The sequence below is a fragment of the Gossypium raimondii genome, chromosome 11 (genome assembly GCF_025698545.1).
Source record: "Gossypium raimondii isolate GPD5lz chromosome 11, ASM2569854v1, whole genome shotgun sequence".
In the NCBI taxonomy this organism is placed as follows: domain Eukaryota; kingdom Viridiplantae; phylum Streptophyta; class Magnoliopsida; order Malvales; family Malvaceae; genus Gossypium; species Gossypium raimondii.
Window position 1 is genome coordinate 1,228,365 of NC_068575.1, and position 133,529 is coordinate 1,361,893.

A 133,529-nucleotide genomic window follows, 5' to 3' on the forward strand; every position below is an offset into this window, starting at 1 on the left:
TTAGTTCATTGTATTCAAACTAGTTGAAAATGAACAAGTTGATGACAACTTGATGCATTAGGTGTTGAATGACTACTTTGGGTGGCTTGTTTATGTGTACAAGCAATGTTTATGAAGTTACTAGGCTACTTAGTGGTAGTAGGTAGTATTTGGTGATGTATTTGACTATAATATATGATTTTATATTTCTTATGTTAATCTAGTATAATTTGTATACATTTTTATGATTTTATCTTATAATATATTCTTAAAATCTATTTTATATATTTCTAATTTTAAAGGTTTATACGATAATATTTTCATAGATTCATTTCATAATATATATATATATATAACATTTACATTAAATTATTTTTTATTATATGTATACTTTATTCCTTTAAGTACTCTATTTTATTTTACTTGTCTCAACTTTTACATATATTATTGTATATTTATATATATATTATTGTTTATATTGAGTGCTTCATTTCAAATGTATTACATATTTAGATTAATATATGTGTAGTATTTTATGTTTTATTTATTTTGATTTTTCCTTATAATACTTACTTTAAAAATTCACTTAAATATTGTTGTTTATTTTAATTCTATTTTCAAATTATTTCAAGTCTTCACATTAATTCTTTTTTAAATTTATATATATGTAAATTTGTGTATATACATTAATAATTTCAAATTTCTTTTTCATGCTACTTGTCTTTTAGCTATTTTAAATTTGTTACATTTCTTTTGTGGTAGGCTTTTGGGTCATTAGCTTTCAAATGTTGGTGTTAATATTCACATATGATGTGAGATTATTGTTATTGTGTATATTATATTGCTTGTTTGTATTTATTGATCGTTTGAATTCATTATCGTACATTTCGGCTCACGAATTATCATTTCATGTTGTACGTTATCACTCTATCGCATTTTATTTGCTTAAAAGGTTACGTTTCATATCATTTAAATATCAAAATTGTTTTATACAAAAGTCTTTCAAAATAACGCGACACTCGGAATTTGGGATCCTCGAAAAGATTGTGTCCTAACTTACTGGATTCCGATCTTCCTCGTTGAATCTAAGAAACCGAGTATCCTTTTTAATTAAAATATAAATAAAAAGCTCATTCTCGGGAATTCGATACGTTATGTCCTAACGCATTGGATATGACACGTAGTTTTCTCAAGATGAGGATTTTCTCTAAAAAATATAATAAATAAAAATAAAGGCAATATTCAATGTTTAGGAATTTTGTGAAATCGAACCCTAACTTACTGAGTTTTGATTTTTTTCATTTGACCCAAATAATCGGATATCCTTCTCATAATGCATAGGTTTTAAAAGTCAAAAGATAAACTTAATTTTGAGGATGTAAAATGTTGCACTCTAACTTATTGAGTGTGACAATTTATTTCTTTAAAATAAGAGAGTCTCATCATCCAATTCATTCAAATTTTCTTTTCAAAGGATCGTATTTTAAAATCTTTTCAAATTCTCGACACTAAGACATTAAACAATCAATTCGGTACCAATTTTGGGTGTTACGAGGGTGCTAACCCTTCCTCGTGCGTAACCGACTCCCGAACCTATTTTCTCAAAATTCTCAGACCTAAAATCGTTTTCAAGGTGATCCGATCACACCTCATTAAAAGATCGGTGGCAACTCCAATTTTCATTTTTAATAAGTCGACAACTAAATCTTTTATTTCAAGAAAGTGGTTTCGACAAGTGGTTCATGTCAAAGATTTTTATGAATTTAGGTAATCTGGAATAATTCATTAGAAGCCTTGGTTACCCTCTTTAGGAGGGTAAGGTCCAAGATTCAAACACCTTCTCCCCCTAGGACTTCACCTTGCACCAAAATTGATAATTTTGTCTATTAACTTTTTTTGCCCTTGTTTTCAGAATGATGCGGATTTTTGGCTTCTATCAGATGCCGATGTTAGCATTATGATTATGTGGAAGACAGATTGTATCCTTCAATAAATTTTAGCTAATCTATCTGCTTAACCCCCCAAAAGCCAGGAAAAAAGCACACAAACTTATTTATACATTCAGAGTTACAACAGGTGAATGTGTAATCCTTAACTCCTTGAATGACAGGTGTTGAAGGGAGCGGAGTAGATATGCTTCATTCAGACTTTGGAAAGGCTAATGTCGTACCTCAAGGCCAGAACTCTACCTTCTAGAATGACCGACGTGCCATCTTCCAATTTTAAATCAACTCGATAGGTAAGATTATTTTTCCTGACCAAATTCTGCAGAACAAATGCCAGCTAGGGGTTATTCTAACTTTCTTCAGGGTTGAGCTATTTTTCCTATCCCATGGTTTTAGGTATAGAAATAAAAAGTGTCGGCATCAGAATCCTGGTCTATCTAATCTGGTTATATATGCACATTAACAACATCCTTTTCTTTATCTGAGTTGCTTAATTAGTCTTTATAGAAACAATGTTGATTGGTGGGAACTAGGAAATGGTCCCTCCATGTTAAAGTCATGTTGATTGATTGGTGGGAAATGGTCCCTCCATGTTTACTGCTTGACACAAATTTCTGGATGGAGACAAAGTTGGGATGATGACACTTGGGGTGCTCTGCACAATGTGGAGCCGTACAAATAATTGAAATTAATGAAAAAGCTATGAAAGAAAAGAGAAAAAGGAGACAAATCCCATGGAAAAAAAAAACAGGTAATGTTAATTGGTCGGACATGGCCACATGGGTTCACCACATGGCACACAAAATGACAAATTTTGGCACAAATTTCTCAATAACCCATGCATTGAGCATTGGCAATTTAACTTCACTTTGGTAACAATTAACTATACTCTTATTATTAATATTGCTTTATATTTGTTAATATATATTATTAACATATATTTGTTTATTGTAAGTGGGGTTCATCATTTTCATTTTTATATTACCATCAACACTACATATAATTATAACTTTTTTTTATTAGTTAAACTTTATTATTGTTAATACTAATGTTGTTTATGAGTTGTTTTGGTGAGATATTTTATTATTATTATAAATTTAGCATCATTATATATATATATATATATATGTATGGTAACATAAGGGTATTCAAACGTTTATATGGAGAATTAATAACCGTTGATAAATTCTATATGTTATCGTTGTGTTATCATTTATATATAATTATGTGTCTACAAGGTATACATACATATATATAGGTGATAAAATATGTTAATATATATTATTAACAGTAGTGGCATTTTATTTATTATTAACAATAATATTTTCAGTTAATTTTTCAAAATAAAGTAATACATCTAAGTTAAACAATTAAAGGACATGACTGTTTCGTTAAAAAATTTTGATTTTAATTGATTATTCACGTACATACAAAACCCTAATGAGATAACGATATTACAATTAATAGAACACATTACTCATACCCAAAACACTTTAAATTAAATATCACCTAAATGAAATAAATGACAACTAAAATATAATAACAAATCATAAAAATAATAACAAAGTATATGAACCCATGTCAAAGGTAAAATAATAACAAATCGTAAAGCATAACCTCTCTTTAAAAAATCATCTTTCATCCTCAAAACCATGCCCCCAAAAGAAATGAAAAACCCCAAACGCCTAAAAATTATCATAGTGCTTGCTTGAATTAAAATAAGTCAAGTCTACACTTCAGTCTGCTTCAAATTCTCTCTCGTTTAAAGAAGGATTACAACCATTGATTGAACAAAGCCTTGAAACAGCTTCCAATAAAACCAAAATTGTTTACCAAGTTGAGATAATTATTTCATCCATATGGCAAAGAATAAGTCCACTAAAAAATTATCTTCTAGGCTGTAAACACCTATAAAAGTAAAACTTAATTGACAGAGTATCACAACCTGAATTTTTTAATGATAACATTATGACGTTATAGCAAGAATGAGTAATTGTGTAACATCCCAAACCCGGCATAAAAGTTATGATCGAATATTAACGAATATTTACATCAACTTGTTCAAAAACTTTTGTTTTAATCAAACTCAGTGCATGTTTCGAAAACATAAAAATTGGCAAAACTCCAATAGATGTTTAGAAAAGCCAAAATCTGAAAACACCTATTTAAAACCTAGAATTTAAATTCAAAATTGCGTGTTTTGAAAGTAATAACGTTGGCAGATCATTTCCAATACTAAGGCAAAAATTTGTTAAAACCAACAAATGTTTACAGAAAAATACGTGATTACTTAATCGTTGCAGCAAAAATTTCATATTTCTTAGTTTTGAAAACAAAATTTTAGTTTGATAGCTCCTACAATTATGCTGCCTAATGTTAAAAATATCAAATCCAACAAAAAGAACGATAACCAAAAACCCAGTCCAAAAACAATTTTACAGTCCAAAAAGTCCAGAAAAGCTATAGACATAAACCATCTTATTTATTTAATCGAGAAAACAATCCGAGCTCATGCATACCGTCCGATCCCAAACTCAAAGATTACCTTAAAAGTCAGAGATTAAATAAAGAGGTGAGCTATAAAGCTTAGGGTGTAACAAACTCAAACCTAGAACTCAAATAACACAACCAACAATTCACAGAATCACAAAGAATTTCATAACGATAATTTGAACAAAATTGAGAATGTGTGCTTACGCCAATGCATATTTTTCCAAAAAATGTAATGCTAGTTTTATATATATATATATATATATAGAAAACATCCTGCCCAACTTCGGTCCACACCAAATAGAGTTCCACAAAACTCGTCCATCTAATCACACAACATAATAATTCTAGTCAATGCCACTAGAGATTGCAGTTAAAACTATCAGATCAAATATATGTGGACAAGTCACTATATTGTAGCCAAGTTGTCAAAACAACATATGTGTATGGGCGAGCCACCATAAATGTAGACAGAAATGTGAATAAATCACCAGATAATACAGATGATTAAACTGCTGACATTTTCTCTATAACCATAATATCCCAACCCCATGCAATGTAACATGGCATGCATAAACTAAAACAAAATGATAAGCATGTTGAACATGCATTCATGCTGTTAACAAAAATCAGTAAGCATGTCATTTCATGCTTTGTATATAGATATATCATAATTACAAATCACCTTAACAGAAAAGCCACAATGCCACATGCCACATGCATGGTCATATGGCCGATTTGGAAATACAAATTAACATAATCACACATCATACACACATATACAGACATAGCGAATCAGGACATACTATGAGAACTATCATTATCAGATCACGCAAATATATTCCACATAACTTAAACACATTATACACATAAGCATATTAACAAATACATTGTTTCCAAGCCTTAATTAAGTAGCATGGCCCTATCAAAAGTCTAATTACAAATTTTAGAGTCAAACAGACCTAGGTGAATTTTTTCAGAAAATGGGTCCACACAGCTGAATTGGCTAGCCCGTATGGCCCACACGGCCTCACACACACCCGGAAGAAGTTCTCCATCAACATGATCCAATGATCATAGTGACCATCAAAATGTGGAATAGCTGGTTGTACAAAATTTTCAGAAGCTATAAGAGGACCACAAACTTTTTCCTCTCACCGAAAATACTCTTCTTTTAACTAGCTCTGACACCACTGTTAACTTATGGAGAGAGATAACAAGAAGATGAAAATAAAAAAGGAAAGGGAAAAATAAAATGATGAGTAAAATAATTCATAATCCAAGAACCTATTTATATAGGCTTTTACATAATAGAAAAACTAAAAACTAGGCACTAACATAATAATACTCACAATAGAACTCTTAACAACAAGAGAAGGAATATAAACTAAATAAACCCATAATTTTCAGATACAAAGATGTGCTGTAACTACTTATCTATAACAATCAGGTTTTATTAACATCAACCTCAACACCGAATATTCTGAAGCAAGATCCTTTCCTGATTCAACCTTAAAAAATCAAACAGCTAAAATAGGTGCCCTGCATCAATGAATATTGTGAACTATCCCCTTCTTCCCCCTCCATTTTCATCAACCCTTAATCCTTAGCCCCTATTCAATTTACTTACTTGAAAACGACATTGCGTGTTTAAGCTCTTTCCAACACAACTCCAAAGAATCTGTCAATAGCTTAGGTACCATATAAGTTGTTGGCATATATATTACAACTCTTGAAATACTCCATATATAATTTTGTATCAAGTTAATTGGAAATTATAAGGAAACTGATGACATGTATTATCATTTTTGTTTTGTTGGAATATTTTGGCAGATGAACAGATCGTAGTTGAACATATATAACCTCTGCTTCTTGTAATATATGCCATGCTCTGCCGAAGAAGAGAGCCAAAATCTAACAAAAATTAGGATTAGATCATCAGAGGGACTCTTCAACAAAGAAAAAAAGAAAAGAAAGAACAAATGTGCATACAGAGGAGGATTTCATGGGAGTTATTACTTATTAGATCATTTGAAATTGTGAGATTATTATGATTTAAAAATGTAAAGCAATTAAGTAATTACCACCTCTTTTTTTTGCATCTAAATGAAGTTGGGATGATGACACTTCGGGTGCTCTCCACAATTACATCAACTTGAGCAAAATTTGTCGATGTGGATCCGTACAAATAATTGAAATATGTGGGAGAAAAGAGCTTCAAAAGCTGAGCGCACAATATGAAACCAATGAAAAATCTACCAAAGAAAACAGACGAAGGAGCCAAAGCCATGAAATCCAAGGTGTTAAGATATTATGAATCCAAGGACCCAAACTCTAATTTTCTCTCATAAAAGGGTCTCTCCAATTTTTCTCTTTCATCTTGTGTTTTTCCTCATTATTAAATACTCACTTGCAAGAATCTAACCCTCTCTTAATGTCAACGACACTTTTCAATAGAAAAATAATGTATTTTTTTCTACTTGGTAAACCTCAAAATTAAAAGCCACCCCCAGCTCGCATTGCAAAATGGATTAGGCAAACAAAATAACAAATTCAAACACTATTTGGGGTCTAAATTTTGTAGTTATTCTTATATTAGGGTTTAAATATTTTATCTAAGTTAATCTTTGAACTTGGCACTTATTCCCACAATAAGATTTAGATTAAACAACGATTCTCACTTTGAAGGTTTGAATTTTTCTTTTGTTCAAGTTAATTTTTGAACTTAGTAATTGTTGTCATATTAGGGCTTAGAATAGGAAACGGTTCCCATAGCTTAGACTTTTCTTTTGTTCAAGTTAACTTCTAAACTTGGTAATTATTTCCATATTGGAGTCTTGAATATTTTTTTAAAAGAAATCTGACTATCTTGAACCAAAAAAAAAAAAGACCTCAATGTGAAAACAATTGTCAAATTGAAGGATTAACTTGAAACAAAAAAGTTCAAACTCTAATATGAAAACAATTATCAAGTTCATGTCCAAATAGTGCATTAACTCTAAAAATATTTATTTAAATAAGTTTAGCATTTCAATGAAAATTTTAATATCACAAGTTTCATTAAAATTATTTTACTTCACTTTAAAGAGGTATGTGTTACCCATTTAACTCTATTTGTTTAATTTTAAACTTTATCAGTAATGAATGAAATAATTTTCATTTAAGATAAGATGATAAATAAAATTAAAACATATAAAATGATTGCTTGCACTATACATTCGCAAATTATAACCCAAATAACATTCTAATTGAATTCTTAAGATATCATAATTATACCAATTTGATTTTCTAGAGAAAATCTTAAAATTATACATAAACTTTTATTTTGATTCAACCATACATATTTAAAGAAATAGATACATCAATTTATTTTTGTAGTGGATAAATATAATTATTTGTTTATGCAATATATAAACATAAAATGATGTTATATTAATAATTGTGTTAATAATTTGTGAAAATTGAATTAAATTGAAATTTCGTGTATAAAATTACATATTATGCCAAAATTTATATATAATTTTGAGATTTATCCTATTTTTCTATTAACTTAGCCGTTAATTTGAGCATTAAATGTTCGCTCAAATATGATTGGAGACATTTATATAAATATAAATAATTATAACACATTTATTATTAAATGTAAGGTGTCCGGCTTATATTACGTTTGGGGAACAAAGCGACGGCGTTTTGGTTGGAGAAGAAGGAAGTAACGTCGTTAAGTACATCGTTTTGTTTATCTTTGTTATCTCGTTTTCTATTTGACGCCGTTAATATTTTTTTTGGGTAAACTATATTAAAAGTCTTTCAACTATTTAAAAATTTACAAAATGATCACTAAATTATTAGTATTTTTTACCTAATTATGAAAATTCACAAAATAATTAATAAACTATTATTTTTTTCCTTTTTTTTCACCCAATTATCTTGGATTTTTGGTGTTTTCTATTTTTTCATTAGCCAACTGATGATAAAAATGATAAAATTGAATCGTTGGGCGACTATTTTGTAAGTTTTCATAATTGAGTGACCAAAAAAGAAAAAAAAACTTAGTTGGGTGACTACTAAAGTAGGTCACCCTTTTTTAGGTTAAAATATGCCATATGTCCTTGTAGTCACCATAAATTTGAAACTTAGTCTCTATACTTATATTTATAGGAATTTAATTCTTTTACTTTTCAAAGTTCAAATTTCAGGTCCAAATGTTAATAATGTTTTTTTGTTAAATTTGTTAGTGTGAGAGTTTGAAATAAAAAAATTACTTACTTGGTAGCCTTCTAACTAAGAATATGAGATTTTAATGAACCCGACTTTAATAAAATAATTTTGACAGTGTTAACAATTTGACTTGAATTTTAAAATTTTAAAAATATGGGGACTAAATTCTTAAAAATAAAAATATACAAACTAAATTCTAAATTTTAAAATATATAAATAGGACTTGGGGATTTTAATTTTGTAATAGTAAATAGGGGAAATAGAAAAAAAAAGGCAATTAATATGTGAACAAAATCTAAATGTTTGCAATTTCTAGAAAATTGTGTGATTAATAGAAATTATTTTTCGATACATTAAGGTTTTTTTTCAGAATTTCTATGGTAGAATTTAATCCTTATTTCTTTTATTCTTGCATCTTGATTAAGGTCCACTTAGCAATACAATTTTAGAGTTGACTTCTTAATATGTTTCTGTTTTGAGAGTTTCAAAATAATAAATGATTTCATGACTCGTATTATCTTAAGTTTTATATTTTATATTTTTTTTATTGTTTAATAAGTATTCACTTTTAGAAGTTTTTTCTGCTCTTATAGTATACTTTTTAGTCTTGATTATATGCATTTAGTTTTGCTTTTGAAAATAATTTTAGGGTTGGTTTAGTCGTTGTCTTATCTAGTTTGGTGGATGCTTGGTTCTTTTGCCGATTTATGCTCGCCGCTTTGGGCCATCTGGGGTTGATTTTCTTATTGTATTAAGTGCTTGTAATCGCTTCTAATATGTTGTGCTTGAGTTGTGACAGAGCCGATTGTTAACGTGTCATGATATTCTATTGAGTTAAAGCTAAAACTTTTATTATGTTGATGGAGCTTGTTCTTTAGTGCGTACGAGTGTTTGTTATTTTTTTTCTTGAATTGTTCATTTATTCATTGAATGAAATAATAAATTTCTCTTAAAAGAAATTACTTGGGACGGAAGGTTACAAGAATCAAAGCTCCCCTTGCCCCTACTCCCAAATTTGGAAAATTTTCATTAAGCCCTCAATTTAAAAAAAAAAATTAGACTCCTCAATTTTTTTAAATTTTATTTAAACCCTTTAATAATTTTCTAAATTTTAATTAGACCCTTTTATTAAAATTCTCATTAAGCTGTTAAAAATTTTTGAAAAATTTAATTCCAAATTTGGCTACATTTATTCTTTTATAGTTATAGTTTATTTGAATGCTTGGAATTAAGCTTTCAGCTTTCACGTTGTTACATTATTGAAAATTACTTGTATTTTGATAAGGAAAATAAAGAGAAAATAACAATTAGACGCTTGGAATTTTGGCTTCTGCCATGATTGGTCTCTATAGCTACTTTCAAGTACTAGGGTTTGATATTATTCATTGAATATTATTATATGTGATTTTATATATTTATTTTTATTCACTGAATATTATATTTTTATTTTATGTAATTAGTTCAAAAATAATATTATTCTAATTGTGGTACATAATTAAAATAGTGCAACAATAAAAAATTCAAACATAAAATTTTGAAAGTAAATAATAATGAAATAAATTTTTACTGATTTTAACTATTAATTTAATAAAAAATTCAAACATACAATTCTTATGTATATTTTATAATTTAATATAAAATATAATTTTAATTATTTTTAATATAAGCATAGTTTTGATCTTTTTAATTATTATTTAAAATATTTTATTTTTAAATATATTCTTAATTATTTATTTTACATATACATACGTTTTACCTTAATGTTCTTAATAGTAATTTTCTATTTTATCTCATTGCTACATCTGTATTTAAATTTAAATACATATTCCACAATTAATTTTAATATCACCGCTACAATATTCAAACTCACTAAATTACTTATTTAACACGATTATAAAAATATATAAATATTACTAAATTTTTAATTTTTAATATTAAAAGAACAATGAGATAGGGTCAGCGTGAAGAAAAAAAAAAAAAAAGAATTGTACCTAACCAAATTATAGACAAGTGTATTGATTAATTTTTAAAATAATATTTTAGCTTATATAAGGATTAAAATATTTGGAAAGTTTAAAATTAGTCCTCTATTATTAAATGGACTAATTTATCCCAATACTACTAAAAAGAACCAAATAAGATTAAATTGTAAGAGATTTAACATTAGTAGAATTAACAAATTTCAATATGTTTTTTATAAAATAAATGTTAACTTTATTATAATTTAACTTTATTTGATCAATTTTAATAGTACAGGTAATAAATTAACCATTTAATGATAGAGTAACTAATTTGTATGCAGTCCCTATAATACCGGTACTTTAACCCTTATATACATATTTGAATTTTATTTTAGGATGAAATTGAAAAATTGAAAAAAGTAAGAGTTCAAGAAGGTAAAAACAAATGAAATTGGCACATTAACTTATAATTATATGCAAAAGATTCCCTCTCTTTTCCCTCCTTTTCTACTCTCTCTAATGTCTGAACTAAAACTCTCACTTTCTCTCTCTTTTCCGGGATGGTCTCACGCTGCCGTATCAACCTCCTCCTACGCTTCAACAGTACCAGCTTCGACGGTTCCTCCGGTTGTTCCGCCGATACGTCGTCACCTGGCCTTCGATTCGACGAAGCCGCCGTTTGTTCATCCCGATGATTATCACAGATTTTCATCTATTAATGGTCGTGGAATAGTCGCCGATCAAGAAGTTGAAGCAATTGTTGTGAGATCTCCAGTGAGTTCAAAAATTCTCTGTTGAAAACGGTAGCTATCATGTAATTAGTCTTATATTATTTCAATTTTGATGAGAATTGTACTCTCACTTAACGCTTAATGTCATTTGCTTTTCTTTTTCTTTTTTTTTTTGCGTGTGATCTTTTGATCTGTTCACAAATAGAGCTTTTCATGGTGGCTAAGTTTCTTAGGGGATAAATTATGAGTAGCATTATTTGTTTCTGCAGGAAATTGTGATGTCTGTATTTTAATATGTGAGGTATTTCCGTTTGTGATGATGTATTTGATGATATAGTGGAGTTTTGGTAGATTAAAGTGCTCGTTTGCTGTACTAAGTTGAAACTGAATGAATGCTGGCCTCATCCAATGTCCAAAACTTGATGATTTGAACATTTTGATGCCTTAATTTGAGAAAGCTAAGTTTTAGAACTATCAAATATAATTGCTATTGATAGTATGTTTGTTTTATGTAATATAAATGCTATAGTAAGAGAGGAAGGTTATGTTATGCTACTCCATTCTCGGTTTAAAGCTAAACATTTAATGCCGTGCTCTATATGAAGAAAGCTTGATGGGTGTTAGTTCTTTTGATGTTTTGTCTTTGATGGATGTTTGAAAAAATGATTCAGTTGATATCCATAATGCCTACCACTATAGTTTCCCCCTTATGTATAATACGACTGCTCTGCTAGTTTATCGGACAAAATTATATTCGTATATTATATTCTTTTTCTTTATTGTCTTCAACTCGATAACAAGTGAATTACTAGTTACTTTACTTGATTTTGTCATGGCATTTATCTCTTTGAGTTTTGGCCTTTGTGAATTAACTTTTGAATCAAGTAGCGAAGCATTTCTGATGGTTCTTATGGCTAACAGTAAGTTTTTTTGTACAAGCTCTCGTACATATGTATTTGTTAAACTTATGCTCTTTTTTATTTTATTTTTCTTCAATTCAATTGGTTGTTAACGTAGATATAACCGTGCACAAATACTAAGGGACCTTGTAATTTTGCCTGCCATTGGCAGTACTTTGAAATATTGCTGATTTTTCTCAGCAATTAAAAAAGGAAGAGCGCAGCAGACAAAAATGATGTTGAGTCTAGCCAATGGACAAGCAGTCCGGGGGTTACCTGTATATGCTAAAGGAGGAAGGATAAATAATAGATCAAAGACATCAAAAGCCAGCAAATCAATGCCTCACACATCTGTGTCAAATGCTGGTGCGATACTATTTCCTACTGGCTTAGTCCATAGAAGGAAACTTATGATTCACTTCACGGCTCTATCATCAATACCTCATTGCTTGAATTAAGAGAGATGGATTTTGTAGAAGAGGAATCACTAACATTATATACGATAATTGGCAGGTTGTCCATCTCCTCTTAGACCTGCTGGCAGCTGCTGTTTAGATAGTCCTTTAGGTAATCTTTTCTGCCCATTCTTTTTTCTTTTAACATAATCTGTTTTAGCTCCTTAACCTGCTATGGATGGTGAGAACGACAATAATGCAGTCACCATTTTTAGGTCTGTTGGCGAAAAAGTTTGTCAATCTGATGAAGCATGCTGAAGATGGTATCCTTGACATAAATAAGGCTGCAGAAACATTGGAGGTAATGACATACTAGTGAGCTTATGTACCATTGGGTGTTTGTTGAGTATTTTTTTCATGTTACTTAAAGGGTTCTTTTGTCTTTTAACTTTCCCTGGAAATGTTGTAACAGGTGCAGAAGAGGAGGATATATGATATAACAAATGTCTTGGAGGGCATTGGTCTTATAGAAAAGAAGTTCAAAAACAGAATACATTGGAAGTAATTACTGATGATGTTAATCATTTTTCAAGAATTTGATGTCTTAATTTGGTTTGTCATTCTGGTTAACCTTTGAAAAATGTGAGACTTATTTGAGGATTAATCAAATTTACTAGGGGTGTTGGTGCTTCAAAGCCAGGAGAAACAGATGGCCATGTCTCTGTAATACAGGTACGTGAAAGTAATGTCAATTTTCATTTCATTGACATCCAGCCAACAAATTTTCTTGATATCGTTCATTAGGATGTTTTCTGTTTCTTTATTTTTGGTAATGACTTTCAAGAGAATTTTCAATCACTACCGATTGATTGATTTGTGCTGCTTATTTCTCATACCTGTGAGCTTAATTTCTATTCTTTAATGCAGGAGGAAATTGAGAACCTTTCCATGGAAGAGAGGAGATTAGATGATCAAATAAGGTTGTGCATGGTTTATTCTCTTGTTGAAGTAGCAACTATTACTATCTTGAACCTGTTTAGGAATGCTGATGCTTCTAAAATATTGCACAGAAATGCAGGAAAGGTTGAGGGATTTGAGTGAGAATGACAGCAATCAGAAGTACGATTTTCTTGTCTGCCTTGCACTGTGATCCAATTAATGGAAGTTTAACAGCTAATTGTTTGCAAAAAAATTATACGTTTACATATCTTCACACTGTTTCAGGTTGCTTTTTGTGACTGAAGAGGACATCAAGGGTATACCTTGTTTTCAGGTTCGTTTATTTCATGCCTCTAAATTAACACTTCTGCAATGATATTCTGCATTTGATACTAATCTTCAAGACACCTTGGTTTTGGCAGAATGAAACCCTGATAGCAATTAAAGCTCCACATGGAACAACTCTCGAAGTACCTGATCCTGATGAAGTAAGATGGCATAGAGAATTTTAACGAGTTACTACCATTTTCCACTTTCATGATTTAAACGCATTGTTGCATTGCTCCTATATATTACAGGATGTTGATTACCGACAAAGGATATACGGGATATTCCTTAGAAGCACAATGGGTCCGATTTTTGTTTACCTTGTCAGGTGTTCTTTGGAATAAGTTTAATTGATGATAAGAAGATAGGTTGTTTTAATGTCTTTCTTTTCCATTTTTGCTTCCTCAGCCAATTTGAGGAGAAATTTGAAGAGATGAATGGTGTTGAACAACCTCTGAGTGTCCCACTTGCTTTAAGTTCTGGCTCTAATGAAAACCAAGTTGAGTTGGTCAATACAGTGAGCATCCGAAAGGAGATTGAACCACAGGCACAGCAAACTCATCAGATCTGCTCTGATATAAATGCTTCACAATAGTCTGTTGGGGGAATGATGAGAATTGTTCTGTCGGATATGGACGTAAGTGCCATTTTTCTTGACCAGTTATTACACTAGCCAAGCTTTACAAACATCAAATATATGGACAGTGGTTCGTGTCAAAGATTATTTATGAATTTAGGTAATCTGGAATAATTCATTAGAAGCCTTGGTTACCCCTCTTTAGGGGGGTAAGGTCCAAGATTCAAACACTTTCTCCCCCTAGGACTTCATCTTGCACGAAAATTGATAATTTTGTCTATTAACTTTTTTTGCCCTTGTTTTCAGAATGATGCGGATTATTGGCTTCTATCAGATGCCGATGTTAGCATTATGGATATGTGGAAGACAGATTGTATCCTTCTATAAATTTTAGCTACTCTATCTGCTTAACCCCCCAAAGACGGGAAAAAAGCACACGAACTTATTTATACATTCAGAGGTACAACAGGTGAATGTGTAATCCTTAACTCCTAGAATGACAGGTGTTGAAGGGAGCGGAGTCGATGTGCTTCATTCAGACTTTGGAATGGCTGAGGTCGTACACCAAGCCCAGAAACTCTACCTTCTAGAATGACCGAAGTGCCATCTTCTGATTTTAAATCAACTCGATTGGCAAGATTATTTTTCCTGACCAAATTCTGCAGAACAAATGCCAGCTAGGGGTTATTCCAATTTTCTTCAAGGTTGAGCTATTTTTCCTATCCCATGGTTTTAGTTATAGAAATAAAAAGCGTCGGCATCAGAATTCTGGTCTATCTAATCTGGTTATATATGCACATTAACAACATCCTTTTCTTTATCTGAGTTGCTTAATTTGTCATTAGTGTTTTACATATCAAAATTGAAAAAGCAGCCTTACTAAATGTGGATGTGTAGAATTGGTGCATCGTGATGATAATCATTGGATCAATCTTGTTGTTTGTACGAAATCGGTCCATTGTATATTTGAGTTTGTGACCAATGGCATCTATATATAATCATATGATTATATGAATCCAGTTATTTTTCTACTTCTATTGCTTCCTTCATGTTTTTTCACTTTTTGGTTGAAATTTATCTCTAACTTATTTACAGTTGAGATTTTCGTGTTTTGGTTTTGCTAATGTTAGCGGAATTCGGTTTAATTATTGGTTAGCCAAGCTTGGGCTATTGAGTGAGCCAAATTTAAATACCTTAATGTCTGACTTAGAGTGGTTTGTAAGCCTACATTAAGGGTTTTTCTTTTTTGAACTAATATTGAGAATACCAATTGAAATCCGAACTTAAGACAAATAGTTTTTTAGGTTTAGTCAAGGTTATTTGAACCGGACCAGGATCCTAGTTCGGAGAAGGGCATTGAATCGATTGACCCAGGAACCGGTATGGATGATTGTATTGGGCGAAAAACTGGTTGAACCTAGCAGTTGAATCAAGTTTTTATTTTTTATGAATTTTTTAATGATTTATTTAATTGCACTGGTTGAACCAATGAATTGGTGGCTTGATCAGTTTTACTATTGGTCAGGTTTCGAAAACCTTTGGATTTTTGAGAATCATGTTCATCTTTTGCTAGGTAAAGAAGTCCAAGTTTATTTTTATCTTGAATCAAGTTATGTTTTGAAAGTAAATTTGATCAAGTTGGAATTGAGTTTTGAGGATAGGAATGTGAATTGGTTACTATTACAGATGAGGATGAGGATGCCCAATGTTTGGCCCTTTCTTAAACTTGGAATCAAAAAGCATAGACACCGGATTTGTGTTTGGCCACCATTTGTGCACAAAATATGGAGTTATGTTTTTAGTAAGAGTAAGTGTTTCTTCAACATTTGGACACTGCTCGGTCTATACGAGATCAATTTTATCATACTGTATATTGATATTTATAGTTTGCAGGTTCATTGTTGCTATATAGAGGGAATTGATGGGCTAGTATCCTCCTAGGAGACTTTGATTTCCTTAGCTCACCAAGAAACGCCCCTGCCATTGCCCATGTCCTTCCTTCCTTTCGAGGATTGCAGTACCTCGTCGCATCAAGATTCCAAAGGAAAAGCCTTAAGTTTTGTTTAAATGACGAACAAATTACAAGGTGTTATTCAACTTGTAATTTAATGCGTGCCAACATAAGCATCAACACACAAGTTATATGTATATACAGCCAGGAAATCGACATCTTTTGGAGGGGTCCTAATCCAAGCATTATAATTGAACATAGCCTTGGAATGCCGTCGAAAACAATTATTGTCTCATAATCAATTGTGCATCCCTGCATTTGAATACTGTTTGGAACATTAAAAATGTGTTTTTTATTGAGTTGGTACATATTATGCAACAAGGAAAATAAAGAACACAATTAAAATGTTTATGTTGTTCGGAACTCGTCCTACGTCCGCGGGGCTTTGCCGAAAGATGAATCCACTATGAACTGCGGGGCTTTGCCGAAAGATGAATCCACTATGAACTTCATAGTACAAAGAAATGATTTAAGCTTAACCCCTCAAACACTTGATGCAATCTCACTTTTGTACAATGAAGTAAATTCTCTCCCAACTCCTTTTAGCTATGCCAGTGAAAATTTACATTCAACGCTCAAATGGTTTTCCTTACTATGAATCAAGCTCTGAATAAGCTCCATCTAAAGTCTGTCAATATCACAGGTACTAAGATAGTAACCAGTTGGCATATATTAAGAGAAAACATAAATATATATAAAGATATGATAGGTAAGTGCTTAAATGAAGAAAGCAGAGCATATAATATAACGATTTTGAAGGCTTCATAGGCCTCTCCCTCCACATCAATGATTTTTTTAGAATTAAATTATTAGAAGCAATTGTCAAGTTATTATTATGATTTAAAAGTAAAAAGCAAATAGATAAATTAGCACCTCTTTTTATGCATACAAAATGATTGAAGTTGACTAATGCCTTTCTCCAATGCCTTACTGCACAAATCACCAAAAATATTATGAAAGATGATAAGTAAAAAGTAGGATTAAAACAAAGAGATTTTAACAAGGAAATTAACAGTATCCAACTTCAATGAAAAATGGCATCAGACCCCTGACTTGGAGATTCAATATACCACTTATTTTTCTTCAAAAAAAGATAAGGTCATCAAAATAAATAAATAACAAAGAGGGACCAACCTGAATCAACCGAATGTTGGGGATGTGAGCAATCTTTTGCCAATCAGCGCCAATGTCCTTCCGACATGTTTCCTCCAACTGAGGAATTTCTTGTATTTGTAAAGACTTCAAACTGGTTAGGCAACGCATCTCGTCCGGAAGAGATGTTAAATTGGGCAAATTAACGAGATAAAGCCCTTGCAGATTTGTTAGATGTTGAAGCCCCTCCGGAAGATGCCGACACTTTGGAATATTTTGCAGCCTTAGAGAGCGTAGGCTTGTATGATCTTGGAATATTTGGATGCCAGCTGCAGATAACTCCAGCTCCTTGCAATCCTTTACTTCAAACTCTTCAAGGAAAGTGAGATGTTGGAACACAGGAAGCAGTGACCTCAATCCATTGCAGTTATGAATTTTTAATGTTTTCAATTGAACAAGATGTTGAAGCCAAATGGGGAGAGACACCAGTTTTGGAATATTATCAATCTCCAAATGAGAGAGATTCTTAAGGGGTTCCCATTGCATGCCCTCTAAATCAACCTCCTTGCAATCTCTTATTGTTAATCTTTTGAGGCTGGCGAGATGTTGCAGGCACTCATCTAGCGTGTGAGTGTCCAACCACTCAATGTTGCGTACATCGAAAGATTTCAATTTGGAGAGTGGAAGAGAAGAGGTTGAAGTTGATGGGGTCGTACTAGTGATGTTCATCTTCATGGTCTGCTTTAACGCCCTTGAACTGGTATTCGACAACATTAGATCTTCATCGACTGATGGATACAGTGGCATTAAAGTCAAAGGGCAATTTTTAATTTTTAAAGATGAAAGACAAGGAAATGCCATGGTTGATGTTCCAATAACTGTTGTGTCTTCCTCGTTGGAATCATCATCGATTGGTTTTGTCGTCCTCCACCAATTCTTCATATTCGGACAGTCCAAGAGCGAAAGATGCTTAAGTGATGGGAAGAATGATTGTGGTTCTCCTTGACTTCCTTTTGGGCTATTATCATCCATGTACTCCAGCTCAGTTAAATCACAAATTACCAAATCTTGAAGACAGGGAAATTGAGCAAAGGATGGGAGATGTTTGAATTTACCCCCATATATTCTCATATCAACGAGATTTGTGAGCAAAGAAAGCCAACTTGGAAACTTGGCATCACCCCTCCATCCTGCAATATAGAGCTCCTTGAGATTAGGATGGGGCTGGAGGTCTTCAAGTGACTTCACATTATCATCTTCATCATCATTATCGACATTCCATTCCAAATGCAACGAGCTCAAATGTTGCTTCTCTTTCAAATTAGCAGCCTTAAACTTCTCTTTTGCATTTTTTACGGATCCCAAATTTCGTATTGTTAGGCGTCCCCTTAAGTTGTTAAGCAGTCTCAATTCACTTAGATCTGCACCGCCATGGGACCCATCTTTATCCACTACAAACATGCTTAACGTCTAAAGTGAAGTCAGCTTCCCTATTCCACGTGGCATATGAGTTAAACTAAAACAACCTTCACACCCAAGATGGGTAAGATTCACCAATTTTTCAATCTTCTTTGGTAATTCTTTAAGCCCAGTACAAAGGTTAAGTTTCAGCGCTAGCAAATTCTGAATCTTGCAAATACTCTTTGGGAGAATCTTAAGACCGCGATTATAAGAAAGATCAAGGTACCTCAAATGTTTCAACTTGTAAATGGAGGGTGGAATCATCTGAATACCTAACAAATGCAAATCCAATACACGCAAGCATCTACAATTTGCAATTACAAAATCCCAAGTTTCTTCGCTCAAATTTCGAGAAAAATTGTTTGGATGCCGTAACAAGGTTCGCAACTTTTTTCCCTTAAACAAAGGAATTAATGAAGGAATTAATAAAGGATTAATTGATATGTGGCGACACTTTTCACCAACATCACTTGCAATGTTATTTGAATCTATAATACTACTCTCCATCCCTGCTACTGATTCAGCTAGATCATGCATTAAATCATGCATTTTACATCTCATTTCTTCCATCAAGTCTCCTTCTACCTCTTGAAAGAAACTTCTTTCAACTAAATCTTTAAAATACCCAAACCCGATCTCCTCGAGAGATTGACTTTGATTCAATTGCTTTATGAAACCCTGTGCAATCCAAAATTGAACAAGCGCTTGTACTCTAATTCTGTAATCTTTTGGATACAATCGGCAATAAGCAAAGCAATGCTTCAAATGAGACGGGAGATGATCATAACTCAACTTAAGTGTAGGTAATATCTCACCGTCGTTCTGAGATATTCCAGCAAGTTCGTTATCTTTAAAAGAAAGCCACTCACTTTTAGTTTCTTTGAAAGATAACGTACCAGCTATCGTCCTTATGACTAAGGGAACTCCACAACACCTTTCCAAAATCAGCTTTCCTATTTCCACAAAGCCTGAATCTGTTGAGTCTGCAGATCTTTGTTCAAATGCTATCTCTTTGAACAAAGACCAAGCATCATTATCAGACAAGCCGTTCAGAACATAAGGTTGACATTTACTAGTGATCTTGGCTACCTTAGACGAACGAGTAGTTACTATTATCCTACTTCCTTTAGCCCCACCTACCAATAACTCTTTTAAACTAACCCATTTTTCCCACTCATCATTCCAAATGTCATCCAAAACAAGCAAATATTTTTTCCCACCAATTTTTTCCCGAAGTTGTTTTTGCAATTGGTCCATTTCGAGATTTTGATCGGGTGCTTTGCCTGTTGCAGATTTGATAATGTTTTCTACAATTATTTTGACATCAAAAACATCTGAAACACACACCCACATCATCAACTCAAAATGATTTTTGACCATTTCATCATTATAGACAAACTGAGCCAAAGCAGTCTTCCCTAATCCTCCAAACCCCACAATTGGAATGATGTAAACATTCTCTTCACTTTCAAACTCTAACACGAGTTTTAGAAGAGCTGTTTTATCATCGTCCCTCCCTATTATTTTATCTTTAAAAGAGTGCGTTAGCTGCCTCTTTTTCGTCATAAAAGAGGTTTCCATGGGACGGTCACGCTCTACCAAGTTGAACACCTTGGCTTCACTTCCAATTGAAATCAACCTGGCCTTAATGGTCTTAATTTTCCGACCCATTTTGAGACCGTAAGCAAACTGGTTTGAGCTCGAGAAGAAAAAGCGTACCTCTTTCGTCAGCTTGTTCCCACCCAATAGATCTTTCCGCAAAGCTTCGGTAAAGAAATCATCGAGCAAGTCGTCAGCATCGTAAAGTACATCTTTCAGCTTTTCAAGCCAATCTTTGACGAGTTGGCTGGTCGCGGATCGCTCTTCTGCGTCAAGAAGCACAGCTTTGATTGTAGAGACGGTGCTTTTGAGGTCGTCGAGGTCATCCTTGACATTCCAACACAGTCCAATTTGAGAGAGAGTAAAGGAGCTCAACTTAGTAATAAGCTCTAGGGCGAGGTCGAATGCAATTGCTTCGGCCATTGCAGGTTCAAACAGAAATCAAGCAAAGAAGTGTTTGGTTATTGCAAGAGGAGTAAAATGAGAATGATTGGAACAAGATGAAACACAGATGTAGAACCATATAAAAGTATTCATTTTATATTAAAAACTTAATTAATTAAGGGAGAGTCTTTATTTATAATTTTTGTTGTCGAATTCGATAAAACTTTTTATCAAGAAATTTGTTGTTTTCTTTGGGTTAGTATGTCGGACATGACCACATGGGTTCACCACATGGCACACAAAGTGACATGATTATTATAACTTTTTTCCATTAGTTAAACTTTATTATTGTTAATACTAACTAATGGTGTTTATGAGTTGTTTTGGTGAGAATATTTTATTATTATTATAAATTTAGCATCATTATATATATATATATATATGGTAACATAAGGCTATTCAAATGTTTATATGGAAGGCTAACAACCGTTGATAAATTATATATTCTAGATGTTACTGTTATGTTATCGTTTATATATAATCATGTTTTTACAAGGTGTACATACATATATACTTACATGTATATAGGTGATCAAATGTTTTCAGTTAATTTTTCAAAATAAAGTAATACATCTAAGTTAAACAATTAATAGGATATGACTACTTAGTTAGAAAATTTTTAGTTTTAATTGATTGTTTACATACATACAAAACCCTTATTGAAGTAACGATATTACAATTAATAGAACAACTTACTTATATCAAAAACACCTTAAATTAAATCTCAGCTAAACGAAATAAATGACAACTAAAAAATAATAAGAAATCATAAAAAATAATAAGAAAGTATATGAAACACATGTAAGGTAAAATAATAACAAATCGTAAAGCATAACCTCTCTTTAAAAAATCATCTTTCATCCTCAAAGCCATGCCCCAAGAGAAATGAAAAACCCCAAACACCTAGAAATTATCATACTGCCTGCTTAAATTAAAATAAGTCAAGTCTACACTTCAATCTGCTTCAAATTTTCTCTCGTTCAAAGAAGGATTACAACCATTGATTGAACAACAGCTTGAAACAGCTTCCAATAAAACCAAAAAGTAAAATGAAAACCAAATTTGTTTACCAAGTTGAGATAATTATTTCACCCGTATGTCAAAGAATAATGTTATAAGGTTATAGCAAGAATGAGTAATTGTGTAACAACTCAAACCCGGCATAAAAGTTATGACCAGATATTGAGCAATATTTACGTTAACTTGTTCAAAAACTTTTGTTTTAATTAAACTCAGTTCATTTTTTCGAAAACATAAAAACTGGCAAAACTCTCATAGATGTTTAGCAAAATCAAAGTCTGAAAACACCTATTTAAAACCCAGAATTTGAATTCAAAATTACGTGTTTTGAAAGTACTAACGTTAGCAGATCATTTCCAATACTAAGGCAAACATTTGTTAAAAACCAGATATTTGTTTACAGAAAAATACGTGATTACTTTATCGTTGTAGCAGAAATTTCAGATTTCTTAGTTTTGAAAACAAAATTTTAGTTTGATAACTCCTACGATTATGTAGTCTAATGTTAAAGATATCAAATCCAACAAAAAGAACGATAACCAAAAACCCAGTCCAAAAGTAACTTTATAGTCCAAAAAGTCCAGAAAAGAAATAGACGTAAACCATCTTATTTATTTAATCGAGAAAACAATCCGAGCTCCCGCACGCCGTCCGATCCCAAACTCAAAGATTACCTTAAAAGTTAGAGATTAAACAAAGGAGTGAGCTATAAAGCTCAGTGTGTAACAAACTCAAACCTAGAACTCAAATAACACAACCAACAATTCACAGAATCATAGAGAATTTCATAATGATGATTTGAGCAAAACTCAGAATGCGTGCTTATGCCAATGCAATATTTTTCCAAAAAAAGGTAATGCTGGTTTTTTTTATATATAGAAAACATCCTACCCAACTCTGGTACACACCAAATAGAGTTCCCCAGAACTCGTCCATCCAATCACACCAACATAATAACTCTGGTCAATGCCCCCAGAGATTGCAGTTAAAACTATCAAATCGAATATATGTAGACAAGGTACTATATTATAGCCAAGTTGTCAAAACAACATATGTGTGTGGTCGAGCCACCATAAATGTAAATAGAAATGTGAATAAATCACCAGATAATGCAGATGATTAAACTGCTGACACTTTCTCCATACCATAATATCCTAACCCCATGCAATGTGACGTGGCATGCATAAACTGAAATAGAATGATAAGCATGTTGAACATGCATTCATATTCTTAACAAAAATCAGTAAGCATGTGATTTCATATTTTGTATATAGATATATCATAATTACAAATCACCTTAACAGAAAAGCCACAATGCCACATGCATGGTCTTATGGCCGATTTAGAAATACAAATTAACATAATCACAAATCATACACACATATACAGACATAGCAAATCAGGACATACCATGAGAACTATCAGTATCAGATCATGCAAATATATTCCACATACCTTAAACACATCATACATAGAAGCATATTAACAAATACATTGTTTCCAAGCCTTAATTAAGTAGTATGGCCCTACGAAAAGTCTAATTACAAATTTTAGAGTGAAACGGACCTAGGTGAATTTTTTCAAAAAGTGGGTCCACACAGCCCAATTGGCCAGCTCGTGTGGCCCACAGGGCCTCACACATGCCCGTAAGAAGTTCTCCATCAACATGATCCAATGATCATAGTGACCATCAAAACGTGGAATAGCTGGCTGCACAAAATTTTCAGAAGCCATAGGAGGACCACCAACTTTTTCCTCTCACCGAAAATACTCTTCTTTTGACTAGCTTTGGCACCACTGTTAACTTACTCAGAGAGATAACAACAAGATGAAAATAAAAAAGGAAAGAGAAAAATAAAATGATGAGTAAAATAATTCACAATCCAAGAGCCTATTTATATAGGCTTTTACATAATAGAAAAACAAAAAGCTAGGCACTGACGTAATAAGACTCACAATAGAACTCTTAACAAGTAGAGAAAAAATATAAACTAAATAAACCCATAATTTTTAGTTACTAAGTCCTTGATGTGCAGTAACTACTTACCTAGAAACAAGGATAACAATCAGGTTTTATTAACATCACCATCATCTGTAATGGTAACAAATTCACATCCCCATTAGTGTTAATATGTTGTTATTCGTCTATAAATAATGAAAACATTTAATCAACCTCAACCTCACCACCGAATATTCTGAAGCAAGATCCTCTCCTGATGCAACCTTAAAAAATCAAACAGCTAAAATGGGTGCCCTGCACCAGTGAATATTGTGAACTATCCCCCTCTTCCCCCTCCATTTTCATCAACCCTCAGCCCTTATTCAATTGACTTACTTGAAAATGACATTGCGTGTTTAAGCTCTCTCCAACACGACTCCAAAGAATCTGTCAATAGCATTGGTACCATATAAGCTGTTGGCATATATATTACAACTCTTGAAATACTCCATATATATAATTTTGTATCAGATCAGTTGGAAATTATAAGGAAACTGATGACATATATTATCATTTTTGTTTTGTTGGAATATTTTGGCAGATGAACAGATCGTAGTTGAACATATATTACCTCTGCTTCTTGTAATATATGCCATGCTCCGCCGAAGAAGAGAGCCAAAATCTAACAAAAATTAGGATTAGGTCATCAGAGGGACTCTTCAACAAAGAAAAAAAGAAAAGAAAGAACAAATGTGCATACAGAGGAGGATTTCATGGGAGTTATTAGATCATTTGAAATTGTGAGATTATTATGATTTAAAAATGTAAAGCAATTAAGTAATTACCACCTCTTTTTCTGCATCTAAATGAAGTTGGGATGATGACACTTCGGGTGCTCTCCACAATTACATCAACTTGAGCAAAATTTGTCTATGTGGATCCGTACAAATAATTGAAATATCTGGGAGAAAAGAGCTTCAAAAGCTGAGTGCACAATATGAAACCAATGAAAAATCTACCAAAGAAAACAGACGAAGGAGCCAAACCCATGAAATCCAAGGTGTTAAGATATTATGAATCCATGGACCCAAACTCTAATTTTCTCTCATAAAAGGGTCTCTCCAATTTTTCTCTTTCATCTTGTGTTTTTCCTCATTATTAAATTCTCACTTGCAAAAATCTAACCCTCTCTTAATGTCAACGATCCTTTTCAATAGAAAAATAATGTATTTTTTTCTACTTGGTAAACCTCAAAATTAAAAGCCACCCCCAGCTCGCATTGAGAAATGGGTTAGGCAAACAAAAGAAAATAACAAATTGAAACACTATTTGGGGTATAAATTTTGTATTTATTCTTATATTAGGGTTTAAATATTTTTATCTAAGTTAATTTTTGAAATTGGCACTTATTCCACAATGAGGATTAGATTAGACAACGATTCTCACTTTGAGGTTTGAATTTTTCTTTTGTTCAAGTTAATTTTTGAACTTAATAATTGTTGTCATATTAGGGCTTAGAATAGGAAACCGTTCTCATAGCTTAGACTTTTCTTTTGTTCAAGTTAACTTCTAAACTTGGTAATTATTTCCATATTGGAGTCTTGAATATTTTTTTAAAAGAAATATGACTATCTTGAACCAAAAATAATAATAATAAAGACTCCAAAAAGGAAGAAGAAGCATTACAGCGATCATATTCGGCTTTTATAGCCGATTTGAAAAACCCCTAAATTTCTATTTTTTGTCGTTTTGCAATTTGTTTTTCTGCTTGTTGTCATTTTCTGTCTTGTTTTTTCTGGCATGTAACAGAGGCGTACGATGCGTGGAGGTGACGTGCTGCAACGGAGGCGTGCGAGGGAGCCTTGCTGACATGCGGCGCGCCCTAGGGTTTCTGCCTCCTTTGTTGCTAAAAACATTTATGTTGTGGGCCTATTGGGCTAGGTTTTTTTGTAATTTGGGCTGTTTGGGTTTGGGTTTTTATTTTGGGGGTTGTTAAGTTTGGGTGTGTTGGGCCCAGGCAAAAATGGGCTATTACATTATGTTTGTTTTATGTAATATAAATGCTATGGTAAGTGTACAAGCCCAAATTGCCCGGGCCTAAACCAATACATGCCCAACAAAATTAAAACTCAAGCCTAATTACCCAAACAATAACCAAACCAGCCCAACTATAAAAAACCCTAGAACCTTCAGCACAACCCCTAGCGCCGCAGCCAAGCAACCCCAACCGCCGACGACTCGGGCCGAAGCCTCCTCCGCGATTTGCGCCCCACGCAGCACGCTTTCACGCCACCAAACCCGCAAAAAGGAGGCGCACAAATACAACAAGAAGAAAATAAGGGGTTTTATGAGATTTTTTCCTCTTCTTTATTTTTCGGTTATAAAAACCGAGGGGGAAATCAGTGTAAAAGGGGGGGGGAAGTGAGTGTAAAGAAGATATAGAGAGAAAATATACTGAAAAAGTTTTTTCGAAGGTGAATCGCTTTTAGTTTTTCTGTTTTTTTTATTTTTCCATTTATTTTTCTATTTAAAATAAAAAGGAGAACGAAAAGAAAACTTACCTGAGTCGGGATCGGGATCGGCACCGGATTTCGAACCGATTGAATCACTTGAACGGCGGCGCAAAAGGGGGCTAGGGCCGAAACCCTAGCAGAGGAAAAGGGGCGGCCCTCCTTTGTTTTTTTTGGGGACCTGCAAATGTTTTTTTTAGGTTTTTTTCCCTTTTAAATAACACTTGCAAAACGACGCCGTATGGGGGCCATGACCATGCAGTGACCGACCGGTCCCGGATCCGCGACTTTTTTTTAAAATGGGCCAATTCCTCATTTGGTCCTCTCTTTTATGAGGGGTGTTTAAATCGGTCTTTTATTTCTTTAAAATTTGGTTGTATGTTTTATTACTGTTTTAATTTGGTCCATGTTGCTGCGCAACGTTTGGGAAATTGGGTAAATTACCCTTACGGTCCTCCAACTGTTGCACGTGTCTTAATTTGGTTTTTTTTTTTATTTTTCATCTTTAAATTTAGCTTCAAAAATTCGTTTATTTTCAATTTAATCCTTAATTTGTTGTTTTACTTTTTTTTTTATTAATTATGTTATATTTATTACTATTATTATTATTTCTATGGTTGTACATTATTATTTATTATTATTATACTCTTATTACGCATATGTACAATGTATACATACTTTACACGTTTTAAATACATATATATATATTTTTACTTTATTCTATTTTCCTATTTTTATATATACATATATATATAATACCCATAATTTATTAATGTATTATACTTATTTTTTATTTATATTTTATATTTTATTTTCATGACTTTTGTACACACATCTATACATATATTTACATTTTATAATTCAAAATACACATTTTACACTATATATATACATTTTTTGATATTGCCGAGTTATTATAAACATTTTTTTATTATTCTATGTATACTCTATTATTTATATACATTTTTACATATATATAAGTGTTTCAATATTCATATACGTATTTTTACAATTTACCATGTACATATACCTATACATTTTATTCTTTTTATTTTGTAAATATATATTCATATATGCTTTAAGTTAAAGTTTTTGTCTCATATTATACACTAACTTTTAACTTACCTTTTGGGAAATACATTTTGGTTTTGACAGTACATCAAAATTATTTTCTTGACTTAAAAGTTTTTTTTTTTGAATAAAAACAATATTCAAGGTTGGGAATTTTCGAGGAAATTGAGCCCTAACGTATTGGGTTCCGATTTTCTTTTCTAATTCTAGATAACCGAGGATATTCTTTATTCAAAATGCATGAGTATAAAAATCATTTTTGGGAACTTAACTTGCCGTGTCCTAACGTATTGGGTGTGGCATGTTACTTTCTCTAAATGAAGATTTTCGCATAAAATAAAGTGATATTCAAAGTTCGGGAATTATGAGGAATTGTACCCTAACGTATTGGGACTCGATTTCTTTACATGACTTGAACAATTGATTATCCTTTTTCAAATTTCATCATTTGAGTTGATTTTAAAATCTTTTTAACCTTCGACACAAAGACATTAAATGATCAATTTGGTACCGATTTTGGGCGTCACGAGGGTGCTAACCCTTCCTCGTGCGTAACTGACTTCCGAACTCGTTTTTTCAAAATTCGTAGACCAAAATTATTTTTAAGGTGGGCCGATCACACCTTAATAAAGGATCGGTGGCGACTCCAGTTTTATTTTTAAAGTCGACAACTAAATTTTTATTTTCAAAAAAAACGGTTTCGACAGTAAGAGAGGAAGGTTATGTTATGCTACTCCATTCTGGGTTTAAAGTTGAACATTTAATGCCGTGCTCTATATGAAGAAAGCCAGATGGATGTTAGTTCTTTTGATGTTTTGTCTTTGATGGATGTTTGAAAAATGATTCAGTTGATATCCATAATGTTTATCACTATAGTTTCCCCCTCATGTATAATACGACTGCTCTGCTAGTTTATCGGACAAAACTATATTCGTATATTATATTCTTTTTCTTTATTGTCTTCAACGCGATAACAAGTGAATTACTAGTTACTTTACTTGATTTTGTCATGCCATTTATCTCTTTGAGTTTTGGCCTTTCTGAATTAACTTTTGAATCAAGTAGCGAAGCATTTCTGATGGTTCTTATGGTTAACAGTAAGTTTTCTTGTACAAGCTCTCGTACATATGCATTTGCTAAACTTATGCTCTTTTTTATTTTATTTTCTTCAATTCAGTTGATTGTTAACGTAGATATAACCGTGCACAAATACTAAGGGACCTTGTAATTTTGCCTGCCATTGGCAGTACTTTGAAATATTGCTGATTTTTCTCAGCAATTAAAAAGGAAGAGCGCGGCAGACAAAAATGATGTTGTGTTTGGCCACCATTTGCGCACAAAATATGGAGTCATGTTTTTAGTAACAGCAAGTGTTTCTTCTACATTTGGACACTACTCAGTCTATATATTGATATTTATAGTCTGCAGGTTCATTGTTGCTAATATAGAGGGAATTGATGGGCTAGAATCCTCCTAGGAGACTTTGATTTCCTTAGCTCACCAAGAAACACCCCTGCCATTGCCCATGTCCTTCCTTCCTTTCGAGGATTGCAGTACCTCGTCGCATCGAGATTCCAAAGGAAAAGCCTTATGTTTTGTTTAAACGACAAGAACAAATTACAAGTTGTTATTCAACTTGTAATTTAACGTGTGCCAACATAAGCATCAACACACAAGTCATATGTATATACAGCCAGGAAATTGACATCTTTTGGAACGGTCCTAATCCAAGCATTATAATTGAACATAGCCTTGGAATACTGTCTAAAAAAACATAAATGTGTTTTTTCCTGAGTTGGCACATATTATGCAATAAGAAAAATAAAGAGTACAATTAAGATGTTTACTCGGTTCGGAACTTGTCCTACGTCTGCGGTGCTTTGCCCAAGGATGAATCCTCTATGAACTTTATAGTATAAAGAAATGATTTAAGCCTAACCCTTTGAACACTTGATGCAACATCACTTTTGTACAATTAAGTAAATTCTCTCCCAACTCATTTTAGCTATGCAAGTGAAAATTCACATTCAACATCCAATGGTTTTCCTACTATGAATCAAGCTCTTAATAAGCTCCATGTAAAGAGGAATAAGAATTTTCAAATGCAATATGTCTGGCAATTGTCATGCTTGAACAACGACTCTTCCAAAAGCATCAATGAACCTGAAAATTATAAATGCCAACATAGAATATGTTACAAATCCCATTATTATCAGCCTTATATTTACACATATCTGTGTTTAGTATAATACTCTTGATATATAAATAATGAAACATTTTATCAAATTCAACCTCACCACCAAATATTCTGAAGCATCTTCCTTTTTCTCCTATTTGGACCTTCAATAACAAATTTAGCTGGAACTCCAAACAGCTAAAAGAGTGCCCTGCATCAATGAATATTATGAATTTAAATACCTCCAAAAGCCTGTCAATATCACAGGTACCATCTAAGGTAGTAATCAGTTGGCATATATTAAGAGAAAACATAAATATATATAAAGATATGATAGGTAAGTGCTTAAATGAAGAAAGCAGAGCATATAGTACAACCATTTTGAAGGCTTCATAGGCCTCTCTCTCCACATCAATAATTTTTTAGAATTAAATTAGTAGAAGCAATTGTCAAGTTACTATTATGATTTAAAGTAAAAAGCAAATAGGTAAATTAGCACCTCTTTTTTATGCATATAAAATGATTGAAGTTGACTAATGCCTTTCTCCAATGCCTTACTGCACAAATCAGCAAAAATATTATGAAAGATGATAAGTAAAAAGTAGGATTAAAACAAAGGGATTTTAACAAGGAAATTAACAGTATCCAACTTCAATGAAAAATAGCATCAGACCCCTGACTTGGAGATTCAATATACCACTCTTATTTTTCTTCAAAAAAAGATAAGGTCATCAAAATAAATAAATAACAAAGAGGGACCAACCTGAATCAACCGAATGTTGGGGATGTGAGCAATCTTTTGCCAATCAGCGCCAATGTCCTTCCGACATGTTTCCTCCAACTGAGGAATTCCTTCTATTTCTAAAATTTGCAATTTGGTTAGGCAACGCATCTCGTCCGGAAGAGATGTTAAATTGGGCAAATAACCGAGATAAAGCCCTTGCAGATTTGTTAGATGTTGAAGCCACTCCGGAAGAGATGTTAAATTGGGCAAATTAACGAGAAAAAGCCGTTGCAGATTTGTTAGATGTTGAAGCCACTCCGGAAGATGCCGACACTTTGGAATACTTTGCAGCCATAGAGAGCGTAGGCTTGTATGATCTTGGAATATTTGGATGCCAGCTCCAGATAACTCCAGCTCCTTGCAGTCCTTTACTTCAAACTCTTCAAGGAAAGTGAGATGTTGGAACACAGGAAGCAGTGACCTCAATCCATTGCAGTTATGAATTTTTAATGTTTTCAATTGAACAAGATGTTGGAGCCAAATGGGGAGAGACACCAGCTTTGGAATATTATCAATCTCCAAATGAGAGAGATTCTTAAGGGGTTCCCATTGCATGCCCTCTAAATCAACCTCCTTGCAGTCCCTTACTGCAAACTCTTCAAGGAAAGTATTGAATGAAATAATTTTCCTTTAAAATAAGATGATAAATAAAATTAAAACAAATAAAATGATTGCTTGCACTATACACTCGCAAATTATAACCCAAATAACATTCTAATTGAATTCTTAAGATATCATAATTATACCAATTTGATTTTTCTATAGATAAATCTTAAAATTATACATAAACTTTTATTTTGATTCAACTATACATATTTAAAGAAATAGATACATCAATTTATTTTTGTCGTGGATAAATATAATTATTTGTTTATATAATATATAAACATAAAATGATGTTATATTAATAATTGTGTTAATAATTTGTGAAAATTGAATTAAATTGAAATTTCATGTATAAAATTACATATTATGCCAAAGTTTATATATAGTTTTGAAATTTATCCCATTTTTCTATTAACTTAGCCGTTAGCTTGAGCATTAAATGTTTGCTCAAATATGATAGGAGACATACTTAAAACATGTGTGTACATGTTATATGGACAACTTGAATCTAATGTGTTAAAAAAAGGAAATAATCCTCTTAAATTTTATAATCTCATCGTGTTTTAAATATGTTAAAATTAAGTTATCAATATGATGAGTACGCAAGTATTTATAATTTAATTCATGTCAAATCAAGTGAAATTTAAAACCTAAATTGACAACTATAAAAATGAAATAATTTTATTGATATAATATTAATATTTTCAAAACTTAATTAAAATATTTTAGAATTTATAAGTTAATTTTTAAAAATTAAATAATAAATTGAGAATATTTAATACAAATAACACATTTATTATTAAATGAAAACAATGTTGTTTGGTTGGAAATGGTCCCACCATGTTTAACGTTGTTTGACACAAATTTCTGAATGGTCCCATGCAGTAATTGGGAGGTATCATATTGATGTAAGGTGTGCTTATATTAGGTTTGGGGATCAAAGCGACGGCGTTTCGGTTGGAGAAAAGGGAAATAATGTCGTTAAGTACATCGTTTTTGTTTATCTTTGTTTTAAATTTGTTTTCTCATTTTCTATTTGACGTCGTTAAGTTATTTAACTATTTAAAAAGTTACAAAATAATCACTAAATTATTAGTATTTTTTTATCTAATTATAAAAAGTTACAAAATATTCAATAAACTATTATTTTTTCCTTTTTTTTCACCCAATTATCTTAGATTTTTGGTGTTTTCTATTTTTTCATTAGCCAACTGATGATAAAAATGATAAAATTGAATCGTTGGGCAACTATTTTGTAACTTTTCATAATTGAATGACCAAAAAAAAAAACTTAGTTGGGTGACTACTAAAGTAGGTTACCCTTTTTTAGGTTATATGCCATATGTCTTTGTACTCACTATAAATTTGAAATTTAGTCTCTATACTTATAGTTATAGGAATTTAATTCTTTTACTTTTTAGAGTTCAAATTTCAGGTCCAATTGTTAGTACTGTTAAATTTTTTATTGAATTTGTTAGTGCGTTAATATATATTATTAACAGTGGTCGCATTTTGTTTATTATTAACATTAATATTTTCAGTTAATTTTTCAAAATAAAGTAATACACCTAAGTTAAACAATTAATAAGACATGACTACTTCGTTAGAAAAATTTTGATTTTTAATTTATTGTTTACATACATACGAAACTCCTAATGAGGTAACGATATTACAATTAATAGAACATATTACTCATACCCAAAACACCTTAAATTAAACCTCACCTAAACGAAATACATGACAACTAAAATAAAATAACAAATCATAAAAATAATAACAAAGTATATGAAACCCATGTCAAATCGTAAAGCATAACCTCTCTTTAAAAAATCATCTTTCATCCTCAAAACCATGCCCCAAGAGAAATGAAAAACCCCAAACACCTAAAAATTATCATACTGCTTGCTTAAATTAAAATAAGTCAAGTCTACACTTCAATCTGTTTCAAATTCTCTCTCGTTCGAAGAAGGATTACAACCATTGATTGAACAAAACCTTGAAACAGCTTCCAATACAACCAAAAAGTAAAATGAAAACCAAAATTGTTTACCAAGTTGAGATAATTATTTCACCCGTATTTCAAAGAATAAGTCCACTAAAAAATTATCTTTTAGGCTGTCAAGAATTACTTAATTGACAAAGTATCACAACCCAAAATTATTTAATCGAGAAAACAATTTGAGCTCCCGCGCCGTCCGATCCTAAACTCAAAGATTACCATAAAAGTCAGAGATTAAACAAATGGGTGAGCTATAAAGCTCAGTGTGTAACAAACTCAAACCTAGAACTCAAATAACACAGCCAACAATTCACAGAATCACAGAGACTTTCATAACGATGATTTGAGCAAAACTAAGAATGTGTGCTTATTTATCCAAAAAAAGTAATGCTGGTTTTTTTTTATATAGAAAATATCCTACCCAAGTCCAATACACACCAAATAGAGTTCCCCAGAACTCGTCCATCCAATCACACCAACATACTTATTCTGGTCAATGCCACCAGAGATTGAAGTTAAAACTATCAAATCGAATATATGTGGACAAGCCACTATATTGTAGCCAAGCTGTCAAAATAACATGTGTGTGGTCGAGCCACCATAAATGTAGAGAGAAATGTGAATAAATCACCAGATAATGTAGATGATTAAACTGCTGAAACTTTCTCCATACCATAATATCCAAACCCCATGCAATGTGACGTGGCATGCATAAACTGAAACAGAATGATAAGCATGTCGAACATGCATTCATATTCTTAACAAAAATCAGTAAGCATGTGATTTCATGCTTTGTATATAGATATATCATAATTACAAATCACCTTAACAGAAAAGCCACAATGTCACATGCATGGTCATATGGCCGATTTAGAAATACAAATTAACAAAATCACACATCATACACACATTTACAGACATACCGAATCAGAACACACCATGAGAACTATCAGTATCAGATCATGCAAATATATTCCACATACCTTAAACACATCATACACAGAAGCATATTAACAAATACATTGTTTCCAAGCCTTAATGAAGTAGTATGGCTCTAAGGAAAGTCTAATTACAAATTTTAGAGTCATACGGACCTAGGTGAATTTTTTCCAAAAAAGGGTCCACATAGCCCAATTAGCCAGCCCGTGTAGCCTACACGGCCTCACACATGCCTGCAAGAAGTTCTCCATCAACATGATCCAATGATCATAGTGACCCATTAAAATTTTATTTTACTTCACTTTAAAGAGGTATGTGTTGCCCATTTAACTCTATTTGTTTAATTTTTAAACTTTATCAGTATTGAATGAAATAATTTTCCTTTAAAATAAGATGATAAATAAAATTAAAACATATAAAATGATTGCTTGCACTATACATTCGCAGATTATAACCCAAATAACATTTTAATTGAATTCTTTAAGATATCATAATTATACCAATTTAATTTTTCTAGAGATAAATTTTAAAATTATACATAAATTTTTATTTTGACTCAACCATACATATTTAAAGAAATAGATACATCAATTTATTTTTGTCGTGGATAAATTTAATTATTTGTTTATGCAATATATAAACATAAAATGATGCTATATTAATAATTGTGTTAATAATTTGTGAAAATTGAATTAAATTGAAATTTCATGTATAAAATTACATATTATGCCAAAGTTTATATATAGTTTTGAAATTTATCCCATTTTTCTATTAACTTAGCCGTTAGCTTGAGCATTAAATGTTCGCTCAAATATGATAGGAGACATACTTAAAACACGTGTGTACATGTTATATGGACAACTTGAATCTAATGTGTTAAAAAATAATCCTCTTAAATTTTATAATCTCATCGTGTTTTTAATATGTTAGAATCAAGTTATCAATATGATGAGTACGCAAGTATTTACAATTTAATTCATGTTAAATCAAGTGAAATTTAAAACCTAAATTGATAACTATAAAATGAAATAATTTTATTGATATAATATTAATACTTTCAAAATTTAATTAAAATATTTTAGAATTTATAAATTAATTTTTTAAAATTAAATAATAAATTGAGAATATTTAATACAAATAACACATTTATTATTAAATGAAAACAATGTTGTTTGGTTGGAAATGGTCCCACCATGTTTAACGTTGCTTGACACAAATTTCTGAATGGTCCCATGTAGTAACTGGGAGGAATCATATTGATGTAAGGTGTCTGGCTCACATTAGGTTTAGGGATTAAAACGACGGGGTTTTTGTTGGAGAAGAAGGAAATAACAGTTAAGTACATCGTTTTTGTTTATTTTTGTTTTAAATTTGTTTTCTCGTTTTCTATTTCACGTCGTTAAGTCATTCAATTATTTAAAAAATTACAAAATAATTACTAAATTATTAGTATTTTTTACCTAATTGTTGACACTATTTTTTTTGTGAAAACGGGGTCGACTTGGGTTTTGAAAAATAAAAACGAAAATGGGAGTCGCCACCAATCTTTTTTGATGAGGTGTGATCGGGCCACCTCGAAAAATGATTGTTTTAATAAACAATTTGGTTTTATCAAAACAACGATTTTGGTCCACGAAAATTAGAAAACAGGTTCGAGAGTCGGTTACGTACGAGGAAGGATTAGCACCCTCGTTGATTAATTAGTGTCCTAATGTCGAAGATTGAAAATTTGAAAAAGATTCAAATCATGATCCTTTGTTGAAATGCTAATCGAGAAAGAGAATTATATAGTACTGTAAGTTGGGATACAATGTCTTGAATTCTCGATACATGAATAAATGCCCAAAAAATAAATTATTTATTTTGAAAGATATTTGATTATCTAGGGTTTAGAAAAGAAATCATGTCCCGCAAGTTAGAATACGATCTTTTAATAATTTTCGGGATTGTTTAAAAAATTTAAGTTTGAAAGGATTCGTACGTTTGAATTTGTCGAGAAAGTCGAAACCCCGTAAGTTAGGGCACAATCTTTTCGAATCTCAGAATACGAAATTATGCTTATTTTAAAGCCATGATTTACATTAAATAAAATTAATTTAACATAAAATGGTAGGAATAAACACAATATTAATATGTATAGCAAAATGATAATGAACATGATAATACATGCATAACTAATATGAGCAACAATCAAAAAATAAAATACATAAAAACAAATTAAGTATATATGAAATAACAAGTAAATAAAAAGGAACTAAAGTATTTCCTAAAAATAATGACGAACACATAAATAAATGAATAAATAAATATCCAATAGAACAACAATAACAATACGAAGAGTATATCAATATATTTAAGTTATAAATTATAAAATGTGTGAATGTATATACATATATATATAAATTATAAAGCAAAAAAAGAAAAAAAAACGTAAGTATGTATATATCTAAAAATATGTAGGTATGTATATAAATTATATGAAAATAAAAATATGTATATGAAAATTATAAAGTATTATTAGTCATATAGTTTTAAATTAATTTCTTGTTAGTCAGTTAGTAGTTATTTTTCTGTTACTTCCTTTCCCTGCTTGTATATAACAATACGTTAGTATCCAATATACTTGAGAAGTTCTCTTTCATTATTCTACATGGTATCAGACGTTATTTTTTTGCTTTCTCCATAATCTGCATTCTTGATTCCCTTTTCTTCCAATGGCATTTCATGATACTATGCTGCCTTCTAGCCTATACTATCTGCATCCAAATGAAAACCCAACTTTGGTTCTTGTTTCTCCTATCTTATGAAGCTCAAACTATCACTTTTGGTCTCGAGCTATGACAATGGCATTTCTATCCAACAACAAGCTCCAGTTTGTTGACGGCACCATCACGGTTCCACCTCGAACGGATCCTCTTTATTCTGCATGGGAACGATGTAACACTATGGTGCTTTCTTGGTTGCACCATTCCATCTCGCCCTCGATCATGAACAGTGTTCTTTGGCTCGACTTTGCTTATGATGTTTGGTGCGATCTTCGTGAACGCTTTTCTCAAGGTAATGTTTTCCGCATTTCTGCTCTCCAAGAAGAGATCAATGCTTTCAAGCAAGATGATCGTTCACATCGATTACTTTCTTGAGTTAAAATTCTCAGGATGAGTTGATGAATTTTCGACCAATTCCAGTTTGTTCTTGTTCACCATCTTGCTCTTGCGGTGTTTTTGTCACTCTCCAGAAATATCATGATAACGACTACGTTATTCGTTTTCTTAAGGGTCTCCATGATCGGTTTGCTGCTGTTCGTTCTCAAATCATGCTTATCGATCCCTTGCCTCCAATCAACAAAGTGTTTTCCCTGGTTATTCAACAAGAACGTCACCTTTCTACTGGCTTATCTTAGTTGTTTGTTAGCAACACACTGCGCCACCACACTTCAAAGAAACCTCAGGCAAAATCATCTACTGATTCACGGTAATGTACCTTCTGTGGCAAATCCAGGCATACTGTTGATACTTGTTATGAAAAGCATGGATATCCACCTGGTTATAAGTCTCGAGGTCGGGCCTCTCGTGCACACACGACCCTTAATGATTGTGTTGCACAACCTTTGACTCTTCGCAAGATGTTGATATTTTGCCATCCGATCCTTCATTACTTTGACACAAGATCGGTTAACAATGACTACTTGCATTACTTCCAAGATCTACCTCCTCACCTTATGTTACCAATATCGCTTCTTCCTCACAACCGAACCCTTCCCCATCCTCGGTAACCTCTTTCTCTTCAATCCCATCATTGGATTATTGACACAGGTGCCACTGATCATATTGCTCACTCTTTATCGTTTTTTGCTTCTTTTCATTCCATTAAACCTATATACATCAACCTTCCAAATGGCACTAAAGTTTGTGCTCGAATTTCTGGTACAGTCATTTTCAATAATAGTCTTTACATTACTAATGTTCTCTATGTTCCTCAATTTACCTTTAATCTTTTATCTGTCACTAAACTCACTCCTATATTACCTTATTCCTTTACCTTTCATAAAACTCATTGTTCTATACAGGCTCTTCCTTCTTCGAAGATGATTGGTACAGCTAGAGTGCTCCATGGTCTTTATATTTTGGACTCCACAGCTCAAACTTTTTCCATTTCTGCTCCCATTGCCTTGTCAGCCAACACATCTTCCTGTTCCATTTGGCATCATCGTCTCGGTCATCTTTCCGATTCTCGACTAAAACTACTTTTCCCTTACATTCCTTCTTTGTTTTTGTCAAATAATGCACCTTGTAAAGCCTGCCATTTGGCCAAACAAAAGAAATTATCTTTTCTTGTAAGCACTTCCGTTTCCAATAAAATTTTTGAACTTGTTCATGTTGATATTTGGGGTCCAACTGATGTTATTTCCATTACTGGTCATCGTTATTTTTTAACCATTGTTGATGATTTTAGTCGCTTTACTTGGATTATTTTATTGAAAGCAAAATCTGAAGTTCGTACTCACATTCAGAATTTTTTCACACTTGTTGAAACTCAGTTCTCATCCAAAATTAAAGTCATTCGATCTGACAATGGTTGTGAGTTTGCCATTCCAGCCTTTTATGCTTCCAAAGGCACAATTCATCAAACTACATGTGTTGAAACCCCACAACAAAACGGTCTTGTAGAACGCAAGCACCAACACATTCTTAATCTTGCACGGGCTCTCTTATTTCATTCTCATTTGCCTAAGCATTTTTGGGGACATGCTATTCTTCATGCTGTTTTTCTTATTAATCATACCTCTACTCCCATTTTGGCTAACCTTACCCCTTTTGACAAATTATACCAAACTAAGCCATCTTTTCAGCACCTCCGTGTCTTTGGCTGTCTTTGTTTTGCAACTACTTTTACTGCTCATCGTCATAAGTTGGATCCTCGAGCACGTGAGTGTGTCTTTCTTGGTTTTCCACCTCATGTCAAAGGCTATATTCTTTTTGACCTATCAACCCATGCCATTTTCATATCCAGAAATGTCCATTTCCATGAGTCCGTTTTCCCTTTTTCTCAACAACCATCTTCTTCCTCTTCCATCCCACAGTTAACCTTTGACTCCACCATTACCTATGACTTGCCAATTCAATCACAACCCTCACCTCCCGTTCCTTTACAACCTTCTAGGCCACCTCGTATTAGGAAACCTCCTTCATATTTAGACCAATATCACTGTTTTTCTAGCAAAGCTGTTGCCAATCATCTTCGATGCGCCACACCTGTTACTCTTGCTATCAATGCTTCTCTCATACCTACAACCTATTTACAAGCTAGCAAAATTCCCCATTGGCAAGAAGCAATGCAAGCTGAAATTTCTGTTCTTGAACAAAATAACACCTGGATCATTATGGACTTACCTCCAGGCAAAATTGCAATCGGTTGCAAATGGGTCTATCGTGTGAAATATCGAGCCGATGGTTCTATTGAGCGTTACAAGGCTCGTTTGGTTGCTAAAGGATTCACACAAACTGAGGGTGTTGATTATTTTGATACTTTTTCCCCTATGGCCAAGATTACTATTGTTCGATTATTGCTTGCTATTGCTGCTTCCAAAGACTGGTTTTTGCACCAGCTTGATGTTAACAATGCATTTTTGCATGGAGATTTGACTGAAGAGGTTTACATGCTTTTTCCTTCTGGTTTTGCTTCCTCCACTTCCCATAAGGTTTGCAAGTTGCAAAAATCATTATATGGTCTCAAGCAGGCTAGTCGATAGTGGTTTGCCAATCTCACTGCAGCTCTCACTTCAATTGGTTACGTTCAATCTATTTCAGATTTTTCTCTATTTGTTAAAAAGGATGAAATCTCCTTTACTGCCTTATTGGTTTATGTTGATGATGTTATTCTAGCTGGTGATTTTTTGGAAGAAATCACACGGGTAAAAGCCTTCTTGCATTCTACCTTTAGCATCAAAGACTTAGGGGATCTCAAGTATTTTCTTGGCCTTGAAGTTGCTCGTAGTTCTGCTGGTATTCATCTTTGTCAGCAAAAATATGCTCTCGATCTACTGGCTGATTTTGGTTTCTCAGATTGTAGGCCTGTTACAACTCCTATGGTTACCAAAATCCCTCGCGATGCTTCTGACGAATTGCTTCCTGATAACACTATTTTCAGAAAACTTATTAGACGCCTATTGTATTTGGTTTCTACTAGACCTGACCTTGCTTTTGCTGTTCAACAGTTAAGTCAATTCTTGGACCGACCTACAGTCACTCACCTTCAAGCTGCCCATCACATTCTTCGCTACCTGAAAGGATGCATTGACTTTGGTCTTTTCTTTTCTGCTTCTTCCTCGCCTACACTGAAGGCATTTAGTGACTCTGATTGGGCTGGTTGTCCTCTCACACGTCGCTCTGTGACTGGTTACTACCTATTTTATGGAGATTCCTTTGTTAGTTGGAAAGCCAAGAAGCAAAGCACCGTGTCTCGCTCTTCCTCAGAAGTAGAATATAGGGCTCTTGCATCTATTATTTGTGAAATTCAGTGGCTTCGATTTCTTCTGTCTGATTTGCATATGACTATTTCTGGGCCTACTGCTTTGTTTTGCGACAACAATCCTGCTCTCCAAATTGCTGCAAACCCTACGTTTCATGAACGTACTAAACATATTGAGATCGACTGTCACCTTGTTCGTGAAAAAATGTTGACTGGTGTTGTCAAATTGCTTCCTTGTTCTTCCAAAGACCAGCTTGCTGACATCTTCACCAAAGCTCTGGCTGCTGTTCCCTTCCAGCTTATTTTGTCCAAGCTAGGACTGTTTCCCATTCATTCTCCAGCTTGAGGTGGGCTATTAGTCATATAGTTTTAAATTAATTTCTTGTTAGTCAGTTAGTAGTTATTTTTCTGTTACTTTCTGTTACTTCCTTTCCCTGCTTGTATATAACAATACGTTAGTATCCAATATACTTGAGAAGTTTTCTTTCATTATTCTACAAGTATAAAAAAAATATAAGTATGTATATATATAAAAATTTAAAATGCGCATATAAATACATACATATATATAAATGATAAAATATATAAAAATATAAACGTATATATGTATGTAAATATTAAATATGTATATATGTGTATATATATATAGAAGCAATTATATAATAATAATATAATAAGATACATATATTTAAAATTTACATAGTAAGTATAAACATAAATATGATGATAATAACAATAATATTAATAATAATATTAATAACACTAATAATAATATTAATAATAATAATTTATTAGTTTTAATAATAAAATAACCAAAAAACAAACAGTGGGCTAAATTGAATTTAAAAGATAAAATTCAGGGTTAAATCACAAATAAATTAAAGGGGAAGGACTACGTTGAATGCGCGAATAACAAGGAGGGACCAAATGGGCAATAATCTCGTCCCTCCAAAACGCATAGCTTCCAGGTGGATCGAATTGAAATCTGAAAGAAATTTCAGGGCTAAATTAAGAACTAAAAAGAACTTGATTGCAAAATCATTGAAAAGCGGAAGGGCAGAAAGCGCAATTAGCCCTTCCGCTAAAAAAACAAGTGGATCCTGGCCTGGAGCGGGTCGGGTCGGGTCGGATGGCACAAAATGACGCCGTTTTGGCACTTTAAAAGGTTGAGCAAAACGGCGCCGTTTTGCTTCCCTATTTAAACCAAATTTTTTTCAAAAAATTTCATTTTCTTTCTTCCTAAAAAAAAAACCTTAGAAAACTCCCTCAAATCCTCTCCCCCTTCCAAAAATCCGGCCAGGAGTCCGGTTATCAGCCGCCGCTCCGGTCGCCGACAACGGCGCCACCGTCCATGGTGGCCGGAAAAACAAAAATAACCCATTTCGAAGCCCTTTACACGTAGAGCAAGGATCCGAGGCCAAAACCCCCGAAAACCCGGCCAAACCCGGCGGAGCAACGAAGAAACATTTTGTTTCTTCTCCTTTTCCGGTGAGGCCGTCGACGGCGAGTAGATCGGCCGGCGCAGGTGAGTTTCTTTTTCTCTTCCTTTTTTATACTTATTATTTAGTATGAAAATTAAAAAAATAAAAATAAAAAATGGACAGAAAATAAAAATGCGAATCTAAAAAAAATCCTTTGAAATCTTTTTCTGTTTTTTATTTCTCAAATATTATTATACTTGGCTTTTATAGCCAATTTTACATGCTATTTTAGTCTTTTTTTTCTTTTTCTCTGTTTGCTACTGCTCTTTGCGTGATTTTCTCCTTTGCAGGGAAGTGGGATGATGGGACGATGACAGAAGCGGCAGGTGGGCAGAGTTGGTGGCCGTGGCAGGTGAGGTGGCAGACATAGGGTGCGGCGGCACTTTAGGGTTTCCTTTTGGCTGAAATTTTTTTTTAGGTTGTTGGGCTAGGGTTTATTTTTATTTTGGGCCTGGTTTGGTTGTAATGGGTAGGGGTTTAGGTTTGGGTTTCAATTGGGTATTGGGCCTCGGGTAAATTTGGGCTTGTACACTAATTATGAAAAGTTACAAAATATTCAATAAACTATTATTTTTTTCCTTTTTTTTCACCCAATTATCTTAGATTTTTGGTGTTTTCTATTTTTTAATTAGCCAACTGATGATAAAAATGATAAAATTGAATCGTTAGGCAACTATTTTGCAACATTTCATAATTGAATGACAAAAAAAAAAAAACTTAGTTGGGTGACTACTAAAGTAGGTTACCTTTTTAAGTTAAATTATGCCATATGTCTTTGTACTCACTATAAATTTAAAATTTAGTCTCTATACTTATATTTATAGGAATTTAATTATTTTACTTTTTAGAGTTCAAATTTCAGGTCCAATTGTTAGTACTGTTTTTTTAATCTAACCTTAGATAAATTGTTTTTTTATTGCAATTTAATTTGATTTAAATACACAAACATATAATTATAATTCGGTATGATTTTTATAGTTTCAAAAATTACTCAGGGGCAGAACGGGTTGGCTACAGCCCGCTTATTTTTTCTACCCATAAACCCTCTTTTTCTTTCTTCTTCTTATTTATTCCATGCATCTTCTCTCTTTTTCGGTTTACAGATCTATTTGTGGGTATTTTTGTTGTCTTCACATGTTGTGATGGATAGATGATGGTGCCTATCATCGTTTGAAATACCATCGACCACCGATAGTTTCTTTTAGAAAGTAGGTAGCTCTTCGTTGACTTCTTAATATGTTTCTGTTTTGAGAGTTTCAAAATAATAAATGATTTCATGACTCGTGTTATCTTAAGTTTTATATGTTATTTATTTATTTTTTATTGTTTAATAAGTATCACTTTTAGAAGTTTTGTCTACTCTTATAGTATGCTTTTTAGTCTTTATTATGCATTTAGTTTTGCTTTTGCAAATAATTTTAGGGTTGGTTTAGTCATTGTCTTCTCTAATTAGGTGAATGCTTGGTTCTTTTGCCAATTTATGCTCGCCGCTTTGGACCATTTGGGGTTGATTTTCTTATTGTATTAAGTGCTTGCAATCGCTTCTGATATGTTGTGCTTGAGTTGTGACAGAGTCGATTGTCAACGTGCCATAATGTTCTATTGATGCTGAAGCTGAAGCTTTTATTATATTGATGGAGCTTGTTCTTTAGGGCGTACAAGTGTTTGTTATTTTTTTTCTTGAATTGTTCATTTATTTATTAAATGAATTAATAGATCTCTCTTAAAAAATTTACTCGGGACAAAACGTAACAAGAGTGAAAGCTCCTCCTGCCCCAAGCTCCCAAATTTGGAAAATTTTCATTAAGCCTTCAATTTTTTTAAAAAAATTTAATTAGACTCCTCAATTTCTTTCAAATTTTATTTAAACCCTTTAATAGTTTTATAAATTTTAATTAGACCCTTTTATTGAAATTCTCATTAAGCTGTTTAAAATTTTTGAAAATTTTAATTACAATTTTGGCTACGTTTCTTCTCTTATAGTTATAGTTTGTTTGAATGCTTGGAATTAGGCTTTCACCTTGTTACATTATTGAAAATTAGTTGTGTTTTGATAAGGAAAATAAAGAGAAAAATAACAATTAGATGCTTGGAATTTTGGCTTTTGCCATGATTGGTCTCTATAACTACTTTCAAGTACTAGGGTTTGATATTATTCATTGAATATTATTATACGTGATTTTATATATTTATTTTTATTCACTGAATAATATATTTTTATTTTATGTAATTAATGCAAAAATAATATTATTTAAAATTGTGGTACATAATTAAAATAGTGCAACAATAAACAAATTCAAACATAAAAGTTTGAAAGTAAATAATAATGAAATAAATTTTTAGTGATTTTAACTACTAATTTAATAAAAAAATTAAAACATATAATTCTTATGTATATTTTATAATTTAATATAAAATATAATTTTAATTTTGTATTATAATCATAGTTTTGATATTTTTAATTATTATTTAAAATATTATATTTTAAATATATTCTTAATTATTTATTTTACATATACATACATTTTAACTTAGTGTTCTTAATAGTAATTTTCTAATTTTATTTCATTGCTACATATGCATTTGAATTTAAATATATATTCTACAATTAACTTTAATCTCACCACTACAATATTCAAACTCACTAAATTACTTATTTAATACGATTATAAAAATATATAAATATTACTAAATTGTTAACTTTTAATATTAAAAGAACAATGAAATATGGCCAGCGTGAAGAAAAAATTTAAAAAATTGTACCCTAACCAAATTATAGACAAGTCTATTGATTAATATTTTAAAATAATATTTTTGCTTATATAAGGGTTAAAATATTTGAAAAGTTTAAAATTAGTCCTCTAGTATTAAATGGACTAATTTTATCCTAGTACTACTAAAAAGAACCAAATAAGGTTAAATTGTAAGAGATTTAACATTAATAGAATTAACAAATTTCAATATGTTTTTATAAAATAAATGTTAACTTTGTTATAATTTGACTTTATTTGATCAATTTTAATAGTACAGGTAATAAATTAACCATTTAATGGTAGTAGGACTAATTTGTATGCAGTCCCTATAGTATCGGTACTTTAACCCTTATATATATATATTTGAATTTTATTTTAGGATGAAATTGGAAATTTGAAAAATTGAAAAAAGTAAGGGTTCAAAAAGGTCAAAACAAATGAAATTAGCACATTAACTTATAATTATATACAGAAGATTCCCTCCTTTTCTACTCTCTCTCTAATGTCTGAACTAAAACCCTCACTCTCTCTCTCTCTTCCTATTTCCCTATTGCAAGTATACCGACCTCCTTTCCCCTCGATATCATAAACCTCCATGTCCGGGATGGTCTCACACTGCCGTATCAACCTCCTCCTACGGCTTCAGCAGTACCAGCTTCGACGGTTCCTCCGGTTGTTCCACCGATACGTCGTCACCTGGCCTTCGATTCGACGAAGCCGCCGTTTGTTCATCTCGATGATTATCACAGATTTTCATCTAGTAATAGTCGTGGAATCGTCGCCGATCAAGAAGTTAAAGCAATTGTTGTGAGATCTCCAGTGAGTTCAAAAATTCTCCGTTGAAATCGGTGGCTATCATGTAATTAGTAGTATATTATTTCAATTTTGATGAGAATTGTACTCTCACTTAACGCTTAATGTCTTTTGCTTTTCTTTTTTTTCTTTTTTTTTGTGTGTGTGATCTTTTGATCTGTTCACAAATAGAGCTTTTCATGGTGGCTAAGTTTCTTAGGGGATAAATTATGAGTAGCATTATTTGTTACTGCAGTGAAATTGTGATGTATTTTTAATATGTGAGGTGTTTCCGTTTATGATGATGTATTTGATGATATTGTGGAGTTTTGGTAGATTAAAGTGCTCGTTTGCTGTACTAAGTTGAAATTGAATGAATGGACAAGCAGTCTGGGGATTACCAGCATATCCAACGGTCCTTTCCAGACACCTGTATATGCTAAAGGAGCAAGGATAAATAATAGATCAAAGACATCAAAAGCCAATAAATCAATGCCTCACACACCTGTGTCAAATGCTGGTGCGATACTATTTCCTACTGGCTTAGTCCATAGAAGGAAACTTATGATTCACTCCACGGCTCTATCATCAATACCTCATTGCTCGAATTAAGATAGATGGATTTTGTAGAAGAGGAATCACTGACATTATATATGATAATTGGCAGGTTGTCCATCTCCTCTTACACCTACTGGCAGCTGCCGTTTAGATAGTCCTTTAGGTAATCTTTACTGCCCATTCTTTTTTCTTTTAACATAGTCTATTTTAGCTCCTTAACCTGCTATGGATGGTGAGAACGACAATAACGCAGTCACCATTTTTAGGTCTGTTGACGAAAAAGTTTGTCAATCTGATGAAGCATGCTGAAGATGGTATCCTTGACCTAAATAAGGCTGCAGAAACATTGGAGGTAATCACATACTAGTGAGTTTATGTATCATTGGGTGTTTGTTGAGTATTTTTTTCATGTTACTTAAAGGGTTCTTTTGTCTTTTATTTTTCCCTGTAAATGTTGTAACAGGTGCAGACGAGGAGGATATATGATATAACAAATGTCTTGGAGGGCATTGGTCTTATCGAAAAGAAGTTCAAAAACAGAATACAGTGGAAGTAAGTACTGATGATGTTAATCATTTTTCAAGAATTTGATGTCTTAATTTGGTTTGTCATTCTGGTTAACCTTTGAAAAATGTGAGACTTATTTGAGGATTAATCAAATTTACTAGGGGTGTTGGTGCTTCAAAGCCAGGAGAAACAGATGGCGATGTCTCTGTAATACAGGTACGTGAAAGTAATGTCAATTTTCATTTCATTGACATCCAGCCAACAAATTTTCTTGATACGGTTCATTAGGATGTTTTCTGTTTCTTTATTTTTGGTAATGACTTTCAAGAGAATTTTCAATCACTCCCGATTGATTGATTTGTGCTGCTTATTTCTCATACCTATGAGCTTAATTTCTATTCTTTAATGCAGGAGGAAATTGAGAACCTTTCCATGGAAGAGAGGAGATTAGATGATCAAATAAGGTTGTGCATGGCTTATTTTCATGTTAAAGTAGCAACTGTTACTATCTTGAACCTGTTTAGGAATGCTGATGCTTCTAAAATATTGCAGAGAAATGCAGGAAAGGTTGAGGGATTTGAGTGAGAATGACAACAATCAGAAGTACGATTTTCTTGTCTGCCTTGCACTGTGATCCAATTAATGGAAGTTTAACTGCTAATTGTTTGCAAAAAAATTATACGTTTACATATCTTCACACTGTTTCAGGTTGCTTTTTGTGACTGAAGAGGACATCAAGGGTATACCTTGTTTTCAGGTTCGTTTATTTCATGCTTCTGAATTAACACTTCTGCAATGATATTCTGCATTTGATACTAATCTTCAAGACACCTTGGTTTTGGCAGAATGAAAGCCTGATAGCAATTAAAGCTCCACATGGAACAACTCTCGAAGTACCCGATCCTGATGAAGTAAGATGGCATAGAGAATTTTAATGAGTTACTACCATTTTCCACTTTCATGATTTAAACGCATTGTCACATTGCTCCTATATATTACAGGATTTTGATTACTGACAAAGGAGATACGGGATATTCCTTAGAAGCACAATGGGTCCGATTTTTGTTCACCTAGTCAGGTGTTCTTTGGAATAAGTTTAATTGATGATAAGAAGATAGGTTGTTTTAATGTCTTTCTTTTCCATTGTTGCTTCCTCAGCCAATTTGAGGAGAAATTTGAAGAGATGAATGGTGTTGAACAACCTCTTGAGTGTCCCACTTGCTTCAAGTTCTGGCTCTAATGAAAACCAAGTTGAGTTGGTCAATGCAGTGAGCATCTGAAAGGAGATTGAACCACAGGCACAGCAAACTCATCAGATCTGCTCTGATATAAATGCTTCACAATAGTCTGTTGGGGGAATGATGAGAATTGTTCTGTCGGTTATTGACGTGAGTGCCATTTTTCTTGACCAGCTATTACACTAGCCAAGCTTTACAAACATCATATACTTGGACAGTGGTTCATGTCAAAGATTATTTATGAATTTAGGTAATCTGGAATAATTCATTAGAAGCCTTGGTTACCCATCTTTAGGAGGGGAAGGTCCAAGATTCAAACACCTTCTCCCGACTTCATCTTGCACCAAAATTGATAATTTTGTCTATTAACTTTTTTTGCCCTTGTTTTCAGAATGATGCGGATTATTGGCTTCTATTAGATGCCGATGTTAGCATTATGGATATGTGGATGACAGATTGTATCCTTCTATAAATTTTAGCTAATCTATCTGCTTAACCCCTCAAAGGCAGGAAAAAAGCACACAAACTTATTTATACATTCAGAGGTACAACAGGTGAATGTGTAATCCTTAACTCCTAGAATGGCAGGTGTTGAAGGGAGCGGAGTAGATATGCTTCATTCAGACTTTGGAATGGCTGAGGTCGTACACCAAGGCCAGAAACTCCACCTTCTAGAATGACCGAAGTGCCATCTTCTGATTTTAAATCAACTCGATAGGTAAGATTATTTTTCCTGACAAAATTCTGCAGAACAAATCTTCAGGGTTGAGCTATTTTTCCTATCCCATGGTTTTAGTTATAGAAATAAAAAGTGTCGGCATCAGAATTCTGGTCTATCTAATCTGGTTATATATGCACATTAACAACATCCTTTTCTTTATCTGAGTTGCTTAATTAGTCATTAGTGTTTTACATACCAAAATTGAAAAAGCAGCCTTACTAAATGTGGATGTGTAGAATTGGTGCATCGTGATGATAATCATTGGATCAATCTTGTTGTTTGTACGAAATCGGTCCATTGTATATTTGAGGTTGTGACCAATGGCATCTATAAATAATCATATGATTATATGAATCCAGTTATTTTTCTAATTCTATTGCTTCCTTCATGTTTTTTCACTTTTTGGTTGAAATTTATCTCTAACATATTTACAGTTGAGATTTTCGTGTTTTGGTTTTGCTAATGTTAGCGGAATTCGGTTTAATTATTGGTTAGCCAAGCTTGGGCTATTGAGTAAGCCGAATTTAAATACCTTAATGTCTGACTTAGAGTGGTTTGTAAGCCTACATTAAGGGTTTTTCTTTTTTGAGCTAATATTGAGAATACCAACTGAAATCCGAACTTAAATAGTTTTTTAGGTTTAGTCAAGGTTATTTGAACCGGACCAGGATCCTGTTTCGGAGAAGGGCATTGAATTGATTGGCCTAGGAACCGGTATGGATGATTGTATCGGGCGAAAAACTGGTTGAACCTGGCAGTTGAATCAGGTTTTTATTTTTTATGAATTTTTTAATGATTTATTTAATTGCACCTGTTGAACCGATGAATTGGTGGCCTGATCAGTTTTTCTATTGGTCCGGTTTCGAAAACCTTGGATTTTTGAAAATCATGTTCATCTTTTGCTAGGTAAAGAAGTCCAAGTTTATTTTTATCTTGAATCAAGTTATGTTTTGAAAGTAAATTTGATCAAGTTGGAATTGAGTTTTGAGGCGTAAACACTAATAGGAATGTGAATTTGTTACTATTACAGATGAGGATGAGGATGCCCAACGTTTGGCCCTTTCTTAAACTTGGAATCAAAAAGCATATACAACGGATTTGTGTTTGGCCACCATTTGTGCACAAAATATGGAGTTACGTTTTTAGTAAGAGTAAGTGTTTCTTCTACATTTGGACACTGCTGGGTCTATACGAGATCAATTTTATCATACTGTATATTGATATTTATAGTTTGCAGGTTCATTGTTGCTATATAGAGGGAATTGATGGGCTAGTATCCTCCTAGGAGACTTTGATTTCCTTAGCTTACCAAGAAACGCCCCTGCCATTGCCCATGTCCTTCCTTCCTTTTGAGGATTGCAGTACCTCGTCGCATCGAGATTCCAAAGGAAAAGCCTTATGTTTTGTTTAAATGAGAAGAACAAATTACAAGGTGTTATTCAACTTGTAATTTAATGCGTGCCAACATAAGCATCAACACACAAGTCATATGTATATACAGGCAGGAAATCGACATCTTTTGGAAGGATCCTAATCCAAGCATTATAATTGAACATAGCCTTGGAATGCCGTTGAAAACAATTATGGTCTCATAATCAATTGTGCATCCCTGCATTTGAATACTGTTTGGAACATTAAAAATGTGTTTTTTCTTGAGTTGGTACATATTTTGCAATAAGGAAAATAAAGAACACAATTAAGATGTTTACGCAGTTCGGAACTCGTCCTACATCTGCGGGGTTTTGCCCAAAGATGAATCCGCTATGAACTTCATAGTACAAAGAAATGATTTAAGCTTAACCCCTCAAACACGTGATGCAATCTCACTTTTGTACAATGAAGTAAATTCTCTCCCAACTCATTTTAGCTATGCAAGTGAAAATTCAGATTCGATACTCAGATGGTTTTCCTACTATGAATCAAGCTCTGAATAAGCTCCATTTAAAGTGGAATAATAAATTTTCAAATGCAATATGTCTGGCAATTGTCATGCTTGAACAACGACTCTTCCAAAAGCAACAAAGAACCTGAAAATTGTAAATGCCAACATGAAATATGTTACAAATCCATTATTTATTTACACCTCAAAACTAAAGTGCTCACCATTATCAGCATTATATTTGCACATATGTGTGTTTAGTATAATGCTGTTGATATATAAATAATGAAACGTTTTATCAACTTCAACCTCACCACCAAATATTTTGAAGCATCTTCCTTTTTTTTCCTGTTTGGACCTTCAATAACAAATTTCGCTGGAATTCCAAATAGCTAAAAGAGTGCCCTGCATCAATGAATATTATGAATTTGAATACCTCCAAAAGCCTGTCAATAGCACAGGTACTATCTAAGATAGTAATCAGTTGGCGTATATTAAGAGAAAACATAAATATATATAAAGATATGATAGTAAGTGCTTAAATGAAGAAAGCAGAGCATATAGTACAACTATTTTGAAGGCTTCATGGGCCTCTCTCTCCACATCAATGATTTTTTAGAATTAAATTATTAGAAGCAATTGTGAAGTTATAATTATGATTTAAAAGTAAAAAGCAAATAGATAAATTAGCACCTCTTTTTATGCATATAAAATGATTGAAGTTCACTAATGCCTTTCTCCAATGCCTTACTGCACAAATCAGCAAAAATATTATGAAAGATGATAAGCAAAAAGTAGGATTAAAATAAAGGGATTTTAACAAGGAAATTAACAGTATCCAACTTCAATGAAAAATGGCATCAGACGCCTCACTTGGAGATTCAATATACCACTCTTATTTTTCTTCAAAAAAAAGATAAGGTCATCAAAATAAATAAATAACAAAGTCACACCAACCTGTTACAACCGAATATTGGGGATGTGAGCAATCTTTTGCCAATCAGCGCCAATGTCCTTCCGACATCTTTCCTCCAACTGAGGAATTCTTTGTATTTGTAAATACTCCAAACTGGTTAGGCAACGCATCTCGTCCGGAAGAGATGTTAAATTGGGCAAATTAACGAGATAAAGCCGTTGCAGATTTGTTAGATGTTGAAGCCAAATGGGGAGAGACACCAGCTTTGGAATATTATCAATCTCCAAATGAGAGAGATTCTTAAGGGGTTCCCATTGCATGCCCTCTAAATCAACCTCCTTGCAATCTCTTATTGTTAATCTTTTGAGGCTGGTGAGATGTTGCAGGCACTCATCTAGCGTGTGAGTGTCCAACCCCTCAATGTTGTGTACATGGAAAGATTTCAATTTGGAGAGTGGAAGAGAAGAGGTTGAAGTTGATGGGGCCTTAGCATTGATGTTCATCTTGATAGTTTGCTTCAACGGCCTTGAACTGGTATTCCACAACATTAGACATTCACCGAGTGATGGATACAGTGGCATTAAAGTCAAAGGGCAATTTTAAATTGTTAAAGAGGAAAGACAAGGAAATGCCATGGTTGATGTTCCCATAACTGTTGTGTCGTCCTCGTTGGAATCATCATCGATTGGTTTTGTCGTCCTCCACCAACTCTTCATATTTGGGCAATCCTCGAGGTTAAGATGCTTAAGCGATGGGAAGAATGATTGTGGTTCTCCTTGACTTCCTTTTGGGCTATTATTATCCATGTACTCCAGCTCAGTTAAATGACGAATTACCAAATGTTGAAGACAAGGAAATTGAGCAAAGGATGGGAGACGTTTGAAATTACCATAATTTATTTTAATTTTGACGAGACTTGTGAGCAAATGAAGCCAACTCGGAAACTTGGCATCAGCCCTCCATCCTCGAATCCATAGCTCCTTGAGATTAGGATGGGGCTGGAGGTCTTCAAGTGACTTCTCATCATCATGGTTACGACCGCCCCATTCTAAATCCAAAGATCTCAAATGTTGCTTCTCTTTCAAATTAGCAGCCTTAAACTTCTCTTTTGCATTTTTTACGGATCCCAAATTTCGTATTGTTAGGCGTCCCCTTAAGTTGTTAAGCAGTCTCAATTCACTTAGATCTGCACCGCCATGGGACCCATCTTTATCCACTACAAACATGCTTAACGTCTCAAGTGAAGTCAGCTTCCCTATTCCACGTGGCATATGAGTTAATCTATCACAAAAATAACACGCAAGATGGGTAAGATTCACCAATTTTTCAATCTTCTTTGGCAATTCTTTAAGCTTAGGACACTCGTCAAGTTTCAGCGATAGCAAATTCTGAATCTTGCAAATACTCTTTGGGAGAATCTTAAGATCGCTATTATAAGAAAGATCAAGGTACCTCAAATGTTTCAACTTGTAAATGGAGGGTGAAATCTTTTGAATACCTATATCATCCAATTTCAATACACGCAAGCATCTACAATTTGCAATTATCAAATCCCAACTTTCATCACTCAATTTTTGATCCATTTTGTCGTGAAAATGTAACAAGGTTCGCAACTTCTTTCCCTTAAACAAAGGAATTAATGAAGGTTTAATTGATATGTGGCGACAGTTTTCACCAACATCACTCGCAATGTTATTTGAATCTATAATACTACTCTCCATCCCTGCTACTGATTCAGCTAGATCATGCATTAAATCATGCATTTTACATCCCATAAACCAAAATCCATATTCTACTACCTCTTGAAAGAAACTTCTTTCAACTAAATCTTTAAAATATCCAAATCCGATCTCCTCAAGAGATTGACTTGGATTCAATTGCTTTACAAAACCTTGTGCAATCCAAAATTGAACAAGTGTTCGTACATCAATTTCATGATCTTTTGGATATAGTCGACAATAAGCAAAACAATGCTTCAAATGAGACGGGAGATGATCATAACTCAACTTAAGTGTAGGTAATATCTCACCTTCGTTCTGAGATATTCTAGCAAGTTCGTTATCTTTAAAAGAAAGCCACTCACTTTTAGTTTCTTTGAAAGATAACGTACCAGCTATCGTCCTTATGACTAAGGGAACCCCACAACACCTTTCCAGAATCAGCTTTCCTATTTCCACGAAGCCTGAATCTGTTGAGTCTGCCGATCCTTGTTCAAATGCTATCTCTTTGAACAAAGACCAAGCATCATTATCAGACAAGCCGTTCAGAACATAAGGCTGACATTTACTAGTGATCTTGGCTACCTTAGAAGAGCGAGTAGTTACTATTATCCTACTTCCTTTAGCCCCACCTACTAATAACTCTTTTAATCTAACCCATTTTTCCCACTCATCATTCCAAATGTCATCCAAAACAAGCAAATACTTTCTCCCACCAATTTTTTCCCGAAGTTGTTTTTGCAATTGGTCCATTTCGAGATTTTGATCGGGTGCTTTGCCTGTTGCAGATTTGATCATGTTTTCTACAATTATTTTAACATCAAAAACATCTGAAACACACACCCACATCATCAACTCAAAATGATTTTTGACCATTTCATCATTATAGACAAACTGAGCCAAAGCAGTCTTCCCTAACCCTCCTAACCCCACAATTGGAATGATGTAAACAGTCTCATCACTTTCAAACTCTAACACGAGCTTTAGAAGAGCTGCTTTATCATTGTCCCTCCCTATTATTTTATCTTTAGGCACAAAAGAGTGCTCTTGCTGCCTCTTTTTTGTCATGAAAGAGGTTTCCATGGGACGCTCTACCAAGTTGAACACCTTGGCATCATTTCCAATTGAAATCAACCTGGCCTTAATGGTCTTAATTTTCCGACCCATTTTGAGACCGTAATCAAACTGGTTTGAGCACGAGAAGAAAAGGCGTACCTCTTTCGTCAGCTTGTTATCTTTCCGCAAAGCTTCGGTAGAGAAATCATTGAGCAAGTCGTCAGCATCGTAAAGTACATCTTTCAGGCTTTTAAACCATTCCTTGACGGGTCGGCTGGTCACGGATCGCTCTTCTGCGTCAAGAAGCAAAGCTTTGACTGTAGAGACGGTGCTTTTGAGGTCGTCGAGGTCATCTTTGAGATTCCACCACAGTCCAATTTGAGAGAGAGTAAAGGAGCTCAATTTAGTAATAAGCCCTACGGCGAGGTCGAAAGCAATTGCTTCGGCCATTGCTGGTTCAAACAGAAATCAAGCAAAGAAGTGTTTGGTTATTGCAAGAGGAGTAAAATGAGAATGATTGGAACAAGATGAAACACAGATGTGGATCCATACATGCAGAGACTTGAGTATTTTTATAGATACTACCATCCACCCACCAAGAAGTATAATTAAATGAAAATGATGTTGATTGGTGGAAATGGTCCCATTGTGTTTAATGTTTGACAAATACTTGACAGTTGGGGTTATGCACAAATACAAAAACTTGGGCAAAATTTGTCAATGCGGGTCCCTACAAATAATTGAAATATGTTGGAGAAATGAGCTTCAAAAGCTGCACAGTGCACACACGGTAAAACCAATTAATAAGCTACAAAAGTAAAAAGAAGGAGCCAAACTCTAATTTTCTTTCATCTTGCTTGTTTCTTTATTAAGCATAAAAGAATATCTTACTTTGCAGAAACTAACACTCTCTTAACGTAAACAACACTTTTCAATAGAAAAAGAACGTAAAATGTTTTACTTTGTAAACCTCACCCGCCCTCATTGTGAAATGGATTAGGCAAACAAAAGAAAATACCAAATTCGATAAAGTAATATTTGGGTTTAAATTTGGCAATTGTTATTGTACTAGAGTTTGATTTGAATTTTTTTTAAAGTTAATTTCTGAATTTGATAATTGTTTTCAGATTGAGATTTGGACTAAACATTTATTCTCACTTTAAGGCTCAATATTGAACTTTTCGTTTTATTCAAATTAACTTCTGAACTTATCAATTGTTTTTATATTAGGACCTGAACTAACCAACTGTTCCCATGGCTTAGACTTTTGTTTTGTCCAAGTTAGCTTCTAAACTTAGTAATTGTTCTCATATTGGAGCCTGAACCTTTTTTAGATGAAATATCAAAGGCTAACTTGAACAAAAGAAAAAAAGATCTCAATGTGTAAACAATTGCCACGTTGAAGGATTAACTTGAAACAAAAAAGTTGAAGCTAGAATAATTACTAAATTCAAGCCAAATAGTGCATTAACCCCCAAAAAATACTTAAAATACTATTAGCATTTAATGTATTATTAATGAAAATTTTTAATTTCACAAGTAGGTTTTAAATTCTATCACACCTTTCATTAAAAAACATTATTTAACTTAAATTCCGTGTGTTAGTTTGATGGTCAGGGTTTTATCGCCCCAAATGTGACTTGAGTTTAAATTGTGCTAGTAGCATTGTTGTTGTTAGGGCTTTACTCTCCTCTTATAATTCACCAAAAAATAAATTATTTTACTTCACTTTAAAAAGGTATGTGCCACCCACTTAACTTTGTTTGTTTAGTTTTTAAACTTCACCAGTAATATATGAAATAAATTTCCTTTAAAATAGAATAATAAATAAAATAAAAACATATAAAATGATTACTTGCACTATCCATTTGCAAATCATAACCTAAAATTTAGGGTATGTTTGTTTACAGGTAAAAGGTTTTACGGAAAATATTTTCTGCATTTTTCTGTGTTAGTTTCACAGAAAATAGCTTGGTCAACGGAAAATAACTTACAGGTCAATGGAAAATAAGCCTTTTTCCTTGTAAAATGACTTACCCTTTTGAAAAGCGTAAGTCATTTTCCAGAAAAGAGCTCCTCAATAGATAATTTTACTTTTATATAAAAATTAACTTAAATCAAGTTTAATATTATTATATTGATAATAAATTTTATTTTTATTTTTAAAAATATTTAAAATATTTAAAATATTTAATATAAAATATTATATTTTTAATATTATTAAACATATGTATTTAATTATTTATATTTAGTCATATAATAAATTATTAATATAATTAATATAATTTATTATTTTTAATAAATTATTTAATATTTAAATTTTATTTTAATAGTAAGTTTTAAAAATAATAATTTTAAATAATATTATTCGCATATTATTGAAAATATCAATATTAATATTTTAATACTAAATATTTATTATAATTATAAATATATTAATAATAAATGTTTTGTAGTATAAATGTTAAAATATGTCATAAGTCTATATACTCTTCACAAATTTGCAATTTAGTTTCTGTACTTTTATTTTTAAGAATTTAGTCCTCTACCTTCCGATTTGAAAATCATGTCCAACTACGACATTGATGATTTTTTTTCAATTTTGTTAATGTCACATTTTAAATAAAAAATACTCAATTGGTAGTCATGCAACTAAAAATGATCATTGCAATGAACCTAAATTTAACAAAATATTTTTAATATATTTAAAAACAATGTAAAATACAAAATTATAGATATAAAATAAACTCAATTAAACAACGAAAAAATCTCAAATGTATGTTTGTTTAATTGAAAACAACTTTATGAAATATTTTTAAAGAATCTCTAGAAAAGATTAGCTTTTACGAGAAAAATAAGTCATTTTCCAAAATTATTTTCCGAAGCCATTTTCAATGAAACAAACGGAGCCTTAAATTAGATTTTAAATTTCAAAACATTCTAATTGAATTTTCAAGATGTTATAATCATACCAATTTGATTTTTCTAAGGATAAATCTCAAAATTATAATGAACTTTGATTTATTGTGCAATTTGATATATGAACTTTGATTTGGTGCAATTATTTATATATATATATATATATATATATATATATATATATATATAGATATATGAATCTTTTATTTTGATTTAATCATACACATTTAAATAAATAAATACATCAATTTGTTTTTGTAGTAGATAAATATAATTATTTGTTTATACAATATATAAACATAAACTATTATTATATCAATAATTGTGTTAAATATTTGTGAAAATTGGATCAAATCAAAATTTCAATTATAAAATTACACAAAATCAAAATTCATGTATAAAATTATACATTAGGCTAAAATTAGTGTATAGTTTTGAGATTTATCCCACTTTTCTATTAACTTAATCATTAGCTTAAGCATTAAATGTTTGCTCAAATATAGGCAACTTGAATCTAGCGTGTCAAAAGAAAAAAGAAATAGTACTATTAAATTTTATAATCTTGTCATGTTTTTAATATGTTAGAATCAAATTATTAATGTGATGAATTCGCAAGAATTGAAATTTAAAGCCTAAATTGACAAATACAAAAATAAATTAATTTTATTGATATAATACTCACACTTTAAAGAATGAATTAAAATATTTTAAAATCTAAATCATAATTTGAGAATATTTAATAAAAATAATTGTATATAAAAACATAAAAATACTATATATTTTAAAAAATTATAACACATTTATTATTTATGAGAAACTATATAAAAGTTGGGCATAAAAAAAGAAGAAGAGAAAACTTAAAAAACTTAGGGAGGCACTACTTAACCATCAAACACATTGATGAAATTGTAAAATGCAAATATCATTATATAGATAATTTGAATATAATGTATTTAAAAATATTAAATTTTATTATTTTATCATATTTTTAATATATTATATCTAAGTTATCAATGTAAGGAGTATACATTTATTTAAAATGTTATCATATTCAAATTGTTATTTAAAGTTTAAATTGACAATTAGACTAATTAAATCGTTTTATTGATATAATATTAATTAAAATATTTTAAATTTTATAAATCAATTTAAAATTTAAATAAAACTTATTGATATAATATTAATTAAAATATTTTAAAATTTAAATAGCATTCATGTTTACCTGATTGATTTTTTTTCTTTGATGATTGTTTGAATAGATTAAATCGATTGATTGGATCGGTTGGATTGAGAATTAGTTGGGGTATCGATCTGGAAAATAGTTTCGAATTGGTTGAATCACAAATCAATATGAATTGAATGGGGAAAAAAAACCAGTTGAACTATTTTTTTAATTTTTAAATTATTTATTTAAATGAACTGGTTGGATCAACGAACTGATGGCCTGACCAATTCGACCATCGGTCTAATTCTAAAAACATTGATTTTTGTTTTAGGTATTTTACATGCAAGATTTCCAAAATCAGGTTGATGATTGAACCTAAAGGTGCTAATGGGTCGCCTTCGGGCCAAGCTTAAGCATGATATTAATATACTTTATGCTTGTCTAAGCTCGGTGCAACCTGAAATATGAATTTAAAATTTTACCTAAACCTGTCCATATTTGCAAAAGACTAACCCAATCCCATTTTAGGCCCATCTATATTATTTTTAATTTTTTAAAATATTTATATTATATTGTTTTAATATTTAATAGTTTTATACATTTTTTATTTATTGAATTGTTTTATATAGTAATATTAACATTATTTTAATATTTACATTAGAGTAATATTATATATTTAGTATAAATTTATTTTTTAATGTGTTCTAAATTACATAATATAGAATATCATAAACTTAAAAATGGGTCGAGTCGGGTCAGGTTTGAACATTCAAGCTCAATTTAGTAATCAGCTCGAGGGCGAGGTCGAAAGCAATTGCTTCGGCCATTGCTGGTTCAAACAGAAATCAAGCAAAGAAGTGTTTGGCTATTGCAAGAGGAGTAAAATGAGAATGATTGGAAGAAGATGAAACACAGATGTGGATCCATACATGCAGAGACTTGAGTATTTTTATAGATACTACCATCCACCCACCAAGAAGTATAATTAAATGAAAATGATGTTGATTGGTGGAAATGGTCCCATTGTGTTTAATGTTTGACAAGTACTTGACATTTGGGGCTATGCACAAATACAACAACTTGGGCAAAATTTGTCAATGCGGGTCCCTACAAATAATTGAAATATGTCGGAGAAATAAGCTTCAAAAGTAAAAAAGAAGGAGCCAAACTCTAATTTTCTTTCATCATGCTTGTTTCTTTATTAAGCATAAAAGAATATCTTACTTTGCAAGAAACTAACACTCTGATCTTAACGTAAACAACACTTTTCAATAGAAAAAGAATGTAAAATGTTTTACTTTGTAAACCTCACCCGCCCTCTTTGTGAAATGGATTAGGCAAACAAAAGAAAATACCAAATTCCATAAAGTAATATTTGGGTTTAAATTTGGCAATTATTATAGTGCTAGAGTTTGATTTGAATTTTTTTTAAAGTTAATTTCTGAATTTGATAATTGTTCTTAGATTGAGATTTGGACTAGACATTTATTCCCACTTTAGGGTTCAATATTGAAATTTTCGTTAGTTCAAGTCAACTTCTAAACTTAGTAATTGTTCTTATATTAGGACCTGAACTAACCAACTGTTCTCATAGCTTAGACTTTTGTTTTGTCCAAGTTAGCTTCTAAACTTAGTAATTGTTCTCATATTGGAGCCTGAACCTTTTTTAGATAAAATATCAAAGGCTAACTTGAACAAAAGAAAAAAGATCTCAATGTGTAAACAATTGCCACGTTAAAGGATTAACTTGAAACAAAAAATTTGAAGCTAGAATAATTACCAAATTCAAGCCAAATACTGCATTAACCCCCCCCCCCCAAAAATACTTAAAATACGGTTAGCATTTAATGTATTATCAATGAAAATTTTTAATTTCACAAGTAGGTTTTAAATTCTATCACACCTTTCATTAAAAAAAATATTATTTAACTTGAATCCCGTGTGTTAGTTTGATGGTCAGGGTGTTCACCGCCCCAAATGTGACTTGAGTTTAAATTGTGCTAGTAGCGTTATTATTGTTAGGACTTTACTCTCCTCTTATAATTCACAAAAAATAAATTATTTTACTTCACCTTAAAAAAGGTATGTGCCACCCACTTAACTTTGTTTGTTTAGTTTTTAAACTTCACTAGTAATATATGAAATAAATTTACTTTAAAATAGAATAATAAATAAAATAAAAACATATAAAATGATTACTTGCACTATCCATTTGCAAATCATAACCCAAAATTTCAATTAGATTTTAAATTTCAAAACATTCTAATTGAATTCTCAAGATTTTATAATCATACCAATTTGATTTTTCTAAGGATAAATCTCAAAATTATAATGAACGTTGATTTATTGTGCAATTTGATATATGAACTTCGATTTGGTGCAATTATATATATATATATATGAAATTTTAATTTTGATTTAATTATACACATTTAAAGAAATAAATACATCAATTTATTGGTTCATATCCCCAGGCTATAGATGCAGTGAGTACTGTTGCAAAGAGCATGCCTCCAGACCTGAAGGGTAGTAAGGCTGGTTTTCCTGCTTTAGTTCTATTGCATTCATTGACCTCTAACAGTGAGTGTTAGCTTAGCCTAATTGGTTATTTGGTCCTTCTTTTACTTTGATACACTTAGTACTTCAAAAGTAGTATCTGAACTGATTCAATTTCCCTATTAGGAAGTACCATTTTCTTTTCTTACTGATTAGGCATTGTTCAGAAGAGCAATTAGGTCATGGTATTTAGGAGGAAGTATATACCTTTTCTTTTGACCAATCAATTACACCAGGGAATCACTTACTCTTGGTGCCATGCTAATAAAGTATAGATTTATTTGTTTAGAACATAAAGTTTCTGTGATGGAAAAAGTGGTGTAACTTGAAGCATAATAATTTTAGTTTGCTCACCCTATAACTTTCAATAAAAGCAGGAGTTTTGTTCTATTTGTTGCTAACCATCCAGCTCTAGTTTATGGTTTTTAGTTCTATGTTGAACATTTTAGCTTTCAAATCTTCTGTTTGTATATTCTAGATGTTTATGTTATGATCTTTTTATCTTGATTACTGTAATTTAAAAATCCTTTTGGAATGTGTGTTTATTATGCAGAAAGCAATTTGCAAGGAGCCTCAAGAGTCAAAGGTTCCCCCGTCTCTTCCTTTTAGTGATAAATTTTGATTTTCTTGATGCAGTCATGCCATTTATACATTTTTGCAAAATTTTTCTGTTTATTGTCAAGGATCAATTTCATAACAATGTCATGCAAAAATCATAAAAGATATTTAAAAGGTTTTACAATTAAAATGGTTCTTTATAAAAGAATCAAGACTGAAACTCCGTTGTGATTTTAGGCAATAACTAGGCCGTCGAGTTGGGTCGTTTTATCTACTGGAATTAAAAAATATATTAAATGTAAAAATATAATTTTTTAATAAAAATTATTTTAAAAATAAAATGTGGAATTGATACCAATATAAAATTTTAACACGAATATTTTATGGCATAATTAATAATTTAATTTTAATAGAAATATTCAATATGACTAAACAATTCAATAATATAAATAATATAAAATTTTTGGACTACACTATTTTCTTAAATAAAATAAATCGCATAAAAATAAAATCTTATCCTTTCATAAACAAATTTCTTTGATACAAATTCAAGTTAAATATTTATTTGGATAAAAACTAAAGTTAATTTTTGACACTTTCGAAATTAATATTTTATCATATAAAATAACAATGTAAATTATTTAAATAAAATTCAGTTTTTTTTTTAGAAAAATGCCATATTGGTTTATATTTGAAAAACATAACTTAATTACATTATACACAACTTACATAACTTACATAATACACAACTTACATAACTTACATAACTTACATAACCCTATAATACACAACTTACATAACTTACATAATACACAACTTACATAACTTTCATAATACATAACTTACATAACTTACATAATACACAACTTACATAACTTTCATAATACACAACTTACATAATACATAACTTACGTAATACACAACTTACATAACTTACATAATACATAACTTACATAACTTATATAATACACAACTTACATAACTTATACAATACATAAATTTATATCATATTAGTGGCTATATAACTTATTTATACTTATAAATGAACAACTTACCCGATGTTAGCATTATGGATATGTGGATGACAAATTGTATCCTTCTATAAATTTTAGCTAATCTATCTGCTTAACCCCCCCAAAGGCAGGAAAAAAGCACACAAACTTATTTATACATTCAGAGGTACAACAGGTGAATGTGTAATCCTTAAGTCCTAGAATGACAGGTGTTGAAGGGAGCGGAGTAGAAATGCTTCATTCAGACTTTGGAATGGCTGAGGTCGTACCCCAAGGCCAGAAACTCTACCTTCTAGAATGACCGAAGTGCCATCTTCTGATTTTAAATCAACTCGATAGGTAAGATTATTTTTCATGACCAAATTCTGCAGAACAAATGCCAGCTAAGGATTATTCCAATTGTCTTCAGGGTTGAGCTATTTTTCCTCTCCCATGGTTTTAGTTATAGAAATAAAAATTGTCGGCATCAGAATTCTGGTATATCTAATCTGGTCATATATGCACATTAACAACATCATTTTCTTTATCTGAGTTGCTTAATTAGTCATTAGTGTTTTACATATCAAAATTGAAAAAGCAGCCTTACTAAATGTGGATGTGTAGAATTGGTGCATCGTGATGATAATCATTGGACCAATCTTGTTGTTTGTACGAAATCGGTCCATGGTATTTTTGAGGTTGTGACCAATGGTATCTATATATAATCATATGATTATAGGAATCCAGTTATTTTTCTACTTCTATTGCTTCCTTCATGTTTTTTCCCTTTTTGGTTGAAATTTATCTCTAACTTATTTACAGTTGAGATTTTCATGTTTTGGTTTTGCTAATGTTAGCGGAATTCGGTTTAAATATTGGTTAGCCAAGCTTGGGCTATTGAGTAAGCCGAATTTAAATACCTTAATGTCCGACTTAGAGTGGCTTGTAAGTTTACATTAAGGGTTTTTATTTTTTTGAACTAATATTGAAAATACCAATTGAAATCCGAACTTAAGACAAATAATTTTTTAGGTTTAGTCAAGGTTGTTTGAATCGGACCAGGATCTTGGTTCGGAGAAGGGCATTGAATCGATTGACCCAGGAACCAGTATGGATGATTGTATTGGGCGAAAAACTGGTTGAACCTGACCGTTGAATCAGATTTTTTTTTATGAACTTTTTAATGATTTATTTAATTGTATCGGTTGAACCAATGAATCGGTGGCCTGATCAGTTTTACTATTGGTCCGGTTTCGAAAACCTTGGATTTTTGAGAATCATGTTCACCTTTTGCTAGGTAAAGAAGTCCAAGTTGATTTTTATCTTGAATCAAGTTATGTTTTGAAAGTAAATTTGATCAAGTTGGAATTGAGTTTTGAGGTGTAAACACTAATGGGAATGTGAATTTGTTACTATTACAGATGAGGATGCCCAATGTTTGGCCCTTTCTTAAACTTGGAATCAAAAAGCATAGACAACGGATATGTGTTTGGCCACCATTTGTGCACAAAATATGGAGTTATGTTTTTAGTAACAGTAAATGTTTCTTCTACATTTGGACACTGCTCGGTCTATACGAGATCAGTTTTATCATACTGTATATTGATATTTATAGTTTGCAGGTTCATTGTTGCTATATAGTGGGAATTGATGGGCTCGAATCCTCCTAGGAGACTTTGATTTCCTTAGCTCACCAAGAAACACCCCTGCCATTGCCCATGTCCTTCCTTCCTTTTGAGGATTGCAGTACCTCGTCGCATCGAGATTCCAAAGGAAAAGCCTTATGTTTTGTTTAAACGACAAGAACAAATTACAAGGTGTTATTCAACTTGCAATTTAACGTGTGCCAACATAAGCATCAACACTCAAGTCATATGTATATACAGCCAGGAAATCGACATCTTTTGGAAGGGTCCTAATCCAAGCATTATAATTGAACATAGCCTTGGAATACTGTCTAAAAAAATTGTTGTCTAATAATCAATTGTGCATCCCTTCATTTGAATATTGTTTGGAACCCTAAAAAAACATAAATGTGTTTTTTCCTTAGTTGGCATGTATTATGCAATAAGAAAAATAAAGAGTACAATTAATATGTTTAAACAGTTCGGAACTTGTCCTACGTCTGCGGAGCTTTGTCCAAAGATGAATCCACTATGAACTTCATGGTACAAAGAAATGATATAAGCTTAAAACCTCAAACACTTGATGCATCTCACTTTTGTACAATTAAGTAAATTCTGTCCCAACTCGTTTTAGCTATGCAAGTGAAAATTCACTTTCAACACTCAGATGGTTTTCCTACTATGAATCAAGCTCTTAATAAGCTCCATGTAAAGTGGAATAATAAATTTTCAAATGCAATATGTCTGGCAATTGTCATGCTTGAACAACGACTCTTCCAAAAGCATCAATGAACCTGAAAATTATAAATGCCAACATAGAATATGTTACAAATCCCATTATTATCAGCCTTATATTTGCACATACGTGTGTTTAGTATATTGCTGTTGATATATAAATAATGAAACATTTTATCAACTTCAACCTCACCACCAAATGTTCTGAAGCATCTTCTTTTTTTTTCCTGGTTAGACCTTCAATAACAAATTTGGCTGGAATTCCAAACAGCTAAAAGAGTGGCCTGCATCAATGAATATTATGAATTTGAATGCCTACAAAAGCCTGTCAATAGCACAGGTACCATCTAAGATAGTAATCGGTTGGCATATATTAAGAGAAAACATTAAATATATATATATATATATAAAGATATGATAGGTAAGTGCTTAAATGAAGAAAGTAGAGCATATAGTACAACCATTTTGAAGGCTTCATAGGCCTCTCTCTCCACATCAATAATTTTTTGGAATTAAATTCTTAGAAGCAATTGCCAAGTTATTATTATGATTTAAAAGTAAAAAGCAAATAGATAAATTAGCACCTCTTTTTATGCATATAAAATGACTGAAGTTCACTAATGCCTTTCTCCAATGCCTTACTACACAAATCAGCAAAAATATTATGAAAGATGATAAGTAAAAAGTAGGATTAAAACAAAGGGATTTTAACAAGGAAATTAACAGTATCCAACTTCAATGAAAAATGACATCAGACCCCTCACTTGGAGATTCAATATACCACTCTTATTTTTCTTCAAAAAAAAGATAAGGTCATCAAAATAAATAAATAACAAAGACAGACCAATCTATTACAACCAAATGTGGGGGATGTGAGCAATCTTATGCCAATCAGCGCCAATGTCCTTCCGACATCTTTCCTCCAACTGAGGAATATCTCGTATTTGTAAATAATCCAAACTGGTTAGGCATCGCATCTCGTCCGGAAGAGATGTTAAATTGGGCAAATTAACGAGATAAAGCAGTTGCAGATTTGTTAGATGTTGAAGCCACTCCGGAAGATGCCGACACTTTGGAATATTTTGCAGCCGTAGAGAGCGTAGGCTTGTATGATCTTGGAATATTTGGATGCCAGCTCCAGATAACTCCAGCTCCTTGCAGTCCTTTACTGCAAACTTTTCAAGGAAAGTGAGATGTTTGAACACAGGAAGCAGTGACCTCAATCCATTGCAGTTATGAATTATTAATGTTTTCAACTGAACAAGATGTTGAAGCCAAATGGGGAGAGACACCAGCTTTGGAATATTATCAATCTTCAAATGAGAGAGATTCTTAAGGGGTTCCCATTGCATGCCCTCTAAATCAACCTCTTTGCAGTCCTTTACTTCAAAATCTTCAACGAAAGTGAGATGTTGGATCACAGGAAAGAGTGACCTCAATCCAATGCAGTTATGAATTTTTAATGTTTTCAATTGAACAAGATGTTGAAGCCAAATGGGGAGAGACACCAGCTTTGGAATATTATCAATCTTCAAATGAGAGAGATTCTTATGGGGTTCCAATTGCATGCCCTCTAAATCAACCTCCTTGCAATCTCTTATTGTTAATGTTTTGAGGCTGGTGAGATGTTGCAGGCACTCACCTAGTGTGCGAGTGTCCAACCCCTCAATATTGTGTACATCGAAAGATTTCAATTTGGAGAGTGGAAGAGAAGAGGTTGAAGTTGATGGGGCCTTAGCATTGATGTTCATCTTGATTGTCTGCTTTAACGGCCTTGAACTGGTATTCGACCACATTAGATCTTCATCGAGTGATGGATACAGTGGCATTAAAGTCAAAGGGCAATTTCTAATTGTTAAAGAGGAAAGACAAAGAAATGCCATGGTTGATGTTCCCATAACTGTTGTGTCGTCCTCATTGGAATCATCATCGATTGGTTTTGTCGTCCTCCACCAACTCTTCATATTCGGACAGTCCCAGAGCGAAAGATGCTTAAGTGATGGGAAGAATGATTGTGGTCCTCCTTGACTTCCTTTTGGGCTATTATCATCCATGTACTCCAGCTTAGTACAATCATGTATCTCCAGCCCTTTAAGACAAGGAAATTGCGCAAAGGACGGGAGATGTTTGAAATTACTACCACTTATGTAAATTGTGACGAGATTTGTGAGCAAAGGAAGCCAACTTGGAAACTTGGCATCACCCCTCCATCCTTCAATATTAAGCGCCCTGAGATTAGGATGGGGCTGGAGGTCTTTAAGTGATTTATCATCATCACCTTCATCAACAAAATCAACATTCCATCGTAAAATCAACAAGCTCAAATGTTGCTTCTCTTTCAAATTAGCAGCCTTAAACTTCTCTTTTGCATTTTTTACGAATCCCAAATTTCTTATTTCTAGGTCTCCCCTTAAGTTGTTAAGCAGTCTCAATTCACTTAGATCTGCACCGCCATGGGACTCATCTTTATCCACTACAAACATGCTTAACGTCTCAAGTGAAGTCAGCTTCCCTATTCCACGTGGCATATGAGTTAAGCCATTAATATAACGAAAAGAAAGATGGGTAAGATTCACCAATTTTTCAATCTTCTTTGGCAATTCTTGAAGCCCAATACACCCATCAAGTTTCAGCGCTAGCAAATTCTGAATCTTGCAAATACTCTTTGGGAGAATCTTAAGACCGGGATTCCAAGAAAGATCAAGGTACCTCAAATGTTTCAACTTGTAAATGGAGGGTGAAATCATCTCAATACCTAACCACTGCAAATCCAATACACGCAAGCATCTACAATTTGCAATTACAAAATCCCAAGTTTCTTGGCTCAAATTTGGAGTTCCCACGGTTGCATACTGTAACAAGGTTCGCAACTTTTTTCCCTTAAACAAAGGAATTAATGAAGGATTAATTGATATGTGGCGACATTTTTCACCAACATCACTTGCAATTTTATTTGAATCTATAATACTACTCTCCATCCATGCTACTGATTCAGCTAGATCATGCATTAAATCATGCATTTTACATCTCATATCCCCAAATCCATCTTCTTCTACCTCTTGAAAGAAACTTCTTTCAACTAAATCTTTAAAATATCCAAATCCGATCTCCTCAAGAGATTGGCTTGGATTCAATTGCTTTACAAAACCTTGTGCAACCCAAAATTGAACAAGTGTTCGTACATCAATTTCATGATCTTTTGGATATAGTCGACAATAAGCAAAACAATGCTTCAAATGGGATGAGAGATGATCATAACTCAACTTAAGTGTAGGTAATATCTCACCTTCGTTCTGAGATATTCTAGCAAGTTCGTTATCTTTAAAAGAAAGCCACTCACTTTTATTTTCTTTGAAAGACAACGTACCAGCTATCGTCCTTATGACTAAAGGAACTCCACTACACCTTTCCAAAATCAGCTTTCCTATTTCCACAAAGCCTGAATCTGTTGAGTCTGCAGATCTTTGCTCAAATGCTATCTCTTTGAACAAAGACCAAGCATCATTATCAGATAAGCCTTTCAGAACATAAGGCTGACATTTACTAGTAATCTTTGCTACTCCCAAAGAGCGTGTAGTTACTATGATCCTACTTCCTTTAGCCCCACCTACTACTAACTCGTTTAAACTAACCCATTTTTCCCACTCATCATTCCAAATGTCATCCAAAACAAGCAAATATTTTTTCCCACCAATTTTTTCCCGAAGTTGTTTTTGCAATTGGTCCATTTCGAGATTTTGGTCTGGTGCTTTGCCTGTTGCAGATTTGATCATGATTTCTACAATTATTTTGACATCAAAAACATCTGAAACACACACCCACATCATCAACTCAAAATTATTTTTAACCATTTCATCATTATAGACAAACTGAGCCAAAGCAGTCTTCCCTAACCCTCCAAACCCCACAATTGGAATGATGTAAACATTCTCTTCACTTTCAAACTCTAACACGAGTTTTAGAAGAGTTGTTTTATCATCGCCCCTCCCTACTATTTTATCTTTAAAAGAGTGCGTTAGCTGACTCTTTTTAGTCATGAAAGACGTTTCCATGTGTTGAAGCCGTGGCCTGCAGTGCAACAGAGAACCAACAGCAGCAAACTGATCAAAGACCAGCAGCAGCAAATTGTACAAGATGATCTACTATACTGTTTTGTAACAAAGCAATGGAGTTGGTTCAGTTATAGAATTACTTTTTGAATGTTTTGTTCCTATGGAACTTAGTCCAAATCTTTGTAATGAGTTTAGCTAAGTTAGTAGGAAGATTGATTGATGTAATAGCTGGTATGCCAGCTTTGTTTTGTAATCAACTTGCCTTATTTTAGTATGTATTAAGTAAGGGCAGTTAAGTTAGTAGGTAACTGCCAACATTTTGTAACCTTCATATATTCAAATTTGAATGAAAAAAATGATGACCTTCGGTTACAAATTTTTTGAGTTTTTCATTTTAGTTTTCTTCTTTTGGTTCCATTTTTGGCTTATTTTCTATTTTTTAATGCTGAAAACTTAACAAATGGTATCAAGAGCTTTTAGTCTTTGAGGGCCTTGGTTGTACACTGTTACTAAGCAAACTGTGTTTGAAACAAAAGAAGTAAAGATTGTTTTTGCTTGCTGAAAATGAGTTTTACACCACCTCCTCCACCTGTCTTTGCTGGAGAAAATTATAACATCTGGGCAGTGAAAATGAGAACATACCTGCAGGCACACGACCTGTGGAATGTTGTTCTCAATGACACTGAGCCACCACCACTAAAAGCCAACCCGACCATAACTCATATCAGGCAGCACAAAGAAGACTGTGCCAAGAAGTACAAGGCTATGTTGTGCCTTCAAAGTGGAGTCTCTGATGTTATTTTCACAAGAATAATGGCTTGTGACACTCCAAAGTAGGCCTGGGACAAACTCAAGGAGGAGTTTCAAGGGTCTGACAAGACCAGGCAACAGCAACTGATCAACATGAGAAGAGATTTTGAAAACCTCAAGATGGAGGACTCAGAAACCATCAAGCAATATGCTGACAGAATCATGACTACTGTCAATAATATAAGGCTGCTTGGGGAAGAGTTTAGTGACCAAAGAGTGGTCGAGAAAGTCATAACGACCTTGCCAGAGAAGTATGAAGCAAAAATTTCTTCTCTGGAAGACTCAAGGGACTTGTCAACAATTCCTTTGACAGAGCTTATAAATGCTCTTTATGCTCAAGAGCAGAGAAGGGCAAATAGGCAGGAGGACCACTATGAAGGAGCTTTTCAGGCTAGAGGCAGAGAAAGCTCAAGTACAAACTTAAATGCCAAAGGCAAGAAGCCTTGGACTGAGAAGAAGAAGAAAGAATCTGTCAGAAAGAAGTTCCCACCTTGTGTCCATTGCAAAAAGACTACTCATCTTGAGAAATACTGCTGGTACAGACCAGACATTCAATGCAGAGCCTGCAAGCAATTTGGCCACATTGAAAAGGTTTGTAAAGGCAAATCAAAAGCACAAACACAATTTCAAAGCCAAGCTCAAGTTGCAGAAGAGGTTGAAACACCAGAAGAGCATGTTTTTTCAGCATCATGCTTTGCAAGCTTGAGCAAAATCAGTAAAGTATGGCTGATTGACAGTGGATGCACCCACCATATGGCTTCTGAGAAGAGTATATTTAAGGAACTTGACACCACCTTCAAGTCCAAAGTCAGAATTGGCAATGGTGAGCTGCTGGAGGCAAAAGGAAAAGGCAAGGCCTTGATAAGCACTAGGTCAGGTATTAAATCCATTTCAGAGGTTCTCTATGTACCTGACATTGATCAAAACCTGCTGAGTGTTGGCCAGCTATTGGAGAAAGGCTATTCTCTGATTTTTGAGGGCAAGAATTTCTTGATTAAAAATACTGTTGGTGAAGTGTTAACCAAAGTGGCTATGCAAGACAGAACCTTCAGTGTAGATGTGAATCAGCTTCAGGCTAAGGCATATGCATCACAGTCTGATGAGACAGACTTGTGGCATAGGAGGATGGGGAATGTGAACTACAACTCACTGAACATGTTGCACAAAATGGATTTGGTCAGTGGCATGTCTAAAATCGAGCCAAAAGAAGCTGTGTGTGAGGTCTGTCAACTAGGCAAACAGACCAGATTACCCTTTCCAGTCAACAAGGCATGGAGAGCACAATGGAAGCTTCAGCTTGTTCATACAGACATCTGTGGACCAATGAAGACTACCTCCTTAAATGGCAGCAGGTACTTTGTACTCTTCATCGATGATTATTCAAGGTTCTGTTGGGTGAATTTTTTGAAGCTTAAGTCAGATGTTTATGACTCTTTCTGCAAATTTAAAGCTTTGGTTGAAAACCAAGCAAATTGCAAACTGAAATGTTTGAGGTCTAACAATGGTTCTGAGTATGTATCTCATAAGTTTCAAAAATTGTGTGATGATGCCGGAATCCAACACCAATTGACTACTGTGTACACACCACAGCAAAATGGTGTCTGTGAAAGAAAAAACAGAACAGCCCTTGATATGGCTAGGTGTCTGTTATTTTAGGCTAAAATGCCTAACATTTTTTGGGCTGAAGCTGTGAATAATGTTGTTTATCTGTTGAATCGGCTACCAACTAATGCAGTCAAGGGTAAAACACCCTTGGAAGCCTGGTTTGGACAGAAACCATCTATCTTACATTTGAAGGTATTTAGCTGTCTATGTTATGTGCTGGTACCTGAGGAGAAAAGAACCAAGTTGGACAGGAGGTTCATGCCAGGAGTGTTTGTTGGCTACAACAATGTGAAGAAAGGATACAGAATCTTTGATCCACTGACCAAGAAGGTTGTAGTGAGCAGAGATGTAAAATTCAGTGAAGCAAGTCGCTGGAAATGGGATGGAATTGAAGCAAATTTGCCAGAGGCAGATCAGATTGATGTTGATTTGCAGCAAGCTGAAAATGAAGCAAAAACTGAAGATGGCTATGATGATGAACCTGTTCGAGGCACCAGGACATTAGCAAACATCTATGAAAGATGTGCAGTAACCCTGGTAGAGCCTTCATGTTTTGATGAAGCTGCAAGAGAAAGATGCTGGCAAGATGCTATGGAAGCTGAATTTAGAATGATTCAGAAAAATGATACTTGGGAGCTTGTAAACAGACCTGAAAACAGAAAAACTATAGGTGTGAAGTGGGTCTATAGAATTAAGAACAATGCAGATGGCTCTCTTAATAGACATAAAGCCAGACTGGTTGTTAAAGGTTATAGTCAGCAACAAGGGGTTGATTTTTCTGAAACTTTTGCACCTGTTGCAAGGTTGGATACTATTAGATTACTGCTTGCTTTGGCAGCTCAAAAGCACTGGAAGGTGCATCATTTAGATGTTAAGTCAGCCTTTCTAAATGGCTTTCTTAATGAAGAAATATTCATTGAGCAACCTGAGGGTTTCAAGGTCACTGGTGAAGAACAGAAGGTTTACAAATTGAAAAAGGCCTTATATGGCCTAAAGCAGGCTCCAAGAGCCTGGTATGAGAGGATTGATGGCTACTTAGCAAGGCTCGGGTTCACAAAGAGTGTCAGTGAGCCTACACTCTATGTTAAGAAGGATCAAAAGGAAACCTTGTTAATTGTTTCCTTGTATGTTGATGATCTGCTGGTCATTGGCTGCAAAGATGAACTTATTGAAGACTTCAAGAAGCAGATGCAACATGTCTTTGAGATGACTGACCTTGGTCTAATGACCTATTTTCTTGGTATGGAAATCAGACAAGGAAGTGATGGTATTTTCATAAGTCAGCAGACATTTGCTTCCAAGGTGCTTGAAAAATTTTGCATGTTGAAATGCAAATCAGTCACTACACCAGTTGCATTGGGGGGAAAATTGTCAAGTACCAGTGAGCATGATCGAGTAGATGAGAAAGCATATAGAAGCTTAATTGGCTGCTTGCTTTATTTAACAACAACTAGACCAGACATTGTCTATGCTGTTAGTCTACTTTCAAGATTTATGCACTCCAGTAATGTGGCCATAGCCGAAAATCCAGTCTTCCATGGTAAGACTAAACACTTCAAAATTAAATTCCATTTTGTTAGAGAAGCTGAGCAATCGAGGGAGGCCAGTTTAGTTCATTGCAGTTCAGAAACTCAGTTAGTTGACATTTTAACTAAACCATTGGGAGCCAACCGATTTAATGCTTTGAAAGAAAAGATTGGTGTTTGTTGCATACAGTCCAAGGAGGAGTGTTGAAGCCGTGGCCTGCAGTGCAACAGAGAACCAACAGCAGCAAACTGATCAAAGACCAACAGCAGCAAATTGTACAAGATGATCTGCTATATTGTTTTGTAACAAAGCAATGGAGTTGGTTCAGTTATAGAATTACTTTTTGAATGTTTTGTTCCTATGGAACTTAGTCCAAATCTTTGTAATGAGTTTAGCTAAGTTAGTAGGAAGATTGATTGATGTAATAGTTGGTATGCCAGCTTTGTCTTGTAATCAACTTGCCTTATTTTAGTATGTATTAAGTAAGGGCAGTTAAGTTAGTAGGTAACTGTCAACATTTTGTTACTTTCATATATTCAAATTTGAATGAAAAAATGATGACCTTCGGTTACAATTTTTCTGAGTTTTTCATTTTAGTTTTCTTCTTTTGCTTCCATTTTTGGCTTATTTTCTGTTTTTTAATGCTGAAGACTTAACACCATGGGACAGTCACGCTCTACCAAGTTGAACACCTTGGCTTCACTTCCAATTGAAATCAACCTGGCCTTAATGGTCTTAATTTTTCGACCCATTTTGAGACCCTAAGCAAACTGGTTTGAGCTCGAGAAGAAAAGGCGTACCTTTTTCGTCAGCTTGTCCCCACCCAATAGATATTTCTGCAAAGCTTCGGTAGAGAAATCATCGAGCAAGTCATCAGCATCGTAAAGTACATCTTTCAACTTTTCAAGCCAATCTTTGACGAGATGGCTGGTCATGGATCGCTCTTCTGCGTTAAGAAGCACAGCTTTGATTGTAGAGACGATGCTTTTGAGGTCGTCGAGGTCATCTTTGACATTCCAACACAGTCCAATTTGAGAGAGAGTAAAGGAGCTCAATTTAGTAATAAGCTCCAAGGCGAGGTCGAATGCAATTGCTTCGGCCATTGCTGGTTCAAACAGAAATCAAGCAAAGAAGTGTTTGGTTATTGCAAGAGGAGGAGTAAAATGAGAATGATTGGAACAAGATGAAACACAGATGTGGAACAATATAAAAGTATTCATTTTATATTAAAAACTTAATTAATCAAGGGAGAGTCTTTTTTTATAATTTTTGTTGTCGAATTCGATAAAACTTTTTATCAAGAAATTTGTTGTTTTCTTAGGATTAGTATGTTAAAAAAAAGTAATGTTAATTGGTCGGAGATGACCACATGGGTTCACCACATGGCACACAAAGTGACATGATTATTATAACTTTTTTCATTAGTTAAACTTTATTATTGTTAATACTAATGGTGTTTATGAGTTGTTTTGGTGAGATATTTTATTATTATTATAAATTTAGCATCATTATATATATATATATATATATATATGTATGGTAACATAAGGCTATTCAAACATTTACATGGAAAGCTAATAACCGTTGATAAATTCTATATTCTAGATGTTACCGTTGTGTTATCGTTTATATATAATCATATTTCTACAATGTGTACATATATATTACATATATATAGGTGATCAAATGTGTTAATATATATTATTAATAGTTGTGGCATTTTATTTATTACTAACATTAATATTTTCAGTTAATTTTTCAAAATAAAGTAATACATCTAAGTTAAACAATTAATAGGACATGACTGCTTCGTTAGAAAATTTTTATTTTTAATTGATTGTTTATATACATACGAACCCCTACTGAGGTAACAATATTACAATTAATAGAATAGCTTATTCAAACCCAAAACACCTTAAATTAAATCACACCTAAACGAAATAAATGACAACTAAAATATAATAACAAATCATAAAAATAATAACAAAGTATATGAAACCCATGTCAAAGGTAAAATAATAACAAATCGTAAAGCATAACCTGTCTTTAAAAAATCCTTTCATCCTCAAAACCATGCCCCAAGAGAAATGAAAAACCCCAAACACCTAAAAATTATCATACTGCCTGCTTAAATTAAAATAAGTCAAGTCTACACTTCAATCTGCTTCAAATTCTCTCTCGTTCAAAGAAGGATTACAACCATTGATTGAACAAAAGCTTGAAACAGCTTCCAATAAAACCAAAAAGTACAATGAAAACCAAAATTGTTTACCAAGTTGAGATCATTATTTCACCCGTATGTCAAAGAATAAGTCCACTAAAAAATTATCTTTTAGGCTGTGAAGACCTATAAAAGTAAAACTTAATTGACAAAGTATCACAACCCGAATTTTTTAATGATAACGTTATAAGATTATAGTAAGAATGAGTAATTCTGTAACACTCCAAACCCGACATAAAAGTTATGATCGAATATTGAGGAATATTTACATCAACCTCACCACCGAATATTCTGAAGCAAGATCCTCTCCTGATCATTCAACCTTAAAAAAATCAAACAGCTAAAATAGGTGCCCTGCATCAATGAATATTGTGAACTATCCCCCTCTTCCCCCTCCATATTCATCAATCCTTAACTCTTAGCCTCTATTCAATTTACTTACTTGAAAATGACATTGCGTGTTTAAGCTCTCTCCAACACGACTCCAAAGAATCTGTCAATAGCATAGGTACCATATAAGCTGTTGGCATATATATTACAACTCTTGAAATACTCCATATATATAATTTTGTATCAGATCAATTGGAAATTATAAGGAAACTGATGACATGTATTATCATTTTTGTTTTGTTGGAATATTTTGGCAGATGAACAGATCGTAGTTGAACATATATTACCTCTACTTCTTGTAATATATGCCATGCTCTGCCGAAGAAGAGAGCCAAAATCTAACAAAAATTAGGATTAGATCATCAAGGGGACTCTTCAACAAAGAAAAAAAAGAAAAGAAAGAACAAATGTGCATACAGAGGAGGATTTCATGGGAGTTATTAGATCATTTGAATTTGTGAGATTATTATGATTTACAAATGTAAAGCAATTAAGTAATTACCACCTCTTTTTCTGCATCTAAATTCTTAAAATTGTCAAATGCCTATCAGAAAAATTCAAGCCAAGGCCGACGGGTTACTGCACAAATTAGCAAAAATATTATGAAAAATGATAGTTAAAGAAGTAGTACTAGTAGGAGTAGTATTTCAATAAGGAAATTAATGAAAAGACCAACCTGAAGGGATGTGAGCAATCGTATACCAATCCGTACCAATGTCCTTCTCACACCTTTCCTCCAACTGAGGAACTCCATGTATATTTAACTTTTGCAAATTGGTTAGGCAACGCATCTCATCATCAACCATGCATTGGTAATTTAACTTCACTTCGTCTTATTGATAACAATTAACTATACTCTTATTATTAAAATTGTTGACATAGGTGAAATGTGAATTTTAATGAAAGATTATGAGTCATTATTGTTAAATAAACAGCTTTTGTAAAGTGATTTTGATAAAATTATCATTTAGAGACTTATTTGTAAAAGTAGTAAAATATCATGATAAAATTGTGAATTGATTATTTATGTGGGTTGATATGAGTCCCTATGTAAATCGGTTAGCATGGTATGTAGGTGAAATTGCATAAATTTCCATTTACAAGCTTAAGGACTAAACTGTAAAGAAGTTGAAATATTAAGGGTAAAATGTAAATTTGCAAAATGTGAATTTTGGACTAAATTAAATAATACTTAAACTATTATTTTGTTATATACTTTAATCCATACGACACCGGAAAATCATAGCACGTGAAGCTATTAAAAAAAGTAAAATTTCTATAAAAGAATTTTTTTTTTAAAAGTATATTAAAATTCAAAATAATATTTGTGCAACGATGATAAACGCCGGCCAAAGTCAACTATTTGGTATGGATGCATGTTTTACTTAATTTATATTCTCGAAATTTTAAAATAAATGAAACCCAATTGTTAGTGTTGATAATTAAGGGGATTTTGATTTTGACCAACCATCTTTTTTGGACTATGCTATTTTCTTAATCTGGTTGAAATAAGTATGAAAACTTTTTTTGACCAACCTTCCTAAGGGTGAGTATTCGATCGAATCGAATCGAATAAAAAATTTTCGAGTTAATCGAGTTTTCGAATCTCATTTTATCATCCTAACTTTATTTGAAGTTTTCTCGAATCGAGTCGAGTGAGATGGAATTCGAATCGAATATATTTGTTCGACTTAAATTTTAAAAAATAATTTTGGGTCCTTGTAACCACTGTCACCCATCGTAATAAAATTTATCAACCTTAATCAAATTTTTTATTAACTTTCATCACCTCATAATTTATTTATTAATTTTTTATATATTGATTAGCTTATTTGCTTGCTTAATTGTTTCAATTATCTTGATTCTTGTCACTACATATTTTGGAATTAAAAATATATTAAATGTAAAAATATGATTTTTTCAACAAAAGTTATTTTAAAAATAAAATGTGAAGTTGATACCAATATAAATTTTAACACGAATATTTTATGGCATAATTAATAATTTAATTTTAATATAAATATTCAATATGACTAAACAATTCAATAATATAAATAATATAAAATTTTTGGACTACGCTATTTTCTTAAATAAAATAAATCGCATAAAAATAAAATCTTATCCTTTCATAAACAAATTTCTTTGATACAAATTCAAGTTAAATATTTATTTGGATAAAAACTAAAGTTAATTTTGACACTTTCGAAATTAATATTTTATCATATAAAATAACAATGTAAATTATTTAAATAAAATTCAGTTTTTTTTTTTAGAAAAATGCCATATTGGTTTATATTTGAAAACATAACTTAATTACATTATACACAACTTACATAATGCTTAACTTACACAACTTACATAACTTACATAACTTACATAACCCTATAATACACAACTTACATAATACATAACTTACGTAATACACAACTTACATAACTTACATAATACATAACTTACATAACTTACATAATACACAACTTACATAACTTTCATAATGCACAACTTACGTAATACATAACTTACGTAATACACAACTTACATAACTTACATAATACATAACTTACATAATACACAACTTACATAACTTACATAATACATAAATTTATATCATATTAGTGGTTATATAACTTATTTATACTTATAAATGAACAACTTACCCGATGTTAGCATTATGGATATGTGGATGACAAATTGTATCCTTCTATAAATTTTAGCTAATCTATCTGCTTAACCCCCCAAAGGCAGGAAAAAAGCACACAAACTTATTTATACATTCAGAGGTACAAAAGGTGAATGTGTAATCCTTAAGTCCTCGAATGACAGGTGTTGAAGGGAGCGGAGTAGATATGCTTCATTCAGACTTTGGAATGTCTGAGGTCGTACCCCAAGGCCAGAAACTCTACCTTCTAGAATGACCGAAGTGCCATCTTCTGATTTTAAATCAACTCGATAGGTAAGATTATTTTTCCTGACCAAATTCTGCAGAACAAATGCCAGCTAAGGGTTATTCCAATTTTCTTCAGGGTTGAGCTATTTTTCCTATCCCATGGTTTTAGTTATAGAAATAAAAATTGTCGGCATCAGAATTCTGGTCTATCTAATCTGGTCATATATGCACATTAACAACATCCTTTTCTTTATCTGAGTTGCTTAATTAGTCATTAGTGTTTTACATATCAAAATTGAAAAAGCAGCCTTACTAAATGTGGATGTGTAGAATTGGTGCATCGTGATGATAATCATTAGATCAATCTTGTTGTTTGTACGAAATCGGTCCATGGTATCTATATATAATCATATGATTATAGGAATCCAGTTATTTTTCTACTTCTATTGCTTCCTTCATGTTTTTTCCCTTTTTTGTTGAAATTTATCTCTAACTTATTTACAGTTGAGATTTTCATGTTTTGGTTTTGCTAATGTTAGCGGAATTCGGTCTAAATATTGGTTAGCCAAGCTTGGGCTATTGAGTAAGCCGAATTTAAATACCTTAATGTCTGGCTTAGAGTGATTTGTAAGTCTACATTAAGGGTTTTTCTTTTTTTGAACTAATATTGAAAATACCAATTGAAATCCAAACTTAAGACAAATAATTTTTTAGGTTTAGTCAAGGTTGTTTTAATCGGGCCAGGATCTTGGTTCGGAGAAGGGCACTGAATCGATTGACCCAGGAACCGGTATGGATGATTGTATTGGGCGAAAAACTAGTTGAACCTGGCCATTGAATCAGATTTTTATTTTTTTATGAATTTCTTAATGATTTATTTAATTGCACTGGTTGAACCAATGAATCAGTGGCCTGATCAGTTTTACTATTGGTCCGGTTTCGAAAACCTTGAATTTTTTAGAATCATGTTCATCTTTTGCTAGGTAAAGAAGTTCAAGTTGATTTTTATCTTGAATCAAGTTATGTTTTGAAAGTAAATTTGATCAAGTTGGAATTGAGTTTTGAGGTGTAAACACTAATGCGATGTGAATTTGTTACTATTACAGATGAGGATGAGGATGCCCAATGTTTGGCCCTTTCTTAAACTTGGAATCAAAAAGCATAGACAACGGATTTGTGTTTGGCCACCATTTGTGCACAAAATATGGAGTTATGTTTTTAGTAACAGTAAGTGCTCTTCTACATTTGGACACTGCTCGGTCTATACGAGATCAATTTTATCATACTGTATACTGATATTTATAGTTTGCAGGTTCATTGTTGCTATATAGAGGGAATTGATGGGCTAGAATCCTCCTTGGAGATACACCCCTGCCATTGCCCATGTCCTTCATGTCCTTCCTTCCTTTCGAGGATTGCAGTGCCTCGTCGCATCGAGATTTCAAAGGAAAAGCCGTATGTTTTGTTTAAACGACAAGAACAAATTACAAGGTGTTATTCGACTTGTAATTTATTGTGTGCCAACATAAGCATCAACACACAAGTCATATGTATATACAGGCAGGAAATCGACATCTTTTGGAAGGATCCTAATCCAAGCATTATAATTGAACATAGCCTTGGAATACTGTCTAAAAAAATTGTTGTCTTGTAATCAATTGTGCATCCCTTCATTTGAATACTGTTTGGAACCCTAAAAAAACATAAATGTGTTTTTTCTTGAGTTGGTACGTATTATGCAATAAGAAAAATAAAGAGTACAATTAAGATGTTTATGCAGTTAGGAACTTGTCATATGTCTGCGGAGCTTTGCCCAAAAATGAATCCACTATGACCTTCATAGTATAAAGAAATTATTTAAGCCTAACCCTTTGAACACTTGATGCAACATCACTTTTGTACAATTAAGTAAATTCTCTCCCAACTCATTTTAGCTATGCAAGTGAAAATTCACATTCAACACTCAGATGGTTTTCCTACTATGAATCAAGCTCTTAATAAGCTCCATGTAAAGTGGAATAATAAATTTTCAAATGCAATATGTCTGGCAATTGTCAAGCTTGAACAACGACTCTTCCAAAAGCATCAATGAACCTGAAAATTATAAATGCCAACATAGAATATGTTACAAATCCCATTATTATCAGCCTTATATTTGCACATATGTGTGTTTAGTATATTGCTGTTGATATATAAATAATGAAACATTTTATCAACTTCAACCTCACCACCAAATATTCTGAAGCATCTTCCTTTTTTTCCTGTTTGGACCTTTAATAACAAATTGGGCTGGAATTTCAAACAGCTAAAAGAGTGCTATGCATCAATGAATATTATGAATTTGAATACCTCCAAAACCCTGTCAATAGCACAGGTACCATCTAAGATAGTAATCAGTTGGTATATATTAAGTGAAAACATAAATATATATATATATATAAAGATATGATAGGTAAGTGCTTAAATGAAGAAAGCAGAGCATATAATATAACGATTTTGAAGGCTTCATAGGCCTCTCCCTCCACATCAATGATTTTTTTAGAATTAAATTATTAGAAGCAATTGTCAAGTTATTATTATGATTTAAAAGTAAAAAGCAAATAGATAAATTAGCACCTCTTTTTATGCATACAAAATGATTGAAGTTGACTAATGCCTTTCTCCAATGCCTTACTGCACAAATCACCAAAAATATTATGAAAGATGATAAGTAAAAAGTAGGATTAAAACAAAGGGATTTTAACAAGGAAATTAACAGTATCCAACTTCAATGAAAAATGGCATCAGACCCCTGACTTGGAGATTCAATATACCACTTATTTTTCTTCAAAAAAAGATAAGGTCATCAAAATAAATAAATAACAAAGAGGGACCAACCTGTTACAACCAAATGTGGGGGATGTGAGCAATCTTATGCCAATCAGCGCCAATGTCCTTCCGACATCTTTCCTCCAACTGAGGAATTTCTCGTATTTGTAAAGACTTCAAACTGGTTAGGCAACGCATCTCGTCCGGAAGAGATGTTAAATTGGGCAAATTAACGAGATAAAGCAGTTGCAGATTTGCTAGATGTTGAAGCTCCTCCGGAAGATGCTGACACTTTGGAATATTTTGCAGCCTTAGAGAGCGTAGGCTTGTATGATCTTGGAATATTTGGATGCCAGCTGCAGATAACTCCAGCTCCTTGCAATCCTTTACTTCAAACTCTTCAAGGAAAGTGAGATGTTGGAACACAGGAAGCAGTGACCTCAATCCATTGCAGTTATGAATTTTTAATGTTTTCAATTGAACAAGATGTTGAAGCCAAATGGGGAGAGACACCAGCTTTGGAATATTATCAATCTCCAAATGAGAGAGATTCTTAAGGGGTTCCCATTGCATGCCCTCTAAATCAACCTCCTTGCAATCTCTTATTGTTAATCTTTTGAGGCTGGCGAGATGTTGCAGGCACTCATCTAGCGTGTGAGTGTCCAACCCCTCAATGTTGCGTACATCGAAAGATTTCAATTTGGAGAGTGGAAGAGAAGAGGTTGAAGTTGATGGGGTCGTACTAGTGATGTTCATCTTCATGGTCTGCTTTAACGCCCTTGAACTGGTATTCGACAACATTAGATCTTCATCGACTGATGGATACAGTGGCATTAAAGTCAAAGGGCAATTTTTAATTTTTAAAGAGGAAAGACAAGGAAATGCCATGGTTGATGTTCCAATAACTGTTGTGTCTTCCTCGTTGGAATCATCATCGATTGGTTTTGTCGTCCTCCACCAATTCTTCATATTCGGACAGTCCAAGAGCGAAAGATGCTTAAGTGATGGGAAGAATGATTGTGGTTCTCCTTGACTTCCTTTTAGGCTATTATCATCCATGTACTCCAGCTTAGTACAACCCCAAATCTCCAGCAGTTCAAGGCAGGGCAATTGAGCAAAGGACGGGAAATATTTGAAATTACCATCACTTATGAAAAATTTGACGAGATTTGTGAGAAAAGAAATCCAACTTGGAAACTTGGCATCACCCCTCCATCCTCGAATAAAGAGCTGCTTGAGATTAGGATGGGGCTGGAGGTCTTCAAGTGACTTCTCATCATCATGGTTACCACCGCCCCATCGTAAAACCAAAGATCTCAAATGTTGCTTCTCTTTCAAATTAGCAGCCTTAAACTTCTCTTTTGCATTTTTTACGAATCCCAAATTTGTTATTTGTAGACGTCCCCTTAAGTTGTTAAGCAGTCTCAATTCACTTAGATCTGCACCGCCATGGGACCCATCTTTATCCACTACAAACATGCTTAACGTCTCAAGTGAAGTCAGCTTCCCTATTCCACGTGGCATATGAGTTAAACTATAACAACCTCCACACCCAATATGGGTAAGATTCACCAATTTTTCAATCTTCTTCGGTAATTCTTTAAGCCTAGTACAAAAGTCAAGTTTCAGCGCTAGCAAATTCTGAATCTTGCAAATACTCTTTGGGAGAATCTTAAGATGGAAATTGCAAGAAAGATCAAGGTACCTCAAATGTTTCAACTTGTAAATGGAGGGTGAAATCATCTCAGTAGCTAACCACCGCAAATCCAATACACGCAAGCATCTACAATTTGCAATTATCAAATCCCAAGTTTCATAGCTGAAATCTTGAATTATTCCGTCTTGAAAATGTAACAAGGTTCGCAACTTCTTTCCCTTAAACAAAGGAATTAATGAAGGATTAATTGATATGTGGCGACATTTTTCACCAACATCACTTGCATTTTTATTAGAATCTACAATACTACTCTCCATCCCTGCTACTGATTCAGCTAGATCATGCATTAAATCATGCATTTTACATCTCATTTCTTCCATCAAGTCTCCTTCTACCTCTTGAAAGAAACTCCTTTCAACTAAATCTTTAAAATACCCAAACCCGATCTCCTCGAGAGATTGACTTTGATTCAATTGCTTTATGAAACCCTGTGCAATCCAAAATTTAACAAGCGCTTGTACTTCAATTTCGTAATCTTTTGGATACAATCGGCAATAAGCAAAGCAATGCTTCAAATGAGACGGGAGATGATCATAACTCAACTTAAGTGTAGGTAATATCTCACCTTCGTTCTGAGATATTCTAGCAAGTTCGTTATCTTTAAAAGAAAGCCACTCACTTTTAGTTTCTTTGAAAGATAACGTACCAGCTATCGTCCTTATGACTAAGGGAACTCCACAACACCTTTCCAAAATCAGCTTTCCTATTTCCACAAAGCCTGAATCTGTTGAGTCTGCAGATCTTTGTTCAAATGCTATCTCTTTGAACAAAGACCAAGCATCATTATCAGACAAGCCCTTCAGAACATAAGGCTGACATTTACTAGTAATCTTTGCTACTCGCAAAGAGCGAGTAGTTACTATTATCCTACTTCCTTTAGCCCCACCTACTAATAACTCTTTTAATCTAACCCATTTTTCCCACTCTTCATTCCAAATGTCATCCAAAACAAGCAAATATTTTTTCCCACCAATTATTTCCCGAAGTTGTTTTTGCAATTGGTCCATTTCGAGATTTTGATCGGGTGCTTTGCCTGTTGCAGATTTGATCATGTTTTCTACAATTATTTTGACATCAAAAACATCTGAAACACACACCCACATCATCAACTCAAAATGATTTTCGACCATTTCATCATTATAGACAAACTGAGCCAAAGCAGTCTTCCCTAACCCTCCAAACCCCACAATTGGAATGATATAAACATTCTCTTCACTTTCAAACTCTAACACGAGTTTTAGAAGAGCTGCTTTATCATCGCCCCTCCCTATTATTTTATCTTTAAAAGAGTGCGTTAGCTGCCTCTTTTTAGTCATGAAAGAGGTTTCCATGGGACGGTCACGCTCTACCAAGTTGAACACCTTGGCTTCACTTCCAATTGAAATCAACCTGGCCCTAATGGTCTTAATTTTCCGACCCATTTTGAGACCGTAAGCAAACTGGTTTGAGCTCGAGAAGAAAAGGCGTACCTCTTTCGTCAGCTTGTTCCCACCCAATAGATCTTTCCGCAAAGCTTCGGTAGAGAAATCATCGAGCAAGTCGTCAGCATCGTAAAGTACATCTTTCAGCTTTTCAAGCCAATCCTTGACGAGTTGGCTGGTCACGGATCGCTCTTCTGCGTCAAGAAGCACAGCTTTGATTGTAGAGACGGTGCTTTTGAGGTCGTCGAGGTCATCTTTGACATTCCAACACAGTCCAATTTGAGAGAGAGTAAAGGAGCTCAATTTAGTAATAAGCTGTAGGGCGAGGTCGAATGCAATTGCTTCAGCCATTGCTGGTTCAAACAGAAATCAAGCAAAGAAGTGTTTGGTTACTGCAAGAGGAGGAGTCAAATGAGAATGATTGGAAGAAGATGAAACACAGATGTGGATCCATCCACCCCCCAAGTAGTATAATTAAATGAAAAGAATGTTGATTGGTGGAAATGGTCCCATTGTGTAAAATGTTTGACAAAGACAACAACTTGGGCAAAATTTGTCAATGCGGGTCCCTACAAATAATTGAAATATGTCGGAGAAATGAGCTTCAAAAGCTGCACACACGGTAAAACCAATTACTAAGCTACAAAAGTAAAAAGGAGCCAAACTCTAATTTTCTTCCATCTTGCTTGATTCTTTACTAAGCATAAAAGAATATCTTACTTTGCAAGAAACTAACACTCTCTTAACGTAAACAACACCTTTCAGTAGAAAATGTTTTACTTTGTAAACCTCACCCGCCCTCATTGTGAAATGGATTAGGCAAACAAAAGAAAATACCAAGTTCGATAAAGTAATATTTGGGTTTAAATTTGGCAATTATTATCGTGTTAGAATTTAAATTGATTTTTTTTTAAAGTTAGTTTATGAATTTGATCATTATTCTTGGATTAAGATTTGGACTAGACATTTATTCCCACTTTAGGGTTTAATATTGAATTTTTCTTCTATTCAAGTTAATCTCTGAACTTAGCAATTGTTCTAATATTAGGACCTGAACTAGCCAACTGTTCCCATGGCTTAGACTTTTTCTTTGTCCAAGTTAGCTTCTAAACTCAGTAATTGTTCCCATATAGAAGCTCGAACCTTTTTTAGATGAAATATCAAATGCTAACTTGAACCAAAAAAAAAGCTCAATGTGTAAATAATTGCCACGTTGAAGGATTAACTTGAAACAAAAAAGTTCAAGCTAGAATAATTATCAAATTCAAGTCAAATAGTGCATTAACCCCCCAAAAAGTACTTAAAATAAGGTTAGCATTTAATGTATTATCAATGAAAATTTTTAATTTTACAAGTAAGTTTTAAATTCTATCACACCTTTCATTAAAAAACATTATTTAACTTGAATCCCGTGTGTTAGTTTGATGGTGAGGGTGTTTACCGCCCCAAATGTGACTTGAGTTTAAATTGCGCTAGTAGCGTTGTTGTTAGAGCTTTGCTCTCCTCTTATAATTCACCAAAAGATAAATTATTTTACTTCACCTTAAAAAGATAAGTGCCACCCACTTAACTTTGTTTGTTTAGTTTTTAAACTTTACTAATAATATATGAAATAAATTTCCTTTAAAATAGGATAATAAATAAAATAAAACATATAAAATGATTACTTGCACTATCCATTTGCAAATCATAACCCAAAATTTCAATTAGATTTTAAATTTGAAACATTCTAATTGAATTCTCAAGATTTTATAATCATACCAATTTAATTTTTCTAAGGATAAATGTCAAAATTATAATGAACTTTGATTTATTGTGTAATTTGATATATGCACTGTGATATGGTGCAATTATATATATATATATGAAACTTTAATTTTGATTTAATCATACACATTTAAAGAAATAAATACATCAATTTATTTTTGTAGTGGATAAATATAATTATTTGTTTATGCAATAGATAAACATAAACTATTGTTATATCAATAATTGTGTTAAAATTTGTGAGAATTGAATCGAATCGAATCGAAATTTCACTTATAAAGCGCACAAAATCAAAATTCATGTGTAAAATTATATATTAGGCTAAAATTCATGTATAATTTTGAGATTTATCATATTTTTCCATTAACTTAATCATTAGCTTGAGCATTAAATGTTTGCTCAAATATAGGCAACTTGAATCTAATGTGTTAAAATAAAAAAAATAATACTCTTAAATTTTATAATCTTGTCATGCTTTTAATATGTTTGAATCAATTTATTAATATGATGAATTCGCAAGAATTAAAATTTAAAGCCTAATTTGACAACTACAAAAATAAATTAATTTTATTGATATAATACTCACACTTTAAAGAATGAATTAAAATATTTTAAAATCTAAATAATAATTTGAGAATATTTAATAAAATAATTGTATATAAAAATATAAATAATACTATTTATTTAAAAAATTATAACACATTTATTATTTATGTCATTTTCATGTTTGCACGATTGATTAATACAGACAAAGCACGATTTATTTCCATATGTTAATTATGAGAAACTATATAAAAGTTGGGCATAAAAAAGACAAGCACTACATAACCATCAAACACATTGATGAAATTGTAAAATGCAAATATCATTATATAGATAATTTGAATATAACGTATTTAAAAATATTAAAATTTATTATTTTTTTCATATTTTAATATATTAAATCTAAATTATCAATGTAACGAGTATACATTTATTTAAAATGTTATCATATTCAAATTGTTATTTAAAGTTTAAATTGACGATTAGACAAATTAAATCGTTTTATTGATATAATATTAATTAAAACATTTTAAAATTTAAATAGCATTCATGTTTACGTGATTGATTTTTTTTTATGATTGTTTGAATATATTAAATCGATTGATTGGATCGGTTGGATTGAGGATTAGTTGAGGTATCGATCTGGAAAATAGTTTCAAATAGATTAAATCACAAATCAATATCAGTTGAATTGAAAAAAAAACCAATTGAACTATTTTTTAATTTTTAAATTATTTATTTAAATGAACTGGTTGGATCAACGAACTGGTGGCCTGACCAGTTCGACCATCGGTCTAGTTCTAAAAATATTAAATTTTTTTTTTAGGTATTTTACATGCAAGATTTTCAAAATCAAGTTGATGGTTGAACATAAAGGTGCTCATGGGTCGCCTTTAGGCCAAGCCTAAACATGATATTAATATACTTTATGTTTGTCCAAGCTCGGCGCAACCCGAAATATGGATTTAAAATTTTACCAATATCAGTCCATATTTGCAAAAGACTAATCCAATCTCATTTTAGGCCCACCCATATAATTTTTAATTTTTTTAAATATTTATATTATATTATTTTAATATTTAATAGTTTTATACATTTTTTATTTATTGAATTATTTTATATAGTAATATTAACATTATTTTAATATTTACATTAGAGTAATATTATATATTTAGTATAAGTTTATTTTTTTAATGTGTTCTAAATTACATAATATAAAATATTATAAACTTAAAAATAGATCGAGTCAGGCCAGGTTTGAACATTCAAGCTCGAACTCGACCCATATTTTAAATGAGCCTAAATTTTTTGCACAAACCCATCTTTTGAGCCTAATATTTTTATCCAAATATCAGGTGAGCCTTTGAGCCTAGATAGATAACCTGACTCATAAACAAGTCTAGTTAAACCGATCAAATTATCAATTAGACAGCTCTAGCCGATACATCTCGTTCAATTGAATAAGTTGTTTTAAATTAAAATAATATAAAAAATCAATTCAACCAACTAATTCAGTTAATTTGTGAATTAATTGATCTAACACTTTATTATAAACCCATACCTAAATCGATTTCGAACCTAATCAATCAATCTATTCAACTTTCAAAATATATCTTCATGTTCATTTTACAGTACACCATGATTGACAAATACAAAGCACAATTCATTTTCACGTGTTAATTAAGAAGTTAGGTATAAAAGAAAGAAAAAAAGCTTAAAAAACTTAGGCAGGCACCATCCGACCAGTATTTATCACGTGCACGAAATCCCCAATCTGTTTCCAAGCCCACTATATTCTAACCTACACCTTGCTATACCCTATTCCTTACTCAACCCAATCAAAGCACGCCACATAATATTCAAACGTCTCATAATCCACGTCATCTAAAAGTCTCCTTACGTGGCATCCTACGTGTCAGTTTCCCACTTCGAGAATTGTTTACAAACGCGCGCACATAGAGCACCATCTTTAAACCGTTAAATAATATATTCTCACGCTCTGTTAGATCCGAATGAAGGGTTTTTTTTTTTGGTAACGGAAAAAGAACTCAAACCCTAAGATGAATTTTCCCGCCATGAACAACGGGAGACAAACTCCGGCGATGGAGACGGCGGCGGACTCAAGTTCGAGTGCTTTCTCGTTCATTTCGAAAGGGTGGAGAGAAGTACGTGATTCGGCCGACGCAGATTTACGGCTCATGAAAGACCGAGCGAACTCGTTCAAGAATATCGCAGCGAGTTTCGATAGGGAAATTGAGAACTTGATTTACTCAGCGACACCGACTTTTACGGTACCGCCGATCCGACAATCTTCGGAGATCGAATTCATGAAGAAACTTCATCCTAAGATGTCGGAGTTTCGTCGGGTTTATTCGGCGCCGGAGATTAGCCGGAAAGTGATGGAGAAATGTGGACCGAGGGCGAACTTAGGGATAGAGTTGTCGAGAATAAGGAGTACGATCGCGGCGGAGGTGTTTGGAACCGTGGAGGAGGATATGAAAGGAATTATCGAATTTAATAAGGTGAGGAGTGAGAAGCTTAACGAGGAAGGGCAATTTGGGGAATGGGAACCAATTCGAGTGTTGAAGACAAGGTTCAGGGAGTTTGAGAAGAAAAATTCGACAGTTGAAATTTTTGCTGGATTTAAGAAGAATGAGTTTGTGGAGAAAGTTAAGTCGAGTTTGGTAAGGTTCTGCTTTTGTAGTGGCTGAGACTTGAAACTACCTTTTCTTTTTTGATGTTAATTTATTTGTGTGAAGTAGTTAGGAGTTAATCTTTAAGTTTTAGAAGGGCATAAAATTAATGGATGCTTTATACAGGGATTTTTTGTTGTAGAATACTCTAACTGGAACCTTTTAGGAAGTGGGGAATTTTGATTAATATAGAGTGCCTGCTGTAATTACAGACTTGAAGTGTTTAGGATACTGAATTGTCTAACTAAATCAAAATGTTAGAAAATCTCAGAAGTCCATTGGAGGTTTTAATAAGCTTGACTGATTTTTTATGTTAAAAAATAATTTAATGGGTCTTAGAAGATTCATTCTCTTCCTAGTCAAGGGTTTGATTGAATCTTAGACCGTGACTATTAAGTGGGAAATTCTATTGTTTCATTTTTTATTATGGTTTCTTGGATGTAGTTTAAATCAGAATGGGCATGTCAGTGATTTGAATGAAGACGGTGTCCTTATGATTTAAAAGGATATGAAAATTATGGTAATGTTTGGATTCTAAGGCCTTCACCTTGTAAACTATCCGCCAAAATAAACACGGTAGTTATGGCTTTTAAAGGCCAAATCCAATGGACATTTATTATTGTCTAGTAAGAGGACGATCTAATAATGGCTGCTTTAGAATTATTGTCTTAATCTATTGGTTCATATCCCCAGGCTATAGATGCAGTGAGTACTGTTGCAAAGAGCATGCTTCCAGACCTGAAGGGTAGTAAGGCTGGTTTTCCTGCTTTAGTTCTATTGCATTCATCAACCTCTAACAGTGAGTGTTAGCTTAGCCTAATTGGTTATTTGGTCCTTCTTTTACTTTGATACACTTAGTACTTCAAAAGTAGTATCTGAACTGATTCAATTTCCCTATTAGGAAGTACCATTTTCTTTTCTTACTGATTAGGCATTGTTCAGAAGAGCAAATAGGTCATGGTATTTAGGAGGAAGTATATACCTTTTCTTTTGACCAATCAATTACACCAGGGCAATTGAAACAAATATTCTTTAATTTGTATTATGGGAATCACTTACTCTTGGTGCCATGCTAATAAAGTATAAATTTATTTGTTTAGAACATAAAGTTTCTGTGATGGAAAAAGTGGTGTAACTTGAAGCATAATAATTTTAATTTGCTCACCCTATAACATTCAATAAAAGCAGGCGTTTTGTTCTATTTGTTGCTAACCATCCAGCTCTAGTTTATGGTTTTTAGTTCTATGTTGAACATTTTAGCTTTCAAATCTTCTGTTTGTATATTCTAGATGTTTATGTTATGATCTTTTTATCTTGATTACTGTAATTTAAAAATCCTTTTGGAATGTGTGTTTATTTTGCAGAAAGCAATTTGCAAGGAGCCTCAAGAGTCAAAGGTTCCCCCGTCTCTTCCTTTTAGTGATAAATTTTGATTTTCTTGATGCAGTCATGCCATTTATACATTTCTGCAAAATTTTTCTGTTTATTGTCAAGGATCATAAAAGATATTTATAAGGTTTTACAATTAAAATAGTTCTTTATAAAAGAATCAAGACTGAAACTCTTTGTGATGTTAGGCAATAACTAGGCTGTCGAGTTGGGTCTTTTTAGCTACTGGATGCTTGCATTTATTGGATGGTTGGTTATTTGGTTGGGATTAGGACAGATTTTATAGCTTAGCTTCATTTGTGGGAGTCCACATATGTATTTTAAAATAAATTCCTACCAAAATGGCTTGAATTTAAATGTATACTTCATCTTCTACCGCATCTTTGACATTCCTCTATATTTTAAGGCTACTTCTATGTTGTATCATTCAATAGCCAATTCTTTGGGTTGATTAAAGTTGACAGCAGCTTGTAAGGGGATTTAACACCTCTTTACCTTGGGAATTGGAAAGCTTATCTAGCTGGAGAAGCAGCAAACTGTGCTTGTTGAATCCATGTAAAAATTTCAAAGAAAAAGCAATTTCCTTTTGCTGATTGATGTCTTTTTTTGCTTTGAACGAAGATAAATCTATTTATTACCTCAAGTTTTGCAGCCATTTTAACTGAATATTTATTGTGTTTGAATTTATGGAAACATTTTCTTATCTCTGGAGTTTCAACCTATACCTTTTGTCCATGCGCTTTTGATTTTCAGTGGATGTGATAGATAATGCTGTTGCAAGCTACCATATGTCAATAGACTATACAAGTATAATGAACCAAATTTATCATGTACAAGTATAAGCCACCATATGTCAACAGACCATGCATGTTCTGGATTAGAGATAATGTTGGCTTCCTCAGTTATTTCTAATTTCTCAACTAGCATTAGCAATGCTTTCATCCTGGCCACCTCATTATAAACATCTTTACTGGAGGATGGAGCCAACTCCTTTGGGATGGTTAATTTAAGCAAGGCCCTAACTTTTAATGGATATCATGCATATGCAAACATAATTGGATTTTAAGATGCTTGGTAAAATAGGTGTTGCATTGCGCTGTGCTGAATGCTTTTGTATTTTCCTGTTTGCTGTAGGAAGTACCACCGCTGGATGTGCCGGAGTTATTAGCAGTTTTGGTGAGGCAGTCTGGCCCTTTTTTGGATCAATTTGGCATCAGAAGAAGTAAGTAGCTTTATCTCGCTTATTTTTGTTGAGTTCAAATTTTACATTCCTGATCAGCTTTTGGTGTGATCTATTATTCTTGTGAATGTGACTGTATTTACTTGAAGGGTTCTGTTCTCTTGTTCCTGCTTTTATTATGATTTCCTTTCTAGGGCCGTTGTAGTTTGTATTTGAGTTCATATATTCTGTCTATAAGAAAATTGTAAGAAAGCTTCATCTGTCCAATTTAACTAGGTGCTTTTTCTCCTGGATTAAATTGGGGCAGCATCTTTAATTGCCATTTCTGTGAAACAGTCATGAAACTTCAATCTTTGAAATAATCCAGACATTGCTCTCTTCTGGGAGTAGTGAGGCTGAATAATTAACAGTCTTCTGTTCACCTTTCTGCAACCATTCCTTCTAAGAGCAAGTGGTTTTTACTGTTTTCTTAAATGTGGTTTCAGATCTATGTGACAAGATAGTTGAAAACTTGTGCAGCAAACGGAAGAATCAACTTGTTTTGCGCTCCCTTGTTGCAGGAGAACCCCCTGCTGTCGACCCTGATAAGATTAGCGATGAACTGGATTTAAGGATAGCCAGTGTCCTTCAAAGTACAGGGCATTGCAGTGAGAGAGGTGGCTCTTGGACAGACTTCATGAAGCCTGATGTTACAGATGGGAAAAGGCATGTTGCCATTGTTACTACTGCCAGCCTTCCATGGATGACAGGAACTGCTGTGAACCCACTTTTTCGAGCAGCATACTTGGCAAAATCGGCAAAACAAAAAGTCACGCTCTTGGTTCCTTGGCTTTGCAGATCTGATCAAGAACTTGTTTATCCAAACAATCTCACTTTCGGTTCCCCAGAAGAGCAGGAAAATTATATACGTAACTGGCTCGAAGAAAGCGTTGGTTTTAAGGCTGATTTTAGAATCTCCTTTTATCCAGGAAAGGTAATCCTTGATGCACTACATTATGTTATATTCGATTATATCTGTCAAATAGATTTTATAAGTGACATCTTTTTTGCATATTGTTTCTTAGTTTTCGAGAGAAAGGCGAAGCATAATACCTGCTGGAGATACTTCTCAGTTTATCCCATCAAAAAATGCTGACATTGCTATTTTGGAAGAACCAGAACACTTGAACTGGTACCATCACGGTAAACGCTGGACTGACAAATTCAACCATGTTGTTGGTATTGTCCACACAAATTACTTGGAATACATTAAGAGGGAGAAAAATGGTGCTCTACAGGCTTTCTTTGTGAAACACATCAACAATCTGGTCACTCGAGCACATTGCCACAGGGTGTGTATAAATTTTGTTTTATGCTTATTTGCATCTCTGAGCATAATTTTTTATCAGTCATTCAAAAGTCTTACGGTAAACTTGAGAATTGTTCTTTGTTTGTTTGTTTGTGTTCACCCTTCAGGTTCTTCGTCTTTCTGCTGCAACTCAAGATATGCCAAAGTCTGTGATTTGCAATGTTCACGGTGTAAACCCGAAGTTTTTGAAAATAGGAGAAAAAGTTGCTGCAGAAAGGGAACTTGGGCAGCAAGCTTTTTCTAAAGGTGCATACTTCTTAGGCAAGATGGTTTGGGCAAAAGGATACAAAGAGCTGATAGATTTGCTGGCAAAGCACAAGAATGATCTCAATGGTTTCAAGTTGGATGTCTACGGGAACGGTGAGGATGCACATGAAGTTCAGAGTACCGCTAAGAGGTTGGATTTGAATCTTAATTTTCAAAAGGGAAGGGACCATGCAGATGATTCTCTTCAGGGGTAAGGATCCTCTAGGCAAGTTAACCATTGTTTTGGTATGGTCTGTGTAACTTTCTAACGTTATCTTCTTGTCCCGAAGGTACAAAGTCTTCATAAACCCTAGTGTCAGTGACGTGCTCTGCACAGCTACTGCGGAGGCACTTGCAATGGGAAAATTCGTAGTATGTGCAGACCATCCATCGAACGAGTTCTTCAGCTCATTTCCCAACTGTCTAACTTACAAGACACCTGAAGACTTTGTTGCTAAAGTGAAAGAAGCACTAGCAAATGAGCCTCAACCGCTGACACCGGAACAAAGATACAACCTATCATGGGAGGCTGCAACCAAAAGATTTATAGAATATTCAGAGCTCGACAGAATCTTGAATAACGAATATAGCGCTACAACAATTAGAAAATCAAACGGAAAAGCAATTGCAAGATCGGTTTCAATGCCAACCCTCTCAGAGATGGTCGATGGAGGAATAGCATTTGCTCACTATTGTCTTACAGGGAATGAATTCCTTCGACTTTGCACTGGAGCAATACCAGGTACTCGGGATTACGGAAGACAACATTGTAAAGACCTTCATCTCTTACCTCCACAAGTCGAAAGTCCAATCTATGGCTGGTAAGTGGATGTAGAAACTATATTGACAATGAGCTACTAACCATGGTTGTTAGTATAAAGGTTTTTTTTTGTACTTCAGTTTAAGATATGCTTGTCCGGGACTTAATCTCGTTGGCTTATGCAGTTATCTTTAAGAAGTAGCCTCCAGCAAGTACGAAGTTCGGATTCCATCGTTCCTTCTTTCTTTCGAAGAAAAAAAATACATATATTAGTTTCTGAGGACTGGAATCTATATAGCCTTTCCACTATTGTTTCATAGATTACAAATATTTAGATAGATAGATGATGAAATTGAATGATTCTCTGGTGTAAGTAAATTATGATTTTACATGTCAGCGCAAGCTGTGTAATAAAATGGTGGCAATTTTCCATGTTATTGTACTTCTTTTAGGGTTTATCTTTTCTGGGTTTAATTTGGCTTTTAATTTTACTGGTGAAAAATGTGTGCAATCAAACTAATAATTGAGCTCATGGTATAATTAAACAGAGTTATGTAGTTAATTTTTTTAAAAATTAAAATAATACATTTTATAATTAAATTTTTAAAAAATATTATTAAAATATTAGTTTGAGTTGATGGCATTTGATCCGATCAAATTTGCAATAAGTTGAATTTGATTTGATTTGACCATAAAAAACTTGACAACTTCGAACCTGTCTAGTTTAAACTTTAGTTGACTTAAACTTGAAACTAATTTGTATTTGAAGCAATTTTGTCAAGGATTAAATTTTGGTCCAAACACTTGACACATTAATATTCTTTTTAGTGAGGATTTGTCTTTTGATCTTATTAAAGACACAAGTGCATTAAGAGACGAAATTCATAGATAAAAATTGCCTCGTCATATAAGTATACAAAAGATTGAAAAGTTTGCTATAAGTGAACTTTGAACCATACTTTAAACGAGGCATGAGAGCAAATTGGGTACCACTTGCTTGCTCTCTAAGTTAATAAAGTTTGTACACAAAATCCTCGATAAAAATGATATTATATTTATTAGAAAAGTTATTAATTTCAAACAAACGATTTCTTACAAAAATTTTTAAAAAAAATAAAAATCCCTTGAATAAATCTAAACCCAAAATAACAATTTAAAATAATTTAAATCTATAATAACGTGACCTAAAAACTCCAACATCAAAACAAAAATTAGAAAACACCCAAAACAACCTAAAATACTTGGAAATTGTAAAATTCAAATTAACATAATCTAGATTGATTTAATTCGAAACCAATCTCACCTGCCCAATTGATAGATCTACCTTCAGCAGACCTTGTCTCTAAGAGATTGGGCCAATTGAATTTATTGGACACAAAAATTTTGGGTTTGGGTTTGCCATAGCTACTGTTCTCACAGTCCAATATTTGATTTTTCTCAACCATTTTCTTTGAGATTCATTTCGTCTTCTACCTCTCCGTCACACAAATTTTCAAAACCTTCATTTCACACCAAATCAAAGATCGGATCCAACAATCGCCACTGAAGACGAAGCTATATATACTCCAATCTCAATTCCTTCTCCAAAGCCTCCGAGTTAACTCGCCCTCTGAAAGTCTCAATCGACTCATTAGCTTTCAGCAAAACGACAATCGTCGGAGAGGGCGAGAGTGATGGCGGATCCGGCCAGCACGCCACTTGGAAAAATGCTATTGGAGGAGATCACTCCTGTTGTTATGGTACTCTGTACTCCATACGTAGAAGAATCTTGCCTTAAGAACGGTCTTTCCTTAATTCAATTGCTTTCCCCTTTCTGCGACTTCACCAACATTGACGGTGAGTAATTCAAATATATATGTGTGTGTGTGTGTGTATACATACGCATTTTAATATGTACATTTATCCGTATTTTTGTGTCTGTGTGTCTTAACATTTTAGGTGATTTCTTGTTTTGTTGCTTTTTGTTTTACTTATCTGAGATTTTTGGTGGTAGTGCCTGTAAGGACGGCGAGTGATCAACCCTACAGGCTGAGGAAGTTCAAATTGCGCTTGTTTTACTCCTCAGATATTCGACAACCGAATCTCGAGGTAATTTTCTATTGTGATCACTAGTTTTGTAGCTTAATTATGTAGTGGAATTGTTATGAAATAAATGTTTTAATCAGTTGAATTCAAGTTGGTGGATAATGAAATTTTGGTTATTTAGGAACGTAATTAACAACACTAGTAGGCTAGTAGTTGAGTTGGCAGCTACTGAGAGAACTATTTCGGTTTAAATAGACCTAGCATTGATTCCTGAGTTTGATTAAGTATTTTAGTATTGGAATAATTTGGAACAATGGTTTATTTGAGGGATTATATTACATTGCAAGATGATTTAGTTGATTTGATTCAAGCTCCACAGTGCATGTGCATCTTATAGTTGGTTTCTTATGTTGAATATAAATGTTGATCTCCTAGGTAGCAAAGGAGAGGCTAAAGAAGGTTATTACCCATGTGGGAGAGAAAAATTTTCTCGAATCTTCAGACCCATCTCAAGTTAACAATCTTCTCTCTAGTAAGTTTACATTTGATTTTGATATTTTTAGTATATTAGCGGTTTGTTTCCTTGGTGGTTAGTTTTTTGTTTTTAATATACTATTGAGATTGTCTGATTTCATTGCATGCCCTTTTTTTGTGGTTTTATTAAAACTTCACCTTGCTGCTTTGATTTATATATGGTAATTTTTTTTTTGTTTTGCAGGGCCTGAGTCTGAAATGTTACCATCGTGGTTTCAGTTTTTTAACAAAGAGCTTGTACGTACCTTGTCTTTTTCAGATCATGAAGCTTTTGACCATCCTGTGGCATGTAAGCTTTGGAAATTTATCAGATAAATTTCTTGCTTTTTTTCATGTTGGTATTGTTAAGATCTACTAATCTTGTTTCTTTCACTCACGGCTTCTGTTACATGTTTATTCTAGATATCGCATTCAGTTGTTGATTGTTTCTTGTCCAAAATGATTTCTAGGCCTTTTGGTTGTGTCGTCGAAGGATGATGAACCCGTAAACAGATTTGTAGACCTCTTTAACACCAACAAATTGCCTTCTCTTCTCAATGACGGTGCAATGGACCCAAAGATAATGAAGCATTACTTACTTTTGCACGATAATCAAGATGGCCCTTTCAATAAGTATGCCAGACTTTCTTATCTGGTTATGTTTGAAATTATTAAGTGCAATAAGCATGACAACGATGCTTTTGAATACTGATATATATAATTTCATAAGAACATGCATGCCTGTTTTGGCTTAACCTTTTATTTTTCTGTTTTAAGTTGGTGGAGCAAATGTCCAGATATATATTCTATTCTTCCTCACTTTTCTTATTAGGACACGTAAATGGTGCATGTAAGGCTTGAAAGAATATTTCAGTTCAACCTAGTTGAATGCATTAGATTTACCAACCAGTTGTTCATGTTCAGAGATGAAGCCATGTGGAAAATAAGCAAGACCTGGGTTTGAAGAGCAAAAAACCTGGAATGAGATTCCCATCATGTATGAGAAACCTATTACATGGAATAAGACAAATGAAATGATTTTAGTAGATAACATCCTTGAAGAAGCATGTAGGAAATGGATCACCTTAATGTAAAAATTGGAATAGACTGACACTTGTTGAGGCTGGGGAACAATTTCAGGTCAATTTAGTTTCTATTCATGCCATTCAGGATTTTCTCATATGTTCTGCTTGGTCGAGGGATAGTGTTGATAACATAATCAACAAAAAGGAAGCTAAAGACCTGATATAGGTTGAATAATAATAATTTTATATATTGATGTTAACTCAGCAGGTGCCATGTGAGTGCAGTGAATGTATGATAAGATATTCAGTGCAGCCAGCTGACCATTGTGTTTAATTCCATTTTTGTTTGCAGGGCTACTAAACTTTTGGCAGACATGAGAAATGCATTTGGACAAAATGACTGTCAAATAATTTGCTTTAACTCTTCTCAAGATGGGAAAATCCATCATCAAGATAATCCTTGGGCTCCATTTGTAAATTACTTGACTTTGAGGGATTATTATGTTTCAGTTATTTACTTGTTCATAGGAAAATGTTAGCTGAATCTTATGTTGGTTCAGGGTGCCAGTGAAAGTATATGATAAAGTTAGTCTAATGCTTTAATTCATGTACTTTTGTGACAGAAATCTGATGCTTTACCTACTGAAAATCTTGGTGGTTTCCTCAATCTTGATGACTTAAACGAGGTAACTTTTCTAACACCTTCTTGGGTACTTTCATTTGTAACTCTACTTATGCTTGTATAATTTGGTAACAGATAAAGGATTTTATGCAAGAATTATCATCTAAACATATCATTCCTTACATGGAACAAAAGATACGTGTGTTGAACCAACAGGTATTTTAACTCACAAACTTTCTTCCTTGTGTTCGCATCAGAATTTCAATGTATTGCTTTTTCAAAAAAAGATTATTTCTCAGATTATATTCTTATTCCTTTCATAATTTTTCATATTAAAATTAGGTTTCTGCTACAAGGAAAGGTTTTAGGAACCAAATTAAAAATTTGTGGTGGAGGAAGGGGAAAGAAGATACAATAGACACCCCTAATGGTCCTGTGTAAGTGATGCTGTTCATTCATTGAGATTCGAGTCTGCTTCTAGTTTCTTCTCGAGTTTATCCTAATTTAGTTTTATTTTCTCTGTTTATAGGTATACCTTTAATTCAATTGAATCCCAGATTAGAATCTTAGGTGACTATGCATTCATGTTAGGAGACTATGAACTTGCACTATCGAATTATCGCCTAATTTCCACCGATTACAAGCTCGATAAAGCCTGGAAGCGCTATGCTGGTGTGCAGGTTGCTTCAATTCTCTCTCTTTTTTATTTTTTTTAATACCATTTTCTCTGTTCTTTAAGTTGATTCTTTTTCTGTTTCTTTACTGGCTTGGCTGTCATTTCATGGAGAACACGGATTGCTGTTTATTCTCATTGTAATAGATCTCATGAAAGTTTTTTGCTGTATATTTGGGCTTGTTTCTGGATTTATTGTACCTATTTTGCAACCTTACCATGTCTTGTTCATTTCTTCAGGAGATGATGGGGCTTACATACTTCTTGCTTGATCAATCAAGAAAAGACGCAGAGTACTGCATGGAAAATGCATTTAATACTTATTTAGTATGTATAGTTCTTGGCTCCTGTTTTTTTTCTTGCAACTATTTTAGGCTTTAGAACTGAATATAGTCCATCAGATATGGCTATCTATAACATGGAACCTTTGGTTTTCAAGCTGAAGAAGAGAATTCATTCACTTGATAAGTATGAAAAATCGAAACTGCTAAATCTAAGTGCACTAATTCTAGATATCATCATTATTTTTCTGTACATTAAAGTACCTGTTTGATATGCCATTTCTGCCTCAAACTATCAACATCTTTAACATCCTTTTGCTATAGTTAGCATGGGTACTTCCTTTTAGATTAACAGTTAGGTTTGAACTGTGAATTAGATTTCTGTGGCTGCTGGGATTGAAGAAGTTATTATGCGAATGACATAGGACAAATTTGGCAAAGTCTTCTGCATGTGATTTGCTGTGGATGGGGATTGTGGCTTGTAATAGCTTGGTCAGATGGAAGTTGTTTTTGTCATAATCCAGTGGTAAACTCAGTGGGTTCTCCAGTGAAGTAAACCCCTTGGCGTATGAAAAATGTCCTTAATTGTTGTTTCCTTATATACTGGTCCAGTTGATAACGAGTAAAGAATTTATGGTATTGGGGATGATAGGGGAATTTTTGTTTTGCTAGAATGAGCTAGGTCTTATATTGTTTTGTGTGAGTAATTAGGATCAGGTTTGGTGACAGTCATGACAATTAGGAATGGTTGATATCAAGATAACTTTAATATGTAGCAAATTCCAATTGAGTGTTAATACCTCCCATTGATTTTTCTGTTTCTTTTATTATTCAATTCATGCAGAAACTTGGATCAGCTGGCCGACGAAATACTACTAGATGTGGTCTCTGGTGGGCAGAGATGCTCAAGACAAGAGATCAGCTTAAAGAAGCTGCTACTGTTTATTTTCGCATTTGTGGTGAGGTAATGTTCTATTTCCTTGGAATTGCTTTGGGTGAGTGAATATTATCTGCCACTCACAACCTTTTTTAATTTTTTCCCTTAGGATACTTTACATTCGGCTGTGATGCTTGAGCAAGCATCTTTTTGCTACTTGTTATCAAAACCACCAATGTTGCATAAATATGGGTTTCATCTTGTTCTCTCTGGTGATCATTACAAAAAATGTGATCAGGTTATCCAAAACCCTCAAGTATTGTGAGAATATATCAAATCCTCCCTCTTCTAAAATTTTACCATCTCTTCTTCTGCAGATTAAACATGCAATTCGCACATATAGAAGTGCTATTCCTGTTTATAAGGGAACCACTTGGAGTCTCATCAAAGATCACGTTCATTTCCACATTGGACAGTAAGCTACATATATGGTGCAGCTGGGCTCCTCTATGAATGTAGTGGTTGCAGAGTTTTATTGTGGTATTTTTCTAATAAAACTCACTTGACGTAGGTGGTATGCTTTACTTGGCATGTATGATGTTGCTGTCACTCATATGTTGGAGGTCTTGGCCAGCACTCATCAGTCAAAGACAACGCAGGAGCTCTTTCTGAGAGATTTTCTTCAGATTGTCCAGGTGGATCTGAAGTTAATTTGATTTCTGTTATGCTTTGTTGACTCAGGAATCCAAATTTACAGGAGCTTCTTAGATCATAGAAAATCTACCCTATGTTTGGAAAGTGGGTTTGTCTAATTAGTTTGTTAGGTGCGTGCAAGTTTAACAGGATTGTCTAATTACTACTTTTTTTTTTTCATGGATGATACAGAAAACTGGGAAGACATTTGAGGTGCTCAAACTTCAGTTGCCTGTTATCAACATTTCCTCCCTTAAGGTCATTTTTGAAGATCAGAGAACTAATGCATCTGCTGCAGCTGTAAGTTTTGTTCGTCTGGAATAGTGATTTTTTGCTCAATGTTAATGGACGATGTCATAGACTCATACATATTTCATTTTTTTTCAGGCTAGAGTCAAAGAAAGTTTATGGCGTTCACTGGAGGAGGACATAATCCCATCGTCTACTGCCAGGTCCAATTGGCTGGAATTACAGTCAAAGATTATGCCAAGAAAGTATAAAGAATCAAATATTTGTGTGGCAGGAGGTATGAAGATTATAGTGCAACATATAATGTTAATAATTGTTTTCTAAACTTAGAATACTGTCAAGACAATATTAGAAGGTTTCTGGTTGGCTGCTGGTTCAAATTCTGCTATTTAGCAACAAAGTATACTGCAGATGTTAGAAATTGGGGTCAGCCTCACAGACTAAGATCCTTTACTGCAAAATTTTGTGTTCAAGTTCCTTATTGCTTTATGCAAATTCTATTTACCAACCTATTCTTCGTATTAGGGTATCCATTTCTACAACTTTGTCTTTTCAATCTATGGAGTATGACATGATATTGGGATTTTAGAGTAGAATGCATGAAATTGACTCATATATGCGACATGCACTTATATTCTTTATGTTGGCAATGATTCCATTGACAGTGAATGAGATTTTTCAAGTATTTATTGTTCAATTCAGCTGTCTTGTACTGTTCCTTCCCTAACATAGTGTCAAGGATTTTGCATTCCTAGGGAGGAATATTAGATTCAACTACTAAATTGAAATCTAAAACTTTTACTCATAGTAATATAAGATGGTCATTTCTTAGATAACAAAGAGAATATGTAAGAGGCATAATTTATTGTTGCATTAATGGATTTCTTTTTTCTGATATATTCTTCTTCTTCTTCTTCATCTGTTTGCAGAAGCATTAAAAGTGGATATTGAATTTAAAAACCCTCTACAAATCCCTATTTCTGTCTCAAGTGTTTCTTTGATGTGTGAGCTCTGTGCAAATCCTGAAGAAGGCAAGCTGCCAAAGTCTGTTTCCTTTTTCTTTTGGCATTTCTTCGTTTCAACTCTATATTGATTAAATTGGTTTTGAATCATCACACAGATGCTAATAGTTCGAACAATGAGGTCCAGAATAATGAAGACAGAACATCAACCTCCTCTGGGTATGTGTTTTTCTATTCCTGTATACAGGTGTATGTATATATGCATACATGCATTTACAGTATTCCTCCTGTTGGGAGGTTCCAATATTTTATTGCTGTATGCAACTGCTGATATGGGTGTTTTGCATGATGACTGCAGGGATATTAACTCATGTTTGATTTTATCTGAGGTTGACTTTTCCTTAGAAGGGGGTGAAACAACTGTGGTGCGTATTTTACAAGAATACTTGAATATTTTATAGATGGGAGTGTTGGTATGGATTGTCATTTACATCAGTTATACTTGTGAATATTTCTTAATGTTTAATTGGTTTTATGGACTGTTATAGATTTATTGTATTGTGTAGGAAAGTGAAATTATGAGGAAGAGCAGCTATATCACCTAATTGATGTTCTTATCCATGGTGCAGTGTAATTAAAACGCTTTTCTCATTAGTTACTAAAATTTTTTGAACATTTCTGTATCTTATTTTCAGGTGCAACTAACTGTTACTCCAAGAATAGAAGGCATTCTGAAAATTGTTGGTGTGAAATGGAAATTGTCAAGTGCAGTGGTGGGTTTATGTAATTTTGAGTTTAACCCTGTGAACAGAGTTGTCAGGGGAAGAAGGAAACAGCATTCTCCTAGCAGTGACTTGAAGTTTCTAGTGATTAAGGTGCTTGTGTTTCATCTAAACCTGCTTTTATTTTAGTGTCCCTTGCTCCATCTCTCTTGTGGAATTGCATCTAACTTACACTGTTTTTTTATGAATGTCTAGAGTCTACCCAGACTTCAGGGTTTTATTCATTCTTTACCAGAAAAAACCTATGCGGGAGACTTACGGCCTCTTGTGTTGGAACTAAGTAACCAATCAAAATCTCCTGTCAAGGTACAGTTTTCTTTACCCATTTTAGTATTATAATCTTTCTATATTGCTTCTGACTGAGTTAGTTTCAACCAACTTTATTTCATTCTAAACAATTTCAATTAGATGAAGGTGGACCATTGGTCTGACCATGATCAATGGTTAAACCACGAGCCATATTTTGTGGTTACCTACTACTATGTTCTTTCATAAAACAGTGAAATTATGTTAAACTATCAAGTGCTTTTTCTTGGTAAGAATCCCTAATGCTTAGCTTAGCCTAGCTAAAGATTGGTATGCCTGTATGGTTTGTATTGCTTGGTCTAGCCTCAAGTGAAGCCTGAGCTCCGAAGGGATTAATTAATGTGGTTTTCCTTCATATATGTAAATTCAAACTTGTTTTGTGTCTTCTATAAAATGAATTATTTTAATGGTTATTTGTTCTATAACATGGGTTATTACAATGTTTTCGATAGAACCTAAAGATGAAGATCAGCAATCCTAGATTTCTATATGCTGGGAACCAAAAGGAGTTGAATGCAGACTTTCCTGCATGCTTAAAAAAGAAGATGAATGTTGAGAAAAGCGGCAGGCATGCTAATGTTAATAAAACATTGCAGAATTTGTATCACTTTCCTGAGGTAATGTTTCACTGTGTATGTTTTACTGAATATTATATCAAGTCGGTTGTACCTCATGGTTTTTCATTCATATATTTTGCATTTGTCAATGCTTCAGGACATATCCGTGCAGGAGGAAACATCATTATCATGGCCTCTTTGGTTTCACGCTGCTGTTCCTGGAAATATTCCTTTGTACATTACAATATATTACGAAATGGAAGGTGTATCAAGCATCATGAAATATCGCACTCTACGCATGCATTATAATTTGCAGGTAAGTTCTTGAACAGAGAAGGCTGTTCTTATCTGTTTATTAAAGAACCTATATATATTTCAAATGGTCATTTAAGTGGTCATACGTGTTTTTTGCCTCTTTTAATATCAGTTTACTACTTGGCTATTCTAATTTATTCTCTTCATTTCTGCTAGGTTTTACCTTCATTGGATGTATCGTTTCAACTTAGTACTCGCCCATCAAGATCGCAAGAGTTCCTCTTGCGCATGGATGTTGTCAACAAGACGAGTTCCGAATGTTTTCAGGTTCATCAGTTGTCGTCTGTTGGGCAGCAATGGGAAATCTCATTGCTTCAACCTGTTGATAGCATCTTACCTTCTCAGTCTTTATTTGCTGGCCAGTCACTTTCGTGTTTCTTCATGCTTAAGGTTGGTACAACTAGACAAGAACTTACACTTTGGATTATTCATCTTGTCTAAAATATTTATCTACTAATTGTTCTCCTTTTAATTTGTTCATCGAAGTTTTATACTACTTGGCTGTTACATGTGCAAAGCCATCATTAGGTGACTTTTGTCAGGCTTTGGCTTGAGGGTGTTTGATCAAATGCCTTCCTATTGGTACCATGGGACAGTATAATAACTTTAAATCATGATGGTGTACCTTTGAACCTAAGCCAACTTCGATGCCCATTGATAAAAACCTTACAAACTGTAAAAACGATTGCAATCCATACTGGAGTAACTTGATCTCTAACCTTGTAGATTTTGCATAAGTTGCAATTCTACCTTGTATTTGTCTATGAACGTTATCCCGTTTTAGTATAAATATGTTATTGGCTACATATTTTCTTGTTAAAGATTTATTTGTCATCTCGAGTTCTTCTATTGCCGAGTAATATTTGTTTGTTTCTTTCAGCATTCACCTGTTGACTTAATTATACTCAAAATTTCCCTTCAGGATCGCAGGAGGTCATCAACTTCTGAAGATAGTATTCCTTCTCTTTCACATATTCAAAGTGACGTAAGGTTGGGCCCTCAGGATAACAGTGAAGCCTTCTTTGATGTATCGAGTTCACCTTTGGCCGATTTCCATGACTGTGAAAGATCATCCCGGGGAATGTCATCTCAGGTTGTTAATTTTCTTGCCCTTACGTTCTTTGTTTGTATAACAATCAACCAGAATGTCGTATCCTTATGTTGATTATTATACTTCATCATTACCATTAGAGTTAAAATTTGACTTGGGTTAGATTTTCTCATATCTATATCACCATTTCATTCTCCATTCTCAAGCTTGTATTAACAATGATGTCTCCTGTTTTTAGATAAATAGATCGGATTGGTTATTTTTCGATTCTTTCAATCTTTTACACTAGCTAGCTCATGCTTTTGGCTTTTATATTTTTCTTGTACCAGGGGTGTGAATATAAAGTTGATTTCGTGTTCATCACTCAACTGCTGAAGGGTAATAGTGATTCCAGTTCTAATACACCACTTGTGTTTTCCCATCATGCTTGTGATTGCAGGTAAGGCTCGGGCAACCACAATAACTTTCAGGTTAATATAATTTTTTGTCCCCTAAACTTGGCAACTAGGTGCACTTTGGTACTTGTACTTGACAATTAGGTCCAGTTTGATCCTTGAACTTGAAAAAATTGTAAAAGTTTGACGATGTGGTACTCTTAAGATTGTACCACATCATCACCTAGAAAAAAAAAGTGGACATAATGACATGGCACAATTTCAAAAAGCCATGTCCTCTTAACTTTTATGTTTTTCCAAGTTTAGAGATTAAAATAGACCTAGTTATGAAGTTTAAGTACCTAAGTGGACAAAAAAAAGTACACGTACCAAAGTGGTCCTAGTTGCAAAGTTTAAGAGCCAAAAATTGTATTAACTCCAACTTTTAATGAATTGTTAGATGCCACTTAATTCTGATGATTCTCTTTGTTTCAATGTCCTTTTTTCCTTCTCGGTCTTTTGGTAGTCCTTCTAGCATGAGTCCGATATCATGGTTAGTAGACGGACCTCGAACCATTCAACATAACTTCTCGGCTCCTCCATGTGAAGTAAACTTGAAGATGACTATAACCAACTCATCCGATGCCATTGCATCTGTCCATATCAACACCTTTGATTCCCCCAGTAGTAACAACCAACTGATCAACGATGCCACCACATCTCAGCCTCCAGAACACCAATCAGGGTGGTCAGAAATTCCCATCGTGAACGATACAAAGATCATCACAACTGAAGCCCTCACAACCCGTGTTCCCAAATCATTATCCCTCGAAAGTGTCCCCCAATTCATTTGGTCAGGCACAAGCTCCACTAAACTCGTACTTCAACCTCGGTCAACTGCTGAAATCCCTCTTCAGATTTGTGTTTTCACTCCCGGGATATACGACTTATCAAACTACATCTTAAATTGGAACCTTACGCCCGTTAACGATGGAGAAAACCAAGGAGAAGCAAACAAGTCAACCGGAGTTTGCCAAGGATATCCGTATTACCTATCCGTGCTCGAATCTAATTTTAAAGATTAGTTTAATGATTTTTTTACCAGTTTCATTTTATATGCACCATTACTGACGAGATATTTGGTTGTAGTAATTTTTGTAACTTTTTTTCCTCACATTTATGGTGCCTTAAAATGTATAATTCTTGGTATAATAGGAATTTGAGAAGGTAGGAGATGAGTACATTCTTTTTTCTTTTTAATTTGCAAAACAACAATAAGGGTAAAATTAAATATTTTTAAAAGAAAATTGTTTAATTTTGTTATTGATTCATGTGAATGAACTGAGAATTTTTAAGATATTTGGTTTTCGTTCGTTTACATTTGTTTATAAAGTTCAATAAATTAATAATAAACAAGATTTTGATGTTCATAAGTAAGCTTTTTAAATAAATGATTTAAAGCACATTTATTATTAGATTGTTTTAAATGATTAATGTTATTATTATTGTTTGTGTATTTTATTTATAATACGATTATTAACATTTAATTTTTATTAAATATAAAAGAATATTATGTTTATTTATGGTTTATTTACTTTTTTAAACTTATTTTTAATTGTTTGAAAACATATTCAATTATGTACTTATAAATGAAAACATGCTTATTTAATATTCATGATCAAATTTATTTAATTTTAAAGAACTCAAACACATACTTTTAAACAAACAAACATAAACATAATTTTAATATTTTTAATGGAAAATTATAAACGGATTTAAAAATTGTCGGATATCATTAATTAATATTATTTTAAGAAATAAGAAATAAATAAATGAAATACAAGACTATATGAAATTAAAAAAATTAATAGTTTATATAGAAAATAATAATTCATAAAAGAAAATAATAATCCAAACATGAAACACACATTATATTAAAGTTTACAGTACATTATTTTCACAACAGCACCACACCATACACATGGTAGATAACATGATTCATAATCATCCACCACAAATTCTGCAAATTTAAGATTACAAACACCATAACCAAACTTTCAAAGCTTATCATTGGATCAAATGGAAACACCCCATTTTATAGTCTGATCCATATATATATTTTGAAGTTTCAGCATCTTCAACCATTGGTAAAGAAGAGCTTACTTAAGTTGAGCCAAGAATGATTTGCCTAGCAACCAAAACCTGTATTGCAAAAGACCCTGTAACAGTTAATTGCAAAACCAAGTTACTTCCATTGATTGCTAAAGGGGAAAAGCGGTGTTTTTTTGGTGCAAAAAGGTAGCACCAAATCCCACAATTTTCCCCTCCATTGATATCAAACTTTTAGGTTGCAACAGTTGTCTGCCGTTGCAACTGTAATCGTGCCTCCACGTTGATTATTGATCATCGATGAGATAGAGTGGACCGATAATCCAAGATGATCGATTAGGAAGTGGTGATCAAGGTCTCTCCTTGAGTAAATACTGGTGACCTCTGAGCACCCTGAATGTGTTGGTCCCTTGGATGAGTTCAAGGTTCCACTATCGGATGAACAGGAACGGTTCGAAATCAGTCCTTGAGTGGCTTTCTTTGTTGCAGTGTCGTCTTTGTCGGAGCCTGAGCCTCGGGTATTCAGGAACCGGCCACCGCATCCCCTTGGTCGGCGCATTGCGTGTAGGTGGCGAGAGTAGTGCATATATGGCTGTGAAATTCAAAAGTATAAACCTTAATATATTTGTTATACATTAAGACATTGGAAATTTTCTAGTGGAAAATCATGTGATTTTGTTCTTGACTTAAATTATGACCAAGAGTAGTTTAGGGCTTTCAAATTAAGACTTTGTGGAGTTTTTCATCTAACTGAATGAAGAATATCATAAATTTGGCATGTGGAATGGGATATTGAACCATGGATGATGTGTATGCTATATATGGGGGTATTGAAGAAGAAAAGTGAGAATTCAGGGTAAAAGTATCATGGAGACCCTTGTACTAGGAGTTAGATTGTATTTTGCCCCTACTACTAAAAACTGGGCAAACCAGTCCTTGTACATTAGATAAAAAAGCAAATTGGTCCTTTTGTTAAAAACTCTATCCATTTCTATTGTTCAAAACTGGCATGGCTGGTGTCAGGATGAAATTTTAATAGAAATGATTAATTTACTCTTTAATCTAATATACAAGGACTAATTTGCCCAGTTTTTGAGTTAAGAGGGCAAAATACAATCTTATTCCTAGAACAATTGCCTCCATGATACTTTTACCGAGAATTCAGTTATAAAAAGTCTAACTATGACTAATGACCCATTGTTTAGGAGCTCGATGTAATAGCTTCGACTTTTCTTTTTTATTTTTTGAAAGTATTTGTGTTTGACACATATTTTATACGTGTTGAGGGTATATTCCTAATCCTTCAAGTACATGAGAAAAATGAATATACCCATTTTAAATACATACTCATATCCGATACTTGCACAAAAAATAAGTAACATAGCTGACATAAACATCTAGTAAAAGAAATGGAAATACCCAAATTCTCAAACGCATTTTCTTTAAAAAAAAGTAAAAGATTGAACTCATTAACTTTTTCCATTTTGAACCCTATTTTTATTTTAATCCACATTAATCTTCAAACTTGATAAAAGTTTTAATTTAATCCCTAAACTCAACACAATATCTAAATATCATGTCATCTCACTTCATAAATTTATGAATTCTACAAATGGATGAATTAATTTGATTAATTCAACATGTTCATATAAAAGAAGTAATCATTTTCATGTAAACAAATTGTTTTTTTCGAAATCACATTCATGTAAATCATACGTACCTTTCGAGCTTTAGACAATTTATTCTGAAGCACAGCCTTTGCACGAGATTGCCGACGCCTCATGATTCCCTTGTATTGCTTAGCATTTACATATATTGGTCCCTCTTCGGATGCCATGTTCAATGGCAGCATTACACGACCCTATTTTAAATAAAAACACTTTAAATACGATTAGAATATGATAAAATAGCTTAAATACTATCATAAAAAATATGAATTATCAAATAGATTATGTCATTGTGGTACACATAAATCGGATGAGTGCCAAATAGAAATTATATTTTGGATACGTCAAATTTTATATAAAATCTATGTATAATACTTATCCAACGACAAAAGACTATTGAAATGGATATATCACACCATCACTTATTAAAAAATTATTTCAAATTGTTCGATTGAAATTCATAGAAAAATTATTCTCAAGATTAAGAATATTTATTTTGAAAAATAGATGTACTAAAATAATCAAACTATAAGAGATGATTAATAGGCCAAAAATGCATATAGTGCAAGGACCTTCCAATGATAAGTGTATTCTCAAATTTATAAATATGACCATATATTTGAAAGATTATAGTCTCCTATACATAACTAAATATTCTAATAGAACTTAAGTATTACGGAGGTAATTATATTTTGCTTCTTCTAATTAAAAAAAAAGAGTAAACCAGTCCTTATACATTGATCAAAGAGCAAACTGATCCTTTTGCTAAAATTTCATCCAATTTTACTAATAAAAAATGGTCTTTATAAGTAAGCATAAGATGCATGTGGCACAACCTGTGTAACTATCTGGTTATTTTATTAGCCACACCAGTTTTTAATAATAGAAATGAATGAAAATTTTACAGTACATGGAAAAATTACCCATTTTTTTGAGTAAATGATACAAAATGTTGATAAGAGACCTCCATAATACTTTTACCCCTCTAACTTACACATATTCCAAATAGATCCTCCAAACAATTAAAGTTAGAACGTGAAGATATAATTTATTTCTATCGGAGGTCTAAAATCTACTCAATAAGGTTAGAAAATTATTGTATTATCTAATTTATTTAAAAAGTACTCAATTAAGGTCCTCCATGTTCAAATGAATATCAGATGCATGTATTCAAACTGAGTACATTTTGGAGGATCATATGTTCTTGTATATATATATATATATATATATATATTAAAATCATATATGCTAACAATATAATCTGAAGAATCTGGTAGCCAAAGAGAATGAAAGACGAACCGAAATTTGAGCTCCATAAGTTGAGAAAACTCCATATAATTGATCCATGTAAGGATATTTTGCAGATGCCTGCAATTTTTCACAACCAAATAAATAAACTCAGTCTTTTATATAATAATATTCAGTTCTAACAGTCAAATTTATTATAGAATTAAATTTTTATATTTTATTTTACCACTGTTATTTTATTTATAATAGCGACAATCGTAAATTATGAAGCATACTCTTTACTAAACTAGTTTTTTGCAACATCCTCTTTTGTCTCACATCTTAGTGAAATTAATTCTTTTCTCAACTAAAATAAAATTATAAATTTTAATTAAGATATTTTTTAATGAAACATTTAAATTTTACATAAAAATCTGTTAATCATATTTTAATGAATGAAATTAATCTTTAATAATCATAAGTATATATTATACAAATCTTACTAATTTACAAGCGGAGATATTCACATACATCGTGTAAAACTTAAGTGATTTGACACCCTTCCATGGTTTTTATACAATTAATATCTTAATAATCCAACTGTCATATTTCATGCTCTATCTATGTAAATAATGCATATCAAGTTTGGTATAAATTAAAATTTTCTAACTATTCATTTTATTTAAAAAATCAACCGTTAAATATATATAACATCAATAATATTTTAGATTAATATGATAGAGATATCAAACCGATTCAAAATTTTACATGCATGAAAAGTACAAATATATTGGTAAATTCAACGATTGGATTGTTAAAATATTAATTCTATAAGAAGTTATGGAAATGTATAAAACCACTTAAATTTTATATCGGTGTAAGTAGATCCTCCCAATTAATAATAATAATATGTTATAGATTTTAATTTAATTTTTAAAAAAAATCAGATATGATCTGAATCTCAAATGTTACTACAAGTGTATAATAGTCATCCCTCTGTAGTATCTAAAATCTTAGTAGACAAACAAAGTTGTTGTACAAAGTGTTGACTATATATATAAAGTGGAAAAGAAAAATTGTTTCTTGAGCCTTATCTCAATTGGAACTATTATTATTACAATAATATAAATGACATGGGTTCAAGTGTGCTTAAACGTGTTTCTCTTCCGATTTAAAAGTTTGGCGATTATGGTGGGCAAAACTAAACATTGTGTAAAAAAGGCCATGAAAAAAGAGCTAATTGCACCATACATGTTCCTCAAATTATGACCATCATTCTAAATTGGTCCCCAAATTTCAAAAAGTTCAAATTACATCCTCAAACTATGAAAGATTTGATCAATCATGTCATTGAGTTATTGAAACCATTAATTTAACCATTAAATGACACAAAATCTTATGTAAAATGAAAATTTTAAAAAAATGTTGCAACATAACTTTTAACATTAAAACTAAAACAAGAAGAAAGAGTGTGAACATAGATTCTGTACTAATTTCAAAAACTTCAAGATAATATTCTTATAATATTTATTTTACAATATTCATTTTTCTTTAAAATTTTTATTTTAAATTATGTCACATAAAATCCGACATCTCATTTAACAGTTAAATTAATGATTTTAATAACGGAAAGACTTTATCGATATAACACCAATAATTTAAAAATGTAATTAAAATTTTTTAAAGTTTAAGTATATCATTCTCAATGAAAACAACCTAAACATAACACGAATGCACATATTTATTGAAAAAGTTTATGAGAAGTACCATGTGCTGACCAAATCCCAGTTCAAAGCGAGCACCATTTTCTGCAGGATCTGATTGCAGAGAGGTGACTGCCTGAGGTTTATTATGCTCATCCCCTGAATTTTTGCAATCACCTGAATATGATCACCACTTTTCTGATTAGTGATTCATGTATAGATGTTTGTTATCTGGATATGGATATCTGTTCGGCACGGGTTTAGTTGATAATTTAAAAAAAAAAAAGATTGTTCGGTTGTCGGTATTGTATTGGTAGGTACATATTAAACTAGTATCAAGTATTTAAAGTTTTATTTCAATCAAATTACGATTTGTTGCGGTTGTTTTGATGTGTTTCGGTTTATTTTAGTTAATATCAACTTGTACGTTTGTATACCAGCCCATATTGATTGGTACAAGATTTTAAAATGCTTAATATTTATTCTTAATCATTTTATATTTTATAATTAGATTTAAAATAAAATAAATATCACAACAAATATGATCTGTTTACCAATACTGTAGTACTAAGTAAGGTAGTAATTACAGTATCGCTAGATGTATCATTTTGTTTCAGTATATATTAATATCGATATTTTTAATATATTGTTTTGGATTAATCAATATTTTTAAATATTTTTCATATATATTATATATAAATATATCTCAATAACACATATAAATATATTTATGTAAAAATTAATTTTAAAATTATTAATTACGTCAGTAACTTAATTAAATGATCATATTATATTTGTAAATTTAATTATAAAAAGGAAGAAAAGTTAAGATAAAAGTATGAAAATTTTAGTTTAGGATATTTAAGTCTTGTACCAATCGGTAAGAGTTGATATGTACCATTACAGACCGAAATAGACCGGAACAATTAGTATTGACTGAAATTTACATCAGAAAAGAAATAAAAATTATTGTTTCGATTTACTTCCATAACAAGACATTGACTTTGTTAATAGTAACAACTTTTGACCATACTCAAGTAACCAAATCTGAATACTTATCAAACATAAATGTTATATATATATACATGTATATGACCACATAACGTTGTTATTTCTCATTGAATTTTAACTTGGAATGTTCAAAGTTGGATAACGATCTCTAATCAAATTAAAATATATAAATTCATATAATCTTATTCTACATAAATCTTTGTTTCCAATACATAAAATATAAATTCTTAATAATCCATTTTCTAAAACAAAGAAAAACTAGAAATTAGGATGAGATTTACCTGGGAAAATAGTGAATTGAGCAGTATTCCCTTTATTCAGTTGTTTGGATGAAAGAACTTGGTCACCATTAGAGGGATGTTCCATTAAAAAGGGCTTCAATTGAGCACCAAAAGCCTCCCCTCCATGAAGAGATTGATGAGATCCTAAAACACTACACCATGGCAGTGTTGGCAACGATGATGGTGGAATTGAGGCCAGTTGTCCCATTGGATGATTCCCAATCCCACCATATTCTTTAAGATGCAGAGTTTGCATTATGTTTCAATTATTCAAACTCTTTTTCCTACAAAATTAAACAAGAAATCAAACAATTATCACAGAATTTTACTAAAAAAACCATATAAAAAATCTAGAAACTAAGTTATTTATTAAATTTTAAAATAAACCCAGAATCTATTTTAGTTGATTCATGCAATCACAGTTAAAAATCATTAACATTTAGCAAATTTAAAGCTCAATTTTAACTTCAAAAGGCAAAATCTAACAAAGATAAATAAAATCTAAAAGTAAAACAAATCTAGAATTTAATTCAGTTTGTTTATATCTTCGTAAACTAATCTGAAACTCGAATTTTAGCATTAGCAAAAATAAATACAAGATCTTGCCCATCCTCAAATCATTGAAAATACAAAAAAAAAGGAAAAAAGAAACTCAAAAACCCCATAACTAAACAACAAAGATGAATCAAGTTAAAAGAAAATAAACCCAAAAATCTTTAAAGAGATCAATAAAGCAGACACAAAGAGATCATCACAGACTAAACAAAATAAGTAAGTAGAAGAAGAAAGAGGAGAAGGACTAACATAAGAGCAACATAAAGAGAAAGATGAAGAGATTTAGTAAAGAAAGGCAGAGAAATCCCTATAGTTAGGAGTCATGTCGGTATAATTTTAAGCAAAAAAAGCATTAGAGAAAAAGACGAGTGACGGCCATTGATAATAAAGCTTACAACTTACAAGTGCGTGTAATTTATTATATGAAAAAAGAATACTCACCATTTACCAATCATCTTTTATTTTCATGCGAAGTTTCTTTGTACCATGTAAAATACAATAATAATTGAAAAAAAAACATTAAATAATGTAAAGCTTTTATTTTTATGCTCTTACCTAGCTGCCATATAAATATTTATTTATTATAGTTTTAATAAAAATCTGTCTATGGATGGCTTGATGGTCAAGGTGTTCATCACTCCAAGTGTGGATTGGGTTTGAGTCGTGCTAATCATATTTATTATTTGAGCTTTACTTGTTTTTGTATTTTACCAGAAAAAATAAAAATCCATCTATATATTATAATAAAATCCTAGTTAAAATATGTCATAAATTTCTATACTCTTTGTATTTTTATTTTTTAGAATCTAGACTTTTCAAATTCCCAATTCTAGGTTCAACTGTTTACATGTTAAATTTATTTTGTTAAATTCAAGTTCGTGACAACGTTATTTTTAGTTACATGATTACCAAGTGAACATTTTTTTAATTTCAAAATGTCACACAAAAAATTTAATAAAAAAATAATAAAGATTAATAATTAGACTGAATTTTAAATTTTGAAAATAAAAACACAGAGGCTAAATTTTAAAATTTTGAAGAGTAGATTAACTTATGACATATTTTAACTAAATATTTATTATTATTGTTTTAATAAGTATAATTAATTAATATTTATCTATATATTATAGTTTTAATATTTTTAGCTTTTCTTTTGAAAAAATTCAAATTCATCTAAAAATATTAAAATTAAGAGGAAAAATCGATTTACCATTCTCTTATTAGAAAGGAATAAGAATGACGTGGAATTTCATACAATCATTTCTCTTATATAAAATCTTTTGTTGAGTCGTATGTCACGAGTAAAAATATTATTTAAAAACAATTTTTAAGGAAATTAATGCTAACTTTAGTAGGAATATTATTCTTTTCACATGTTTTGGTACATAAACTAACAATAAATTAATTTCAATCAATAATTTTGTACGTTTCACATGACTTATTTTTATAAAGAAAATGATTTCTTTTATTTATTTCGAAGAGGCTTTATTTTTTTATAATTTTAATTTTTAAATTAGTATTATTTAATCTTTATTTATAATTAATTATTTTAGCACGTATGTATTAAATAAAATTTCTATCGTATTATTACACTAATAACTAAACATATCTAAATATTTGAGAATCAAACACGATATTAATAAAGATTTATACATATATATATATATATTTTACTATTCCACCTATAATTCAACTTTTTAAATATAAATTTTACAAAAAAAATTCTTCCACCCATAATATAATAATATAAAAGATTTATTTGCAGGTACACTGCCAAAAAATCCCATTAAAATAATAACATATTTTCTTAAAATATATTAAAAATCTACAAAAATAAACAAATGAGACACGTTTTATCATATTATAATTTCGTCCATAATATACTAAATAATAAGCCAAATAAAATATAAAGGTAGTGAAGAAAAACAAATGAGATTGTCAGAACTCCATTAGTTCATACCTTTTTCTTAGTTGTTATTATTATTTTATTGAATACTTAAAGGTGAGGGTGAGGGTTGTGGACCACCAATTTTTCTACCTCCAAACAAAAGTCTCTTGGGTTCTTCAATTAAGTAAAAATGGCCAAACTTTTGGGAAATATCAAATATTTTAACCCACACACCTACTTTTATAGTACAAAGTGCAACTGTTTGATTTTAGGTTAAAATACGCCACGGGTCCCTGTATTTTTTTTCTAAATTTAAAATTTTAATTTTTGTACTTCTAATTTCAGAATTTTGTCTCTATTTTTAGATTTTTCAAAATTTAGGTCTAATTGGGAACACTGTTAAATTTTTGGTGTAACATTTTGAAAATGAAAAAAGTCACTTGGTAGTAACGTAACTAAAAAGTGACGTAATAATTAACTTAATTTAACAAAATAATATTAACAATGTTAATAGTTGTACTGAATTTTGAAATCTAAAAATAGAGAGACTAAATTTTTAGATATAAAAGTATAAGGACTAACTTCTAAATTTAAGAAGAGTACATTTATTTTAACCTTGATTTTACCATATCGTAATCCTTGAAATTTATTTGTCCTAATTATGGATTTAATCCTTTTATTATCTTAACATTTAAGATTTAATCTCTTATTTTATTTGATATAATTTATCTCCTATTTTTATAATATTATTAGTAAATCCAAATCAATAACATCACTAGTTGTTGTAGTTAAAGTAATAATATGAAGTTTTTATTATTACAAAAATAGCATTAAGCATTCAGAAGGCGGGTAAATTTATTATTGTTAGAATATGATTGATTGAAATTTCGAAATTAGGGTGCTTATAATCGGTAGCAATGATTAATTCCCTCACCATAGGTGTTTTCTGAAAAAATAAATAATTGATCACAGAATATGTTTTATTCCCGATCGAACCCAATTATATATATTAACCAAAACTATTAAACACTAATTAATATTTTCCTAAGTAATATGTCAGTGAGTGGTGAATATATGCCACATTTCAAGGTAAGCAACAAATATTTTGGAGATTGAAGTATATTGTAAAGCATATACTTCAAAATATACTTTTCCTTCATCCCTTTGGCATCATTAAGATTATGCGAAAACCTAGTTAATTATATTCGATTAATAAAAATTATATGTTAGTCGAATAATTATGTTAATTTAAAATCACATTATTATTTAAGCTGATAATTTTATGGAATTTAAATATAATATTTTAATAAGATTGATGGAATTTAAATTCATAAATTGGTAGTATGCATATTTTAATCAAATAGTTTTTCTTAAATCAATTCCGTTAATATTTTAATAAAATTTGAGATTTAATTTTACGTTTTATTTTTTTAAATGTAATCCAATCATTAACCCAATTAATTTTTGTTTGTTTGTTTATTTAAACCAAAATAAAAATTTTCTTCCCAAAGAAAACCTAAATTAAACATAGAGTGTAGTGTGTATGAATGTGGACAAAAGATATGGAAAATAATCCTTAAATACGACATCAAAATTGTCGTCAACATCACGTTAAATGTTTTCTTCTTTAAATTATTTAGTTTCACTTCTACAAATGTGACATTTTAGTAGGTAAAGCCTTGGATTAGACCCATGATGTAAAGGTTGCAACAAACGTCCATTGTCTTATTTGAGCCACTGTTTGATAATTAAAACTAATGGTGGGTTGTACATTTTTTAAGGGTTAAATTCCTTAGGAGGTCCCTATATTATAAGGACAAGATTAAATTAATCCCTCTATTATTAATGAATCAATTTAGGAACTATATTATTAAAAAGAATCAAATAAATCCAAATTATAAAAGAGTTAAAATTTGCTATTTAATTTTTTTATAATTTTACACTCATTTATAATGAATTCGGACAAATGATTGTACAAATTCAAATCAATTTGAGCAACCATTTGTCTAGGTTATATAAGTACTTTACCCTTTTTGAAAAGAAAATTACTTGGTTACCCTCTCCCATGAAGTTTTTATTTTAGTAAACACCTATTAAGTTTTCACATATATGGAGTTTGCTGTTATACCTTTCAATAATGTCGATTCTAAAGTTTAAACCCATGTTCTTCGTTTGAGAATGTAATGTATCTTAATATTACTTCACCTAGTACTTGCCGGTAACCTTTTTATTTTAATAACCACCCATTTAACTCTTCATATATTATTTTTCAAATTTTTGTTTTATTTTCATCCACAAAGTGGAAACTATTGAAAAATTCACCTTTGCTTACAAAATTGGTCAAGCTTTTTAAAGTTGTTGATCTAATTGGCTTTTTTCAAGAAATTTTTTCCATTTTTGTTTATCTGATTTTGTACAATTTTGATAATGATAACAAGGCATAAGTAAGATTGAAAATGACCTTTGAAGTAAATTAGTTCAGCACATTAAACAATTTAAAAAAGAAAGATTTACAAAATTTGGGTTCGACATATTTTAAATTTTAAATCACTTTAATATCCCATTCTTAAAAGTAATTATATGAATTAATTGAATTAAACCTCGAATTTTAATTTAGCAAAACTTATGGGGTGCAAAACTGAAATTAAATGACCTTAAATAACATGTGGTTTAATTTTCTTTTCTTCAAATTTAATTTTCTTTCAACCTGTTTTGTTGACCTAACTTGACCCTTTCCACTTATCTTTGACACTAAGAAGAAAGAAAATCAACAAAAAAAAGGTACTTTTTTCATTAATTAGTAATTATGAAAATAATTAACACAAACAAAACTATAATATCTCTACAACTAAAGATATATAAATCAGCCGATTGAGTATTAACTTGATTGGTAAGAGCATTATTGCTAATGTAATAGGGCGTGGGTTCAAGTGCACGAAGCGCATTATCCTCCTATTTATGGGTTGGGGAGGAATTATGAGTAGTTCTAGGCATTGTGTAGAAAAAAAAGAGCAGATATTAACGGAACTTATAATGAGATTGTTCAAAAAAATTGCATAAATCAATTAAGGTCGTGGTGTCATTGAATTAAATTCTTGGTTGATATCAAGGGTGAATCTAGAAATATTCTTTGAAGGGTTAAAATTGAATTATAAATTTTGAGAGATTAAAATATAATTTTATCATATATTAATTTATGATTTCATCATTTTTAAAAGGACTAGACATATGTTTTCATTTTTAGGATCAAAATGTAATTTTACTATTTATAAGAGGTAAAATTATAATTATCCATTTTTGGGAGGTGAAGACCCGCCTGCCCACCTTTATAATTTCGCCATTTCCCTCATCTTATTAAAAAAATGCATAAAATCTATCATTAATGAAGCATTAGTAGTAAATGGCAACCCGTATGACAATCCACATGTACTTCGTGCTAATTTTTAGAAATTTTATGAACTATTTATAATTTTTATTGAATATTTTATAATTTTTAAATTATTTGTTTAGGTGACATATAAGATAAATTGTGTCATATAAGTACGAAATACACATAGTTTGTCACGCAGTTGTCACATCAAAATTATTAGAAAGTAATGTTTTAGTCAACATTTTTAATTAACTGTTTTTGAAAGGCTAATAGTTAAATTTAAATAAAAATATGTAAGGGTTAAATCGAAAATAAAATGTAAATATTAAGAACTAACTTCATCATTATGCCAACAAAAAATGTTAGAAATAGATTATTAGTTGAGGACTTGTGATTCCTAGGATTAGTAAATATAGCTAGTATTAGTTGGGACTTGGGATTCCTTTCTTTTCTTTAAGCAATGTTGAAAAAATTGTACTAGAAATTGAATCTATTGGACTTTTGAGTTTTGGATTAAGGATAATTGGTTCAATCAATTTGATATATATATATATATATATATATATATATTAGTGCTTAAACATTTTAATTCTTATTTAATCCTTGATTTTGGTATTTGGTTCTTAAATTATTATTTTATTTACATTAGTTTTAAATTTTGGTAGATTTCCACAATTTGGTTCATAAATTTGGATTTTGTTAAAATATGATGATGTGGTACAATCTCATAGTATCATGTTATCACTTAAAATTTTTTAAAAATTTGGAAATTTTCAATTATATAAAATTTCTTAAATTTTCAGGTGATGATGTAGTACAATCTCAAAGTGCCAAGTCATCACACTTTAACAAAATCTAAATTCAGAACCGAAGTGATTTTTTTTTTTTAGGTTTTGAGATTAATGTGAACAAAAATAAATTAGGAACCATATTAACCATTACCGAGTTAAAAAACGAGTAGTGTTTAAGAATTCACAATTTTAGTTTAATGTCTATCAAGATTTCATTTTAACAAAAATATTTTATCAAGGGCAGCTCCAGGGCTTCAACCCCCCCAAGAAAAAAAGGAAATTTAACTTTTGGCCATTTAACATTTATAAAATTTTAAGTTAGTATATAATAAAATTGTACTTTAACATCCAAAATGATAAAATTTTAATTTAGCCATTTAAAAAATTATGAAGATATAAACTATTAAATAATAAAATTACATTTTAATTTTCATAAAAATATACAACTTAATTCTAACACTTGAAAAATTTTCTAACTTAGCCCTTAATTTTATCATTACACCACAAGTTCAGTCAATAATAATTTTTTAATAAAGCCATCTTGAGTTATGACGATTGCCACGTGTCAAATGTCAAATTCAAGTGGTGTCACATTAATCATAAGGCATGATGTGGTGATTGCTCATCTCATCCCTTAATCATGAGGTTAAGAGTTCGATCTTCACCTATGAAAATAAAATATATTTTATGGTCAGATGATTACCTCTCCAAAAAAATACTTAATAAGAGAATTAATCAGTATTATCGACGATAAATATTCTAATTTTAACAAAATAATCAAGTGGTCCTCGTCATAACACGTAAGATCCATCCAAGTGAAAATCCTTGACAAATTTCACGTAAAACAAAGTAATAATTTTTCTCCCATGCACTGTTGGATATTGCATTCCACCTCATAAGAATTCGTCTTTTTTGCAATTTTTTTTTCTTTGAAAACGCCACCATTCGGCTCATTTGGACATAATAGGCTCTTTTTCTAAAAAATCTTACTTTACTAAAGAAATTAAAAAGTAAAAAAAAGCACCTTCTAAAAGCTAGCTGATGTAAATTCAAAAAATAAAAATAGAAGCCAGATGATGTTAAGTCTGGAGATAGATACCAAATCATTTAACTCTTAAAATAGTTCATTTACGCTAAAAAATTGAGTTTGATCAATTTTCTTTATCGAACTAATTAGGCCGACGATCTGATGATCTAACCGATTCGATCATTTTAAAATTTTTGTCCAAGAATCATAATTTAATGAGAAATTAGATTAGTTGAACCCGATTTGAATTATTATTTAATAATAATTAGTTAAATTTAACTATAATATATAATAATTATTTTTTAGTTTCATGAGCTCAATTATTGCATATAGTGAAGAACAAACATATTATTTAATCAACCTTAAATTGAATAATTAAAGACCTTCAATTATTAGATGTACGGACTCGTAGAGGATTTTATTGCACTTTTTTTATTATTAATTTTTTTGAAGAAATTAATTTGATAGTTTTTTGAAAAGCAGCTTAGGGTGGAAGCAAAAGGGATGTCACTAAGAAACATAAGTGGATTAGCTGGTGCAAAAACTTTGTTTTCTTCCCCTAATTAAATATTATAGCAACATAAATTTACATTTGATATGATAAATTATAAATTATATGTAGTTTACTTTATTAAAATATATATATGTGTGAAGAGATTACAAGTATAATCACAATTATAAATAATATATTTAGATAATTACAATTAGAATTAACATGATTAATATGTAATGAAACTTAAATCAAAATAAAATTAAATTAAAATCGACACATAAAATGAATTTTGAATCGAAATAATATCTCATTATAAAATATTTATATAGTTTATAATGCATAGTGACAAATCGTATCAAACAACTACATTTTATATTTTGATGGAAACACTAGATTTTAAATTTAGTATATTGTAGTTTTCTCATTGTTGTATGTGTTGCTTTTTCTATTATGCAAATATTTCATGTCAAAGAACAAAGCAGATATGACAATTGTCTATCTAAATTATTGTCCACAAGTACTGAAAGCACATCTCTATTGATATATATCACTTCGCCATCGAATGTTAAACTAATTAAATAAACAACACTAGATGCCGAAACTTATCATCTTTCACACTTTACATAAAACGACATAATTAATGTTCTTCATAATATTACAAAATATTTGGGTAAATTAGGGTGGTAGTATATGGTGGGGAGAGTCATTGAAGTTAAAAGTTTAGGATATATAAAAAGGAGAATATTTTTGTAAGATGATTGTATAATAAGTACTGGTTAAGTTCTTCTTTTCCTTTGTGGTGAGGAAGGTATTTATAGAAGGAGATTAGTTGGGTATGAATCTCGATCAATGAATAGTCCACTTTATAGGTATAGATGGTAAAGTGATAGATTGTCAGTTAGGAGTATTGGTCTAGTCAATATGAGTTGATTAGGCAAAGTGACGGCAAGCCATTCACGGATGTTGGCGAGTAGGGGTGTAATCAAGCTTAGTCTTAATACTGTCAAGCTCAAGCTTAACTCAAAATCTGAAGCTTGATACTTGATTTGAGCTCGAACGAACTTTTTTTTATACGAGCTCAAACTACTCAAGTTCGAACCCAATTAACCTCATTTACCAATTATTGTACTCATATTTAAGCTTAATAATTAAGCTTAAGGTTAATAATATATATTAAGTGCAATAACATAATTTAATAATATAAAATATGAAGAGATAAATAAGGCTTGCAAGCCATTCGAGTTAAGTATTACTAAGCTTAAATTTAGTTTGATCGATAGCTCAAGCTCGGCTCGATAATTATCGAATCGAGTTTAATTTTTTTCAAATCGAACTTAAGTAGCTTACAAGTAATATTGTCTCGTTTACGCCCCTACTAGCTGATGTCTTTTTTTTCTATATATATATATATATTTTAGGGATTTCATGAGCGAATTTTATATGACATGTCGTTTCACGAAGGCCAAGCCCTATCTTCAAGCAAGCATAAGTGACATAGGTTGAGTGAGACAGCAAGAGTCTACCATACTCAAGTACAATAATATGATATAAGTTATATGATATACATAAAAATAAAACAATATATAATGAAACTAAAAAGAGATTAATTTGGGTTTAGGTTATGAATGGGATTGGATCCAATTTTTTAAAAAGTTCTTTTTGGGTTTAAATTCACTTTTCACTTAATATTTTTTATCTGAAGAGGAGAATTTAATAAAGCGATTAAAGTCATTGGCTCAAATCTTATAATAAGTTTGTTATTTATAAAATAGAGAAGATGAACATCCAAATAATTATATATATATATATACGTTGATACACCGATGATTCAAATCTAAATTATTTCTAATGAAGATGAACATCTAACCAATAATCTACAATTTAGATTCATAAGCATATATTTCTATAATTTAATATTTATATTTATCAAATAATTTAATTATATATTATAATTAATTTTAAGTAATATATCAAATAGATTTTATGACTTAATCTTTCATTTTTTTTCAATTTATCAAAAGATTGACATGTTTATCTAAGCCTTTCAAACATAGTAATATTTTACCATTCCACTGGCAGAACATAGCATTAAACTTTGAGGATATAATTAAAATTTCAAAGTCTAATTAAAATTTCAAATTTTGAAAAAATAAATGAGAATTTCAAAAATTTAGAGGGTTTAATTAAAATTTTCAAAGAATTTGGGAGTGCTAAATAAAATTTTTGGAAGGCATGACTCCTCTTATGGATAAGAATATATATGCTTGATTCGTTTGGTAAGTATTCGCGATTTGAGTAGTTTCCGTTTTAGCGGTAATTGGATATATATGAATACTTTTTTTTAATTTTAATATTAAATATTTGAATAAAAATATTTAAATTTTAAATATATTTCATCATAATTCATAACAAAACTACTTGATAATTTTTTTTATAAAAAAAAATGCAATATAATAAGTAATCAATTTATTCTACTTTATTTTATTTCTTTTAATATTATATTATCCTTAATATACTTTACGTTTAAGTCTTGATTTTCTTTAAAAATAAGAATAAAGATGTAAAATATTTTTTTTATATTTTAGTCAATTGCATCTTAACTATGTTGGCATTGTCATTGTTGTCAGTTTGAAGGACATAGATTCGAGCATGCTGAAATGCGTTTATCCTCCTATTTAAGGGTTGGGATGGGTTATGAGTTATGCGTAGTTCTAAGCATTGTATCAACTTAAAAACTTTTTCATACTTTCATAATTGAATTAGATGTTCAATAATAATTTTTTATATTTTAAAATTTACATTTATCAAGCAATTTAATGTTATATTTTACTTAATTTTTAAGTAATATGCTAAACATATTTTGGGACTTAATTTTTAATCTATTAAACATGATTTACATATTTATCTAAGCCTTTCAAGCATAGTAAATTTTTTTTACCATGATAGTGGTGGAACTTGGCATTAAGTTTTCAGGGGTCTAATTAAATTTTTAAAAATTTTTGAGGATCTAATTAAAATTTTAAAGATTTTAAGAAAATTAATGAGTATAATTTTAGAGTGTTTAATTAAAATTTTCAATTTTTTTAAAAAATAATTAGAATTTGCAAAAAATTTTAGAGGGCTAAATAAAATTTTGAAAGGCACGGATTCTATTAGGTTTCACCCGTTGTAAAATCTCACCGACAATAATCCCCTCATTTATTTCAAAAAAAATCTTGAAAAGCGCACTTTCTTAATATGTAAAATGCATGCATCTTCCTCAAAAATTAACCTAAAAATTCCCTCAAAAACCTTCATTCCTTTGCTATTTAAACAACGCATCGGCCTCTCTATTCAAAATTAAACCATAAAATTATCTTCTCATATATCCTTCTTCATTGAAATTAGGATTTTCGCCGAATCCTAAAACAATGACAAGAAAAAAGGTCACACTTGCATGGATATCAAATGATAGTGCTAGAAAAGTTAGTCTCGAGAAAAGGAGGTTAGGGTTAATGAAAAAGATGAATGAGTTGACCACTCTTTGTGGTATTAGAGCTTGTCTTATAATCTATAGCCCTAATGAAAGTGAGCCGATGGTGTGGCCGTCACACGCCGAGGTGCAATTACAACTCGAAGAGTACTGGAAGACGTCCGAGTTAGATCGATTGAAGAAGATGGTAAACCAGGAAACCTACCTCAAAGAAAGGATCACCAAAGCCAAAGAGCAGCTAGGGAAGCTACAAAGGAAGAACAATGAAGTTGAAATGGGCCATTTGATGCATCAAATTGAGCAAGGGAAAGGGATTGATGAGTTCAACAATGGTGAACTTCATGGGCTAATAAGGTTGGTGGAGGAGAAGATGGATGAGATAAAGAAACGTATCGAGTTCTTTCATCAACTTCCTCATGGAGACCTGACGGCTCAAACAGTTGGTGGTGGACACAAGCCATTGATGATGAATCAACGGTTTACCAATATGGTTAACAACAATGAACATACATTTGGTGATATTGTGGCTCAAGACCACCTAGGGCTGCTGCCAGGACATAAACTTGGTGGCAACTCTGACGTGGGGGTGCCTTTATATGGAGATTTAAGAGGAACCACCACCGACATGGGGCAGCAACTGCTGGGTTTTAGGCCTTACGGTGATGGTGCAACTGAAATGGGGTTGCCTCATGGGAGTACTATCGGAAGCAACAATATATTTGGTGCCTTTGGGAACGATATAGGGATGGGAGGACACCCTTTCGAATGCATAGGGAGTAGTTACAATGTGAGTGAGCAAGGGGTGGCTTGGCCACTTGGAGGTGACGGCGGAGAAAACTGTGGCGGCACTAGCAATGGTATCGACATGCAATTTGATGGACAATCGTGGCCCGACAACTTTTCTGCATGATAGTCAATTTCTTTGCTTTTAAACTTTTCTTCAAGTATATCCACAATAAGTTGTCCTATTCGTAAACACCAGTTTCTAAAGTGACGTTTGTTGCGTATGCGTTTAATTTTTTTAATTAGTTTTTAAATAATATGTTTTTTAATTATTTTTAAATAACATGTTTTTAATTACTATAATTACTATAATTGAATTATCAAACATAATTATTTAAAAATTCAAATATTAGAATAATAGAACTTTCAAATCATAATTGAAGTATTGTTTACCACATTCAATGTATAATATAGTTTTACTTCAGTATAATAGGAGGAATTCACTTACGCTGGTGTAAAACTCAAGTAGTTTTACACATTTCCGTAATCTTTTTACTTTTGATAATTTAACAAATTGATTGTTAAATTTATCAATATAGATGTATTTTCCATGCATATAAATTTCAAAACTGATATGATATCTCTATCATATCGATATGAAATATTGTCTTTATCAATATAGTTAACGCTTGAAATATTTTTAGTTAAACCTTTTTATTTACTCAAAACTAACATGTTTCATCTATCTAAATAGAATATAAAATATGACAATTGGATTGGTAAAATATTAATTGTAGAAAATGTTATGGAAGTATGTGATACTACTCGAATTTTGCACCCGTATAAGTAGATCCTCTCTTCATATAATTAATACAAAGAAATATTATTCAAAATAAGAAATAAATAACATATATCAATTATTTTATTATTCAAATATAGTGTTAATAAAAAATTTCCAAATCATTATTAAAATATTTGTTCAAACTATAAAAAAATTTGATATATAATAAATTAATCTCTTCACTCTTCAATTTTTTCTTTTCATAATAGTGAATAAATTGACTATAACAGTTCAAAATATAATTATAATATATTAGATTAGATTATATAAATATATTATTATAAACTTATATATATATATATGAAATATAAAGTTTCCCATTTTATAAATAATTAATATTTATTTAAAAAAAGTAATATCATTTTTAATTTTTGGTTAATTTAAACATAATAAATTAGATATAAATTAATTCAATATAAAAATTAATTAATTTATTTGTATATAAATGCATTTAATAAAAGTATTTTAATTGAATAGAGTTATTTTTAAATATGATAATTTTATAAAATAAATTTATTTAACCAAATATTTTAGTGAAATTAAAAATCTTATTTATAAGAATGATAAAACTTATAAAAAATAAAAATATTTAAATGAAAATTCGAGAATATAATGAATAAAGAAGGTTATTCGTCAGTTGCCTTTATATATATGTTATAAAAATCCAATAGTGTTCAATTTCTGGGTTAAATTTCTTGATGGGTCCCTTTATTATAAGTTTAGGAGTAAATTAGTTCTTAATTACAATATAAAAGTCCAAAATTTAATCCTTTTTACATTTAATGTTGAAAAGCAAATAGGTAAAATTGTAAGCCGCAGTAAGTTTAAATGTTACAAAATGTCGGCTTACCATATTTTAAAATGACTTCAAACAAAGAGTGAGCAATTCTTATTATGTTTAAAAAATTGTTAATTTTTTTAAAAAAAATTCATGTCATTTTAAAATATTACAAGCCCGGCGAATTTAGAGGGCGCACGCAAGGGCTTTGGCCCTTGAAATGGAAAATTTGTTTTTTTAATCCCCTAATAAATGATAGAATTAGAAGTTACAATGTGGTAAAATTATATTTTGACCCTCCAAAATAAAAAAAATTCTATATAGTCCTTTCAAAAGTGATGAAATCATAAGTGAATACAAGATAAAATTACACTTTAACCTCACAAAAAAAATTATAACTCAATTTCGACCCCATAAAAAATTGGATTTCCCCCTGATGACAAGTTAGTATTTTTCAATGTTATCATTATAACCTGTCCAACCCGACCTAGACATTAGACCTAAATTCGAAAAATTACATTAGCCATCGAAATGGCCTGGTAAACTGTTGGAGTTTTGAAAACATTCATGCTAAAGCATTTGATTATTTTAGAAGAAAACCTAGGTATTTACCGATTTGTTTATTACTCAAAGTTTTAATTATAGTTTAGAAGTAGGAAAGTGACTTATGTTTTTGATAAATATCAGGGTTCATGCATAACTACTTAATAATCATATTTAGACATCCTAAAATTGAAATTAAATGTCATGCAATATAAAAACAAAACTAAAACCCTAAGTCTCATGCCATAGTTCAAAATAAAATAATGCAATATTTAGATAATATAAATAAATCAAATAATGAGCCTAAAATAATTTTATAAGTAAAAACTGAGCCGAGACCCTCCGGATGCCATGTCCGTGTCCTAACCTGGTGGGTTACCTATAAGGATGGAAATTAAAGGGGAGTGAGCTATGACACTCAGTGTGAGTTCCATCACAAGAAAATCAGTGTAAATTAATAAACCAAGCATATAATAACAACATTCAGTACAGAATAATCATATAGTATGGTAGTAATTGACAATTCATTCAAGCATGCTTATGAATGCCATTGTAATGCAATTTCAGTTTAACAATAAAGAAAAGTTCCTACCCCACTACTATACTCCATAGTAAGAGTTTTTCTAGAACTCTTATATCCCGGACACTCGAGTTTGTGGATGAACCACAAGTGTTGTAGGTTAATAGGCTGCCAGTAGTTGTGAATTCACAACAGGTTTGCAGATGAAAGCTGTCAATAAATATTGTGGACGAGCTACCAATGTTGCAAGTTAATACGCTGCCAGTGTTTGTGAATACGCAATGGGTTTGTAGATCAAGGCTGCCAATAAATTTTGTGGATATACCACTAGTGTTTGTAGATAAACTATCAGTAATTCCTCCTTTCAAAGCGTCCCACCCTATGCAATGCAGTATGACATGCGGGTAACAATTCAGTACAAAAACAGTAGACATGTTCACCTTGTAATTAGATCACCAATAGTAATAGACATGTCTGTCATGTATTCAATTTATCAGTACAAGTAACAGTAATAATTTATTAGTAATCCAGTCATAGCAGACATGTACTAGTCACATATCATGCACATATAGTAATAATCTTCTAATCGATCAAGTCATGGATTCCTTATTATTCATAATATCAGGGACATCATTGAAAGAGATAAAATACTAAAAATAGTTCAAGGATCATGTAGAGACTAAATTGAATAGTTTACAAAAATTCTACGCAAAACTATAAATAGGGGGCACATGGCCATGTGGCCAAGCCGTGTAACAGACTGTGGCCATGTGGAACATGCAAAATTAAGCTACAGAGGAGACACGGTCGTGTGGCAGGCCGTGTGGAGGGCTCTAAACCGTGTGAGAATCGAAATATTCTATGGTTTCAGGGGGACATAGCCATGTGAGGGGTTGTGTGGTCCACACAACCATGTGGCTGGCCATGTGGCCCTAATCCAAGGCAAGGTTTGCCTTGATTTGCTTGTAAAAAAACACACACACCTTTCACCGAGAACCTGAATGATGTTCCTTGCGTTTAGATTTGATCCAAGGTACATAAATCGAGTCCTTCAAACGACATTTATGCAAGAATTAATGATGGATTTCAAAATGAACCTAGATTGTTGAAAGATTTGATGATATATCAAGAAAGATCATATAATCATTCATAAAATTATCGTTAGATACGAATTCTATAAATATTCGAGATCAAACATCGAGATTGAGATGTACTTATTGATTCTTGGCAACGATCAAAAGATGTTTCTAATAACGAGTACGAATCCAATTGAGAAATGAGTAGAAATCGGGAATTGATTTTGATTCAGAAGCAAAAATAAATTTTAGCAATGGGGAAAGATTATTTTGCAAAGAAAAAGATGAAAAAGAAAAGGGAGAAGAAATAGGAGAGAAGAGAAAAAAAATTAGTTTATTTTGGAAAAGAAAACTATAGTTCAATTGTGATTAGGAAAAGGCTAAATACATAGGATTTTCAAACCTTGAGGGGCTGGTTGGCAATTTACCCCTGTTGCTAAAAATAATAGGGAATTGAGAGGGAGTGGCATAACTTAATCTTAGGCATGCAAAGCATCAAAAGTATATGCTTAACCATTGGACTACTACCCATTTCTGGTTAAGATTTTACTATAAATTATATATAGTCTAATACGGTTTTCACTGTAGAAGGTTGCTGAAAATAAAAAGAAAAGAAATGAGGGAAAAGTGGATAAAACTTAGGACATTTAAGAAGTACACTAACTATTTAACCATCAAGTCTAGGCCATTCTCTTTATTATTTATTTCAATTAATCCTATATATTTTGGGTATTACAACCGTAGTTTATCAATTTCATCTCTTTTCATCAAAATTAAATTGTTCACTTATATAATAATAGGATTAATTACTCAACAAATTATAATACAATGATCCACCAAGTTTGTATTTGATGTATTGTCAATATAAATTCATACACATCAATAAATTAGATCATGCCTTCTTATTGTTGAACAAAAAAAAGAAAAGAATGAGTGATCCACTGAGAATCCACCACTTCAAGTGATATTGGAGACATATCTTACTTGATCTTAACTATGATTAATTAATCAAGGCTCTAGCTAGAACATTACAAATTGAAAAAGATTGTTTCTCCAAACCAAAAAGTTACCATGAGCATCAAGATCTAATATGACTTGTCACATACAAGGGTGAAACCACAAAATTTTCTTGGAGGACTAAAAATAAAAAAATTTGGGGAGTCAAAATGCGAATTTATTTTTATACTAATTTGGATATCAAGATGCTATGAAAACTAAACAAAACTGTTTATTAATGCTTAGAACTAAAACTCAACAAAAAATAAATAAAAGACACGTAAACTGCTTAAGAATAAGCTCCTAAAGTGTATAGAAAGCCTAATTTGATGTACTGAATTACAGTAGATCAAGCAGCTAAGGAAGCTATAGAAGAGGAACAAAAAATTAGAAATGGGCCATTTGATGCTTCAAATTGAGCAAGGGAAAGAAGTTGATGAGTTAGACAATGGTGAACTTCATGGGATAATATGGTTCGTGGAGGAGAAGATGGAAGACATACAAAAACGTATCGATTTATTTCATTTACTCCCTCAAGGAGACCTGGCGACTCAAACAATTGGCAGCAGATACAAGCCATTGATGTTGGATCAATGGTTTACCAATATGGTTAACAATAATGAACATACTTGTGGTGATATTGTGGCTCAAGACAACTTAGGGTTGCTACCAGGATGTAAACTTGGTGGCAAATCTGACGCGAGGGAGCCATTATATGGAGATCTAAGAGGCACCACCACCAATATAGGAAAACAATTGTTGGCTTTTACGCCTTTCGGGGGTGCCACAATTGAAATGGAGTTGCCTCATGTGAGTACTATCGGAAGCAACAATATATTTGGTGCCTTTGGGAACAATATAGAGATGGGAGGCAGGGGCGAATTTAGAGGCATAGGCAAGTGCTTTGGCCCCCTCAAATGGACAATTTGTTTTTTAGTCCCTTAATAAATGATAGATTAAAATTTACAAATGGAAAATTTGTAATGAAATTGTACTTTAGCCCCCCAAAATGAAAAGATTTCTATATAGTCCTTTCAAAGCGATGAAATCATAAGTGAATACAAAATAAAATTACACTTTAACCTCATAAAAAATTTATAATACAATTTCAATCCCCTTAAAAAATTGGATTTCCCCTAATGACAGGTTAGTATTTTTCAATGTTAAAGGGTATTGTAGTTTATCAATTTCAACTCTTTTCTTCAAAATTAAATTGTTCACTTATATAAGAATGGGGTTAATTGCTCAACAACTTATAATACAATGATCCTCCAAGTTTGTATTTGATGTATTATCTATATAAATTCATACACATCAATAAATTAGATCATGGCTTCTTATTGTTGACAAAAAAAAAATTTGAATGAGAGATCCAAAGAGAATCCACCACTTCAAGTGATATTGGAGACATATCTCACTTGATCTTAACTATGGTTAACTCATCAAGACTCTAGCTAGATCATTATGGATTGAGTAAGAATTTTTTTCCAAACCAAAAAGTTACCATGAATATCAAGTCCTAATATTGCTTGTCACATACATGGATGAAACCATAAAATTTTCTTGGAGGACCAAAAGTAAAAATTAAAATTTGCAGAATCAAAATTTTAAAAATTTTAAGAAAATTAATGAGTATAATTCTAGAGGCTTTAACTAAATTTTAATTTTTTTAAGTTAATTAGAATTTGAAAAAATTTTGGGAGGCCAAAATAAAATTTCAAACTACATGGATTCTCTTACGAGTTACCCCATGTAAAATGAAAATATTTTGGATTAATTTCTCAACAATTTATAATACAATGATTCACCAAGTTTGTATTTGATATATTGTCTATATAAATTGATACATATCAATAAATTCGATCATGTCTTCTTATTGTTGAACAAAACAAATGTATGAGTGATCCAAAGAGAATCCGCCACTTCAAGTGATATTGGAGACATATCTCACTTTATCTTAACTATGGTTAACTAATCCAGACTCTAGCTAGATTATTATGGATTGAGTAAGAATTTTTCTCCAAACCAAAAAGTTACCATGAGTATCAAGATCTAATATGGCTTGTCACATACATGGATGAAACCACAAAATTTTCTTGGAGGACCAAAAAGTAAAAATTAAATTTTACAGAATCAAATTTTTAAAAATTTTAAGAAAATTAATGAGTATAATTTTAGAGGCTTCAACTAAACTTTTAATTTTTAAACAAAAATTAATTAGAATTTGCAAAAATTTTGGGAGGCCAAAATAAAATTTTAAAAGACATGGATTCTCTTACGTGTTGCCCTCTGTATAATCTCACCTACCGTATCCCCACATTTATTTCAAAAAAATCTTGACAACTGGACTTTCTTAATATGTAAAGTGCATGCATCTTTCTAAAAAATTAACCCAAAAATTCCCTCCAAAACCTTCATTCCCTTCGCTATTTAAACAACACATCGTCCACTCCATTGAAAAGCAAACCGTACAATATCTTCTTCCATATATCCTCTATTGAAGCTAGGGTTTTTGTTGAATCCTAAAACAATGAAAAGAAAAAAGGTCACGCTTGCAGGGATATCGAATGATAATACTAGAAGAGCCAGTCTCAAGAAAATGAGGTTAGGGATAATGAAAAAATGAGTGAGTTGATCATTCCTTATGGTGGTCATGTTTATCAGGTAATCAATAGACCTGATGAAAGTGAGCCGATGATATGGTCATCACACGACGAGGTGCAACAAATACTCGATGAGTACAGGAAGACGCCGAAGTTAGATTGTTCGAAAAAGACGGTAAACTAGGAAACCTACCTCAAAGAAAGGATCACCAAAGCGAAAGAGTAGTGACCACATGCACGTGTGCAGAGAAAAACAAAAAAAATTATAAAATAGTTTAAATGTGCGGTTTTAACTGGAAGCAGACAGTGTCAGTTGTAATCTTTGTACTCTCAATGGAACACTAGAGCATTCCAAGGATCGAACCCAAAGGACTGTCTATAAATGTGTTTATCAAGTTAATTAAAAATTAAGCAATTACTAATCGAACCGACTCAC

At 32.0% G+C, this 133,529-nt stretch overlaps 10 protein-coding genes, 5 long non-coding RNA genes and 2 pseudogenes across 27 annotated transcripts in view; 9 read left to right on the forward strand and 8 right to left on the reverse strand.

Annotated features, from left to right (window-relative positions):
* LOC105761719 (uncharacterized) overlaps window positions 1-216 on the forward strand; it is a 1,969-nt gene extending 1,753 nt beyond the window's left edge. The window contains exon 3 of the long non-coding RNA XR_001123776.2: window positions 1-216. This exon is cut by the window's left edge and continues 1,430 nt beyond it. This is a non-coding gene — a long non-coding RNA (uncharacterized LOC105761719).
* A 5,019-nt stretch (window positions 217-5,235) lies between these two features.
* Window positions 5,236-6,834, reverse strand: LOC128034871 (uncharacterized). The gene is made up of 2 exons (XR_008190936.1): window positions 6,503-6,834; window positions 5,236-6,329 (listed from the first exon to the last, which is right to left on the reverse strand). It is a non-coding gene; the product is annotated as an uncharacterized LOC128034871 (long non-coding RNA).
* Window positions 6,835-11,104: 4,270 nt separating this feature from the next.
* LOC128031940 (uncharacterized) lies at window positions 11,105-29,172 on the forward strand. Its single transcript, XM_052623842.1, has 2 exons — window positions 11,105-11,368; window positions 28,886-29,172. The coding sequence occupies exons 1-2, from the start codon at window positions 11,114-11,116 to the stop codon at window positions 29,084-29,086; spliced, it is 456 nt and encodes a 151-aa protein (XP_052479802.1). The 5' UTR covers window positions 11,105-11,113; the 3' UTR covers window positions 29,087-29,172.
* Window positions 12,413-15,493, forward strand: LOC105801399 (transcription factor E2FA-like; annotated as a pseudogene).
* LOC105761690 (putative disease resistance protein RGA4) lies at window positions 17,412-19,164 on the reverse strand. Its single transcript, XM_052623839.1, has one exon. The coding sequence runs from the start codon at window positions 19,024-19,026 to the stop codon at window positions 17,557-17,559; it is 1,470 nt and encodes a 489-aa protein (XP_052479799.1). The 5' UTR covers window positions 19,027-19,164; the 3' UTR covers window positions 17,412-17,556.
* Window positions 23,542-25,209, reverse strand: LOC128034872 (uncharacterized). 2 transcript variants are annotated; one of them, XR_008190937.1, is made up of 4 exons: window positions 25,075-25,209; window positions 24,877-24,989; window positions 24,660-24,710; window positions 23,542-24,475 (listed from the first exon to the last, which is right to left on the reverse strand). It is a non-coding gene; the product is annotated as an uncharacterized LOC128034872 (long non-coding RNA). The 2 variants fall into 2 exon arrangements; XR_008190938.1 differs by having other exon boundaries at window positions 23,542-24,181; window positions 24,274-24,475; window positions 24,877-25,165.
* A 181-nt stretch (window positions 29,173-29,353) lies between the features above and the next one.
* Window positions 29,354-31,183, reverse strand: LOC128034870 (putative disease resistance protein RGA4). The gene is made up of 4 exons (XM_052623841.1): window positions 30,549-31,183; window positions 30,285-30,342; window positions 29,907-29,996; window positions 29,354-29,772 (listed from the first exon to the last, which is right to left on the reverse strand). The coding sequence occupies exons 1-2, from the start codon at window positions 31,122-31,124 to the stop codon at window positions 30,340-30,342; spliced, it is 579 nt and encodes a 192-aa protein (XP_052479801.1). The 5' UTR covers window positions 31,125-31,183; the 3' UTR covers window positions 29,354-29,772; window positions 29,907-29,996; window positions 30,285-30,339.
* A 10,325-nt stretch (window positions 31,184-41,508) lies between these two features.
* On the forward strand, window positions 41,509-50,294 carry LOC105801398 (transcription factor E2FA-like; annotated as a pseudogene).
* On the reverse strand, window positions 50,257-54,760 carry LOC105761695 (putative disease resistance protein RGA3). Of its 3 annotated transcripts, none has more exons than XM_052623836.1 (4): window positions 52,316-54,760; window positions 51,468-52,218; window positions 51,204-51,260; window positions 50,257-50,915 (listed from the first exon to the last, which is right to left on the reverse strand). In XM_052623836.1, the coding sequence occupies exons 1-2, from the start codon at window positions 54,648-54,650 to the stop codon at window positions 52,139-52,141; spliced, it is 2,415 nt and encodes an 804-aa protein (XP_052479796.1). In that variant the 5' UTR covers window positions 54,651-54,760; the 3' UTR covers window positions 50,257-50,915; window positions 51,204-51,260; window positions 51,468-52,138. The 3 variants fall into 3 exon arrangements, with proteins under 3 accessions (XP_052479796.1, XP_012435042.2, XP_012435041.2); XM_012579588.2 differs by having other exon boundaries at window positions 50,257-50,658; window positions 50,825-50,915; window positions 51,468-54,758; XM_012579587.2 differs by having other exon boundaries at window positions 51,468-54,758.
* An 8,000-nt stretch (window positions 54,761-62,760) lies between these two features.
* On the forward strand, window positions 62,761-64,493 carry LOC128034873 (uncharacterized). Its single transcript, XR_008190939.1, has 2 exons — window positions 62,761-63,908; window positions 64,013-64,493. It is a non-coding gene; the product is annotated as an uncharacterized LOC128034873 (long non-coding RNA).
* A 92-nt stretch (window positions 64,494-64,585) lies between these two features.
* LOC105761714 (putative disease resistance protein RGA1) lies at window positions 64,586-84,640 on the reverse strand. Of its 8 annotated transcripts, none has more exons than XR_008190932.1 (4): window positions 81,120-84,640; window positions 80,859-80,915; window positions 80,337-80,601; window positions 64,586-64,809 (listed from the first exon to the last, which is right to left on the reverse strand). XR_008190932.1 is itself a non-coding variant. In XM_052623835.1 (2 exons), exon 1 carries the CDS (start codon window positions 84,537-84,539, stop codon window positions 81,123-81,125), a length of 3,417 nt encoding a protein of 1,138 aa, XP_052479795.1. In that variant the 5' UTR covers window positions 84,540-84,640; the 3' UTR covers window positions 65,346-65,391; window positions 81,120-81,122. The 8 variants fall into 8 exon arrangements, 2 of the variants coding, with proteins under 2 accessions (XP_052479795.1, XP_052479794.1); XR_008190933.1 differs by having other exon boundaries at window positions 64,588-64,809; window positions 80,471-80,601; XR_001123771.2 differs by lacking the exon at window positions 64,586-64,809 and adding an exon at window positions 80,039-80,336 and having other exon boundaries at window positions 80,471-80,601.
* Window positions 65,602-69,630, reverse strand: LOC128034964 (disease resistance protein RGA2-like). The gene has a single exon (XM_052624545.1). The coding sequence runs from the start codon at window positions 68,800-68,802 to the stop codon at window positions 65,602-65,604; it is 3,201 nt and encodes a 1,066-aa protein (XP_052480505.1). The 5' UTR covers window positions 68,803-69,630.
* LOC105761718 (uncharacterized) lies at window positions 78,065-79,858 on the forward strand. The gene is made up of 3 exons (XR_001123775.2): window positions 78,065-78,308; window positions 79,349-79,469; window positions 79,555-79,858. It is a non-coding gene; the product is annotated as an uncharacterized LOC105761718 (long non-coding RNA).
* Window positions 84,641-88,494: 3,854 nt separating the features above from the next.
* On the forward strand, window positions 88,495-94,551 carry LOC105761696 (digalactosyldiacylglycerol synthase 1, chloroplastic). 2 transcript variants are annotated; one of them, XM_012579594.2, is made up of 8 exons: window positions 88,495-89,182; window positions 90,556-90,588; window positions 91,715-91,802; window positions 92,246-92,733; window positions 92,825-93,091; window positions 93,216-93,565; window positions 93,645-94,175; window positions 94,300-94,551. In XM_012579594.2, the coding sequence occupies exons 1-8, from the start codon at window positions 88,559-88,561 to the stop codon at window positions 94,307-94,309; spliced, it is 2,391 nt and encodes a 796-aa protein (XP_012435048.1). In that variant the 5' UTR covers window positions 88,495-88,558; the 3' UTR covers window positions 94,310-94,551. The 2 variants fall into 2 exon arrangements, with proteins under 2 accessions (XP_012435048.1, XP_052479797.1); XM_052623837.1 differs by having other exon boundaries at window positions 92,321-92,733.
* A 1,025-nt stretch (window positions 94,552-95,576) lies between these two features.
* LOC105761686 (uncharacterized) lies at window positions 95,577-106,662 on the forward strand. Its single transcript, XM_012579566.2, has 28 exons — window positions 95,577-95,950; window positions 96,108-96,202; window positions 96,575-96,671; window positions 96,858-96,962; window positions 97,123-97,285; window positions 98,030-98,150; window positions 98,301-98,363; window positions 98,435-98,515; window positions 98,642-98,736; window positions 98,829-98,979; window positions 99,213-99,299; window positions 100,098-100,217; window positions 100,300-100,428; window positions 100,508-100,605; window positions 100,702-100,825; window positions 101,016-101,123; window positions 101,211-101,349; window positions 102,002-102,103; window positions 102,193-102,253; window positions 102,393-102,459; window positions 102,730-102,909; window positions 103,012-103,122; window positions 103,575-103,739; window positions 103,837-103,995; window positions 104,151-104,384; window positions 104,917-105,087; window positions 105,375-105,484; window positions 105,946-106,662. The coding sequence occupies exons 1-28, from the start codon at window positions 95,788-95,790 to the stop codon at window positions 106,502-106,504; spliced, it is 3,858 nt and encodes a 1,285-aa protein (XP_012435020.1). The 5' UTR covers window positions 95,577-95,787; the 3' UTR covers window positions 106,505-106,662.
* A 664-nt stretch (window positions 106,663-107,326) lies between these two features.
* LOC105761685 (nuclear transcription factor Y subunit A-10) lies at window positions 107,327-114,356 on the reverse strand. Of its 2 annotated transcripts, XM_012579565.2 has the most exons (6): window positions 114,222-114,356; window positions 113,418-113,701; window positions 112,190-112,302; window positions 110,495-110,563; window positions 109,249-109,389; window positions 107,327-108,120 (listed from the first exon to the last, which is right to left on the reverse strand). In XM_012579565.2, the coding sequence occupies exons 2-6, from the start codon at window positions 113,671-113,673 to the stop codon at window positions 107,755-107,757; spliced, it is 945 nt and encodes a 314-aa protein (XP_012435019.1). In that variant the 5' UTR covers window positions 113,674-113,701; window positions 114,222-114,356; the 3' UTR covers window positions 107,327-107,754. The 2 variants fall into 2 exon arrangements, with proteins under 2 accessions (XP_012435019.1, XP_052479072.1); XM_052623112.1 differs by lacking the exon at window positions 114,222-114,356 and having other exon boundaries at window positions 113,418-114,178.
* Window positions 114,357-124,854: 10,498 nt separating this feature from the next.
* On the forward strand, window positions 124,855-126,073 carry LOC105801660 (MADS-box transcription factor PHERES 1). The gene has a single exon (XM_012632872.2). The coding sequence runs from the start codon at window positions 124,952-124,954 to the stop codon at window positions 125,921-125,923; it is 972 nt and encodes a 323-aa protein (XP_012488326.1). The 5' UTR covers window positions 124,855-124,951; the 3' UTR covers window positions 125,924-126,073.
* Window positions 126,074-133,529: the final 7,456 nt, after the last annotated feature.

Bases quoted from the DNA above. Each gene is read 5' to 3' on its own strand.
- LOC128031940 (XM_052623842.1), top strand. From the start codon at position 11,114: ATGTCTGAACTAAAACTCTCACTTTCTCTCTCTTTTCCGGGATGGTCT. The intron at 11,369-28,885 runs GTGAGTTCAAAA...GATTTTTCTCAG, and splicing joins CAATTGTTGTGAGATCTCCA to CAATTAAAAAGGAAGAGCGC.
- LOC105761690 (XM_052623839.1), bottom strand. From the start codon at position 19,026: ATGTTTGTAGTGGATAAAGATGGGTCCCATGGCGGTGCAGATCTAAGT.
- LOC128034870 (XM_052623841.1), bottom strand. From the start codon at position 31,124: ATGCAATGGGAACCCCTTAAGAATCTCTCTCATTTGGAGATTGATAAT.
- LOC105761695 (XM_012579588.2), bottom strand. From the start codon at position 54,650: ATGGCCGAAGCAATTGCTTTCGACCTCGCCGTAGGGCTTATTACTAAA.
- LOC128034964 (XM_052624545.1), bottom strand. From the start codon at position 68,802: ATGGAAACGTCTTTCATGACTAAAAAGAGTCAGCTAACGCACTCTTTT.
- LOC105761714 (XM_052623835.1), bottom strand. From the start codon at position 84,539: ATGGCTGAAGCAATTGCATTCGACCTCGCCCTACAGCTTATTACTAAA.
- LOC105761696 (XM_012579594.2), top strand. From the start codon at position 88,559: ATGAATTTTCCCGCCATGAACAACGGGAGACAAACTCCGGCGATGGAG. The intron at 89,183-90,555 runs GTAAGGTTCTGC...TTTATTTTGCAG, and splicing joins AGAAAGTTAAGTCGAGTTTG to AAAGCAATTTGCAAGGAGCC. The intron at 93,566-93,644 runs GTAAGGATCCTC...CTTGTCCCGAAG, and splicing joins GCAGATGATTCTCTTCAGGG to GTACAAAGTCTTCATAAACC.
- LOC105761686 (XM_012579566.2), top strand. From the start codon at position 95,788: ATGGCGGATCCGGCCAGCACGCCACTTGGAAAAATGCTATTGGAGGAG. The intron at 96,203-96,574 runs GTAATTTTCTAT...TTGATCTCCTAG, and splicing joins TTCGACAACCGAATCTCGAG to GTAGCAAAGGAGAGGCTAAA. The intron at 97,286-98,029 runs GTATGCCAGACT...TTTTGTTTGCAG, and splicing joins CAAGATGGCCCTTTCAATAA to GGCTACTAAACTTTTGGCAG.
- LOC105761685 (XM_012579565.2), bottom strand. From the start codon at position 113,673: ATGCAAACTCTGCATCTTAAAGAATATGGTGGGATTGGGAATCATCCA. The intron at 109,390-110,494 runs GTTCGTCTTTCA...TATTTAAAATAG, and splicing joins CTTATGGAGCTCAAATTTCG to GGTCGTGTAATGCTGCCATT. The intron at 108,121-109,248 runs GTACGTATGATT...TGAATTTCACAG, and splicing joins AATTGTCTAAAGCTCGAAAG to CCATATATGCACTACTCTCG.
- LOC105801660 (XM_012632872.2), top strand. From the start codon at position 124,952: ATGACAAGAAAAAAGGTCACACTTGCATGGATATCAAATGATAGTGCT.